The sequence below is a fragment of the Macrobrachium rosenbergii genome, chromosome 3 (genome assembly GCF_040412425.1).
Source record: "Macrobrachium rosenbergii isolate ZJJX-2024 chromosome 3, ASM4041242v1, whole genome shotgun sequence".
Lineage (NCBI taxonomy): Eukaryota > Metazoa > Arthropoda > Malacostraca > Decapoda > Palaemonidae > Macrobrachium > Macrobrachium rosenbergii.
In genome coordinates, this window is record NC_089743.1 from 9,146,353 (window position 1) to 9,290,531 (window position 144,179).

Consider the following 144,179-nt stretch of genomic DNA (forward strand, 5'->3'; position numbering starts at 1 on the left):
AAGGTTACATTTAATCTATCCTAGATTACTGTTTATATCTAATCCTTGGCTATTTGGTCTAAACCACCGCTTAGGCAAATAATAGGCTATTTCTTAAAATGCTCTCACTTAACCAAGTAGCCTATACGGTATTGCCCAATCCCGATTATCTAGATCATCCTTAAATGTATAGGCTATAAAGACAAACTCACTAATATATAGCCCTATAGCTATGCTACTATTTTGTCTAGCCAAGGTTATTGTTTTATCTAATCCCAGGCTACCTTGTCTAATATACTACTTTGGCGAATAATCCAAGATATTTCTAACAATTTTCTCACTTAACCTAGTATTGGTTATTGCCTATATAAAAACATTCACCAGTATGTAACCTTATAGCTAGGCTGCTATTTCGTGTAGCCCAGATTATTGTTTTTATCTAATACAATCTCAGGCTACCTGGTCTAAGGTACTACTTAGGCCGTGCTAGGATCTTTCTTAGAGGGTTCTTTCTTACTCTAATCTAGGCTACTGCCTAATCCAGGTTATTTAATTCACACTTAAAGCATGGGTTACTAAGCTACCATTTCATCCAGCCAAGATTAATGTTTCATAGTCCTAGGCTACCTGATCTAAGCTAATGTTTAACCTAATAATGGGATGTTTCGTAAAGGGTTATTACTTAGTGCCTAATCCGGATTATTTAGATCACACAACTGTATAGGCTACATAAAGATAAATTTTACTAATAATACAGCCTTATAGCTAGGATACTGTTTTATCTTTCTCAGATTTTTGCTATTATCTAATTCTAGGGTCCTTGGTAATTTAGGTTAATACCTAATCCAGTTTATTTAGTTCACACTTAAGGATATGTAATCCTAGGTTATAAGCTACAGACCAAATCCACTATTTATCCAATCTAAACTATTCTCAATCTGATCTAGGCTACTGCCTAGATTATTGCACACATTGTAGAATCTGAAAGGATTTTTCCTATATTAATGATAAATTGTGGAACATTTCTTTTAGTTAAAACATGTAATTGAAATACCAAATTTTTAAAACAATTTGCACTTTTCAGAACTAACAATTTGGAATTATAACTTAATGTTGGCCATGCGTTAGCAAGAAAAGCCGGGTTTTCAGCTTTCACACAAATTAACTACCAATTACAAAGTTAAAAACTTTAACTGGGACTTAAAAATCACAGTTTTTAAAAGTTAACTGTATTTTTCCTAACTATACAAGCCTGAGGTCCTTTACATTAGGAATTACTTACAGCAAAGCTGGACATGGCTGTTAAACTCTTGAACAAGGTGGTTAGGGAGTAACTACTGTCAGGTGGGCAGGGAATACCTGCCTGCCCGGATGTAAACATTCCAGTTTTCTTTCGGCCCAGGTCTAGATTGAGGGGTGGCATGAGGCGGATATAAAAATGTAATGCAAAGGACCTCAGGTTTGTATAGTTAGGGAAAATACAATTTACTTTCAAAAACTGTGATTTGTTCCAACACAATATACAAACCATTGGTCCTTTACATTAGGAAGACTCACTGGTTGGAAGGAGGAATCTGAGTGAGTCTCTTGAACTGACTGGAGTTATGCACACCTCGGCTGCTGCTCCTGGTTGAAAGAGCGAGGAGGAGTACCGTGCCTCTGACATATTGATCAGAGTGTAGGAACTGCAAGATCAAATGTCAGATACTGGACCTTTTCACATTAGTGAGGAAACGTCAACTCATACGAAATAGGCTGGGAAGAATCTAAGAGTCGGAGGCAGTAAGGAAAACCCGAGACAGGGTTTCCCTTATTGCCAGTCACTCCTTCCTCCCCTTGCTAGAGGAAGGAGTGGAATTGCTTCTATGATTCTAGAAGAAAAATACAATGGGTGCTCGATGTGTAGTCTTACCGCATCAGATGCCAGATCCAGCAAGTATCGGTTCGAGTCCTATTCTCATCCCGAAGGAGGAGAAGTAGGACAAGGAAGGGGGAGAAGGAGAGGCCAGTTACTCTCAGTATCCTTCTCACTTCCAGAACCAACACCTTAGGCGAGCTGCCACTAGTCCTCTTGAAGGAGTCGGGTAAGAAAACACAACTTGTTGAACAGCCACCACAGGACCAAGGGAAAAAGGTTCCAAGGGACTGTGGGCAAGACCACAGGAAGAGGACAAGAGTGTGGTTTGTGAGACCACATCTTGCTTCCAGACCAACAGAAACTTCCAGAATGTGCAGGATGGACCAAGCCAGTGACTTCATGAGCTCTCAAGCATAAAGTATCAGTGTCATCGTCACCAGCTGCCGAGTACCTCCTTTGATCACTTCACAAAGCCAGGAGAAAGATGTGTCCTTAGACACTTCTTCCATGGGAGAGAGAGTACTAGAGCAAACATTGACAACATCCAGGTTAGGAATGTCAAGCCTTGTCAGAAAGTACCACATCTCCCTAATAGGACAAGGTAATGATTGATCTGGATCACTAATACAAAGTCCAAGGAGGAGGGGAACAAGGACTCGAACCAGACAATAGATGTCGATGGATTTGTAGTAAACTTACGATATCTGATAAGGAGTCGAGGTACTGATCCCCTTCACCTGTTCTTCCATCTTCTAAGCTAAGGCAGGAGCAAGATGAGAGGTGGTCCTAAAAGGGCACATCTCTGTCCAACAACTCTTGTAAGGATATTTGCAGAGCACATGACAGGAACCCTAAACGAGAGTCACATGCCACCCAGGGAACAGTTCCCTGGGACAGCAAGACCAAAGAAGCTTCTCACCCATAGCTAAATCTTGACTGAGGAGAAAAAAGCTACTTCAGGTAGAAGACTAGGTTGCACCCACATTCTTCATAACAGAAAGGGAGAGAAGCAACCCTTGGCAGAGAAGACATGGAAGTCCAGACTTGAAGAGCGACTCTGACCCGAGAAGCAGCTCCTTCAACAACACCAACCAGCGAAGACAGAGCCAGTCCCTGGAACAGTGTTGCAGAGGATTCAAGAGGTATCCAGCTATATCCGTTGCTGCTCGGTGAGAAAGCCAATGCTTGGAAGGAAAGCTGGAAGGTCTCCCAGTCCTAAACACACAGGGATGTACTGCCTCATGAACCACCTCTTGTGTAGCTGGTACAAGAGGTTGGGTCAAGGAGAACTCTCCTTGATGCCTTGGAAGCAGAACTATCAGGTCAGGTAAAAGGCGAAGTCTTCCAGCATTTGTCTGTAACTCGGAGTAAGCAATGCTTGTGAACCCCTAGCAAAACAAACAAATATGGAGATAAAAACGTAGGTATCATTCTTTCCCAAAAAGGCAGCATGCCTCACCATAGCAGCCCCTGGGCCTGGTACGAAGGAATGAGAAAACTACTGACTTTGTTGTGCCGGGAGGCAACAAAGACAGTAGGAATCTCTCAGTAGAGCAATCTCTTCACAAATCTTCATGAGGAAATGAGTGAACAGCACGTTCCATCCCGATCACTCAAACACAAGGCCAAGCTCGTCTACCAATGCATCCCACCGGGAATGTATCTAGCTAACTGAGCTATCGAGTGTGCTATAGAACACTAGAGTACCTGCAAATATTGAGAGAAGAAACAGGAGGAAAAAACGATTCCCTCGTTTGTTGACGTATGCCACTACTGTGGTTTTGCTGTTCAATGAAACCAATGAGTGTTGCAAAACTCATCCTGAATTCTCAGAAGGCCAAAAGGCTGCCCTGAATTCAGGATGTTGATGAGAAAGTACTAATCTTCTTGGTCACACAACTTCAAGACAAAGCCTTACACATGTGCGCCTATTCCTCAATCGGTGAACCAGGAAGTAGACACATGATGTGAAGGGAGTATGCAAGCATATTCGAAGGTTCCTTCAATCAAGCATTAGCCTAACTCTTTCCTCATACTTCGAAGAGGAAAGAAGGATGAAGGAATGGCAGCAGACCTCCATTCTCCACCATGGGGAAGCTTCTGCAAGATGACAAGATACTAAGACGATTTAGCTCTAGCCGGGCTGGCATTTGCCGAATCAGGAGCATGGGAGAGGAAGCGGGATGGAAGTTTGATGAAAAGAATTGCCGAGACCCAAGGGAAATAGATACTTCTACTGAAGGAATCCATTCCCAGGTCTCAGCAATGTCGCTGCCAGGTCCAGAGACTTGTTAAGTATCATTTCATCCAGGCATCTGCAGTAGGAAAACTTCTGCCCTGTCAATACTTCTTTCTCTCTTCCCTTCTGCCCTCCTCCTTTATGAAAAAGAGGGTGGAAAGACAGTTGTGTGCACTTTCCCAGAAGGGAAGAGGAGGGCTATGTGTTTTGCAATCTTCTTCCGAAGCCTGGGACTTCTTAGGAGTGGGGGTGGGGGCTGGCTGGCCTGAACTTAAGGTCGAGCTGAGATGACTAACACCTAAAGGTCTTGACCATTGTCCAAAGGTCAAGGAAGCGCCCTGGTACAAACCTTGATTACCACGGTATCTGGCGAATCTCTGAAAGAGAAAGGCAGAACCAAGTAAAGGTTCATTCCTAAGGGTCAAGCCAACTCAGGACTTACATAACCGGAGATCCCAATTAGGACAATGTCCTTCTTAGCACCAGAATTGCTGTCTGGTAAAGGAAGACCCACCCCCCAACAGGACCAGTCTCCAGAAGGCAAGGTTCTTTCCAGGAACGGTCGTATCTGAGGAGAGAAAGCCTAAAAGTGAAGATCGAGGATCCATCAGGAGACTGTCTGGAAGAAGCCAGCAGGTGTCCTCCAAGATCGTTGTCTCTCACTGCGGAAGAGAATACCCTTCACAGCAAGGAAAAGCAGAGAGAGAGAACCCAGTCTGGGTCAAGCAGAGTCAGAACAACCTGCAGTCGGCAAGACCCTCCGAGGCAAAAAGAATTCGTACTCTGTCGAGGCAGGGGAGGAGCTTGGTGTCTCGACCTGAATGAACTCCTTCTCCGAAGAAAAGTATTGATCTGGTCAGGAACGCTCTCGCAAGTAAGGACAGCGGCAGCCCCCGAAACTCTTGGCCCCTTCAGGAACTTCAAGGGTTGTGAGTGATGATTATTCATTGGGGGAGCCGCAGTCCTGTCCTGGGGATGCCCTGGCTGACAAATCAGCGCGAAGTTCTCCAAGAAACGAGGGCGATCGCAACTTGAAGAAGAAGACCCTTGCTGTTTCCCAAGTGTGAAATTCCTGTACCTCTCTCCTTGGAGGGAGACCTTGACAGTTACCAAGAAACCCTCCTCAGCTACCTGGCTGTACTACGAAAAAATCGGGGTACCGACACCCAAGCATGCCAGACAGCTGAACTCTGAAGAAAGAAATTTGTCGGAGCTCTCTGTCCATCTCGTGCCTCTCGGAACAACCGAGATGAAAAGAGAACAAGTGAGGAGAAAGAGTACCCCTACCTGTCTTGCCAGTAAGACCAGCAGGAGAGGGAGACCATGAGCAATAATCAACCAAAGGAGATTATTGCCACACAGGAAGAAGAGAGCTTGTGCCGTGGCAAGGTGCTTTCCTGGGAAGAGCAGAAAGTTCACTTGAACAGTGATGAGAACCCAATTCAGAAAAACCGAGCGGGGCCGAGCCGAGCTGCACCAAACTGAGCCGATCACGGAAACGCGATCCTGACTGGGTGGGAAGCGGTGGACTGGAAGGCAAGCAGGGTGAGCTGAGCCAGTCTCGCGAATGTGACCAAGGGCTGGGTGGGACAAGCAAGCCGAGCGAGCCGAGCCGATCACGCAAACACATTCGTAACTGGACTGGGCGGAACTCATCTGCTGTGAACTAGCACAAATTTCCCAAACTCTACACTCCTTTGAGGCCGAGGCCCCTCAAGAAGAAGGTTTAAAGGGGAATTGTGTTTCTGCTGTCCTGCATGCTCGAACATTAAGGTTCAAGACAAGGATGAAACCCAGCCAAGCAACCAAAGCAGCTGGCGGGCAGTATTGAGACACCTGGGCATCTCAGCACCTGGGTGTCTTGGCACTTTTTGTCCTGTGCTACTCACCAGGAGAGCGCTCATGATTCATAGGATTTGAGCAACCTACGAGATTCCCAAAAATCGGGAGTGGCTGCTCTTGGTTCCCTAAGAAATTGAAAAGAACCAGGCACAGAATCAGTCTTAAGCACAGTCTTCTAAGACTGGCAATGAGGGCATGGCCTCTCGAGGCCGCGCCCTTGCAGGCCCCCAAAACACGAGACCCCAGAGGAGAATGCGAATCAGTTCCCACTCGAGGGCAGGAACAGCCAACGAGACAAACTTGCTTCCCAGAAGAGAGTCAGTCCCTTAGAAGTCCCGCAGGACTCCCAAAGGGAACCTCTTCCCTGCTTCTTCTGGTGTTTGAACTAATAGGATCAAGACACCAGGCTGGGAACCTGACTGAGCACTGGTCCACCCTTTCTCTTGCACTGCTCCCGAACTGGGCTGGGAAGATTACTCTCCAGACCAGATTGGGATGCTCGAAATTCCACAGAACCTCGAACACTCAGAGCGGCTTGTGAATGAGCACCCAAAGCTGCACTCGTCTTAGAGGCAGAACCTCTAGGACTGGGAATGGGAGCACAAACTGAGGTCTGCGCAGCTGTGGCTCCCGAAACACAAACCCAGGGGTATGCATATCGGTTCCCGAACCCAAAGGTCGGAAGGAGGCAGTCCCTAGACGTCCAAGGACATCACGGGGGAAGAAGCAGCCTTCCTCTCCTTCAGCCGATGGAGGTCTATCCAATTCCTGGGACCGCCTCGAAGGGAAGAGGCAGCAGAAGACGAAATCAAAGATAAACTGAAGACGACAGTGGTTACTTCCACGGGGCGACTTCCTTCACCTTCACTCCGACATCTACAGGATGGTGGACACAAAACAACCTCCAGGCCTGCTAGGCAGGATCACAACGGAAGCGGCCCAGGACACGACCACCAGGAGAAGCAGCAGGCACCATCAGGACAGCTGATGCAGGAGCTACAGAAGTGGTTCAGAAGGCAGGAGCTACAGCAATGGCCAGGAACGTCACCAGCAGCAACGGGAATGACCAGGAGAGCTGTGGCAGGACACCAGGAAGAGCTGCCCAGAGACTGTCACCGAGTCAACAGGAGCATAACACAGGAAACAGCAGGAGCAGACGGACCAAAGATATGCCAGAGGCAGTGCCACAGCATACATGAAGGACAGCAATGATCGATCCACATCTGCAGGAACAGAGTCAGAATGATCCTGACGTGGAACTATCCAACCAGGTACTGAGGTCGGTCCCTAAGCAACACTGTATGAAAGTCGGGACTCCATGCAAAAATATCCCAAATGAGATATCCAGCCAACTACTGCTGTGGCTACGATGCTCACTGTCAACCTAAAAGAAAAAGCAAAGATGATTAATAGAGGGAGATTCCTCTCGCTCTGGGGAGAACTGCCCTACGCAGCGAGAGGAGGCCTGAGAAGACGTCGCCCGACTGCCTGTGGCAGCCCCCCCCTCCCCCACAGTCTTCGCCTGATGAGCAAGCACAAAAGGCAGGAGAGATAAGGAAGAACCTACAGGGGGAGAGAAGGAGTGAGGGAAGGCCACCAAGGGCACCGTGGATGCGAAACTTACTGATGACGCCCGCACCTTCAACTCCCCCCTGCAACGCTCCATAGTGCAGGCGGCGAAAACAACACTCAGCACAAGTAGAAAGGAAGTAGTCGTGCCCTTATAGACGGAGGGTGGGAGTCCAAGAAGGGGAGCGAACTTTTTACGTCCCAATCAATGCAGGGGAGCGAAGATATTACCTCCCAATCTAATATCTCTGAACGTACTGGGGAATGCCTTCAGTATCTAAGTAAAGGGCTACTGGAAAAGAAGCATTACACTTTGTTACGACCCTCTAAATACGCCCTTGGCCGTCGAACCTAAGACACTGACGCTGGGGACGACAGCGCAAGCTATCACATGCAAGGCTATCCCGGTTTACGGGGTTATATACACAAAAATACAGAAAGATCACGGGGATAATAAAGAAAATCGTCAAAAATACAGAAAACCAAAGAGATCTGAAAACGATGTAAAAACATTATTATTGAGTTTTACATCAAAAAAGCCAAAAATTATTCAAACGTTTTGGGGCCATATTTCTTTATCGGATCCGTAACCGGAACAGACGTCGGGAAATAATTTCTGATGAATATATTTGAAAAGCCTAAACCACCCTGTAAGGAACCGTTTAAATGGGGGACTGCTGTGTACACAAAAATACAGAAAGCGGGGATAATCAAGAGCTTAACGACAGTCAAGCAAAGAGATCTGAAAACACGTGTGCAACATGACAGCCAAAAGCAAACTGGACCAATGGTTTGTATATCGTGTTCTGCCTAACCACCCTGTTCAATCTTAACGGCTTCTTAATTTAACAGGACCAATGGAAAATCGTGTCGAACAACTTAACACTTAGCTTGCTTCCTTTGGTTTTTCTCCAGCAAATGTTTCCATAATTGTTGAAATTTGGAGCACTGACAGAAATTGGATCTGTTCCAAATGGCCCACTGGAAAGTAATGGTGTCCTGGTCTTTTGCCTGTGTTTGTTGACTATAGCCTACTGCGGACTGCACAAGCATGATAATCACTTCCTCTTGTAGCAGGTTTGATGAAGGAAAGATCGAGGTACAGCTTCACTGTAAGATAAGGAAAAGAGCCCCCTTATCTTTGAGTCCATTACATACTCCATCACATATCAATGTTCACCATTACAACACAATACTTGGTCACGAGACTGAGTAAAAGAGAATTCTGTAATATTAGTATGGTCACCACAGAGCTCTGACAGACCCATGGAAGGTAACTCCTTGAGGACGAAACAAGCGGCCACGTTATCAGAAGTTCTGCTGCTGTACTTTGCAAGCAATCCGATCTCCCAAAGGAAATTTGGAATAAATAAGGTTAGAGAGATGATATTGACAATGGAAACAAAAATGGATATGAAATCAAAATCTAATGAGGATAACATGATTATTAGGCCAATATATAAAAAATTAAGTACAATACTGGAGCAAAGTTGACAGGGAATACTAAATATGGAGTAAGGTAAACTACCAGTAAAGGCACTGTCACACTTATACACTTGCAGAGCTAGTCAGGTGCGAGTTTTGTTCTTCTTTGGAGAACTCCTGAAGGAGCCACCAACCTCAAGAAAGGCATTTGTATACTGACAGGGGGTGTTTAAACACATGCGTTTTCCGGGGTCAAAGACGCTATTTTTTCCTAAACAAGTATCAGAAATTTACCATATGTGTAAGTGGCTAAAGGTTGAGTTTTCATAGGCCCATCTTAACCCAGAGGAAGGTTATCTTTTACTACACTATGTTCAGAATTCCTATACACAATTGTTTCGATTACATATACCATTATGATGTCAAACAGAGGAGCCGTTGTTATTACCTTGCCTGACACAGAACTGAAATGTTTATTGGATGGGCATATGAAACAGGCCCAGAAGGCCCAGAGTTCTAAGTCATTCTCTCTTTCCTCCTCTGGTTACATTAGGATTTACAATGTGTCCATATATGATTGCCTCTGCAAAGTGCACATTCTCTAACCTGGTTTACCTTGGCTTTGTTTGTATTTTCTTAAGGCCTTACTGTTGTTATCTTTGGTCTCACAAATTGCCCTTGTTCTACTGTGAAAGCAGATACTGTTGTTAACGCATTAGCTTTTACTGGTTCAGTCCATGGCAAAGCCCTCAAATTGTGTATTCCTTCAAGATATATTTTTTAAAGGTAACAAATTTAATCCAATCTTCTCCACACCTTCGTTTTATTATTTCACTTACACTACTAGGTAGTTTGGTGTACAGCAAGATGGTATACAATTCGCTCAATTCCAACTGTTCACTTTCCAGTGATCTTATGCAGCATTCAAATTTCACTCTAAAACCTTGTAGTGATTCTGCATCTGCCTTGGGAGTATCAGTTTGGAAGTTTTCTAACTAAACAACTTTATTTCATCTTTTCTGCCATATGTTTCTTGTAACAAGTTCACTGCTTGCAAATACTTATCACCTTCCAATCTAAAGCCAGATATCAGTTCCAGAGACTTACCTTCTAATAGGCCCTTCAAATGGGAAAACTTTTGTATTTTCTCAAAATCAGTACATTGGTGTACTGATATTTCATAAAGTTCCCAAAATGAATTCCATTCTGATACATCAACATCAAAATGTTTGAGTTCTAATTTAGGTACTTTACAGTAGCTTAAACAGGCAATATTGGAGCACTAGGTTCACCTCTTACAGCTAGAAGACTCGTGATGGAGGAGTTTAGTCTATGAATTTCAGTGCCTACCTTTACGCTATATTCAACTTGATTCATAACTTGGTCAGGTTGTCCTCCAGGATCCATTAGATCCAATATTTCATTATCCAATTCCTGAATTTTCTGTAAATATTCCTTCACGGAGTCTCTCAATTGATATCACCAGTATCAATACTGGTTTCAACCTTTTTTGACCAGTTAGTTATCACAGACTTAACCCAAGCGGCTCCACTTGAATTCGTCCATGTCAGACATCTCAGTCTATAATTGGTAGATCTAAGTAGTAGCTCTGCAGTGGTGATTTCCTTCTAACTTTACTTTTTCTACAGTTTTTTTGGTTGCTAATCATGGATTTATCTTCAATTTTTGTTGCATGAATGGAATTAACCTGTAATTAACCCCTGAAGTCCATCCAACAAGGGGTTCCCATACGCGAACTTCACAAGACAGAGCACAGGTACATCTGTTTGGAAAAAGTTAAGTATATCTTGGTTTAACCAGACCACTGAGCTGATTAACAGCTCTCCTAGGGCTGGCCCGAAGGATTAGACTTATTTTACATGGCTAAGAACCAACTGGTTACCTAGCAACGGGACCTACAGCTTATTGTGGAATCCAAACCACATAATAGCGAGAAATGAATTTCTATCACCAAAAATAAATTCCTCTTATTCTTCAACTTCGTCTGTTTGGAACAGTTCATATCGCGTCTGGCAAGTGCAATAACTTGTTAACGTATGGGTATTCCCCCCCCTGGGCCAGTACTAAACACAGAGAAGGGACATTCCATCCCCCCAATGCCAGTACTAAACACCGCGAAATGCATATAACTCCCTCCCGTTGGCGAATGGCTCCCTCTTGTTTTTCCCCTCCAGAGGGATGCTACAAAATAAAAGCCAAAAAAGTTTGTAGTACTGAAAAAGAATGAAGGGTATGAGGAGATCAGAATCTGACAGTGCACTCATGAAGAGGTTCAAGCTCCGATGAAGCGAAGGTTAAGCATTTCCGGAGAGATGCTTATGGAGCAGGCCTAAATTTTGCTAAGGAACTAAATGTAACAAACGACAGTGATTATTCATGAGTTTCGTTCTACTTTTGATATTACAGCACTAAACAGTATGTCCCCAGAATCACGTAAGGTTAGAGACCACAACTACCTGCATTGGAGCTTAAAATCCATGTTAAGTTGGTATAACTCCCTAAAAATGCTTATAACTGGCTATTTTGATGTTCAACACCAAAGACCAAAAGTGCTTATAACTGCCTCATTTCAATAGTTCAAACACTAACTATACCTTAAACTATCATCCTAAAGCCCTTTAATATAATTTCAAAGTCATCTTACAACATTACCCTTAAAAATATATGGCTCACAACTGTGTGAAAACTAATCTCAAGTCTCCCCCCCCCCACCCCCAACATTCAAGCACAGCCATTTTCTCTCATATAGCATTGAAGCTGTCCCGATTTCTTTTTTCAGATAGGGGAAATATTGGGAATTCATTAGTAGAGCTAAATATTATACAGTACTTAAATACTTAAGTACGCATTAAAAAAAATACGAAATTATAAATGCAATTAACAGTGATAAATACTCTCTTGTGTACGTACGTTACAATGATTTACTAATTTTCAAATATTAATATTATTGCAAACAGCAAAATATCAATAAAAGGTTATTTCACTTACAGAATCCATTTACACTGTATTATTATACCTTGATACATCATTGGTAATATGTATACAAAAATTGATTATCCTGACATCTATAACCTCTTTTCTCTGGTATATCTAGCATTGTTATACCTAGAAATTCGTGCTGTAATGGAATTTCACCGCTGACACGGGACTGAACTCAGAAAAGGGGGTTGTTTCTTGTGATATAGGACTTATGGGTGAGCCCTCTGAGATGAAGACAGTGATAAAAGGGTTTGTGTATGGGGTTGATGTGAATATCTTTATAGATACAGGCGCCTCTGTTAATTTGATGAATTATGAGTTGTTCCGATTGATGTTTTCCGATTGTTCTTTGAGGCCTGCTAAAGAGACAGTATGTGATGTGCAAGCAAATAGGTTACAGGTTTTGGGCTATGTAAATGTGTGTTTATCTCTTGGGGGTAGAACTTTTACAGAGCCATTTTTGGTTATATGAGGGGCTGTTTTGGGGAATACATTGTTACTGGGTCATCCAACATGTCGGTGAAAGATGTTTTACAGTGATTTTGTATACTATTCCAGTAGACTCTGTATGAAATTTACCATAAGTATTGAATAAACAGCGTTTATGTAATTGAAATGCTGCGATACCACCAGGGTGGCGCTGTGGTTTGTTTATATCTGCCACAAGCTGCAGTTCCCATAATTTAGGAAATTTTTCTTAATTTTATGATAACAGACATACAGTAACAGACATACATTTCGGTTTATAAACAGACATTAATTCGGTTTATAAATACTGTATTATTAATAATTTAACTGGCTTGTTTTTCAATGTTATTATTATTAACACAGTTTTCATGTGTACCGTTGCAGCACATTCTGGAAGTGCCTATAGGCTACCTAGCCTAGCCTATGGCGCTCGGTCTATCATCGGTAATGCAGCCCATTGGTCATAGGCCAATTTTTTTGATAGAGTATGCATTTAAAAAAATGTAAAAGTGCTTCTGATACGGTAAGTTATTCAACTCTGAACTTATTTAATTGTAATTTTTGCAAAGTTTTATATAAAGGCAAGGTTGGGGTAATGACTGGTGGTCAGGAATGGATTAATCCATTTTCAGTTATTTCTTATGGAGAAATTAATTCAGAATTAAACAAAATCAAATCTCGACACTTCTTCTGGGCAATTAGTGTGAGGACCGGGCTCTACTGTACATATACATATACATATATATATATATATATTTTTCATTTAAATATATATATATATTATATATAATATATATATTAAATATATTTATATATGTTTGTTTTAAATACATGCTTACTTAGAAATGTATATAAATTTTATAATTGTTATTATTATTATTTAATCTTTTATTAATATTTGAAAATTAAATTATTATTAGGTAAATCATAATGTCCCTTCAGCAATGAAAATGCTGTATACTTGCAACAAACCTCAGCTAACAGCGTGTACTTTAAAAGTGGTCATTGCATCAGATCAATTGAAGTCTTATTTTTGCCCCAGTCTCAATAAAATAAATCTGGCAAACACACCACAGGGTATCATCAGAATAATTTTCTAACTTCAGATAAAGTCCATTAAAAGGATTATCCTGTCTGGGCACTGCTAACAACAAGTTAAATGAAGGAAGGACAAATACAGTGCCACACCTTCTGACTTATTAATCTTGCTTACCTGATTATTTGATCTTGAAAATAATTTTCTATATGAAGGGACAAAAATAGGCTTAGTCTTATCCTCTAAATGAACCTTGTGTTCTAACACATTTGTTAACCCTAACTTATCCCCTTTAAATGATCCCTTAAAACCTGCCTCTAGCCTGGCTAAATCTACTTGAAAATTTCACAAATCCCTGACAATAGTAAATTGCATTATCTTAATCAACCCAGTCAACAAATCAAATTTAGATTTTTCTGATAGGAAAATATTAAAAATAGTTTGTCTAGAAGTATCCCCTGAACTCGATATATTGCTTATAGAACATGGGTCTACACTACTCCCCGTCTCAGCTTTTTAACAACACCTTTCCACACACACTTGCCTGGGCTTAGAACCTTTCACTTGAACTTTCACCATAGAGACCATAAGGACCATTGAACCACATCATCTGGACAAAACCCATTATAACACTTCCTGCCCGCAGAAACACGTTCAGAATCCACCAAATCCTCATGTACATGGCAATCCTTTTATCATCACTCCACTTTTATCCATTTGGTTTTTGAAATACAAAAACACCAGGTACTCCAACAGTTATAGGCATCACCCTGTCATTCATTATAAATTTGTGTCACCACACGTTTGGAGCCTTTAACAATGTATTCTTAAAACAGCCCCTGGTTAACCAAAATGGTTTGTAAAAGTTCTACCAAAAGAGATAAACACACATTTATAGCCCAAAACCTGTAACCTAATTTTCTTTTGCACATCACATACTGTCGATTTAAGAGCCTCAAAGAACAATCGGAAAACATTGATAAAACAACTCTATAATTCATCAAATTAATAGAGGCCTGTTCTATAAAGTATTTACATCAATATACACAAACCCCTTTTACCACTGTCTTCATCTCAGATAGCTAGACCCAGAAGTCCTATATCACAAGAAACAACCCTTTTATCTCTTCCCTTTCTGCTGCTCGGTCCTCCAAAATAACAATGTCAGCCCCAGAGGTCCCTAACCCCCGATGAGTTTCTACCTGTCAAACCAGCTCTCTGAGGCATGCTTCTAGACTTATTCTATTTAAAAAGTGAGCAAAACTGCCACCCGTGTATGCAGACTTGCAAGCGCTACAATATTTCACTACAAAAATTCTTAGTATGGCCTTGAAATTTTATGATTATAACAACATCCCTGAGATCCTTTGCAGAAGTCCCATCATCCTCTGTCTTGGCACATAACCTTTTATTGTGGAATCAGAATCACTGTGTATGATGCTTCAGAATAGCCCCAGAAAATGTTGGCATACCGTCCAAAAAGGAGCTACCTACTGTAGGGCAATTCAACATGTGCTTATGAATTTGAGAGAACAGTAAGTTTTCATCCGACCCTTCCTATTTTTTGTCAAAACTATTACAATAGTTTATACATATATATATATATATATATACAATATATAAACATATATATATTAGTATATATATAAATATATATATATATATATATATATAGCATATATATATATATATATATATATATATATATTTATATATATATATATATATATATATTATATATATATATATATATATATATATATATATATATATATATATATATATATATATATAGGAAATAGAAAAATATATATATATATATATATTTCATTTATATATATATGTATATATATATAAAACAATATATATATATATATATATATATATATATATATATATATATATATATATACAGGTAGTGCTCGAGTTACCATGATTTGACTTACGATAACACAATTTCTACGATGGGGTTAGCAATTAAATCGATCGACAATATTTTGAAAATCACGTAATTTTAAATTTCGCGGGCAACTGGTGCAGGCAACAAGCATTGCAATCAGGCAGCGTACGGTGTACGATCACGTTAGCCCGAGAGGCTGGAATAGGTACATTAATTCAATGAGCTGACCTCACTTGCTTATTTGCAGTCGGAAGTTAAAATAGGTCAGTGTTCGTTTGCAATTTTTGTGCATTTGTAAATACAGGTAGTGCACGAGTGACGATAATTGTCTTACGATAATTCAACAGTTCATGATGGAGTTAGCAATTAATACTGCACGACAATATTTAGAAAATATTTTTAAATTCGAAGCGGGCACAGGCAACAGCATACACTACAGTTGCCAGAATCAGGCAGCAAGAGAGACCAACTTACAATAGACCAACTTCTTTTTCTCCATCTCTTTATTCCATCTTCTAGTTAAAAAAATAAGAGAATGATAAAGTATTGTTAGTAACCTTATACTCTTGCAAAAATGCATACAGCCATAAACAACCGACGAGACTCTGTTGTTTTGCTAATAATCAATCGGATAACAACTGTTTTGCTTGTATTTCAACCATTGTAGTTAAACAATTATCGTAGTTATGTTAAAAATGACGTTAAGTACTGGTATGTTTTTACAATAATTTTATCCACTTTGGAGAAAAGATGGCAAGGAAATATACTGCTACAGTAAATTTAAGCTGCAAGTTGTAGTTGAAGCTGAGAAAAGAATGTTCAAACTGCTAATGACTATAAATTATCGTGCATTGGCAACATGGATGAAACTCGACAGCAAATAAAATTGGAAAGTATTTCAATCAAAACTACTGGACATGAAAGAACGCATATTACTGCTGTTTTCATGCCGATAAAAGATAAATACGAAAAGCTCGTAGTATGATGATGAAATCAAGAGAAAATAGCGAACGGAATCTTGATTTTTTTTTTTTTTACACAAAACAAACGGCCAGCCACCAACGTCATCTATTAACGAAAAAAATGGCTAAATTAATTTCACAACGAGACATATTTAACTTATATATTTCAACTTAAAAACACGAAAAATATATATGTCCCTTATAAATAAAGTATCTAGAGATTCATTTACGCTAACTAGAAGCAAGAAATGCCCTCTGAACTGAGTTAAATGCGGCGAAATAAAGACTGTGTGATCGATTCCCAAACCAAAACATTTGATCGCTATGATCTGAATTTATAATGCAAAAGCAATATAAGAATATTTACGATTGGATACAGTGTAGTAAAGCATAACTTTTTAAAAGATCCAATGAAAAGATGCACATTCGTTATTTTGATGTTTGTATAATACGGTGTTATGTGAAAATAGAATAGAGTATAATGTAGGCTAGGCTACCGTATATGATATACGAAAGTGCAGGCTAGGCCTTGTCTGTTATTCAATTTCTCTTTATACTGACTTATCATGTCAATCTGCATTGAACCTGCAGAATTGGCTGACACTAATAATTACTATACCATACATGTATAAAGTATACTGTGTAGTGTAGGCTAGGCTACCATATACATAGAAGGTACTGATTACCCTAGTGTAGGCTAGGTCATATTCGAGTTACAATTTTTCAACAAACGATGGGTTTTTTGGAACCTAACCCCATCGTAAGTAGGGGAATACCTGTATATATATATATATATATATATATATATATATATATATATATATATATATATATATATATATATATATATATATATATATATGTGTGTGTGTGTAATGTATGTATATAAACTTAAAAAAATATTTGAAAAACTGCCCTCTGATGGTTGACAATGCTTTGTGGCCTCAAGAAAATGTTGGTAACACTGTCTACATTCAAAGTTTCCATGGTTGGAGGGAGTGGTCTGATGGCTGGCCACCATTAGGGAGGAGGAGCAGTTAGGCTATGTAGAGGAAGGCTCAGAGAAGGGGGTTGTTTTGGAAGGTGGGTGGAGCTGGGGAGCAGTTTCTATGTCTGTGTAAAACACAATCTGTTTACATCTTTAGTACCTATGGCATTTCCTTACTATGACTGCCCAAAACAAATTTTTTTTAAGAGCACTATTAAAAGTAGTTGATCAGTTTGTTTTATTGGGTTTAATGATCTTTTCATTTCACCTCATAATATCAAGAAAACTTTACTTGTATGCCCTGTGTGAGTGTTTACATCTACATGTGGCATTTCATCAATAATGATGTTACTGTCTCTACATGGTGTTTGCATTCGTGAATGTTCGCTTCTTAGCGCAGTATCATGTTTGCCATTTTGTTTTTTGCTTTGCTTGATTTTCTGTACAGTACTTCATTACAAGTTTAGCTGACTCTAAGTATGATTATCATATATCAGAACAGTACATAAGAGAATATTTTATCACTGTTGAAATTTCATCTCTGTTGTTGCTCTCTCTCTCTCATATATATATATATACTGTATCTCAGTACTGTACATTTCTTTTTAATGAGACATGAGCTTAGGGCTCTGGTTACTGAGGGTATCAAAAACATGTATTTAAAACACAGAACTAGGAAAGGTTAAATGAAACTGGGGAATCCCCAGCCACAGTCGAAGCTTCCACGATAGACTCAAATATGCACATTATCTCAGTAATGAAAATAGACAAAAAGAATAATGAATTCGGCTGCACTGAGGGTGCCAAAGGTAATAAAGCATTAATACTGCCCGATGCAAGAGGCGCACGGACATTAGACAAGGAGACACCATCGAATGACAGTGCATGGGGCTCCCACCTACAACATGTCGCCATTTTCGTGGTGAGATTTTGGGGACTCTCTCGAAACTCAAGCAATGGCGTGGGGTCGAGGAATGGGGTTGAAGGGCACGAGGAGAAGTATACTTGGGAAATTTACTGGGGCCACGTCTTCCACAATTTCATTGTAAGTTTTATGGGGCAGGTGCGCTCAACACAGATGCTTTGTTGACTGGCCTGTAGAGAAACGCAAGCCAGATTATCGAAGGAAAGATCTTTATCAAAAATAGCCTTTTAATCTTTTAAACATAATCGACCGAGACAGATGGTCTATCGATCACGCTGGCAGTAAATGAACACAAACAACAACAATGGATGGGGGAGGTAATTTGCTAAGAATATTTTATCACAGTACTGTACATTTCTTTTAATTGATTATTTCATAAACATAAAATCACAGAACTAAACAAACTCCAGGAAAAATATTTACAAATACTTAAAATTTCATTGTAAGTTTAGTTAACTCTAAGTATGAATACCACACATATCATAACAGTACACAAATTTATCAAACATGCAAAAATATTTAAAATACAAATTTCACAGAAGCAAGACAAAACCAAACATGCTGTAGCAAGTTCACAGACGCCATCAAATGAAAGTGTGCAAACGTACTACCCTACACACACACAATTGCATCTATCTTTTGGCTTGAAAAAACAAAAAAATTAGAAAATATAGTAAAAACACAAATGAAAAACTGTAGCATAAAATTTAATTAAAAAAGTAAAGGAGTTTGTGTGTTACTGTATACTTAGGCTTCCATGTAAACATACCTCTCCCTCTCTCCACACTGCCCCTCCTCTCCCATGGTGCTCAGTCATCCGCCCTAACCCCCTTACCATGGAAAGTTCTCAAAGCCTCCCCACCCCCTAAAAACCTTTTCTCAGTTGGTTTGAGTGAACAGTGTTACCAACATTTTTGTGAGGCTTCACAGCATTGCCAACCATCAGAGAGCAGTTTTTCAATTTTTTTGCAATTTATATATTTATATATATTTTTGGCCCATGGTCCCTGGTCCAGGTGTGTTGGATACTGTAGCGTTCCAGATACTGGCAATCTGGATAATTGAAGGATTACTGTATTACTTTATCTCTTCTTTTTTTCTTTATGCCTGATGTATTTCATTACAAGTTACAGTACAGCAATGTATAAACCCTTTAATAAAATGAGGATAAATCATGCATGTAAGAGCACAAAACAAAACAAGCTTTAGCAAGTTCACAACACCAGCGAATGTGTGTGCACACACATGTACCCTAAGCACGCAATTGCATTTATCTTCTGAGCTGTAAAAGTGAAAAATGAGAAAATACAGTAAAAAATTTAAATGAGAAAAATAGCATAAAATATAAAAAATAGTGTAAATATAAAAAATGTCAATATAAAAAAATAGCGCAAAATATAAAAACAATTACAAGCGTTACACAAAACAAAACAAGCCCTAGCATGTCAGCCATCCACCTAGCCCTCTTCACCCATCCAACACGGCATCCCCACCCCCTCCCAGCCAGGGAAACTGCTCCCCAGCTCCACCCACCTTCCAAAACGACCCCTTCTCTGAGTGAGTTTCTCTACACAGCCTTGCTGCCATGCCCCTCCCCCTCCATGGTACCCAGCCATACGACCCATAGCCCACATTGGAAATTCTCCAGACTTCCCTCACCCCAAAATCCTTTATTATTCTGTTTATGAGCATGAGCAGTTTTACCAACATTTTCCTGAGACTGCACAACATTGTCAACCATCCAAGAGCAGTTTTTAAATTTTTTGGAATTTATATATATCATATATCTTTGGGGCCTTCGTCCCTGGTCTGGGTGTGGGTGTTGGACATTGTTGAGTTCCGGATAATGGCAATCAAGATAACTGAGGGAATACTGTACAATGCACTTTAAAGTGTTATACTATACTATAATGTTTAATGGGTTTAGGCAACATACAGAAAGGAAAGTAGTATCCGTGTTTATTTGGTAGTGTACCTACTGTATTGTGTGTTGCATACAAGAGAAAAAAAGGGTTAACTCTTTTCTCAAAGTGTATTTATACAGTATATTTTGTTACAAATATGGGAAAATAAGCTGCTAATTGCCTTTAGCACCAACGTTTTAGTTTAAAGTGTGATGGTTATTGTTTATAAGCATATTGAGTGTTGACTGTTATGCAGTATTGATAATGCAGGGGGAGTTGCCATTTTACACCCTTGGAGTTTTAGTTACCCTTATCCAGATTTTGACTTTATCAAGCCTTGGCTCTATTAATCCAGATAATTGAAGGCTTTCTGTTATAAAAATATGAGGATCTAATTATTGCTATTTCGATGTAAATTACCAAGACCACCGAGTCATATTTCTACACTCATACGCTTTTCTCCCTGGATTTGTTCTCATATCAGACATTATTCCTGGGAAACGAAAAAAAAAGTTGAGACTGCTAGCTGAGAGAAAAATTACTAGTAAAATTCACAGTAGTGTATCTGAGGTCTACAGTGAGCCCATATGGAACTACGAAGAACAACAGCCATTTAATTCTACACAATAAAATGATGACAGCAATTGCAGCATCAGACAAATGGAAATCAGTTCCAGGCAATAATGACCAATAAAAATCACACCACTTATAACACTGTTCAATGCTGAAACTGATTTGTCTTGACTGACAGTAAGAAGACTTGACTTTTGCAAAGCATAGTTTTTTATTGCTATAAATACCTTAAAACGTTTGAAGTTCTAAGTCATTCACTTACCTCCACAGCTGGATTAAAGATGTTCTTTGGAGGAGAGTGCCATTTTACTTTAGTAACTTCCTGACATGGTTTACTATCATCTCTTTTGATGAAACACTTCAAGTCTTCACATATAAATTTGGTTTTTCTACTTGAATTTTTAATTTCTGCAACCTTGACTTCATTGGAGTCTTCAATATTAAGATCAACTACTTTGGCAATGTTACTTTCAAATTCTTTTCCTGGTTTACTGGAACCATTCTCTACTCTGGCACAAATACCATCATTACTTATATCACTTAGCTGACTGGTAATGCTCTTGATGACACTACTATAGGAAGTGATATCTGTCCTTTCAGACAACATACTCTCTCTGCTATAACTAAACTCACTTTTCAGTCTATCCCAAATGAAATCATTTCTTTTCTCTAATTCCTTTTCTGATAAAGGATACACTGATGGTGAAAATGGGGGATCATACTGGTTTCTCATTAAGTCTACCATTTTTGCTTCTTTGATGTAGGTTTTTGCTTCACTGGATAGCAAAAACCATCGTAGCTCAGCAGCTTCTTCCTTAAAAAGGATTGTATCATCTGGGACCTGTCTCCTCTGTGAAACCTGAGAAACAAATGAAAATGATTTTTTTAGTTCAGTTAATGAAAACAAATTGTACTTCTGTAATGAGTCTATGTAAAAATATGCATGACATAAATATAAATTTTATCTAATGATAGGTATGATTTATAAGAAAAAAAAAAAAGTGAATATTCAAATTTAGAATTGACAGAACCTATATAATTTCCTGAAAAAAATATATAAAATCATAAAAAACGATAAAAATCACAAATGCTGCTACTAGTTTCCTTAAAGAAACTATGTACAGCTAAAAGATACAAATGATTATAGTTAACTGTTTTCTGGGATTAATCAGAAGGTATGAAAATAAGAAGTTACTCACTCCTCTTTACATCCTCTAAGTATTCCATCAATGAAAAACAACATTCTGCCATCAATCTTCTTTGAAACATTTGTGCCATGCTACAGTGAATAATTTACAAGAGTTTCATTATCTAAAACCCACAATATATAACTTCTAATGCTTTTCCCTGAGGTATTCAGTGGTCTGGTTAAACTACTAAAAATAATAATCTCCAGGGGTATAAACAAAGATGCAGTTGTCCCTTATTTGTAGTTGATATATTCCTAGCATGGAAAGAAAAAACAATGGACAATATAGGACTGTGCACAGACCCCATTTGTAACATGATTTTTGTGTACAAGTACTGTATGCATATACTGTACTGTAAATGCTAAAGCTTAGCTGAAAAATAAATATCTAATAAAGATAAGTGCCATAGACCAATCTGCCTCAATTCTCACAATGATTTCAAGCTTCTTTTGAAGGGTCAGCACCTTCCTCACACTTATGATGAGGTGGGGCCATACAAATAATGCGCAGCAACGTGCACAACTAACAGCATCTGCAATACTACAGGCACTGCAACAAAAGCCATGTGTTGCAGAGAAAGTATCAGGTATGGACAGCACTTACAAACCATTAAAAAAAGTGACTGATTGTGCATGACTGGACAAAGAGGGAAAACACTCTTTGTTAACAAGTGACTGACATAGAGGATGAAGAAATTTGTTTTTATTTAGCATTTCCCAAAGTGGCGGTTGTTGCAGTTGGTTTTCTGGCTGTCTCTCTGTCTTCGGTCTGGAGTTTTTTCGTTTTTTGGGAGGTCTTGGGCAGTTAGATAAACGGGATCTGTTTTTAGGACCACATTAATCCTCTTCTTCTTTTTTTTTGTTGGTTCGTTGTTGGTGGAGGGTCGGTTTAAGTTTTTTTGTTTCGTGGGTGTGTGCTGTGATTGGCGACCGTGGACCTTATCCATCCAGCAAACAAGGTCCAGTTGCGTGTTGTGTTGTTTGTATGACTGGACAAAGAGGGAAAACACTCTTTGTTAACAAGTGCACTGATACTTTCTGGATTTGGCCAGTTAGATAAAGATATGTTTATGACACATATGTCTATCAGCCATTAATAAGAAAAAATCACAACGTGTAATGATGTATGCATTTCTGCCAATCACGGAAGAGCTTTAAAAAAACTGACCCACTTACCTTCTGCCATACTCTACTGAACTGATGACATATCCGGGTCAGCCAATTAAAAGCAATATACAATAACAATTGCGAACGTTTGCTCTCTGCCCCTTTCTCTCTCTCACCCTCTCTTATATCATTTTTATTGTTCTTTAATCATTTTTTTTTTTTTTTTTTGCAATTTTATCCAGTGAAAATTACAATGACAAAACACCAAGAAATACAAAATGAGAAATAATACGTGAGAGAGGGAAGGTAGGTGTGTGTGTATGTGATAGGCTGTGCATATGTAGGGAAGTCTCTTAGTGTGGTATCAGATGTTCTTTCTCTTTTATGTTGTGCAACATCATTTCATTACAAGTTACAGTAATAACCTTTAATAAAATGTGGAAAAATCATAAACATGAAAAACATAAAATGAAGCAAAACCTCTGATGAAGTCAAACACCCACCTACACCTCTCCACCCATCACACTCAGCATTCCCACCCCTCACTGCCTGTAAACTAAACCCTTTCTAAGCCTGTTTATGAGTGTAAGCAATGCTACCAACACTTCTCAGGCCCACACATATGAAATTTATATATAGGCAATCTCTTGATTATCTGGATTAATAGAGCCAAGGTCCTGTTGGATAAGGGCAAAAACTGGATAAGGGCAAGTAAAAAATCTCTGTGAGTATAAAACAGCAACTCTGTATCCTTAATAGCCCTACCTGATCAACATTGCATAACCATAAACACTGGAAACTTTATGGTAAGGTAATTATCTACCTTATTTTCCCATATCTTTAACAAAATACACTGTATAAACATACTTTAAAAAAAAGTGAACCCCTTCTACTCTCTCTCTCGTAAACTGCAAACAGTTTGGTAGGTTGGCAGCCTACCTGTGTTTACCCACAGCCTACCATGGTTTTATCACCATTACTGTTACAGCAACCTTCTTATCAGATGTTACCATACTGTATTACCATAAATACTCGTGTATCATGAGATATTTTGCGAAGGAAATTTATACATGATTTACACAAGCCTTGGCGCTGGATTTGTCCTGGTAAGGCCAAAAAATGTGGCGCCTTCCGCTGTTCTGCGGATTCGGATCCCCACTCCCTTTGCTTAAAGTGTTGTAAGGGGAGCAAGGATCCCACTGATTGTACTGTGGATGAACCATGTGATGAGTGTAGGCTCTGGTCCCCCAAGCAGTGGGATAGGTACTTGCATAGACCCAGATATAGAAGGAAGGAGCCCAAGGCGTCGGAGGGGCTCCCTTCGGCCTCTTCGACCCCATCATGGTTACTCCTTCTCCGTCTTATCTGAGTCCCAGTGGCCTTCCTTACTGCCCCTGACGGAACCTGTCTCTCTATCCCCTGTGTCCACATCTGCAGCCCCAGAGGAGACGAGATCAGCTGACCTAGCCTGCACCCCCGCCCAGTTCCCCCCACCCAGAATCTCTTATCTCCGGGTTAGGGGGGAACCTTACTTGCCTTTATCTCCTTCTGCAGGTTTGGGACTTGTACCGGGTTTGAGTTGGGCGTGGGAGTCACTTGGGATGGTTGGCAATCCTGATTTATCCTCGCTTCTTGATCACATCAGCTCGGTGGGGCAGGGAGGGGTACTGCCCCCTTCCCCCACTACCCACATGGTGGTTGCTCTCACGACCACCACCGTTTCTGCTGTGCGGCCGAGGAGCGTAGTGACTTCGGTGGATACGCATCATGCATATGGTGCAGTCCCTACTCCTGCCATCGCAGTGGCGATGCTGGCCGGTCCGGTCTGCTCAATAGAAACTTAAACTTAAAATAATGTACTTGGAGACAGGCTATAGCAGAAAACTTCATAGCTTTCCATTTGTTCTGTGGAGGGGTGGCTCTAATTTCGAAACACCCAGTATACTTACGTCACAGGGTTGGAGATTAGGTCGCTGTCCACCTCCTCCCTTATCCCTGTGACTGATGTCAGATGACACCAATTCCTTGCCTAAACAATTCCTATTGTTTTTTACCAGTTTCCAGCTGGCGCCAGAAGATTTATCCTAATATTAAGACCCAGGTTTGTTCCGCATATAAACAACTATGATTTTTTGTTTCAGAGGCTGTTTTTTTTTAGTCCAACCTAACCTAGCAATGCATAGCTCAAGTTCTACTAAGCCAACTATTACTGAAGCAACCCAAATAATGAGCAACAATTACTGTATATTAAAAGGCTATAAATAAACCATGTGTACTGAAAAATCTCTACCTTACTTTTCACATTCCATAGCAATAAGAATCATACATATATATCAGCTGCTTGGGTGTCTGCTACACTGCAAGTGACAAAACTTGGGAGACAACAGGCCTAATTTACTTGAATAAACTCCTCTATAAAAAGTTAAGACTAACTTAACTCCATTAATTGGGATTATATCTTGCCCACAAGTGGCAGACAAAATAAGAGAAAACAACTAAATGTAGCATTACTTTTAAAACTCTTGATAACACAACCATCTTACTTGATGGAATGTAGTTTAAGTAAAAGTAGTAGTTTGCATTTATGAACAATATCTTTTTTAATTTATGGACTGTTTCCCTAAGACTGACTATCTTTGGATACACTGCAGGATATACTTAAGACTGAAATCAGCTAAATTTATATTAGACATCTAAATATAAATGCTCAGCATATGCATCCCAAATATCTTTCCAGCTACTATTCTAAAAGTAGTTTAACAAGACCACTGACCCAGATTTTGAGACTCTCACAGGGTTCCCCAAAGGATTTGTTCTTAAATGGTAACTGGCAATAAGATGAGGGTAATGTTAAAGAAGTTAGACAGCTAGGTGGGAAATAATCAAATGGAATGGTTGAACAAGCAATAAAACAAAGCAAGAGAGGGATCAGGGGTTCATGCATAGAACCTTTAGTACGGTCTAAAGTGTGCCAAGCAAGTCATATTGTAAGCAGTACCCTATGAAGGGTTTTCGAGCTGATCTTTTAACAATACATTGAAGAAAATTACATGGGACTTCAAATTATCCTGAATAAGGTTAGCATTCAATGCAAAATGTATTCAATTTATTGTGAACTAAGTCTCACAGTATCATCTCATCAAAACCATTATCTCATCCTCCAATCATGAATACCATAACTAATTAATAGTGCACTAACAGGATACTGTACTCATAATCAATGCCAGTACGAGTTATTACAATATTTCAAATCACTTTGTTGATGACCTTTGTTGTTAAAACGTCAGTTTGATACAAATATATAGTACACATCCAGTTACCAAAATACAATATGATCAAGAAATCTTAAATAGCAAATTCAAAATATATACATCATGTCCAACATTTACGTAACAAACTACTTGGGTTCTTTTAACTACCATATACTTTCACAACAGAAATCTAGATGACTAATAGGGAATAAAACCCGAATTTACCTTTGCTGCGTCTTCAAAAATACTACTTGCAATGGTCAAACACTCTTCATAGGATGGTGCATCTTCATTTTTGCCTTCATCTTTTCTTTCAAAAGAGAAAAAACCTTTTGAGTATGAGACTGACTGCAACCACAATCGTTTTTTGAAAACTAAGTTTGTGTGGTGTTTCCATTCTCCAGTTTCTGGGTTCAAAATATACTGGGGTAGCAAACGCCACCCATTTATGCAAACCTCTTTCACTGCAGATAAGATGTAGTCAATCTGCAAAAACAAAAACCAAATGAATTGATTCCATTCAAAGTTATATAAAAAAACTTGAAGTTATGAAAAAACAAAATGCCTATCTCTCTAAAAACAGGAGAAACTAAATGTTAAAAATCTGAAAGCTGACAAGCCAAAATAAATTTCAAATCAACTGTTTCAAATTCCATTATTGTTTAGTAGCATACTCCTGTTACCACTGACTCTAGTCAACATAGGTGTCTTGTGTGTGGTTATGTGGCTGATGATGATTGGTTTGTAAGCAATGCAACAATTTAAAAAAAAGTTACAGGTATTCCATCCACAAGTATAAAACAGCAGTCTTTATTTTCAAAAAGAAAGCAACAATTTTTCACACAAGCCTACGATTCGTGGAGCCTACAAATCTCAAGACACTTCATTCCTGAATTAAAGGAAAATCACCTTCTGGCTACACAGAGAGACCCTGCATGTATCCCTCTATGAACCCTGAGTGCTTGTGTAGTCTAGGTTATAGCTGTGAGCACACAGAAGGGTTGGAAAGCAACAAATCTGTATGAATTGATAGGTTTAAAGTATACTGCAAAAATATTAGTTTTGTTTTTAAAATTACACTTACTTCAAAAACACTATTTGCACAATCTAAACTGCCATTTACGTGGGGGAATGAGCTGCTGAGGAAAATCCCTAGCTGACAGAACTCTAGGATTAACTTCAAAGACCTGCCCTTCCACTAAATCATTGTGTTCCACTTACCTCTCTTCTTCATTTGTGCTTCATTTACACCTCAGCCATAAAAATACCTTGCTCCATGTATATTTTCAAATGCTGTTTATCTGTTGTGATGTCATCTGAGTTTGCCACTCCAAATCTTTCCCATAACACTCATATGCCACTTTTCTCACTGTATGCCTCCTTCTCAGTCCCCTGTTTTGTGGATGTTGATTTTAAATCCCTTCCTGCACATTCCAGTCTTTCATCCCTTGAACATTGATATCACCTCTTCATCTGATTCTGTCATTAGCACTAGGTCAGACACTTTTTTTGTAGCTTCCTTCTTTACTATAATAAATGTTGGACTTTGGAGCAATCTTTGCTGGGCACCATCATATACCTCTAGATTCGTATGATACTCCTGCCACTGTCTTCACCACTGATTTTGTATGATACAATATGTATAGCACAATGGATCATTTCTGTAGTCTGTACATTTATAATTCCCATCTACTTGCTTTTCTGGGTATTCATGCCAATGCCTCCTTAGGGTTCATATATATGTGGTATAATCTATTCCTCGTCATATGATAATATTCCTATAGTTTTTTCATTTTAAAGATTGCCTACTTATTGATTTCTCTGGCATAAGACCAAACTGACTATATTGGTAACTGTTTTTCACAACCATTCCTCAGGCATCCTTTCCACTATTTGCACAGCATGCACAGGCAGTTGTATCCCTTTATAATTTCCACATTTTAGTGCATCCCCTTTTCCTTTGCCAGGTTTTGGTATATTATGGCCAGCTCTTTAATGAATTTTTTCAATTTAGGGGATTTTCCACTTATAACTTTTCAGATGTTGTATTCTTAGTTGGTCCCTTTGTCACACCAACATCCTCCAGTTTGTATTTATTCTTTTCATTCAAAAGATTTTTCAAAATTTACCTCTTATCATTCCATTATATATTCTTATCTCCTCAACTTTAATTTCTCCATTTCCACTCTTTTATACACTTTGCCCCTGACATCTTTTTCATCTTTCTTCAGTCACTTTGCTATCATAAATATTCTGTCTCGTCCTTGTATAGCGTTAAGGTTCAGATTCCATTCCTCTCAGCTTTTCTTTGCACTTGCTTCATGCTTTTTAACCTCTTCTTTTTCCTGTATAATCTTCCCTATTCATCCCCTCCCAGAGCTTGAAGCCTCCCTTTTCATCTCTGTACATCTTACTTTCATCACAACTGTGTTAGTATATCCTGTCTTCAGTATTCTGCTAGCAGTTTTTCTTTATGTAGTATACACACAACCTTTTGGAATTCTAATTTGTATTCCTGCTAATTCAAAATTAATTTTTATCAGTAAATACGATTGCCATCAGTAGTGATGACATTAGTGTATTCATGTTGAAAAGGGTCAGATATATTCATACAAATCAACCACTTCCTTAAACGTTCCAAATAAGAAGTTTACAGCTATTGTACATACATAGTGTAATCAATTCTTGTGCCAGTTCTTAAATGCTTTGCTTGTTAAAAAGTTAAGTATGTCTTAGTTTAACCAGACCACTGAGCCGATTAACAGCTCTCCTAGGGCTGGCCCAAATGATTAGATTTATTTGACGTGACAAAGAACCAACTGGTTACCTAGCAACGGGACCTACAGCTTATTGTAGAATCCGAACCACATTATGACGAGGGATGAATTTCTATCACCAGAAATAAATTCCTCTAATTCTTCATTGGCCGGTCAGAGAGTCGAACGTCAACAATAAATACTTTTCACCCATGATGTCATTAATAATGTGACAAAGTATTTTCTTGTTGAAATATAAGATCAAAGCATACAGTCTCACAGGTCATTCAGCTTTTATAATGTTCCAAATTAAAGGAAACTTAACCTTTTCACTCTCCTTAATACTACTCCTATATTGTATTTAGAGGGTGTGAGTACAGTGGGGAGGGATCTAAAGCACTAGAGGGGCCTGCTACAGACTAGTGTCCAAGATCAGCAACCTCTAAGGCCTCGAGCTATGGGTCATCAATCTCAAAGGGGTCTTGTTCATAACTGACGAAGTGCTCAGGGTTAACAACATCAGTTTCAAGCCCAGGGTCCTCCAGTTGTAGATGGTGAGACCAACACTAGTATGAGGCTGTATGGGCCATGTTGTTGTTACAGGCAATGAGGAGGGAGAGACAGGTGAAAAGGCAGAAGTTCTATTAGCTACTTTACTAAATAGACCCTAACTGATGGCCTGTGTAATGGATGATGCTCCCATAGCTGCATTTCATGGTACTGTGTGACTTGCTAACAGTTAGAATGAAAACATCTCTCAACAGACTTAAGCCTCTGTTGTAGTCAACAATTATTGTTGTTCTTGGTTGCAGTCCTTCATTGTCTCTAATGTCCTATCTCTGAGACCAGTGACACATCATCATCTTGTACACCCAATCTGCTTCCACAGCACCCCTCAAGTTTGGATCACCTTGGTGTGGTGAGGGGGGCTCTTGAACCCCTGGAATTCGTTTCTGGATTTGAGTTATAGAGTCCTGTTATATTGATACTTATATATTTGGATTAAGTCTTGCGGAAAATTCCATTTTTGGTCAAATTTATTTGACCTGATAAATAGGGAAAGGTAGCAGAGCTGAGACTGGTGCTTGTATTTGAAGCTAACAGTGGGAACTGTGTTAGGATCACCAGCTACCCAATAATGTTTGGACCTGAGGGTTATCAGTGGGATTATTCAAATTGATACCTCAAAGGCAGAACTATTCTGCTGAGGTGGGTCATGGATTCTAGGTGTGGTCTGGTTCTGGGTAGAAGACTTTCAGCGTTCTGTCTGGTTTGCCCATACAATAATGTGACTAGGGTGGGGATGATTTTATTCTTGTAATACTCTCAGTCCCAACAAGCAGGTTTGGCTTTACACTTGAGCCACCCTAATTGTGTTGGTGCCATCCCCTCTGGGGTGGGGTAGGGAGTGGACATTTGGGAGTCAGCTTTTACTGCTGCCATTGGTAGAAGAATAAACTCCATGAAAGGCTGATGATATATTTTCAAGATTTTCAGGTCTATTTATTTATTTATTTTATTTTTTCTTTCTCAATCTGTTCTTTATGAGTAGTAGTAGTAAAGAATCGAGTAACCTTGACCCCTTTGATGATACTCTTTTGGCACAGATGACAACACACAGCAAGAATTTCAATGGCAATTCCCCTCAAACAAATGATGGACAGGTCAATTTGAATGACACTAAAGATAAGGGAGCAGTGAGGATGCTAAATGACACTTGTGGTAATAATAATAATAATAATAATAATAATAATAATAATAATAATAATAATAATAATAATAAAAAAACTGGCCAGCGATGAAACATGGCAATGGCTACAGAGGGGAGAACTCAAGAAGGAAACAGAAGGATTGCTAACAGTGGCACAAGATCAGGCCCTAAGAACCAGATATGTCCAAAGAACAATAGATGGAAATAACATCTCACCCATATGCAGAAGTGCAATATGAAAGACAAGACCATGAACCACATAGCAAGCGAATGTCCGGCACTTGCAAAGAACCATTACAAAAGAGGCATGATTCAGTAGCAAAAGCCCTCCACTGCAGCCTGTGCAAGAAACACCAGATAGCTTGCAGTAATAAGTGGTACGAACACCAACCTGAGGGAGTGACAGAAAGCGATCAAGCAAAGATCCTCTGGGACTATGGTATCAGAACAGATAGGGTGATACGTGCCAATAGACCAGACGTGACGTTGATTGACAAAATCAAGAGGAAAATATCACTCATTGATTGGCAATAACATGGGACACCAGAGTAGATGAGAAAGAAAGAGAGAAAATTTATAAGTATCAAGACCTGAAAATCAAAATAAGAAGGATATGGAACATGCCAGTGGAAACTGTACCCATAATCATAGGAACACAACGCATGATCCCAAGATCCCTGAAAAGAAACTTGGAAAAACTAGATGCCGAAGTAGCTCCAGGACTCATGCAGAAAAGTGTGCTATTAGAAACAGTGCACATAGTGGGAATTTAGGCAGAATGTGCAGAGGACATAATAAAACTTAAGGGAACTCATTTAACATCTAAACCAACAAAGGATGAACTTTAACAGTGATAATGATGACGACTTTTGCCAATAAAGCTCATGCATATGGGAAACATGGAATATCTTATTAGCCCACCATGGATGGCAAATAAAATCTTTATCAAATACTGGGTTTGTGTTTGATTAAGATCAGTTTTCAATCAACAATTTTCATACACCTGAAGACCCTTAATTTTATTCCTTAATCAATCTCAACAACACATACTGGTTACTTAATACTAACAGGTTTTGAGTATCTAATTCCCCAACAAAATAGAGCTGTGCATTGCAAATACTATGTACATTATAAAAAATTACCTGTTCATCAGAGAAATAAAACGGAAGGTTCAGACGGACAAATCCTGGTCTGATAACTTCAATGTCACTATGTTCTCGATGCCTTCTTAAGTGACTTCGGTCCAATCTACTATCTTCAACCAAAAGTTTTTCAAATCTCAGGGCCAAATATTCATCAATACCAAGAAGATCTTGAGCATAAGGTCCTGCACACATGCAACCACCACGAGCTTGTATTCCAAACAAGTCATTTAAAACAGAGCAAACAAAATTATGATGTAAGAAACGACCACTTTGGGGATGACGTACAACAAATGACAGAATAGGGATACGCTCCTCAAAGTCAACATTACCAATGGGGATCAGTTGTGGAGTATGATGAACCAGATCTCTTATTTTTCTGAAAAAATGAAAAGGTAATCCATAAAAGACTTTTTCAATAAATTACAACAGAAAATTATAAATAGATTCTATCAATATTTTCCATACCTTTGCATTAGATAAATTATATCTATATGTTCTGACTTCAATAGCCAAATGAAACATGAAATAATTATGACTTTGGATCTCATAATGTTGTTGAAAAAACAAGAGAATAATCTTACTTATTCAAGAGTTTATGTCGAGTCATGATGAACTCTGACGTTATGTTGTTCTTCAGTTGCATAACTAAGCCTGCTCTGATGGCCTCCACAACTGCTGGCGTGCCTCCTTCCTCTTTGGTTTCAACATCCTGAAAAGAGATAGATAGATAGATATATAATTATATATATATATATATATATATATATATATATATATATATATATATATATATATATATATATCTCCACAACTATTGGCATGTCTCCTTCTTCCTCTTTGGTTTCAACATCCTGAAAGGATATATATATATATATATATATATATATATATATATATATATATATATATATATATATATATATATATATATATATATATACATACATATATATATATATATATATATATATATATATATATATATATATATATATATATATATATATATATATATATATATATATATATATATATATATACATATATATATATATATATATATATATATATATATATATATATATATATATATATATATATATATATATATATATATATATATATATATATATATATCACAACTGCTAGCATGCCCATCCTTCCTCTCTGGTTTCAATATCCTGAAAAGACATATATATATATATATATATATATATATATATATATATATATATATATATATATATATATATATATATATATATATATATATATATGAAGATAAGAAGGCCCATAAAACACTATTTGAACGTTGCAACCATATATTTCGGGGACTTCCTTCTGTGCCCCTGTTCACTGGAAAAATATGGACAGATGAAATGTTACAAGGGTATATATACAATGCATATATAGGTGTGGCATTAAGTCTCCGATGGTATGCAGGTGACCGTTTCCTAAGAAGGAGGAGACTAAACAGTTCCCTAGTGTTTTTCGGCCCATTAACTCCCGTTTGGCGTCGATTCTGGTGGTCGTGTGCCCTGGAACACCTTCTCCAGGAGTGGTCTGAGGATTAAAGCGTTAATGTCGTCCGATTTCCATTGGCCTCCTGACAAGTTCATATTGTTGGTTTGATTGATGATAGCAGATTCCAGCATCTTTCTTTTGTACGGACAGCTACTTTTGAAAACCAGCTCCGCCCCACTCCAGTTTATGATATGCCCTGTATTTCTGATATGTAGAAAAATCCCCGAACTCTCCGAAGCGTAATGTACTGATCTTTTGTGCTCTGTTATTCTTTGCGAGAGCAATCTACCTGTCTCCCCACGTAAATGTCATTACAATTGCTACACGGTATCTTGTAAACTCCGGCTTCTTCCCCTTTGTTATTTAAGTATACGTTAACGAGCGAACTCCCGATGGATTTGGGATAATGGAAAATGAAGGGATTGTTAGATCTGAGTTGTTCAGTGGCTTTTTGGATGTTTTCGTCGTACGGAAGCTTTATTTTGTTGTTGAAATCTATTTGTCTGTTGTGAGTGGGACCTCTATAGTATATTTTATTCGCTTTGTTAATAGCCCTCTCGATAATGTGTGGTGGATAGAGCAGTTGCATTAGGTGTTGGCGGATCGTGTTGAATTCTTTATCTAAGTACCCATTTGAACATATCCTAAGTCCTCTGAGGAATAAGTTGCACCCTACCATGATCTTTACGGAGATGTTGTTGTAGCTTAAGAAATGAATGTAGGAAACAGCGGTGGGTTTTCTATATACTGTAAATGCATATCTGTTCTGTTCTCTTATGATCAGTACATCTAGGAACGGCAGTTTTCTGTCCTTTTCCCATTCCATTTTAAATTTTATGGAGGAGACCCTACTGAACTTCAGGCTGGCTCTGAGTCGGACACTGGTAGCGGTGCCAGGCCAGTAGACGAGAGGGGGGGGGGGCTGGATTGGAATCTCCTGAAGGGAGATTGACAGCGTGCTTTGGCACTGACTTTAATGCAGACTCAGGCACAAGATTTGAAAGGGGGACGTCAACGGCCTTGGGACTTAGAGTTCCAGGCATCCATGGTTGTATACTTTGAAAAGATCCAGAATCTGACTCTGTGGGGGGCTCAACCACCAAACTGGTTGGAGCACCACACGGGCCAGGCATTGGTGCCAAATTATTATGAAAGGACTTTTTCTTTGACACAATTGGTGCAGGATGATGGGAACAGATTTAGAAGTTAAAGAAAATTCTTAAGAACCTTGTCTTCAAATGCCTTTGAAATGTGAGCTGTGATCTTCACTGAGCATCACAAACCCAAAGGAACTGGGTCTACTCTGGGAGGACAGTGGAGGTGGATGTATAATTCTTGATGTTTCCAGCAGATGACACTCTTGCAGGTGCAACTAAATTGTCGTTCAGGGTAAGCCTGTATCAAGTCGCCAGTAAATCTGACTTCGTTCCTCAGTGAAGTAAGATGTTTTCAAGCAACATGCATTTGAACCACCAAAACTTCTTTGATTTCAGTTTCAATCTTGCTTTAACTGTGGACAATTAGATAACAGCACGAGTAACCGTCTCTATGTTCCCGCTGCCTCCAGTCAATCTTTGTTTCTCAACCACTTCCTTCAACACATTATCTCCCACTCTGAAACTCTCCAACCTTTCACTTGCCTATCTCCACACATCCCGTTCCTCTTCATTCAAATCCAGCCTCGTTCTCACATACCTCTCATAATTCATCACATGTTCACTTGGAGGCATGCCAGTGTTTTTATGTACAGACCAACTATACATTGCTACCACTCTTCCTAACAACAAATCCATTCATTCTCTCTATCACTCAACATTCGTAACATCTCATTCAGAGTCCTTATAGTTCGTTCCGGCAACTCATTCACACTCAGCATGTATGGAGTTGCTACTTCATGCTTCATACCCGACTCTCTCAACACTCGTTCAAAAGGTCTACCAACAAACTCCACTCCATTATCACTCAACATTCTTACCGGCTCCCTCACACACACAAGCAACAAGACCATACTGACCACTCTTGCAACACTCTCACTAGTTTAATTCTTCACAGCTGCACAACTCACAAACTTACTCTTATAATCTACCATAAAAACAAATCCTACATTTCCTCTTGCAGTTATGGCAAAGTTACACAATCAATTGTCACTAACTCAGCTTCAAAACAGGTGGGCTAGCATACACACTGATATTTTCCCCTCTGACATTCTTCACACATAACTGCCACATCTGTACAATTTTCCTTAAATACAGGAAAACATTTGCTCTTTTATACACTCGATCAACTCAGATCCCATATGTCCATAATTCTCATGGACTAACTTACACATCCCCACTGCTCCACTCATCGAGAACACTGGAACATACATCAACTCTCCCATCCTCTCTCTCAAAAAATACACCACTCCTTCACACAATACAACTTTCTCTTTCTCGCTCAACTTCTCACTCAATCTCACCTTTTCCCTAAACTTTGCTTTACTCCACCCTTCTGACTTTTCCCCTTTGGCCATCACGTCATATCTCTTAACGTGTTTATCATTACTCAAATCGACCACACTTCTTAAGCTTCCCAATCTATCACCCAGATGTATGCCTCTCCACCTTTTCTTTTTCACATTCCAACACACCTGTACACACCCCTTTGGGTCCTTTACATCCATAATTCTATCAAACACATGTGCGACCCGCCTTATCTCACACCTTATCTCTGTGCTGACTCCAACATTGGTTCTCCACCCTACTTTCTCACTCCACACACTCTCCCAAATCTCTTGACTATTGTAAGTCTTCCACTGCATACACCTCCACTCCAAAACCATCTTCAAACTTACTTGTCCCCACTCCTCACATACAACTTCACACTCATTTCACTCGCCATTTGTATCTCTTGGTCCGGGTACACTTTTATCCTGTTTTTCTTCAAAAATGCATACCCCAGCAACATACCATACCTCTCATTCGCTCTATCCACAATGTGAAAATCCTCCTCCTCTAACCTTATTCCTGCAACCGTAACCGACTCAACAAACCTCAGGCACACCTTCACTTCCAATCCTCCAATCCCTGTTACATATCCAGCACATTCCTCCTCCATGCTACATTTTCTTGTATTTTCTCATATGCCTTTCTGAAAACCACATTTCTGCTACAACCAGTAACAATCAACGCTTTCAATAACACTCCACCACATTCTACTTTAACACACAAACAACGATCTACTCACTCCCCAAACCGACATTCCCTTCTCTCACATGTGACACATCTATCCTTTCCATACCAAAGGGCTCACCAAGGTAAACCCCCCTTCACGCTTAGTTTCCCTGGGGTTGGGGTTTGGTACGGCAGACTTCCTTCACGTGACCCTCCATTCCACATCCTTCACACTTGCTCAGAGGGTTCTTACATGTCCTGGCAAATTGCCCTCTCACTACACAGTTTCCACAACTTCCACTTACTCCTACTCTCCTTCCATTCTGGCAGCCTCTCACTTAATGCCCCACCTTTCCACAGCTGAAATGCTTCAACTCTTTTGCTTGCTGACAGTTCACCAACATATGCCCTCTCTTTCCACAGCCGAAACACTCGCCATTGGCCTATCTGCAATCCGCTTTCACATGCCAGTCCTTCTACACTTGTAACACTCCTATCACTACTACTCATTCCCATCTGACTTCCCCTCACATTCCATTTGCTCTACTCACACTCTCACTCCTAAACCTCTCAGCTTCTGCTCCAGTTCCTCTTCCCATTATTCCCCACATTCACTTGCACATTGTTCTTCCTCTTTCCACCCAGTCTCTCCTACACTCCTCCAACAAGGCTCACATCACACCTACCTCCTCACTCACCAAAGCGTCCTTGTATAACCTTCCATTTACCACCTCAGACCCAACGTACATCTCCTTTGGTTCATCATCATCTGCTCTCAGGTCTTCTAGGATTTCTAAAACATCCTCCCAATTTAAACTCTTCCCCGACCACCACTTATGACCTTTTTTCTTCTCATTCAAAATTAACCTAATCTTCTCTGGAATGGTGGCAAGAACTTCCACATGAGGTGTTTGTTTTCCTCAATTCCTTCCTCTCCATATTTCCTTCTGGCCAAAGCTTCTAACCCACTTCCTCTCTGGCTTTCATCTTTGCCTCCTTGAACCTATCATCCTTCTTGTATACAAGACTTCCCTTCATTCTCTTCACCTGCCTAATCACTCTAGTCTTCACGGACTCATACCCTGGCTCGCCTTCACACACACTTATGTAGCACATCCTAAACCACCCATCCAAGAACTCACCCTGCCTCTTTATCCACACACTTTCATTCTTCTCATACTTCTGCCTACAATACTTCTCATACTCATCAAAAAACTCACCTATGTCTCTTCCCTTCTCGATGCAAAATTTTTCAATCTGGGGAACCTCCCTCAGGAACACCATTTTCTGCCTCACTCAAACTTTCATTACTACTACTACTACTGCTACTGTTACTACTACCACTTCCACTCTTCCAATCATTCTCAACTTCCAAGCTTGAGCTATCCCTCCAAATCCAGAAACTTGACTTCTCTTTCCTCACACCTCTCCCCTTTCGTGCTCTCTTCTTCTTTCCCTTTCTTTTCTTACTTTTCTCTTCCTCCTCACTTTCATTCACCTCACTCATACCACCCTCATCCATAGCAGGTATTCCCTTACTCTTACTTGACAACTCCTTCCCTTTCTCAGGGATCTTCTACTTTGCACCTTTTACCTCATCGTTCTCACTTCCCTTCCCCACGCTGGGCTCACTCTTAGCAATTTCAGCCATTTTCTTTGCCATCTCACACACTTTCTCTTCCATCGCCTCTATCCTTGTAACCAATTTACTTTCCCTTGCTTGGGCTTCCTCTAACTTATCCTGTATGCTGATCATCATGCAGGTTAGCCTATCCCACCTCTCATTCCAACCTTGTTCCCCTTCACCTGACCCAACATCTTCCAAACCTGCTCCTTCTGCCATCTCCAATTATGTACCCCACTCTTACTTTACCATCAAAGGCCCATGTTGGGCGCCAAATTATTATGTAGGGGCGTTTTCTTTAACCTCTAATGTTCCCATCATCCTGCACCATAAAGAAAAAGCCCCTTCACCTTCACTCAATACATCCTTAACCAGTACAAACAAAAATGGGCTAAGTGCTGATCCGTGATGAGAATCAACCCTAAATTCAAACATTTCTGTTTTGCCACAGGCTGTTATTACTGCTGTCCTTGTTCTTTTATATATCACTTCAATCAACCTTCTCTCTTATTACTCCCTCTTCTCTCTTAACCTCTGATGAACCTGGTGCTTGGATTTTCTTCACCTTGCCTATAACTTTCTTTACTTCCATAGATTGTATCTCAATTACCTGCCCATCCATCCTCCTCTCTGTCATTTTCTATCTTAAAAAGATCCTTATAGTAGCCTAGCCATCTATGTTTTATGTCATCATCCTTCAGCACAGTTTTTCTTTCTCTGTTTTTGATAACACCTGACTGGCCCAGATCTTGTTTTGCTTTTTCTTGCATTTGATATTCTGTAATTACACTATTGCTTTCACCTTCCTTTGTTCCTAGCCTAATATTCAACCTCTGAAACTCTTCCATGGCTATGTTTAATATTTTCTTAGTCTCTCCTGCCTTCTTCTTTATATCACTCCTAAGCAGTATCCCTGAGAGCCCTACACTTTTACTTTATTAAATCTTATACTTCTCTGTTTTATTTAACTATCACTTTTCTTCCCCTTTTAATACCCTATAGTTATTTGTATGCCCAACTCCTTCCCTGGCACCTTTTACACATATTGTTTTCATATTATTCCATTTTCAAAATTACCCAATTCCCTTGTCTCTTGAATTTCTCCCCACTTGGTGCCTTTCTCTTTTATACCTCTTATATTGTTCACACTGTTCTCCTTTAATATACCATATTTTAATTCCTGATCTCTTTAACCTCTTCTCTGGCTTTCTACATCTGATCTATATATCCATCACTAGCAGACTATGTTGTTTCACATATGCCTTAACAAGAATTACTTTACAATTTATTACACTGCTTTCATCTTCTCTCCTAACTGTACAATAATCTATCTGGCTCTATATTCACCACTCCCAGGTTACTGAAAGGGAATCTGCCTACACAAACCAGATGCTCATAGAGACTACTTCAAAAGTATGTGCCATTTCCAGTACATACTCTATCTTCATTCCTTACTCCAAATGCTTGGCCCCCATGAGCTACCTCATATCCATGTCTACTCTTTCCAACTCTTACCACCCATATCTGCTCCTAGGATTATTTTCTCCCTATCCTTACCATTCTAATCCCTGTTTCCAGTTCTTTCCTAAACATTTCTGCCTCTTGCTGCTGACATTATCAATAGCTTCACCTGCTAGCAAAACTACTATTATAAGACTATCACTAACTTTTCACTTCCACCACTTTATCTTTCAACTCATTACTGTCTACAGCTCCTACTCCATTTCTTCCTATCAGTGCCCACAATAATACAGCTTAAACCTAACATCTACTCTTTCACCTAGTCTCTTGTACACATAAAACTAAAACCTTTATCACCCTCCTCTCCATCACATCAATTTCTCTTAACCTTCCTGTCAGGGCACTAACATTCCATGATCCTACTTTCAGTCTGTCTGATTACTTCTTGGATACCTGGAGTACTGGGTATACATGGGCCCCACCACCTGACACCAAGAACCTCTTGAATATTTCTGTTTTGTCTGCAGATGAAATGCCAGTGACAAAGTAGTCAGTGAGGGCACCCATCTACAGGTCTAGACAAGACACTGCTTGTACCAATGCCATTGCTATGGAGTCCAAGACATTGGCCTCTGAGGAGCTGAGATAGAAGCCCTCCTGACAGTGTCTCTCATGGGGGAGGTAGTCTGTCAATTGGCAGACTGACACATCCAACTAAAAAAGCAAAGCCTACACATCCTCCAGCCTATAGAACCTCTGCTGGCATGAAACTGGTGGCTGGGGAGGTCGGGGTCTGCTCAATCTGCTGAAGGCAAGTGAACTCCCAGACCCACAAACCAGGAAATTCCCCTTCCCAAAAACACTGCAATCACAGCAATCTGACTGACATTTTCACTGCTGGAGCAGTGCCCAAAATTCCACACCGAAGTTGAGACTGTGGGCAGGTTGAAAGCTGAGGTTGCCTCCCTGAGATTATTACCTTTACAAATGAACAAAATAACCTCCTGAAAAAATATTTTCATAATAAGACTAAATGAAACTAACATAAATAAGGAACCATGTTTTAAAGTATGTATAAAAATTCCATTAACTTACCTGTAAATACCTATGTGAACCCCTTGTGACAAAAAACACTGTCCCACCTCCACATACTTCAGGAACCGGGTTTTTAAAAAGATCCTTCTTAGCAATCAGAATACCTGGAAGGAAGAAGTATTTTTACCATTAACTACAGTATATAGTACATTTCAAGAAGAAAAAAATTCAACATTATGGAAGTTTACAAGCCTGTACAATCACTTAAAATATTTAACACCCAAAATACATTCCTTTTTTCCAACTACCAATATGTAGCTCCAGAGAAATGGCCTACATTCATTGCCATATTCATAATTTCACTGCTATATTGTGAATTAGCAGCTTTTTGCAACTAAAGGGTAGGTTTTTTAACTGCATATCAAACCCTACACACACTGCACTGCTCATCTTTACCTTACATGCACTATCACTCTTCCTTGAAATTAGGCCTTTTCATTTCACTGCCTTTTTTATCAGTTCATCTATCAAACACCATCAAGTCTTTCCCGTAACACTTCTGAAATATTATTTTCACCAACCTACCATCCTCTATTTTTTCTGTAGGATATTATTATTATTATTATTATTATTATTATTATTATTATTATTATTATTATTATTATTATAATTATAATTATAATTTGGCTGCAGACCCTCTTTCAAACAGGTTTTATTGAATATTATTGCTGCTTCAGCTGTATTTATTTTGTAGAAGACTTCTTCTATTTTCCTTATTGCAGACTTCTCTTCATTGGAAGAGAAGTCCGCAATAAGGAAAATAGAAAAAGTCTTCTACAAAATAAATGCAGCTGAAGCAGCAATAATATTCAATAAAACCTATAGTTATAATTATAATTATTATTAATTATTAAATAATTATTAATTAATTATTATTATTATTATTATCATTATTATTATCACTATTATTATTATTATTCAGCAGATGATTCCTATTCATATGGAACAAGCTTGAAATTCAAGATTCCAAAGAATATGGTGTTCATTTGAAAGAAATAACAGATGGTAATAAGAAATACAAAAAGAATAGATCAGTTATTAGAAAAAAAACAAATTAACAACTTAATAAATATAGATGTAATTGTAATTACAAAATACAAGGAGATTGCTTTAGGGCAGTAATGCATTGCATCTTTGCCTGAACTTTGAGGCTCCAATTGCACAACATCCTCAGGGAGACTGTTCCACAGTCCAACGGTGTGAGGAATAAAGGACCTCTGGAACTGAGAAGTTCTACAGTGAGGCACATTTACTGTATACTGGTGCTACTGTTCAGCAAGTCTGGCAGCTCTGGGTAGGAAAGAGTATCAGGGATCAATTGTGAACGTGAAAGATCTCTGTTAACATACAACTTGCAAAAATTTGACAAACAAGAGACCATCCATCAACAGTCCAAGTCATAACAGCTAATGTTAAGAAACAGAAACTTACCACCACAAACCACTCACTCTAAATGAGACAAATCTCTGGCAGAGGCAGACATCCACGCCGGAGAATGGTATTCTAGTTAAGGAAGGACAAATGCCCTAAAACAGGTTGCACTGATTTTATTACTGCCATAATAAGATGTGATTCAAAAGTTATACTAAATGTAGTTAAAGTTTCAAATTCATTCAGCAGAGTCCCATCCACCTGAAGGGGAGGATGAAGGGGGAAAATTAGTACAAGATCTACTAGTCAACAGTGGTTTTGTTTTACTGGAGGTCAGTCTCATACCCCACTGACTACACCATTCACTGATCTGCTCCATGTCATGACTAAGACTAACTGCAGCTTCACTTCTCTTAAGTGGAGACTTTACTACGCCCACAAATGTCGCATCACTAGCATAACAAACAATCTTGTTTTCCAGGCCAACAACCATATCACTTGTATACACTAAAAATAAAAGTGGACCAAGAACACTACCCTGTGGAACTCCAGACACAACAGGCCTTGGTTCACTAAAGACCCCATCAATAGCAACTCACTGCTGCTACCTGTAAGGAAATTTTTAAGTAATCCTAAAACAGCAACTCACTTCTGCTACCTGTAAGGAAATTTTGAGGTAATCCTAAAAAATATTCCCCAACTCCAAGATTCTTAAGTTCAAACCATCTAACAACACTATGGTGCATCTTTTCACCTAGACTAACAATTTTACCATTTTTTGTACTTCTCAATTCACACCATTGACACACCTCCACCCCAATCCCACCCATCATATCCTATGCTAAAAGTTATTTCAATTGCTTCTAAGTATTTTTTATTTGCATTTCGTCAAACATTCTTGTCTTGACATTGCATTGCAAGTCTTTTCCAAATCTTTCCCATACACCCGGCTATCTCCCTTGCTTCACCTATACTGTCTTTTACTTCTTCCTTCCTTCTATCATTATTTATCACAAGTATTCCCAAACACTTACACTTATCATATTAACATTCACTGCTCCACCTAACTAGTTTTCATTTACCATAATCTTACTCTTGACGGACGATCTCGTTTGTCACTTTTTCATAAGTTGTATTTTAACAGATCTTTCACATTCACATTGCAAGTCTTTTCCAAATCTTTCCCATACACCCGGCTATCTCCCTTGCTTCACCTATACTGTCTTTTACTTCTTCCTTCTTTCTATTATTATTTATCACATGTATTCCCAAACACTTACACTTATCATATTAACATTCACTGCTCCATCTAACTAGTTTTCATTTATCATAATCTTACTCTTGCAAACTTAACTTCAAGTTTCCCTTCTTTGCACACACTTTAAAACTTACTAGTCTCTGCAGTTTTTCTTCCCTATCCCAAATCAGTATTGTATCATCTACAAACATTGATCTCTGCACATAACACATTTTTTATCCCACAATTTTGCCCCCATAACAACATTTTTTTTTTTATTTCACACATTACTCCATCCTGAAAAGTATTAAAACAATCATGGACAAAACACAAACTTGTCTGAGAGCCACTTTCACACCAAACCAGTCCCTCTTCCATCTAAATATTCTAATACATGCTTTGTTTCCATCACAAAACTTCTAATTGCTCTTAGCAAGTTACAGTCTACAACTGTACATTGTATATTCCCCCCCCCCAACCCCCAACACTCCATAATATATTTCTATCACTCCTGTCATAAACTTTTCCTAGCACTTTCAAACTTGTCACATAAATATTTCAAAACAACAACTTGACCAACAAATCCTCTTCCCTTTCTATACTCAAAACTATTCTTCCTCTATCAATCATCCTCTCATTTGTCTATTTTCTCAATCAAGGGACTATCATACAAATTCTCTGTTATATACTTATTAACATTATGCCCCTATAATTCTTACAGTCTTCTCTGTTAACTTACTTATTTACGATGGAACAAACATTCCTCTCATTCCTCTGAGACCTTTCCCCTCACCCAAACATACCTTACATACCCTGGTCAAATACTCAATTACACCGTAACCACTGTAAAGTAAGCACCTCACCTAAAATCCTATCAACTCTTCGTGTTTTCATTCTTACGCCTCTTAACTGTCTTTTTTCACATCCACACCAGTCATTTACAAAAGCATTTTTAAGCTTATACTAACCACTTCTACACTTGAGTCAATCAGCTGAGCTTACATTCTGTCTTAAACAGTAAACAAACCTTCAAATACTCATTCCATTAATATAATTCTGCATTCTCCTTAGACAGAATCATGCCAGTTGCATGTATCAATCACAGATTCACTTACTCATTAACTTTTTTCTCTGTATTTACTTCCCCACAGAACAATGTGTTTTCTCCCTTTAATACATTCTCTTATTTACCCCTCTATTTTTACTGCTTTATTTCTTTTTTCCTACTCCTCAATTTCTCCTTGGAGATAGTATAATGGCTTCTCATTTTTTTTTACATAAATTGCTCATCTCCCAGTTTTACCACTTTATTTTATTCCTTCTTTGGGTCCTCTATACCCACAAATGCTCCCTGCTTGAACTATGCAAACTTATAAACTTCTTCAATTTCCATGTCTTATATGCTATTCTTACTTCCCTTACACCTAGTTCACATCTTAATTACAGTACCATCACATTTTCACCCAATCCTCTCAACTATCTCTTCTACATTTTGCTTGAACAACTAATGATCAAATATAACACCATCCACTCTTCACATCATTACATTCATCATCTTTCCTCTATTCTGTACTACCACATCTAACAAAATCTCATTATTTTCTCTTTCCCAAGCATAATTAACACACACATCGTGTCAGCAAATGCTGCACGAAAGTTAGGTATTGTACGAAAGGCCTCATATATTTATAACAGTGATAAATTAATGCAACTCGTTTTAGGTCATTTGTCCTTCCTTTACAAGAATGCTGTTCTCTGGTATGGATGTCTGCTTCTACCAGAGATTTATCTCTTTTATATAGAGTGGTTCATGGTGGTAGGTTTCTGTTTCCTAATAGCAGCAGTTATGGCTTGGATCATCGACGGATGATCTCGTCTGTCACTTTTTCATAAGTTGTATTTTAACAGATCTTTCACATTCACAATTGATCCCTGATCATCTCTTCCTGCCAAGAGCAACCAGATTTGCTGAGCAGCAACACCAATATGCAGTAGATGTAGAACTTCTCAGTTCCAGAAGTCCTTTATTCCTCACACCGTTGGACTATGGAATAGTCTCCCTGAAGATGTTGTGCAATTGGAACTTCAGGAGTTCAAGCAAAGACGCAATGCATTACTACCCTGATACTATTCTCCTTGCTTTTTAATATATTTTTATCTTTTATCTATTTATTAATTAATTTTTCTTGTTATAAGCACAATATATTCTTTCTGTATTTCCCTCTATCTCTTCTTACTTCTTCCTAATGAACAACATATTCTATGGAAGCTTGAATTTCAAGTCGATGGCCCCTGTGGGCTTATTCCATATGAAAAGGGTTCAACTTCTCAATAATAATAGTAATAATAACAATAATATGTGCTGGAGCAGGTGCAGGAACACATGCAGATTCCAAATACAGTAGTTCATTTTCTAAGTTTCATGCCCCTTGGTTACATCTTCAGGGACATCTATAATTAAAATGACTGAACATTAGTGGTAGTGTTTTTGAATGAATGCAAGTAAATAAATATACACAAAATCTATGCCCAATTACATTTAAAGAATACATAAAAATATGGGAATAAAAATTGCACAAAACCAAATAAGACAATAAGTAAAATTACAAACACAGTAAAAGCTCTCTTGGGAATAAACACCAACCATTCAAACCACAAGTAAGAAACATACTTAAAATTCACATAAACCAGCATACCCAAGAACTCAAAGTACAGATGACCAAAGCTGGCAACAGACACAGTTTGGTAACTATCTTCTTGGTTAGAGATATTACTTTAAAAAATGGACACACTTCTATTCAAGATCTTACCTGGTGTTTGAACCCCACCAAGGAACTTGTGTATTGAAAAGAATACTGCATCCTTACATGCTAGCCCCAAGGAATCATCTACTATGACTGGGTTCACCTTCAACTCAACATAAGGAGCTGCAAAAAAAGAAAGGCTTATTATAATACATTTTTAAATTAAGACATACATACAGGATGTTAAAAATCAAGTGTTATCTATTGTTAACACTTGGATATTCAGAGCTTCATTGTCATCAGTATCAATACTTTGTTATATTTCTTAATCTTCAATTTCCTTTCTATAAACTTCTTTCTTATGTGTTAAATTTCTCTCTTTCTCTTATATATTTATTTGCACTTATTTTCACAACTTTCCTACCATCCTAAGTATAGTTAGGTCTTCATTAATGAGGAAGTCTACAGTATAAAATAATTCATCTATAATGTACCAGTTCACTTATATTACTGGCTTAAAGTTTAATCAACTGCCAACCAACTGGCTGATACCATAATTGCAAACAAACTACATACATACTCGAAGGTTCAGCTCATGTACAATGGAGTGACTGTTGCTTGCACTGTATCAGTATGCGCTGGTTTTTTTTCCTTCATACTTCCTTTGGCATAAGCTTTTGTTATTTGGCTGCAGAATAAAAGGAGCAACCCTGGGTTAGCTAAGTCCCTCTTCTTCAGGACATTATTTATCACTGGATAGATCATCCAGATATTCAGTATAGAGGCTCTCCCTAATGAGGCAAGTAACCTCTTAGCTTTTGCTATGTTATTAGGATCCTCCATAGCATTCACTGAAGTTAGCTGATGGCCAACCACACCCATTCTTGACAACTGGCAACCACTAACTTTTCTCAAGAACAATCACCCGCCATGGTCGTTTCTGCAAGGGTTAGGATATCTGCTAGTTCAAGAAGATCAACTGAAGGATCTCTTGCTAATTTTACCACTCATGGAATCTGCTGGATTTTGCAGCGGGGAGAAGGAATATCTGAGGTGCTGCCAATGGCTTTTCTATCAGAGCTTTCATAGTAACACCTTGCATCCTGTTCCTTACTTCAACCAAAATGACTGACTGTTTTCAATGTTTTTAATGGAAAACAGTCATAAATGACATCACAGTGACCAATGTGGGTAACTGGTAAATTCTCTCACCTCCAATCTTTGTTCAGTTATAAGCCTAGTTCAAAAATCTCTATTCAAAGTCAAGATTCTCAAATGGAGGTTCCAACTAGGGCTTCAGTTCACTTACCCCAGTTAAATAAGTTGAAGATATTAACTTTCAGTTTCAAATTATTTCAAATTACATCAAACAATTATTAACCACAGCATACCAATGTCTTCAAACTTTAAAGTGCTGTCATACAACTGTTTTCTCTTTCCAACCATTTTATATCAGTCAACAACTTTTATATAAGTTTCATTCCTCTTACCTGCAATTCAACTCTTTGGAGAGAAACACTATTTACTTAATTTCAAAACAGGTACTGACTATTCTTTCTCAACAGTATCACTGTGAGAGGAAGCTAAGAAAGGACAGACATCACTCACCCCTCTGAGGTCCTATATGTATAGGTTTGGATTTGTGCAGTCCAAACAGTTTAACTACCATTTCAAATCCAATGTTTTTATCTTATGTAAATATTTTTCATACAATCCCATTAATCATAGGATACCTTATTCTGAATAGAACTTGTCCAAGTCACGCTATTATCCTGAAAAGAAAAGCGTCCACTGCTATTGGCAGGCCTACTACTGTTATGCCACTCTCCACATCCAAACTAATTCCACTGTAAGAATGCAGCATCAGCATCTCAGCAGAGCTCTCCCAGAGTGTCTTTGTATTTTCACATTTTTTATGCCAGCTTTCTTGCATGCTAAGTTTTTCCCACCTCTAGCTTTCCTTTTCTATTTTTCTCTTCCTGGATTTGTGGTGTTATTTAGTAGTAGTAGTAGTAGTGTGTGTGTGTGTGTGTGTGTGTGTGTGTGGAATTGGCTTGCTTCAGTGATAATTCTTTCTTTACATTTCACGATAACCACTTACTTATTGTAATATTTAAATTGTTCAGTGCAAGGCCGTGGAGTTCTAAGTGTACAATTTTCTGAAAACTTCCTAATTTTCCTGAGAGGTTCTACCTCTATTCTTGGTGTTTGGGGTTTTAATATAAAAATGGTGGTATCACCTTTTTGAATTTGGCCTTGATGGAGAGAATGGATTCATTATAAAGAACATCAAAGGGTGTATGGCTATACAGTACTTCTACCACCAGATTATCTCTACTGGTTCCTCACATCAGTCATAAATTAGGGCTATGCTACAGGAGACACTAATATTCAGTTTGTACATGTCTAAGCCTCAGGGTCCAGCATGGTGGAGGAATGATAAGTACACTGGATGCAGTTAAATGTATTACCAGCAGATGGCTCAAAGGAGTAATGAAATGCTTGTCTTATTGTCTTAAAAAGACTAGGTATGTTTTAGGTTTTGAACACATTGTTTAAAAGCTGCAGACCACATAACAAGGGTCATGATGGGGAGAGACAAATTTATAATAGTTACAGAAATGGGCAAAAAATGGTATTTCACAGCGTTAATTTAAAACCTGAAGATGCTCATTTTGCTATATGTTTTTGGGGCTGAAGTTAACTAGGAAGGCTTTTAATGTATTTCTAGCATCATCTCCTTACAAACCAATTAATGAACTTGCCATAGGAAGCTTCTTCTTAATTTCTCATCCATCCAGCTACAAATCTCCCCTAACTCTGCATCAATGTCTCTTGTGTGCTGGAAACTCCTCCAAAGACTTCAGTGAAGCTTTTGTATCTTGACAAGCTTAAGGCCTATTACTTTTACAAGCAATATCACAATTTGATGGATTAAAAAAGTTTTCCCACTGTAAATTTACTGATCCTGCTCCAACTGAAGAATGTAGCCATTTGTTCATGATCTTTACCCAGTGGATCATTTTCCTTAATTGCTAAACATGTGAGGGAGATACTGAAGTACCATAATTTGTAGTTCTGAACAGTTTAATATTATTAATACCATCCCCTATGCAAGGTTGTACTCCATTTGGTCTACAGATTTTCAATCCCTTGAAGATAGGAGGGGTAGAAACTATCATGCCATTTTTCTAGAAATATCCATCTCCCCTTTACCACAGTAACCTTGTAACTTTCTCCTTAGATCCCAAAGTTGCTATCAGGCTGCTAAATGTATAAACCTAAATCCTGTTTGTGTTGCAAAAGTGTTGGAATGATGAGTAACATGCTCACGTTCCAACAGATGCAGTGTGATCTGTAGCTAAGTCCTGCTGATCTTGCCTATTAGCAATACAGGAGTCAGACTACTGCAAAAGCTGTGGTGGAGCAACTTTCCAGACCACTAGAATTTCCCAAGTTGCTGAAATGCATTAACTACAAGTCATGCAACTGGCTAACCAGTGTGCTGCTTGACCTACATGGTCCAGGTAAGTAAGAAGTGTTGGTGGGATTGGCAGGGCATTGGCATCTGCTTGGTCAGACCAAACAAAGGAAGGATATATACACAGAGGATTTCCCAACTGTAAAATACAGTAAACCCCCATTTTCGCAGTCTCATGATTCACAGACTCACCTATTCACGGATTTCTCTATGGAACATATATACGCTTTATTCGCTGAAAATTTGCCCATTCACGGTAATTTTCACTGAGAAATATTCACTAATTACAATATTTTCATATCATTTTCATGACTAAATGCACTTTTTGTAATAAAACTACTAAAATACTCAGGTACCCAGGTAGTGCTGAGACGACAATCGATTTTTATGATGGGGTAAGCAATTAATATTGATACAACAATATTTATAGGATATTTTAAAATTTTGAGCAAGCGCAGGCAGCAGCATACAATCAGGCAGTAAGAGAGATCAAATTACAACAGACTAACTTCTTTTTCTCCATCTCTTTCCATCTTCTAGTTAAAAAAGTAAAAGAAAATGATAAAAGTATCGTTAATAACATTATACTCTTGCGTAAATGCGTACAGCCATAAACAACCGAACGAGAAACTGTTGTTTGGCTTACAACCGAATTGGATAACAACAGCTGTTTTGCTTGTATTTCAACCATCATATAGCAAACAAAGTTATAGTACAAATGACATTAAGTAGAGTAGGACTGATATAGTGTTTATTCAGTATGGATAAAAGATTGGCAAGGTAATATACTGCTAAATTTAAGCTGCAAGTTGTAGCTGAAGCTGAGAAAACAATGTTCAAGCTGCTAACGACTATAAATTATCGTGCATCGGCAACATGGATGAAACTCGACCATAATCAAAATCGGAGAGAAAGTATTTTAATCAAAACTACTGGGCATGAAAGAACACATATTACTGTACTGATATTTTTACACCAATGAACGATAGAGATGTAAAGCATGTATTATGATGAAATCAAGTGAAAATAGCGAACGGAATCTTGGTTTTTTTTTACACAAAACAAACATAGAAGCCAACGTCATCTATTAAAAAAAAATAGTTAACTTAATTTCACAATGAGATATATTTAAGTTATATTTCGAGTTAAAAACACTTCGTATATCGAAAAACAACCTTGCCCCAAATAAATAAAGTATCTAGAGATTCATTTACGCTAACCAGAAGCAAGAAAAGTGCTCTGAACTGAGTTAAATACAGTGAAATAAGCTCACCGCATAATTGATTTCCAAACCAAAACACTGATCGCTATGATCACAATTTACAATATAAAAGCAATACAGTAAACCCCCCATATTTGCAGTCTCACGATTTGCGGACTCACCTATTCACGCATTTCTCTGCGGAACATATTTACACATTATTCGTGGAAAATTCGTCCATTCACAGTATTTTTCACTGAGAAATATTCACTAATTACTGTATTTTCACATCATTTTCATGACTAAATGCACTTTTTGTGATAAAACTATTAAAATACTCAGATATAAGCATTTTTAGCGAGTTTTTTTTTTTTTTTTTGTGTTTGAACAATCAAAATAGTCAATTCTAAGTGTTTTTAGAGGGCTTTTAAGTACTTATGATTTTAGCTATTTGGTGGGGAGGGGGGTGCTACGCATCCCCGCGAATATAGGGGGTTTACTATATAAGAATGTACAGGCAGTCCCCAATTTACAACTGCTCCGGCTTACAACGTTCTGAGGTTACAACACTTTTCAAATATATTCATCAAAAGTTATTTCCCGGTTTATGACACGTGTTCTGGGGTTACGATGCGTTGTATGCCGATCCGACGGAAGAAATATGGCTCCAAAACAGCAGAATAATCAAAATTTGGAGGTTTTTTGATGAAAAAGTCAATTAAAATGCAGTTTACATAATTTTTAATACACCCAAAGCATTTAAAGTATGGTTTTCTTAGGATTTTTGACGATTTTCGATGATTTTTGGTTTACGACGCGGCATAAAAATGGAACCCCATCGTAAACTGGGACTGCCTGTATACAATATTATTGGATACAGTGAATTAAAGCATAACATTTTAAAGATCCAATGAAAAGATGCATATCTGCTAGGTTGATGTCTGTACAATGCAATATTATGTGAACACAGAGTACAGTATAATGTAGGCTAGGCTACCATATATGTATACGATATACCATAGAGTAGGCTAAGCTAATTCTTGTTTGTTATTCAATTTCTCTTTGTACTGAATTACTATATCATAAAGCCACTCTGCATGAACCTCCAGAATTAGCTGATATTAATAATTACTATACTGTGTATGTATAGAGTATACTTTATAGTGTATGCTAGGCTACCATATATGTATACATGGTACTGAATACCCTAGTGTAGGCTAGGCTATATTTGAGATACATTTTTTCCAACAAACGATGGGTTTTTTGGAACCTAACCCTATCTTAAGCAGGATAATACCTCTGTAAGCATTTTTAGTTTTTTTTGTGTGTGTTTGAACTATCAAAATAGGCAGTTCTAAGTGTTTTTAGAAGGGTTCTACGTATTCGCAGATTTTAGCTATTCACTGGGGGCATGGTAAGCATCCCCCGTGAATACGGGGAGTTTACTGTATATTACTTAGCTTCCAGGCTGGTGGGCTGACCCCTTTCGAGTTTCATCTTCCTTTCATAAACCTTGAAAAATCTTGACTTTACTAACCTCTGCCCAACAGAATATCTCCAATGCTAGCTGACAGAAAGAGGTTCAGGTCTTGTTCCTCCCTGGTTCCTAAGGTAAGATGCTGTGATGTGGCTGTCTGCAAAAACTCTTGACAAATTTGCCTATACCAACTTTATAAATAAATTGACAAACCAAAAAAACTACCATCAATTCCAGCAGGTTCATGTGCTTCCTGTCCACACCTGATGGGTCTACCTGCAGGGAGTAGGCCTCAGCATCTTCTGGGGTATAATATCTCCACTGCTGAGGCAGCTAGGACAGGTGACCAGAGGAGAGGATGTTCTAAGGTCCACAGATCAGAAAGTCCAGAATGGCCCTTGCAAGTGGAGACCAGGGAAGCCAAAATGATGGCGACAAGTCTGGGGTTTTGGAGTCCTCTTCATTTCCTCAAGCCTGCTTTGGTTAAAGAACCCTCCAGTCCTATAGGATTCACCACCATCCAACCACAACAGAGAAAGATGTAGCAGCTAGACCATACAACATGTCTAGAGTGAGCCTTTGGCACAGAGTAATGACCTGAAGGTATCGAACAAAACTGAACACTGTCACCTTCTCTGCTGTCTGACCTACAGCCTGTGGGAAAAAACATCCAGGACAGCCCTGCTACGTGATCTAGGTGAGCAGGCATGCACCCTACCTGTTTTGTGGAGTAGTCCTAGACCACAACAGTCTAGGCAAGCACCAGCCAAGGACACTATGGGATAGGGTCAGGCTGAGCACAAGAGTATGGTCAAGCTTGCAGGGTTCCATGGACCATTAACAGTTCCAAGGAATTGGAACATCTTCACTTTGTACTTCCAGAGAAGTACGAGCATAAGAAGAATCAGTCAATCTTCTTCTGAGAAGACCAAGCAGGCAAGGAGGAATGAGTGAATCCATGCACTGGTGGTTGGTCACAATCAGTCTCATAATCAATCCACCCTCTTCACCCACAGTCACCTGTTTCCATGAACAGGTGCAGATATTTTCATCACTCTCATAATGAAAGTGACATCCCAAGAAAACTCCCTAGCCGTCTTGCAGAGGGCTGACTTCCAAGTCTCCTTCTCACACTTCCACCAGTCTAGAAAGTGGGAAGATGAGGTTGACCTTGGACCTCTAACCTCTCCCAGGACCAATAAAGACAAAAATGGGAAGGAAGGCAATTGCAGGAGCAGCCAGTCCCAAAGCAGCTGAGTGAGCACATAGAGAGCAGAGCAGAGAATAATTGATATCTAGAGATTAAAATAAAATAACAAGGTAAACTAAACTGGAAATAACAATGAAACTGAATCACACTTGTACTTTCCTCTGTGATGCAAATTTCTTACTGCTACCTACCTACCTTCCATTTGTTGAGCGATAGCATAACAGAGAAGCATGGATACATCAAAATTTTATAAGACAAATTTACATACAAAATATAAAGTACTAAACTGGCAGACGAAAACAAATCATCATTAATACAATCATGCTTGAGTGAGAAAACTGAAGGCACTAATATCTCAATTTCTTTATGTCACAATAGTGCAGATATGAAACAAAGTGCATTAAGAAAATTAAAAGATTTTTATCAAACGATAACAGGAATTAAAATGAGTTAAATAATCCAAGCTACCGAAGCAAGCTGGGGAAAATTTTCATGCTGTGTTCACAAGATACAAAACATGCAAAGAATGATGGGTCAGTTGCTAAGTACAGGCGGTCCCCGGTTGACGACGGGGAAAATTAACCGAAAATTTTTATCGGAAAATCGTCGAAAATCGTCAAAATCATAAGAAAAATTACTTTTAATGCTCTGGGTGCATTGAAAACGATGTAAACTGCATTATTATTGAGTTTTACATCAAAAAACCTTCAAATTATGATTATTCTGCCGTTTTGGGGCCATATTTCTTCGGATCGCTGTGTGTCGTAAGATACAAAATAATTTCTGATGAATATATTTGGGTAACCTCGAAGTTGAACTATCTAAACGGGGACTGCCTGTATTCTATATTCAAGACAATAGAAAATGTATTACTAATGGAATTAAACACTGTGAATAAGGCTTATTATAACTGATGGGTTTGCCACAAAATAAATTACCTTTTATGACTGAGCGACACTGAGGATCAGAGAGCTGCATTTAGTGTATTAAAGGAATAATGCACATATTACTATGCCTCATCTAAAATGAAAAAATTAAGTTTCCATGTCATTTTCTGGTAGTCTATTTCTTTTCATCATAACAGTGTTGTGTAATTTTCTCATGAAATTAATTGGTCTTTCTCTTATATGTAAGCACAGAAATATGGGCACCTTTAGATCTTATAATGCAAATATCCACACTGCAGCACTGAGACTCTCCAGGTTTTATATAAGAATTTGCAGTAAACTTTACACTGACCAATATCTTCACTAACAATTATGGTGTTTCCACTTTTCATACTTTTTTTCCAAATATCAAGCTTCCATTCCAAATCACCTGTGATATAACCATTCTTTGTGATCATTACAAGTTATTTCCCTTCTGATACAAAGCTCACTGAATGTATGGAGTAAACCTAGGCTAGGCTGTTATGAAATTCTATATAGTAGTCTGAGCAATCTTTTACCATCTTAACTATACAGTAGCTAAATAAAGGGTAATAAAACTTAATCTAATTAAAGATGAAAAAGCAGTATTAATACACATGAAGCAATAAACACACTACTGTATATGTTAGTTCTTCCAATAATCATTTGTAAAACAAGGACTTTACTGCTACAAAGTACCAGCCCACAATAATTCAAGGGGTTACTCCAACTAATCAAACAAAATAATGAAGAGTTGCCTACTTGAAGTTCCTTTGCCTGAATTAAGGATATTAATAAGAGAACACATCAGTTTGCATGGGAATATTGGCACATTACAAAAGGGTATGCAATTAAACACACTTACCAGCAGTAGCATAATCCCAGAATGCAAGAGCACCGTACTTATGCAAAAGTGTTGTTATTTTAATGTCATCTACAACAACACCTGTTACATTACTTGCAGCTGTGAAACAGCCAATGAGATGTCGAGCGCCCTGGTGGTGTTTCAATGTTTCTTCAAGGTGATCAAGGTCTATGTCACCTATAGAGTTTTCTCGTATCCTGATAACCTATTTTAAAAGAGATATATATCTTATAATCAACTAAAATTATAAAATGAAGTTTTCAGAAGAAAAAACTTAAGACGACAACATTCATTATATAAATTCAGTTTTGAAAATAAAAAACTTCTACATTCTTATATATATAATTCAATTATGGAAAACAATCATAGGTGCCTGGCAAAGAAACTACAGAATTAATTTATCAAGCAATACCAGCCTTTATGGCAAGTGTGACTGAATTGCCTCCACACAAACAGCCAGGCTGAAATTATCACTGAAACTGTTCTAATTTTTTTTATGTACCTATTTGAGGCCATACGCCTTGCCACTACCACACTTATGATGTACAAGGCTGCACTGCTGAAGCCCTTGTTCAATGGGCATGACTCCAAAATTATAGTCTTAGTTCCATCCTCTGGTTCTTTGCACTTCAAAGACCTGGTCCTGTAAGATATCCTATTTTCTTGTCCTTAACTGAGGTCTTCAACTCCTTTTGTCTCCTACATTCAGTGGTCCCAACATAACCATAACCCATGCACTCCAAAAGGCAGCCTTCATGAGCATCTTAGTATCATGAGCCTGGATCAGTGAACTTGGCTCTCTTAGGTGGGGACAATACTTCTTACCCACATGACTAGCCATCACTTGCTGCTGATACCTGGCCTGTCACTCCTGGCCAAGAATGAGGACCTGATGAAGAGGAAATCCTTGTTCTTTTGGAACCCAGCATTACACAAGACATTTTGCCTGGTCCAGTCACTTCAAGTTTACCTAGATGTCACAGATTTCTTCCCAGATGCTCCTCTTTTCTTACAACCTACCACTAACAACAGCTCTCACTACAAGGGCTGAGAATGATCTTAGTGGCCAGCATTCCTCCTCTAATTAAAATGATGTCAAGAAGGTGGCACCTTGTTGGCTTTCTTCAGAAACATTTGTTTTGAAGAAGCTTCTGAGTTTACGAGGTGGTCATCAGAGATAGTGTTCCTCAAGCATTACTACCATAAGATTGAATTTCAACTACAATGTACAGTAATTGGAACTTCAAAAGTTCAAGCGAAGATACAGTGCATTACTGCCCTAATACAATTTTCCTTGTAATTTTAATAATGTAATTATATTTTTATCTATTTATTTTATTAATTTATTATTATTTTTAAATAAGTGATCTATTCTTCACTTCTGTATTTCCCATTACCTTCTATTACTTCTTGCTAATGAACACCATATTTTCTGGAAGATTTAATTTCAAATCAATGGCCCCTGTGAGCTTGTTCCATATGAACAGGGTTCATCTTTTGAATAAAAATAATAATAATAGTATGTTTATAGGTAGAAAGGGAAATCCCAGCCTCATAGGCCCCCCTAGCAGAAAGCAAGGTGGGCCCCCAATGTTGTGGTACATTAGCTATTTCTAAAACAGAATGGTTATCCTACATCTCATCCCCGCATGGTTAGTTTCTTTACCCCACCTTATTTTATGTTAATACCTCAGAGGAATCCTGAATAAATGGGTTTCGCTTCTTAGGAACTAGACCATTCTGTCACCTGTTGATTTCTTTTACATGCTCCCTTGAGGACAAAAAGCTGCTATGCTCAAGAAATCAGGTTTTAATGCATAAAAAATCTATTTTTGATAGCCAACGTGAGTCCTCACACCCACCCACACTCCCTGACAAAACGACTCAGTTATTCTTGGTGGAGGCCTCCTTTCACAGAACTAGTGAGTAATGGCTGGGTCTGGCCAACCTTTGCTACTCTTACCACATCTATGAAAGAAGAGTGAATTACTACATTCTTCCAGGTAGTTGCTATAGGCAGAATAAAGAGCCCTCCTGCATGAGTCCATTTATACGCCATCAGTGTGCCAACGATGGCACTATACCAGCCTAGACCAGCTTTCAGAGAATTCTTGATATTTGTCAATCTGACATATGGAGGCTCCACTTTGAGGACTTGCAGCAACCACCAAAAATACATTTTCCTGTGTCAAAACCTTTTTTCCCAACAGAGATTGTGTTGATAAAAAAATCATAAGCTTCAATATGTGAGTTGAAAGATCTGAATTCTCTGTTCTAGACAATATCTTGACTGAATTTGTTCCAATCTGTCTCTTTGACTTTCCAATTAGGAAATTCAGTAAGGGAATTTTTAACATGTTTCAAATGACTTGGGAATTGGACAGCTCCATTCAAATGTTCATCAGCTGACCATATAGAATCTAAATAGATGAGGAAGAACATAAGCTTGAGTCTTTAGCAGGTAAGTTTGACCATAGATGTTATGAAAGGTCACTGACCCTACAGTCTAAAGTCACTGGATTATTGTTAACCCCCTAGTGATGGGAGGTATCTTATAAATTCCCATAATTGCCTATGAAAACTTCTAGCTCTGCATATTGCCGATGTTGTGGGAGTTTAGTGAGCGAACTGTGCAGCGGTGGGTAAAAAAGTTCAAAGATGGCTCACTAACGCCCACAACATCGGCAATATCCTTAGTTGCAGTTTCCACCTTTTGCATAGCAGTTACCTGACTTATTTTCTCACTTGACAAGAGCTTATTGCGGCTCATTATAAGAAAAAAAGCACTAAATAGGGGCTAAATAACGGCAAACTCACAAGTCCATGCGGATGAAAAAATTTGGTAAATAATCCACTATAATTGACTGGCAGCTACTGGGAACTTCTACCCCTCTCAGGAAGAGAGGAGTGGGTTGCCAGATGTCGCCTGACAGTGCCTACTCATTCTTCCAGTAATAATATCATCTTCAGAGGGAGGTTCGCATATTCGAAAAATATGTAGGCGCCGCCCACCCAACCAGCCGAGACTGTATATATACTCAGGGATTGTTGCTGGTAATTGTAAATTTGCAAATTTAGTACAAAAAATATTTGAAAGAATATGTATAGCTTAGTAAAAGGTACTACAGGTATATCTACCCATCCCAGTACATCTTGTAAATATTTGTCCTCAAATATACTCTGGGATTGTTGCTAAATTTGCAAAATAACATAAAAAATTATTAAAAAGAACGTTTATAACTCGCTAAACTGAGTGTATTTTTACAAGTGTTTTGGAAAAGAGGCCTGGAACGGGGTTGAAAATATTCACTATAAACTTCCCATGGAAGGTACAGAATACTTTTCAGAATTTTTTCTTATACCTTGTGCATTTGTATATCTTCCTCTTTTCAGTGATTTTTTTAAAAAAATTGGCTGACCTTAAAGTTTTCCTGGTCTAGGGGTGTTTTTAATGTATATTTAGCCCGACCTGTAAGGGTGAATGATATCTTCCATTATTTTCCCCCTCTGAATCCATCACCATAGATGATTATGAGCAACGAAATCCATAAGTAGTGGGAATGGAGAAGGAAGCAGAGTAACTAAATTTTGAATATAATTTTTTCTTAAGTTACAGCTGGAGGGAAGGTACAGGGAGAAAATAGTCAAAATTCTGTCTAAAGTTTCATTAATAGCCACAACTTTCAAAGAAATATTCAGGTTTAAGAAAGAATGCTGCAAAGACTTATGTACTCTACAGTAACTGCAGCACTTCACTGGAAACAGAGTGAGAGAAGAGTGAAAAATGGTATATGGTCATGAAACCAAGTCTTGAGTTGTTCTGCTTTAGCTTTCATGCCCTTGCAATTCCTGAATATTTGCTTAAGCAGCAGAAGAAGAAAGTTTGTGGTTTCTGCTCATGAGAGGTTTAGGTGACAGAAGATTTTGGTCATCTTGAAAAATCAGATCTGTATATCCAGTAGAACATCCAGCAAGCAGAGCAAAAGTATGATATATCAAAGGTTTTATTACAGGAATACTAAAGGAAATAAAAATTTTCTTTTAATACAATCTATTTTGAGGATGCTCAGTCTGGTGGTGCCCTGGGTCCGTCTTTGCCCTCCAGTGTTTCATAAGCATCCCTTTGTAGTCCCTGTGGTCTATGTTGAAACATTCTGGTATATTCCTATTAATGCAAGATTTCATCTCACATCTAGAAATTGCCAGTATCTCAATACAAGGAAACGATAATCACCTGAAGTCTAATCATTAGCTCTGCCCACTTAGAGATAAATAAAATCACCAAAGAAAGGACAGAGAGAGAGAGAGAGAGAGAGAGAGAGAGAAAAGTAGAGTTATGCATTATACTTTCAGGCATGAATCCCCATGAGACAGTTTTGGCATACCATGATCAAGAAAAAGCAGACTGCCCTTATCTAAGTGACATTAGGAAGCTTCAAAGGCTGAAATCAGTACTTTGTTGTCCTGCTTTGACTGAAACCATCTATCTTCTATGGATCATCTGTCAATGTGACCCTGCCTTGAAGGATAATTTACCAGTTATATAAATTATTTTCTTCATTGTTCTACCTTGCACACTATTTCCACTATCCTCACTTACTTTGTTTTATTTTCTTAGTACTGTATTGTTGTATGTCAAGTAGAGTGAATGTAACATTTCTTTTTTTCTGAATATAATATTGTAAAGAAATATACTTTTTTCCTTATATATTCTTTGACCTGCTTCAAATTGTTGGTGCACAACAACTTTTGTTAAGTAAAAACAAGAAAGGACCTGATGATTCAAGTCAGAATCATAATGGTTAAGTAATAAGCTCGGCACGTCTGGAGAGGATTCAGTAGCAGCAGGAAAGCCTGTCATCTTTACAAGAGAAGGTCAAGAGGATGAAGATGTTGCTGCCACCTAGTTTCTTAACTGAAAAAGAGTGAGGGGGACATCTATTTAAAATTTCTTCCTCTGAAGAGTCATAAAGATCTTTGCTGAACACATTAAACCCACCTGGCAATGTTTGAAGTCAATTAACAAAGCTACCTGTGTATCACTAGTTCCCATGAATAGAATGTTATTACCATTGCATTTAATGGTCTTAGGTAGGATGCTGCTGGTCTTACTTTGAAGACATCCACAAACTCTCACGAAACTGGAATGTCCTTAGTAAGAACATTTCTAGTAGTAACTGAGTCAGTCACACACATCCACTACTTTTGGGATAAAATTATATTTCTTGTCTAGGCTATTACAGAAATTAGTGATCTTATATTTGCACTTAAAGATGCACTTTTTTTACTGACGGTGAATAAAACCCTAATTTGCAGTAGCACTACTGAAAAAGTAGTGTAAGCTTCAAAGTACTTATGATCATATGTCATTATGCTTAATCCTTGGCACTAAGCTATGCTAGTAAATACAGCTTCATAGCCTAATGACTTGTACCGCTCAATTTGAAACCAGCCTTTACATGTCTCACAAGTTAGGTCAGGCAAACATTGCTGGCCTCTTACACAGAAGGCACTGTAAACTTGAGTCCTTTTCTAAGGATAATATTAACATATTACAGGATTTGCCTTCCTAACCAATAAGTGGTAACTGCAACTGTAGCAGGGCCAAACAAGAAGTAAACATACTAACCCTTTAACGCCGAGCCTCTATTTACAAAAACGTCTCCCGTATGCCGGCGGCTTTCGGGAGTTAGCGCCGAAGCGGAAAAAGTTTTTTTTTAAAAATCACAGCACGCTTAGTTTTTAAGATTAAGAGTTCATTTTTGGCTCATTTTTTTGTCACTGCCTGAAGTTTAGTATGCAACCATCAAAATGAAAAAAATATCATTATCATATATAAATATTGAAATATATGACATGAAAAAAAATTTTCATATATAATTTTATACAAATCGCTGTGAGCAAAACGGTTGAAGCTAACAGGTTATTTTTTTTTCTTTGTATTGTACACTAAATTGCGATGATTTTGGTATATAACAAATTGTAAAACGATCAAAGCAACACAGAGAAAATATTATCACAACATGATGCATGAATTCGTAGCGGGTGGACATAAAAAAATGTTTTTTTCAAAAATTCACCATAAATCGAAATATTGTGCTAGAGACTTCCCGTTTGTTGAAAAATGAAGTTAATTGATTCAATATTACTAGACTGTAAGTGTTTTAGCTTACAATTGCAGTTTTCGACCATTTCGGTCGAGTTAAAGTTGACCGAAAGTCAAATTTTTTCTATTTATCGTGATTTATATGAAAATATTTCAAAACTGATAAAAGCTACAACCATGAGTTATTTTCTGTTGTATTGTACATGAAATTGCGCACATTTTCATATATAAAAGTTTATGTAATGACTAATATAAAATAGTGCAAACATTACGACAACGTGACGAAAGAATTTCTGAGATGTTCGGCCGAGTTACCGCACGGACGTAAGGAAAATGTTTTTTTCAAAAATTCACCATAAATCGAAATATTGTGCTAGAGACTTCCAATTTATTGCAAAATGAATGTAAATGATTGAATATTACTAGAATGTAAGAGTTTTAGCTTACAATTGCGTTTTTCGACCATTTCGGTCGAGTTAAAGTTGACCAAAGGTTGAAATTTTGGCAGTTATCGTGATTTATGTGAAAATATTTCAAAACTGATAAAAGCTACAACCATGAGCTATTTTCTGTTGTATTCTACATGAAATTGCGCACATTTTCATATATAAAAGTTTATGTAATGACTAATATAAAACGATGCAAACATTACGACAACGTGACGAAAGAATTTCTGAGATGTTCGGCCGAGTTACCGCGTGCAGACGTAAAGGAAAGTTTTTTTCAGAAATTCACCATAAATCGAAATATTGCGCTAGAGACTTCCAGTTTGTTGCAAAATTACGGTACATGATTGAATATTACTAGACTGTAAGAGTTTTAGCTTATAATTGTGTTTTTTTACCATTTCGGTCGAGTTAAAGTTGACCAAAGGTTGAAATTTTGGCAGTTATCGTGATTTATATGAAAATACTTCAAAACTGATAAAAGCTACAATCATGAGTTATTTTCTGTTGTATTCTACATGAAATTGCGCACATTTCCATATATAAAACTTTATGTAACGACTAATATAAAACGGTGCAAACATTACGACAACATGACGAAAGAATTTCTGGCGCGGACGTAAGGAAAAAGTTTTTTTCAAAAATTCACCATAAATCGAAATATTGTGCTAGAGACTTCCAATTTGTTGGAAAATGAAGGTAAATGATTAAATATTACTAGAATGTAAGATTTTTAGCTTACAATTGCGTTTTTTTACCATTTCGGTCGAGTCAAAGTTGACCAAAGGTTGAAATTTTGGCAGTTATCGTGATTTATATGAAAATATTTCCAAACTGATAAAAGCTACAACCATGGGTTGTATTTTGCTGTATTTTACATGAAATTGCGCACATTTTCATATATAAAACTTTATGTAATGGATAATATAAAACAGTGCAAAAATTACGACAAAATGACGAAAGAATTTCTGAAATTTTCGGCCGAGTTACCGTGCGGACGTAAGGAAAAAGTTTTTTCAAAAATTCACCATAAATCGAAATATTGTGCTAGAGACTTCCAATTTGTTGCAAAATGAATGTAAATGATTGAATATTACTAGAATGTAAGAGTTTTAGCTTACAATTGCATTTTTCGACCATTTCGGTCGAGTCAAAGTTGACCGAAGGTTGAAATTTTTTGTAGTTGACGACGGTACGCCCACTTGGCACCCAACAGACAATTTTAGTCAACGTATGATACATCCAGTAGGCGTTTAAGGACTAAGCACATGTTAAGCTTCATTGAGAAAAACCCCAAGTTAGGTTTACATGAATGTGAAAATCATACAAAACTCACTGAAATAAAAATATATAACTCAAAATCACTCAACTTGCTGAAAGTTACATGGCAAAGTGAGAAAACCTGCAGGTTGCTCACAATAATGCTGCCAGCTGAAATGTAACAAAAAGCATCACACTATGAAAATCAAAAGGCAATATGAAAAAATGTGCTGATAATGATAATCCATGAAAGCATATCACTAAAAACAGTGCAATAGCCTTGACAGTCCTGGGACAAACATCATCATGTCTACAGGAATAAGACAGACGAATGAATAAGCATGGTGTCAAGAACCCAGTGGCGCTGACTAGGCATGCGATTAATAGGTTTGTAATAAATTAATATTTATTTATGCAGACAATTATATATTTGAGATGCGTGTTGTATGAGATATAGAGTATATTTACATAGAGTGAATGAAGAAGCAGGAACTGAGTGCTGAATCTTGGTCTTACTGAGAGCTCTGTCATGGTGATGACCAACTGTGCTCTGTCACAACTCAAAACAACACCCAATGCTATAGTCTTGGTGCACTTACTTATACTCTGGGTTTGGAAGGTATTGGAATCAGGTGAGGTGGCAGCAGGGTGGGTGGCCTGGCACCATCACATAACACCTCCACCACTAGCTGAGATTTATCAAAGAATCTGGCATACATCTTCAGATCTTTATGATGTCTGTCTCTTTGGTCAGTGACATTGTACTACTGACTGTTCCTCACCACCCTGTATACAAAATCTGGCGAATCTAGACATGTGATAATGCCAGGTAGGTCATATTGGGAAGATCGATTTACATGTATCCATTTCTTCTGCTGCTTAATCACTCTTCTGATGTTGTACTTACTGAAGTATAGTGTTCTTCAACCCATTAACAGATTATCAAAAGTATACCCATTTTCTCTCTTGTATTATTTAAAAGAGCAAAAGTTAACTCCTTTTTGAATAACTCCAAATGGATTGAAATACAACCATTTTATTCTAGAGCAACTTCTTATATCAGGCAGCACCAATTTATTGAGCTTTTGAGCTCAATAAAGATATGTTTTCAGCTGGTTTGTGAAGCTGTCCTACAAAATCAGGCCATATTATTATATAAAACATTTACTTTTGCTCATATGCAACACCAGTCTAACTTCATTTGTGTAATCTGAGCAAATACAGTATATAAAAGCTATACATACTAATAATGTATGTATATGTGTGTACAAGCTTACAAGCTCACTCTCTTTGTCTGGCTATTATCTGACTAGTTTTGGAGTTATAAACTGCAAATTTGGAGGTCAACTGGTATACAGCAACTTGGAAACACTGTTCAACAGTAATAAGAGCCATCTTGCTACATTTTTATATTTTTCATTATTTGTCTTGAATGATTATATTTCATAAAATGCAGAGAACATTTTTAGTGACATCAGTAATGAACATTTTGCCTTTAAGTTTCCTTTAACCAGGGAATGGCAATGCAGAGCTCCAATTAACTCATTTTTACCCAGAGGGGTATATTTGGGAGTTCATTTTAATACAGTATTAAAATAGTTAGACCAAAAATCAATTCTGTTCACTTTTAGTTTATCAAATAAAAATAAATGTCTGAAAATGGAAATAACTGATCTGTGAAGGGGTTAATATACTGTATGCATACTGTATTCCTTATTTGTTTTCTTTCTTTATGATTACATATGGAACAAAAAGTGATGAGCAATTAATGCAGAATGGAGTAAAAGAAATTACCAGGTGAGAAAAATGTATGACTGAGCAAGTTAAATGATGAAGGATCAAATGTATCATGAATAACATGGGATACTGCAAAAATCTTTTAATCTTTTTATCTTTTTTTTTGTCCCTTCACTAACTGGCAAGAATTCTTGAAAATGAATTGACTGAACATAGTTATGAAAAGAATGTCTTTTACTGTAATTGAACAGGGTTTTGGCCCATAAACACACTTTACACAACAAAACCATGTACAGGTACAGTATTTTGATTAACAATCCTCTGTAATCCTGATCACTGGACAGGAATCAGGATTACAAAAGACTTATTCAAAAAATATGGTTTTGTTGTGTGAATAGTGTTTTTACTTGCCTTTTCAACTTCATAGTTATGGTAAATTCTTATCATATTTAGAATCAACTGGAATTTATAGCTGAATGCTGTTGTAATGAAAAATTGTTAAGTATAGCAACTTTTTTACAGAGCACTTCTCCTACAGTTGCAAGTTTTCATTCTTACAGTTTTCTCAGCCTTTTCTCCACCATATTTTTCCACACCTTTAAATCATCCTACACCAGTCTTACTACTTTGTAGTTTACACAATATATTGTAAAAACATTTCTTTTGCATAGTTCTCATTCTTGTGGCCCCATCTTTATGTTTTCAAAAGTTAAAGTACCACTTCGTCTAGTTTTCCAAGTATTACTCACAGATTACATATTATTCCTAATATTCTGGATCGTTACCACTTCAGCTTCTTCAGGGTTCTCCTAATCTCTTCAGATGTCACATATGCTATTGGTCTCTTTATTATATCATCCTCAAGTTCATATTTATTCTATTCCCTTGGAAAAAACTTAAATTAGTGACTCCACTATTCAATTGCAGTATTTCTATACCTTCTTTTTTAATTTTTCCACTTCTTTATTTATACTTTGGTCCATCCATACACTTTCTATCTTTCATCACTCACTTTGCTTTCCAACCATTTTCTTCTCTGCTGTGTCAAGGTTCAGTTCCTCCCTAACTTTTCTCTTTGTTCTTAACATTTGCTTCTTGGTCTCACTCCTCTTCTTCCAGCTAACTTCTGTAACAGAGTCCCTCTTTGTTCTCATCCAAAGTTTCCTTTAATTGCCCTTAGCATCTCTTCATTCCATCATGGCTCTCTTTCTTTCTGTAACCCTTCTTGAACATCCCACCACACATCTTCCAGGTGGAATGCATTCTTATAACACTGCCCTTGTTCATTCATCATTCCTCTTGGAAATGTAGTCTTCCGTGGTTACATGCTACACCACCTCACTTGAATGGCTAGTTGATCTCCTAGCCTTTTTTAAAATAATGTGTATACTGAACAAAATGTTATTTTACCCTTAGGGTGATAACATACTTATAAGGTTCTGGTATGCCCATTGGCACCTTGGTTCCCAACCTATTCTGTCCCCAGTGCCCTCTGTAACTCTTCACTCTACCTTATCACTCTTTCTTCCTGTAACCTTTCCCAGATGTCTCATCACACTTCTTCCATATCCAGGGCAATCTTCTCATCCTCATATCATCACCCTTTTTATTCAGCATTCATCTCAGAAATATGCTATTCTGAGGTTACAAACCACTACATCCCATGAAAATGGTTAGTTGATCCATCCTACTTGAATGGCTAGGTGATCTCTTAGACTTTTGCATAAGTAATACAAGTACAAGCTATTACTTCACTCTCAGGGTGATAGTCTGCTGACCCCTTTGGCAATCACTATAGCTAATGATCACATTTTATCATCCCACAAACAGTGATTTGGGCTAATTATGATTGATGGGTCTATCATGAAACAAATAAAAACTTTTACTTCTAATTATTTTGCTTCTTTTGTCTTCAAGACTTCAAAAGTTACATCTGGAGGAATTTGACACTGAATTAAAAGTAATTAAGACAGATGGATTTGTACGAAAATGCTCCTTTTACATTATAAAAATTTCATATTGAAGTTTAATTTCTAGTCCCATATGTCACACAAAACAAAAAAATTATATAAAATAGAAAACAGATGCTGCATGCATGAACAATGCATCTCACCACTATAATATTTCTAAATTCTTCCATAGCAAAATAAAGTTTACTGAGAAGTTAGATTACCTTTGCCCCTATTTCTCTCCATGGTAAAATAGTTGAATGATGGGCGAAAGGATCAACAATAACAACTGGAGATTCCTGAATCCTTAAACCATGTATTAACTTATGAATGGCACCAGTCGCTCCGCTTCCAACAAACAGTACTCGATCATGTTCAGATGCCTGTGTGACATTACGAATAATTTCTCGGGCTTCATGTCTGAAAAATACAGTTGAGAAATTCTAGTAAATTTGTTATCTTACATACATCTTATTATCACATAAATCAAAAAATAACTAAGTTCTAATTTCAAATACTACCCTACATCAAATAAAATACAAAAACAGATACAAGAGCAACTGCTGCCAATGAAAAACCTGGTCTATTTCTACATATTTTCAAAAGAAATAAGAAACTGGTTGAAAGATGTCACTTGCCTTTAAATACTATGCAAAGGTTACTAACATCATAACAACTTACTTTTTTTTTTCTGTATTCAGTTTGCAAGTACATTACCTCCCACCCATGAAGTTTTAATATATTGCACAATACAAAACTTGAAATAATTTATTAATCTAGTACTTAAAATCCCTCACTTTACAAACCAGTTTCCCTTTCAGATAAACACTCAGCTAGCTGTCAGCACACTGAATTCCCAAGTCCCTCAGAAAATGGTTCTATCAAGTGCTGTCTGACCATTCTACAATATCTGTGTTCAAGAGAAGACCAAATATTTCATAAAGGGATGGGTTTGTACCAAAATAATCAATTTTGTATGCAATAATATGTATTTGTTTCAGCACTGAAAACCCATCACTTTTCGACTGCCTAAGTAGCTATTTTGGGAGGGGAGACTCACTGCTAATGAGGCACTGAATCTCAGGGTCTTCGAGCCTGCAAACTACTAAAAACCTGTCAGAAAGTCCAGGAGTCTTGGAGCATAACAAGGGGTCATGAAGTAAGCTAGTACCTTGTAAGTAAACTGATAGTCTGATGTCCAAAGGATTGGATCAATAGCAGGCTAAAGCACTTAATCTTCATCCACAGTATGGAAGCGAGGAACTCAAGCTGCTCACATTGCACTCCAAGTGACCAGGATTAGGAGAAAGCGAGGGGTAACAACATGACTAGCAGCTACAAGGTTAACTGAGAACAAGAGAAAGGTAAAACTGCACAGAGGAGTTATTTAGGCATCTTCATGAAGCAAAACTGAGAAACCTTGCTAGAGAGAGCGTGCTATTATTATTATTATTATTATTATTATTATTATTATTATTATTATTATTATTATTGAACCCTATTCATATGGAACAAGTGCACAAGAGCCATTGACTTGAAATTCAAGCTTCCAAAGAATATGGTGTTCATTAGAAAGAAGTAAGAAAGTGGTAAAGGGAAATACAAAAAGAAAAGATCATTTATTAAAAAAAAAAAATAAATTAACAAATTAACATATAAACTAGTAGATACTTGCTGCCGCTCGCATTTGCTAGTTACGGATATCATACCCATACCCATACCCATATCCATACCATACCCATACCTATACTGTACCTATACATATTACCCATATCCATTCCATACCCATATCCATACCATACCCATACCCATGCCCTTATCCATACCGATACCCATACCCATATCCATACCATACCCGTACCCATACCCGTTCTATACACATATCCGTCACATACCCATACCTATACCCATATCCGTACCATACCCTTACCTATACCCATGCCCATACCCGTATCATATCATACCCATATTTGTACCATATCCATACCCATATCTGTGAAATACCCATACCCATATCCGTATCATACTTTCTGGGAACAACGAAGGCTTTTGTCTCTGATTTCTTCCTCATAAAACTCTGTTCTTTAGTATTATAACATCTTCTTAAATCTTAAAAGATTCCAGGATCCTGAAGCCTCCAGACACACACATCCAAGGAAATTAACCCTTAAACGCCGACTGGACGTATCGTAAGTCGACTAAAATTGTCTGTCGGGTGACAAGCAATTTGGGACCCCCACGAGAAAAATCTCAGGAAAGCCATGGCTGAAGTTTATGCTAGGCTTCACCTAATTAAAGAGCTTCCAGTGTCTTCCAGAACAATGTTCACTGCAGTATCCAAAATACTTATGGGGATCCTATCGGAAGCACTCTACAACTTTCTGGAGTGTTGTATTAAGGCTTGAATGGAAGCATTGGTCAGTAAAAATAAAAATGAGAGTACCGTAAAATATAAATGAAAAAATCATAAGCATAACAACACCAACCAAAACAAGATGTAGCAAGTTCTCCAATGCCAGTGAATGAGTCTGTGTTTGTACACTCGGCAAGGAAAGTGAGGATACAGTTTTCATTGGATTTCGTTCATCAAATTTTCATTTTTTTGTTAGAGAAAACACATAATCTCGGTAAATTTACTCTAGAATATGAAAATACAATGCAAATTATATCATATATGTTAAATCTGCAAAACAAAAACGTTCAGATACTTAAAAACACCATGGATGTCCGAAGTAATCAGAATTTCTCAGATGACTTCGTTCATAGAGATCTAAAAAATAGTGTGTGGATATCTCGGTGTTGTAATGTTTATCAGAACGGCAATATTTATTCGTTTTCTGTTATGAACAGGCTTATTATTGCATCATCATACGAGGTAATGATAATTTCTTTAATTTTTACACATTCATATTTGAATTTCACAGTGTTGAAAGTCAGCTGGAATTAATGGCAGTAAATGTTGTGACACCTAGGGTAGGTTGACCAAATCTATTTAAATCCGCAAGAGCATTCTCTATGATGTGAGGAGCAAGCGGGAAAACGAAAGTAACTGGATGTTTCTTGATGTTGCCATAGTTTCTCTCTCTCTCTCTCCATTGCTAAAACATACTATACAAATATAGTATCGCTCAATCTCTAAAAGAAAAAAAATTAAATGAGTAGCTCAACATATAGGCCTAGGCTTACACAACAGCAAATTTCTCTCTCTCTCTCATCATAACACTGCATTCGTTCCTTTATTGTTCCCCACGTATTTCGTTGGACATTGCTCAAATTTAACTTTTGATTTCATTATGGAAGATCGCATGGTGTCATAAATTCATTTGTGTAAGGTTACTTGGTAGGTTATGTCCAAAATGTTTTTTGGGTTCGACCTGTGACACCCGGTGAAATATCCATTCAGTACATATTTCTAGGTATAAGTATTGCTAAAAATACTCAGAGAAAAGCTAAATACAATGCCAGGGTTACGAATTTCTGAAGTTCGGAAAAAATTCATTTATACGGTGTCGGTATGCACAAAGGGTGAGTGTTGCCACTGCCACAGGCCTCTGCCCTATAGAGATCTCCAATCTCAAAATCCCGAAAAGTGAGGGGCCGTCACATACCTCACGCTCATCTCCCAGCAAACCAACACCTCAGCCGCCATCTTGGTATCATTCCAACTTAGCACGCTTTCTAAACATCACTGTGTTTTTCTTAGTGCTGCTTTTTTGCAGATTTTTCATCTGTATCATGTCATCTGTTCAAGATTATGCATCACCTAAGTTGAGTACCATCTCCTTTTGGTTTTTTCTTATAGAGGCTTCTTATTTGACCTTTAATTTATTAACTATCAGGTTAAATAATACGAAGCAGCCGATCGCGGCGGCTTTCGCCTAGGCCATACTGGACCCTCAGTCTTCGCATGGTTTTAGCAGGAAATTCTGGTTGTTTTTGACACAATTATATATATTTTTAATACAGGCAGTCCCCGGTTTACGACGGTTCGCTACGAGACGCCCGAGGTTGGCGACGCCAAATATATTCATCAGAAATTATTTCCTGGCCGCATGCACGATGTCTGGTTACGACGCTGTCGCACGCCCGATCCGACGGAAGAAACAGGGCCCACAACGGCAGAATAATCATAATTTGAAGGATTTTTTGGTGTAAAACTCAATAATAATGCAGTTTACGTCATTTTCAATGCACCCAGAGCATTAAAAGTAAGGTTTTCTTATGATTTTTGACGATTTTCGACGATTTTCCGGCTTACGACGATTTTCGGGTTACGACGCGGCGCAAGAACGGAACTCGCCGTGAAACTGACCGCCTGTATACCTCTTCATGGAGTTTATTAGTGAATTACTTTTCTGCTGTAGGGGTATTAGGAGCCCTGTGACATGACTGATCTAGGCTAGAGACGGAGGCTTTCTCTCCCGCTTTCTGATCATAAATTCACTCTTTCCCTGGTCCCCTTCTCAAGCCAGCGAGCGGGTACATTCTCCAAGATGCTACTGTTTTGCTCATGATCTTTTCTGATGTGTACAGTGATGGATGACATGTAAATTTTTGGATTAATTTTATTATGATTCAGCGTTAGGGTTGGCCATTTTGGGTATCACCCGCGTTCCACATATCGCGGGTTGTTTGGCCTTCTCTACAGCTGAGTCCTTTACGATTATAAATATATTCTTGTGCATATATATATATATATATATATATATATATATATATATATATATATATATATATATATATATATATATATATATATATATATATATATATATATATATATATATATATATATGCTACAGTATGTCCCTGGCTTATGACGGTCCGCCATTTATGTTCCGAGTTTACGACGGTTGATATATTCATTAAAAATCCAGGCCGGGCTTACAACGCGAGCCTCGAGTTTACGACGCAGTCTGCTTACGACGCAGCCTGTTTTACGACGCCTCTTCAATTACGTATATTTATAAAAATCCGTTTCTGGTTTAACAGTAATCATCAAAATCAGTTTCTGGTTACAAATTATTAAAATACATTGCAAGGTTAAGTGACTTTTTCGCGTTTTTACTCGCTTGTGTTTGAACTAGTTTCGTGAGGCTGCGCTCTGTATGTAACCGCATTGGTACTGTACAGCAGTTGGATCGGACAAATCCACCTTCCTGGGTCGACACGCAGGCGCCGCAGAATAATACTAAACAACCCTTTCCTCACTCACTTGTTTGCTCGCAGAGTTAGGCACGCTGTCATTGTTGCTTTTCAGCTGCAGTTTTTCGTGAATTGTGCCTCTACCATGGCTCCAAAACGGGCAGAATTTTATCATCTGATGCCAGCATCCAAGAAGCCGAGGAAGAGCATCACCATGGAAGCCGGGCACGACGTAATTGCTGCCTGGAGAAGGTGAAAGTAACACCTAGATAGGCCGCGGCCTTGGGCCTTAGCAGAACGACGTTGTTACCAGTGAAGGACAAGCAGCGTATTCTGAAACATGTGCAAGACGCTGCATTCAATGAAGGCAACGTGATTAACGTGAAGCAACGTGAGCCAGAACGTGAGTGGAGATGGAGAAGTTATTGCTGATCTGGCTGAAGACCAGAACCAACCGGGCGCGGTTCCAGTGAGCCTGAGGTGATTCAAGAGAAGGCTAGAGCTGCATGCGGCAGTGGTGAAGAAAATGGGGAAGGTAGTGCTAGTGAAGAATTTTCTGCCAGAAGGCTTTAACTGCTTCAAGGCTCGTGCAATTCTGCACAATGTGAAGTTGCAAGGTGAAGTTGCTACGCTGGGATGACGTAGCAGCAGAAAGTTTCCTAGTGGTTTGGCTGAGATAATTAGGAAGGTGTGGTTACACTGTTGACCAGGTATTTAATGTAGATGAGACAGGGTTATTTTGAAAGAATGCCAAATCGTACATACATTTCAAGGAGGAGAGGTCAGTACCAGGCCATAAAGCTGGTGCAGAGGAGGCTGACTTTACTTTGGGGAAATGGCTAGGGCATTTAAAGCTTAAGCCCTACAGGTAATGGTAGAAAAATCCTAGGGCTTTAAGGGCATTTTCAAGAGTCAACTCCCGTCATTTGGAAGTCCAATAAGAAAGCTTGGTTACCTTGATGGTTTTCGAGACTGTTCAATGACCACTTTGTGCCCGTGAGTGGAAAGGTATTGTGCCTCGAAGGGTCTGCTCTTTAAGGTCCTGCTTGTCTTAGGACAATGCCCCTGGTCACCTGGCTAATCTTAGTAATATGAACTTAATGTGAAGGTGGTGTATCTACCACCAAATACTACATCCTCATACAGCCGATGGACCAGGGAGTCACACAACTTCAAGGCATACTACCTGAGGAGGGACACGCGCTGCTTTACGTGGCCGGTTGAAGGTACAAGGAGTTGACTTGAAAGATTTTTGAAGGGCTACAACATTGCAGATGCTGTGACGAACATCGCACGTGCTTGGGACGAAGTAAAGGTGTCGACTTGAATGGAAGTGGGAAGAACTGTGTCCGCAGTTTCCAGAATAGTTTTAAGGGGTTTGAGCAGGCAGACGATGCTGAGGCTGCACAAGAAAATTGCTGGCTAAGCAAGAGGTATTGAAACTGGACTTGAAGTTGAGGATGCCACTGCAGCGCTGGCATCCCACGGAGAGGAATTGTCATCGGAGGACCTCACAATGAGCCGGGAGGAAGCAGATGATCGAGAGGAGTGAAGAGGCACCACAACCAAAGGTCAAGGAACAACAATCAAGGGCTTGGACAGAGGGTTTTGCCTACCTGAGAAATGTTTCATAGCATTTGAGGTGAGGACCCTAACATTGCCAGGTTTGAGAGGATTCAGAGAGTGAATGCTGGATCTTACTACGCACAGGGAGGCGCTGAAGGAGCAGCAGCTGAAGAAGAAAGTGCAGTCTAGGCTGACTTTCTTCGTGAAGAAGTCTTCAGCACCACCTGCCACCCTAGTCTAGGTAAGGATTTCAACTTTATTTTTATTAACTGTGTAATATAAATTGTTATAACTTGTAATAATATTTATAAAAATGTTACTGCAATTTATATTTACATACTGTAGATACACAGCATAACCCAACAAATTTTATCATTTGTATCATTGCAGAAGGACTCAATCCAGATTCCCAGAACTTCTACCTGGCTATGAATCAGAACCTGAGCCTGAACCTGTACCTGCAGTAACCTCCCAGCAGCTTCTTTCTCCAGCTCTATCAGGTAAGGAATCTTAAGGCGTTTAATTTTTATAATTTTCTATGCATGAAATCATTTGTACATACAGTACTGTACATATGGTACAAATTTTATATTTACTATCGTAGTAACCCAATTTATTTCATTATGCCATTCAGATCTCTCTTGGTAGTGATGACAGTCCTGACCCCCTGAAGAATTCCAGGGTTTTAGCGTTACGGACCTCCTGTCTCCTCTCCAACTTCACCAGGTAAGGGATTCTTAATGTTTTTTTAATGTTTTATAAATTTTTATAAATACATAAAAAAGTGTACTGCACTTCACCCACTGTACAGTACACTATTGCTTCTAGTATTTGCTAATCTTTACATAATCATTATCATTCCAGATCCACATGTTACAGCCTCCTCCTGGCCCAACTCAGCTGACCTTATCCCTCTCCAGCCCCATCAGGTAAGGATTTCATGACTTTTTTTCTTTCAAATCACTTCTTATAAACTGTATACAGTACAGTAGCTTATTGCATACATACCTGTGTGGTAATTTCATCTTTTATCCCACAAATGACAGGTGTCCCCTGCTCAACTCCAAATTCACCTGTAATTCAGTAGCACTCTGCACCCATTTCATGTCCAAATGGTAAGGAATTCCTTCACTTTAGACATTTCTATTAACTCACATTGTTTTAAATTGTGTTATTATACTTATACAGTACAGTACAGTAATACTGTACAGTATCATTTCTATCTTTTTCATTGCAGACTCCCAAGCACCCGCAGATGCCACCATAGCCCCCGTTCTCATCTACCATATGCCCATCCCAGTAAGCAAGCCAACCACTAGAATTTGTAAGAACACTTTCTGTTTTATAAATTGTTATACATTTTATAAAATTAGTGTACTGTTTATGAAACTACAGAAGTACTTTATTCTAATCTTTACTGGCACATTATCATTCCAGACTGACATGCACCTTTAACCTGACCTCTACTGGAACTGTACAAAACCTTCCCATAGCCTACATCTTTCAAATCACTCAAGGTATTGAATTCTTCACTGTTTCTAATGTTATAAATGGTCATATGTGTTATACATTTGATAAATATAAAGTAACGTCTTCATTCTAATATTCCAGACTGCCCAGCACCTTACTAGAGCGCTCCTCATCCTCGTCTCCATCTTCAAAAAATCACTGAAATTAGGTAAGGCATTCATATTTTATTTTGAACTGTTGAACATAGGTTTGTGAATACCTGAACTGATACAGAAATAGTGTACTACATACAGTACAAACTCTGCAGCAATTCTTATCCTTATCATTGCAGGCTCACGTGATACAATCTCCATCTCCCCCCAACCCAGCTCAAGTGGTTGTAACAGCTTTAGACAATCACTGAATGAGGTAAGGAATTCCTAACTCTTTATAATTTTTATATATTTATTATTCTACTGTGTAAAATACTGACTGTTCTGTATTTATACAGTACAGTACTGTACTTTGTTGCATGCAGGACTACTGTACAGCACAAGTGTACCAATACTAAATTTTTACATTCCAGAATCCCCCTGAATCATGAGGCCACCATTTTTCCAGGGTTAAGAAGCACGGGTTTCCAAAATAAAAGTAAGGAATTCACTTTTTTTTTTTTATCTTTTATAAACTCTTTGGTATAAATTACAGTACAGTACAGTGTACTGTACACCTGTGTTACTGTATAAACATGTTGTATTTACTTTTATGTATATGTACAGTACTCTATACTTTTAATGCATACAGGATTTACTGTACAGTACTGTACTTGTAGTAAATTGTAAATTTTTACATTCCAGAACTACTCAGTTTTGGATACACACTACATCAAAATGTAGGTAAAACATCAAGAAACAACATGGTATACCCAAAGGATTAAAAGTAAGGCTTGGCAACTTCTTTGTTTCAAATTTTTATACAATTTTCTTGGCGTCGTGATGCCATCGCCCGCTTTACGACGATTTTCGGGTTACGACGCGGCGCAAGAACGGAACCACCGTCGTAAACCGGGGACTGCCTGTATATGTTTTTATATTTCACACATCATCTGGTTAACTTTTTATCTTAGTACTTGAAGTCAAGATAGTTTCTTTGATTGGTGATTCTGGCTCAGCCTCGACCATTCTGTTATCGGGTTTCGGGAGAGTTAGAAGCAGACAGATAGGCTCTTTCACGATGCTCATGCTTCCCAGCCCCCTAATTGTGTCGTTTTGAGGCTTTGGAGGAGGTAAGGTTGTTGAGGGACTTCCCCTGTTCTCTCTGGCCCACCTGACCATGCTGTCATGTTTTCGGAAGGTGAAATTAGGCTTGTGAGACCCCCCCTCCGCTTTAGCCTCAATTCTGACCAGACCGCGGAGGTTTTTGGAAGGTGAGGTTAGAATAGGAGGGTCTCTCAAGGCATAGCCTCCCACCTGACCACACACAGACTGTCGGCGTTGGAGGGCGCGCAGACCTGCCGGATTCCCCTCCCTACCCCCTCCTGTTGCACCTCTTCTAGCCTTCCTGTCCAAGCCAAGAGTTTTGCAAGTGGAGGATGCCTGGGATCAAGGTGGCACAGACCCGTGTTGATAGCTCAGCCCTTCCTCTTACCTATTCAATTAGCATTTACGTGTGACTGACTCCCCTCCACGCAAGGAACGCCGATCACTTATGACCGGCACCCCGTGATATCGGCACCAGAGGTGTTACCCACCCATCTGGCCACCGTCGGTTTCCGCCACTCTGCTAGTGTTTCGTTTGTTCGCTTCCCTCAGTGTTAGCTGGAGCATCGAACACAGTCCCAAGGATGCTATCTTGACTTCCGCTAGGTTCTTTCTCTGCCGGGTTAGTCAGTTCTCTCGTTGTTATTGTACACGTTACTACCCGGTGGGTATGGTTTCGTTGGTCGGGCGCTTTCCACTACCTGGTTCCCGCCCCAGGTGTTGAGAGTTGAGCCAGATTTGAAGACTCCTCTCTGCCTCCTCCACCGCTACCACAGGTATGAGATAACGAGATTTCCGTGGCAATCAGGGCGGAGTATCATACACCAGCGTATCTTAAAAGTACTCCTGTTTGCATAATTAGTTGACCATTCCGTAGCATATCTTATACCATACCACTGCCGGATTCTTTCCGGCGGTGTTTATTCATTTATATGAATGCATGTTCCTAGGTTATGTGTATCTATTATCACGGACCTACCCGCGCCCTCTAACTTTATGTTACTCATGTATTGTATATTAATTTTATACTGCCGGATTTATTTCCGGTGGGTTTTGGATTGACAGTAAGCATGCTCCATCACCCATTATTAGATTAAGGTATCCTATTCCCGTCGGACCTACTCCGGCGAGCCTTAACTAGCGGTACTCATGTATCATCTTTCCGCTATATTGGTACGCCGTCAGAGCCTGGTGTACGCGTCCTCCAGCAACCCTGTGACATGAGGTGTGTCACCACACCTCGGCCGCGCGGTTCTCGCGTTGGGGACCTGATCACCACCCAGATGGTTGTGAGGTTCGTTACTACGCTTCTGTACGAAATAGTGATGGATGAGTCAAGCAAAGTCCGCTAACCTTTAGTTCCTTTGACTTTAATGCCCATTTTGACAGATACGGCGTTGGAGAATATTTCAGTAAAACTATTCCTTCTTTTTCTAGTCGGACCAGAGTACCGCTGACACTTTTCGCTGTCGAATTCTGAAATCTGGGTCAAGCGGGTTGGGAGGAACGCTAAGGGCCGGGGAAGTTTACATCTTGTCAGAGAAGATTTGTAATCCCTACCCCGAGCCCAGATCTCTGCTCGCAGTACCAGCGAAGTAGCCGCCTTTGATCGAGCGGATCCGAGATGACGCAATCCTCTCCCAAGAAGACAACTCAGGCGGAGAGGTGGCGCTAATAACATCAAATTTAGAACCGATGAGCTGCCGATCCGACCACCAGGTAGAAGGTAGGGTGGTAAGTGAGGCAGGGGGGAGGAGTTTAACTAATCCTCTTTGATTCTCCTCCTTCTTCCTCTTCTTCCTCCTTTCAAGGTTTTCTGAAGACTGCTTAGCTTGGAGGACAGGTAAAGGTCTACTGTCCCTGCTGGGTGAAAATCCTGAAAAAGAAGGACTTATCTAAGTCCTCTAGGCCTCAAATGTTCAATCCATCAGCTCCTCGAGGTCGCCTCGGGCTTCTTAGCCCAGTGGCGTCCACCAGCTGCTCCCCCAGCCAAGGGGTCGAGATCCAGGGCAGTTAAGGCGAGTCCCCCTCAGCCTAACTTCGACCCTGAGGCCTTCGCAGAACTTCTTATGCAGAAGTTGGACAAGAAGGTCGAAGCCAGGATTAATGACCTTTCCTCCCAGCTCGTTTCGAGCTTAAAGACTTCTGGGGACTCTGTTAAGTCTTTAGCGGAGAGGATGCAGACCCAGGAGAGCTTGCTCTCCGGGTTTATGCGCTCCGGAGTAGCAGCCCAGACCTACGCTGTTACGGATGCCCAGTCTTCTCCTCCCTTCGATATGGCAGAATCCATATGCCTGGCCTTTCATGCTCCTCGCATGAAGATACTCTGACCATCGAGGGCTTAGAACGCGGCCGGTTGGAAGAACTGAGTTCTTTCCACCCGACCTGTGCCTCCTTTACCCAGGCTACGCCAGACTTACAGAGGAAGCCTGATCAGATCAGACATGGTCCCGGAAGGAGACAGTCATCTCTCCCTAGACCAAGCCCAATCCACTTGATGCGCACTCACTGAGTGGGAGTGCGAATACTAAGCTTACCCTTCAAGGACCTCACTAGTTCTCGGTAGGTGACTCCATCCTCACCCCCTGCACGACTCAAGATAGGGGTGCTGACTTAGTCAGGCAGGAATCGAGGGTAAGCCCTACCTCAACTCCGGGAGACAGATTCCACCTCTTGTCTTCCCGGAGATTCGGAATTTGGCTGGGAGCCCGGCCACGCTCACGGGGCAACCGGACCTTTGCGTGCGCCTCATCCTCTTTAGTGAACAGCTTCCAAGATCCCGGAGGCCCTTTTAAAGGTGGAATTTGAAGCTAGGTAGGTTGAGCTGTTCCCTGCACTTTGGGACTATTACGAGGCAACGGCGTGTGACCTAATGAAGAGCTTCTGTTCCAGGTCCTGACCAAATCCCTGTTAGCGGGATTCCAGGCGGACCTGTATGATTTCGTAGTGGCGAGACTTAATTGCCGAAAACACATCTTTGCGGACGCCACTATAAGACATGAACCCAATAGACTCATGAAGAGTTCTATTTGGGGCTCTAACATCTTTCCGGAGTATGAGGTCAATAAATGTTCCCAAGGAGGCAAACTAGAGCAAATCAGATCCTCCGCTTCCGCTGGGGTCTCCTTCAAAAGGAAGGCCAGAGTCCGCCGGACTTCAAGCCAGGACGGGAAAAGGTTCAGAGGTACAAAACCTCAAACTCAAATCCATGTCAGGCACTGCTCCCAGATCGGCCAGCTCAACTCGAAAAGCCCAGCCTCAGCAACAGTTTGTGCTGATGCAGCTGCTCAGCATACCCCAGCCCAGCTCAGGCGCCCCCGCTAACGCCTGTTTGAAAGCCAGGGGCATTTCCAGGGTTTCCAATAGGAACGCGAGGGGAAGCAGAGCCAGAGCCTCCTTCAGGAGGTAAAGCGGCGCCACGCCCCTCTCACGGGAAGAGGAGGCCGAGGTAGTAGAGGAAGTAAGCCCTCTCTCCCTCTTGGCCAATGAGTCTCTCAGGTAGGCTGAGGTTATATCTTCTTTGGGACCGTTGGACCTTCAGTCCAAAGGCCCACAGCATAGTTTCCAAAGGTCTGGGATGGAGCTGGAGCAGAGGTCCTCCTCTACCAGTCAGATTCCATCAGTCCCCATCCAAAGCCCTCCTGGACTTCGTAAAAGACCTGCTTCAAAAGAGGGCAATAAAGAAAGTGAGACACCTGAAATTTCAAGGCAGACTGTTCAGTGTTCCAAAGAAAGGCTCCAGTCAGCAAAGAGTAATCCACTTGTCTCTGTCTCCATTTATGTTATCTAATGCATAAGTTTCGTGATAAGCCATGTACTCCGCAGGTGCGGACCTCATTTCATGGGGCCGCTACCACCTCTATAGATCTTTCAGACGCCATTATCACGTCCCGACAGGAGAAATTTCTCTCCTTACCTAGGATTCAGACTAGGAAACAAGCTTACTTGTTCAGAGTCATGCCATCTGGCTCAACATAGCCCAGAATCTTCACCAAACTGGCAGAAACAGTAGCTCAACAACTACGTGTCTAGGATCATGTTAGCTAGCATACCTGATCGATTTGATAATTTGGGTACCCAACGCCACAATGGAGGAGCAACATCCATTGTAATCAGCTCCTGGAACTTTAGGGCCAAATAAAAACAGGAAGAAATCCCGCCTAGTCTGGAGGCTCACTTCAATGGTTAGAATCCAATGGGATCTGGACACACACAAACTGTCACTTCCAATAGTAAAGGAGGAAGGACAATTTCCTCCTCCATCGTTGGTGATCCACACGGATACTTCCCTGAGCGGGTGGGGAGGATATTCCCAACACAAAAAGTTAAAGGAACATGGTCCACTATGTTCTGCCAGTTCCATATCAACATTCTAGAAGCAATGGCAGTATTTCTAACCTGAAGAAAACTGCCCAACCAGACAGATTCATATCAGACTGGTACTGACAGCTTAGTAGAAGTTGTAATTACAACAGAGGGGCTCCCAAGTCAGCCGGATCAATCAAGTAATGATAGCAATTTTCTCCTGGCAAGAAAACACCGTTGGCATTTATCAGCTACCCATCTGGCAGGTGTCCGAATGTCATTAGAGATTCACACTGTCCAGACAATCTCCACTGGAGTCGGAATGTCACTGGACAAAGCATCATTCGAATGGATTTGTTGTCAGGTACCAGGTCTCCAGGTAGACCTGTTTGCCACAGAGAGCAACCACAAACTTCCATGTTACGTTGCTCCCAGTCTAGACCCTCTAGCTCACTCCACAGATGCGATGTCAAAAGACTGGAACAGGTGGCAAAGAATTCATCTGTTTTCACCAATAAACCTATTGATGAAAGTTTACATGCCCAGATCATTCAAAGGTCAGTAGCCCCAGGTACCCAACTGGTCAAGAGCAACTGGTTTCTCTTCTTGAGTTGAAAACTGTTAAGTTACAAAACTCTCAGGCCAAAGTTGACGCAAATAGTACAAACTCGGACTGTGTCAGCTTCCTCAAGAATTCTGAATGCCCTAGCTTTATGGACTTCATGAAATTTGCAGCTCAGAAGATGCTAATATTGATCCTATTAATACACTGTTCATAGAATCAGACAAAAGGGAATTCCACCAGACAATATGACTCAGCAGCAAAAGTTAGCATTATTCCTGAGAGAATCTGAAGCTAAAAGAGATGACTCATGAACCTTTGCAATCTCTGTTCTTCAGGTCATTATTTGAGAAAGGATCACTCTAGCACACACATTACAGCAAAGTCGGCTTTAGGAAAGATATTTTTACATGGTTTCAATATTAACTTAACGGACTCATATTTTCATCAATTCCCTAGAGCATGCGCCTGTCTGAGACCAGCAACCCATCCCACACGGTTTCTGGTTCTTAAATGATGTACTTAAACAGTATCGGACACTGATAATGAACGTGTCTATATTCGAGTCTGTTAAGGAAAACGCTATTCTTAATTAGCCAGTTTAAAAGGAATTCTGAACTGTCTGCTCTCTCTAGAGAACCAACCATGTTGATTTCCTCCCCATCAGAGAAGTTCTGATACCTCCGGATCTCAAGTTTTAGCTAAGAATGAAGATCCACAAGATAGATGGTTCCCTTGGAAGGTTATCCCCTTCCACAGGATCTGTCCTATGCCCAGTTACCACTCCTTGAAGGCTTATTTAGGTAGAACTTCTACTATAATGTCTGGGTCTCTTTTGTTAGGGGGAAAATGGAGGAACCATTTCCTTAAAGGCCATCAGGCAACAAATACTGTATTTATATACTGTTAACCCGATTCAGTACCTAAAGGTACATGATATCTGAGCAGTGGCCACCTCCACTAATTATTTTCATAATATGAATTTTGAAGATCTTAAAAAATATACGGGTTGGAAATCACCATCAGTGTTCAAACGCCACTACCTTAAATCTCTAGAGGCCCTAAAATTTTCCACAGTGGCTGCAGGAAGTATTGGGCTTATTTAGACAGGTCCTCTCACATCTCATCTGGGCCTCTCTTTATCAGGGAAGGGGGTAATATCTCTATGTCTGCTATTAGACAACAAATCCTTTACTTTATCAAGCAGGCTAATCCTGACTCAGTCCCAAGAGTTCATGATATTAGAGCTGTGGCCACCTCCATTAACTACTTCCATTACATGAATTTCACGGATCTTACCAAATACACTGGTTGGAAGTCACCCTTGGTTTTCAAACGTCACTATTTGAAATCCTTAGAAGCTCTTAAATTCTCAGCAGTCACGGCAGGGAACGTTGTCCCTCCCTCTGGTACCCTTTCTGATTCCTAGTCAATTCTTCCTCCACTGCCTCAGTTATCCCCTTACAGTCATTTCAGTCGGGCGTGCCTTGACTTTCTCACCTGACCGTGTTATCTGTATATTTGTCTAATTGACACATTTATGTTATAATGTTTTCAATTTTGTATAGTTATTTTGTTTAAGTATATTTTTTATATTGTCATGTTAATTTTAAGCTCCCATCAGTTTCATTTGTACATTATTGTTATTATTGCTAGCAATTAAAATTTTTTTTGGTGGACCTTTGGTCTTCTGTTCCCCTTACATTTTGTTATCTCTTGCAGTTTAAGAATGATATTTATTTCTCTGTTAATTTTTCACTGGCTGACACGGGACCCGATCCAGAAAAGGGATTTTGACAAAGGAAAAATCTATTTCTGGAGAGGGGACCGTGTCACCCGGTGACCCACCTCTGTCATGTGTCGTGTCCTCCCCATAGTAAACATCATTCTGGTGGGGTGATGCTTTCATGGAATGCGGCTAGCAGTGATTTGTGTACTGTCCATGAGTGGTGCATGGGTTTGTAACTGGCACCTCTCTGTGGGACTTTTGACTTTGGGATCTCTATAGGATAAGGTTCCGTGTTTTATAGTTCACCCTTTTCCATACAAGACTCCATCTAATGGAGCTCGCTCTGGGGGTAGTAACTCCAGCATTTCATTTAGCTTTCTCTGGTATCTAGCAACGGAATTACCTAGAAATAAGTGCTGAATGGACTTTTTCACCGGGTGACACGGTCCCCTCTCCAGAAATAGATTTTTCCTTTGTCAAAATCCCTTTATTGCTACTTGGGTGATTAAAACTCAGTAATTAATCATGTCTTATTTTTGCCACTTGGGTGATTAAAACTCAGTAATTTCTTATAGTTTTATTCATCTCCATTAAAGTATTTGTTAGAGGGCTCCACCAAGCTCTGTATGACTGTTTCTCTGTTATGATTTCACCGGGTGACACAGGTCAAACCCAGAAAAGGGATTTTGACATAGGAAAAATCTATTTCTGGGGGAAGACCTGTGTCACCCGGTGACCCATCCCTGTTCTTCTTTCCCCCCCTGAGTGGCATACCAAGCTTTGGGGGGGTGCTAACTTGGGATGTTGATAAGATGGCGGCTGAGGTGTTGGTTGGCTGGGAGAAGAAGTTGGGGTATGTGACAGCCCCTCACTTTTCAGGATTTTGAGATTGGAGATCTCTATAGGGCAGAGGCCTGTGGCAGTGGCAACACTCACCCTTTGTGTATACCGACACCATCATAAATGGCGCTCGAACTGGGGGTCGTAACCCTGGCATTGTATTTAGCTTTTTCTCTGGTATTTTTAGCAATACTTATACCTAGAAATAAGTGCTGAATGGATATTCCACCAGGTGACACAGGTCTTCCCCCAGAAATAGATTTTTCCTATGTCAAAATCCCTTTATTTTGCTCAGAACTGTCACTGCAAATTACAGCTTGAACGAATACTGTAAAGCCTACTACTGCATTTAAGTATCAATGATATCAGAACCATAGAATATGATTGACAATTATAGGAGGTCAAGCAAAAAACAAACACAATAAGACTGAAGCTCCTCCCCTTTCTAAAGTTGCCAGATGTCGCATTATTGAGCAATGTATGTCTGAAGATTTAAAAAAACTGTATCCTCACTTTCCTTGCCAAGATGGTGCAAGTTCTCTGGCACCAGCGAGCGAGTTTCTCAGTTCATACATATTCTAGGCACACAATTGCATTTATCTTTTGAGTTGTAAAAATGAAATTAGAAAATACTGTAAAAATGCAAATGAGAATAGCATAAAATATAAATAAAAAATCATAAAAACACTAGCAAGTTCTCCAATACCAGCGAACAATCTTGCGTTTGTACGTACGCTAGGCACATGACTGCATTTTTCTTTTGAGTTGTAAAAATAAAAAAAAAGAGAAAAATACAGTAAAAATACAATGAGAATAGTGTAATATATAAATAAAAAACCATAAGCATAACACCATCAAAAACAAGCTGTAGCAAGTTCTCTGATGCGAACAAATGAATCTGTGCATTCGTACATACCTATGCACATGATTGAATTTATCTTTTGGATTGTAAAAATTTTACAAAAATTAAAAATAAACTAAAAATACAAATGAGAATAGCGGTAAAATATAAAAAAATCATAAGCGTAACAACACCAGCCAAAAAAAGCTGTAGTAAAATCTCCGACGCCAGTGAATGAGTTTGTGTATTCATACATACCTATGCACATGATTGCATTTATCTTTCGGGTTGTAAAATTTAAAGAATGAGAAAATACAGTAAAAATATAAATGAGAATAATATAAAATAGAAATTGAAAAATTATAAGCTTAACAACAAAAAAAGCTTAACAACACCAACCAAAACTAGCTGGTGCAAGTTCTCCAGCGCCCGCGAATGAGTTTGTGCATTCGTACTTATGCTAAGTACACAAGTGCATTCATCTTTTGCACTGTAAAAATTAAAATGAGAAAGTACTGTACAGTAAAAATATAAATGAAAATAGCATGAATATAAAAAATTCCAAGATGAAGAAAATGGGAATCCTGACAGCCCTTCACCTAACATAAATGCTCTTAGTTGCAAATTCCAGCTCTTCACCTTGGAAGCGGCTGTGATGAACATTACTGTGTAAGTCAACAGAATTACCTATACCATTTATTCTGGCTATGCTTCATTAAAATTTCACTTGATTTTCACTTATTATTTCTTTCCTCCTTAGTGTACTGATTTTCAGAGTATTTTAAAGGTAGGATAAGTTGGTATTCCAACCTAACCAGTCTGTAATCCAGGAAAATCACTAAGACGGTGCCCTGCAGGTCACTAAGAAGCTGGATCAGTGATGGTTGACCTGTATAAGCCTCAAGTAAAACTTTCTACGCATTCATATGTAAAATTATCATTTTGCCCCAAAAACAAAATAAGCACATAGTTTACAGTTAGGCTTTGTTCAGCAGTAACAAGGAAAGATATAAAGGGAATTTTTCCTTTTGAATAAAACTATTCCAGTAAGACTAACTTTATGGATTAAAGAATATCAAGAATATCCAAGCCAGAAGCACCAATAAAAATTAGTCCTTTGAAAGACAGTTTGGGATCACTGTCTTTACAATATTACGAACTCAAACTGCCAGTATGTCTAGCATAACATCCAATCTTCATATCTTTTTTCATGGATTGCGTAATATATGTCACTGAAAAATGCGTAATATTATGACTTCAACAAACTATCCTTCTTGTAATATGTTGCATCACACACACAGATGAAGGAATCACAATCAAATAAACAATCAAAGTGTAACACTTCAAAATACCTGAAAAGTGTTGTCTGCAATGCTGTCACAGATGAAGTTGTATGTGTTGATCCATACTGGGGCAAAACTTCATTTAAAATGAAGTCTTCAATAAAGCTAACTGATCTCCCTGAAGCTATACAATCACAGTACACAGCTGAAAAAAATTAGAAACTTTTCATTACACAGATTTCATCCTTGAGACTCACAGAATAAAACCTACTCCATATTCCTGAACTAGGACTGATGTCTGAAATTAACAAGATGAAGGGGCCATATCAGTGATTGTTATAGCTTAAAAAATAAGATTTACAAAAACAGTATCTGTGGATGGGAGGAGAAGGAAGACAGGGAACAGTGAAACTGGATCTTGACAACATTACAAGTCAAAACTTTCAAGTTACTTAGATCAAACGTGGCTGACAATGGATATTTAGACTATAAAATCACCCACAGAATACAATGTCTCTGGAAAACCTAGAAAAGGTCATCGGGGATACTGCACAACAGGAGGATTACTGTGAAGGTTAAAAGAAAGTTTTACAAAAGCGTAGTCATACCAGCAATGGTCTCTGGAACCAAGATGTGGTCAAAGGAGAAGGTTCAAGAATGGAAAATGGATGTGTCAGATATGAGGATGCTGAGATGGAGTGTGGAGTTACAAGAAGAGATAAATCAGAAATGAATGTATTAAAGGAGCAGTTAACATAGAAGAAATAATGAAAAAGAACCAGGAAAGAAGACTGCAGTATAAAGGTTTGGTCATGTTATGTGGAGAGAAGGTCATATGTGTAAAAGAGTTATGAGCATGGAGGTGGAGGGAAGGAGAAAAAGGGGAAGGCTGAAGTTCAGATGGAAGGATAAAATAGCAAATGACTGATAAGAGAGAAATGGGTAAAACTGAAGACAAAGACTTATACAAAAAGGAAGAACAGTGCTCACCTGGCCAGATATAATTTTGGGCAACACCTCTGGTGTTAACAGAGATCATCTAGTTGTTCCCTGTGTTGTCCAGACAAAGCAAAAATTGACAGATCTGGAGATGGGAACTTTGATCATGTTATGTGTAGAGAAGGTTATGTGTGTAAAAGGGTTAGGAGCATGGAGGTGAAGGGAAGGAGAAGAAAGGGAAGGCTGAAGTTAAAATGGAAGGATAAAATAGCAAGTGACTGATGGGAGAAAGGTTTAAGAAGTTGGGACACATTGCAGAGGGGAAAGTTGATAGGAAATAATTACCCCACAGAGAAATGTGTAAAGCTGAAGACAAAGACATATACAAAAAGGAGGAACAGTGCTCACCTGGCCAGGTATCACTTTGGGCAGCAGCTCTGGTGTTAACAGAGATAATCAAGTTATTCCCTGTGTTGTCCAGACAAAGCAAAAAGTGATAGATTTGGAGATGGGCACTTTGGCCATGTTATGAGGAGAGAAGGTGGTCATGTGTGTAAAAGGGTCATGAGCATGGAGGTGGAGGGAAGGAGAAAAAGGGGAAGGCTGAAGTTCAGATGGAAGGATAAAATAGCAAATGACTGATGGGAGAAAGGTTTAAGCAGTCAGGACACACTGCACAGAGGAAGGTTGATAGGAAATGATGACCCCATAGAGAAATGGGTAAAGCTAAAGACATAGAAGCTTTTTTTTTTTACAAACCATCCTGTGGTCAGCAGTTCTTCAGATATAGACAAAAAGGAGGCACAGTGCTCACCTGGCCAGGTATCACTTTGGGCAGTACCTCTGGTGTTAACAGAGATAATCAAGTTATTCCCTGTGTTGTCCAGACAAGCAAGAAGTGACAGATCTGGAGATGGGCAATTTTAAACTGACATAAAATGACAGGTTTACAAACGCTCCTCTTATTACAAACTTCAGTGTTATGAACTTTCAGAGATACGAACAACCATGACCGTAAATTAAAAGTTGTTCAGAGTGCTCTGTCCAACACTCGTAAGTTTAAATTTTGCATTGTGTGCCTTGGCTTAGTTACAATTTCTGCCACTATCCATGCTGAACAGCACCATAGTTGACGCCAATACGCCAGTATGTGGTCCCAGACTCCTGAAATATCTAGCCCATCCTTTATCTATCATGGCTAATGGCAAGCATAAAGCTAGTGAAGATAATGGTAGTGGTAAAAAGTGGTAAGCTATCTCAATGGAAAGAAAAGTGGCAATTATAAAGAAATTAGAAAGTTGTGAAAAAATGGCTGAGGTAGCAAGCCATTATAATATGAACTGCTCAACTATCAGCACAATTTTTAAGAACAAAGATAGAATTATGGAACACGTAACAAGTGCTGTGCCAATGCAATCAACAATTATAAGTAAGAGAAGGGAGAGGGTGGCAGATGAAATGGAAAAGTTTTTGGGTATCTGGATGGAACACCAGAAATGAAGATGTGTACAGTACTGCTTAGCCTCATGCTGATTCAGGAAAAGGCTAAAAGCATTTTCAATGACTTGGAGGCTAAGGCTGGCGAAAATGCTGAAAATGAAACATTCGCTGCAAGTCATGGATGGTTTCAGTGTTTAAAAAAATGCGCTAATTTGCATCACGTGTCCGTTACTGGTGAGTCAGCAAGTGCTGACAAAGAAGCAGCTGAAAAATTTCATGAGATACTCAAGGAAATAATTGATATGGAAGGTTATACCCTTCAGCAAATTTTTAATATTGATGAAACAGGCCTTTCTGGAAAAAATACCGGAAAAATGTACATCAGCCGTGAAGAGAAGACAATGCCAGGATTTAAGGTGGTGAAGGATAGGCTAACTTTACTGATGGGTGGCAACACATTGGGAGACTTGAACCTCTCCTCTTGTATCATGCAGCAAATCCAAGGGCACTGAAAAATATCACAAAAAGTTTATGACCGGTCTCCAACCCCACGTTGCTTTCTCTATGAGAAAGACTTGGCTATAAAAGCCTCGGGAATGATCTGTCACAACTTCTACAGTGCCTTTCTTCAGCATCACCTCTACCTCTGCTTCAAGGGCAAGGTCTTTCGGTGAGCTGGGAACATACGTTCAGAACTGGACTGGATTGTTGATGAGGGGTGGACAAAACTCGAAGGGGAGTAGATAGCCCTCCTGAAGGACATCTGCTACCCAGGTCTCGGCACAGTATTGCTGCCATGCTGCCCAATGGCTCAACAAGCAACCCCCCCACCAATGGCAGCACGTGGAGGGGAATGCCACCCCTAGCATCCTCCTCTATTCTTCTTCTTTCCCTTATCCCCTTTTCCAGACTGGAAGGAGGGTTAAAAGGTATGTGGCTGTGAGCCTTTCTTGGCAGGGGCAGAAGAAGGCTGGGTGTTTCCTCAGGACCCCTTTGAAGCCAGGACTTCTGAGGACCGAGGAAGTGCTAGTCAGGGCGCAGTGGCACGAGAAGGCTCTGAGGTCTTTGCCACTGCCTGGTGGACAAGACAATCGCTATCTTCTACACAACACTTGCTCACCACAGCGTCTATCTGTTCTCTAGAAGCGGCAGTCTCCGTTTGCGCTGAAGGGGGTTCCTCCCCTTCTGAGTGAGCAGAGACTACTGAGCAGAGGTTGTCCTGATCACCTGGCCCCCAACACCAACTTCCACTTGATGAAGCAAGCGAAGACGACAAAGGGGAGATCAATACCGTAGGAATGACAGCAAGACGTGGAAGCTTCGCAGGGGGAAGGGAAGAGCAAGAAGGGTCGGCAACCACTGGTGTCATTGGGGGTGTTACGCCCGGACAAAGCCTTGGAAGCTTCTTGTACTTCCTCCTCTGCAAAAACTTCACTCACTGCACAGGAGACCAGACACGACACTTGTCCACACTGAATCCTGGTCACAGTCATGCCCTCTGTAACTAGCACAGAGGACATGAGGGTCTACATCAAGGGAGGAATGGAATTGGTCATAAAGTCTTGAGGCAGTGGCGGGCCAGTCACACTGGGCACTGCCCTTCTGCTCAGGCTTGATGATTCATTGGTTTGCATTTTGACTTAAATATCAAAACACACAAACACAAGCAAATATATCAGGCACAAAGAAATACAGAATGATCCCACCGGGAACACAGATGAAAATCAAAGCAAAACGGCCAGCAGGGCAGAGAGCAGTAGAACAGCACTTCATCGCTTCGTGGTTCGAAAGAAAAGTGAATGCTTAAGTCTGGGCGGGCAGGACTCCCGCCAGTCGGACAGTAGTTAACTACCTAACCACCTTGTTTAAAAGTTAAACAACTGTTTCCACTGCACTGAAGCATATGCTTTATGTACAGAATGACAGTTTGTATTTTGTGTAGGAACATTGTTGACATTATTACCAAGTGTAAAAATATTACAGGATGTCTTAATATTAGAAAAATTAAATATAAATTTGATTATTTTAGCATGTTTTAGGTTGATAATAGCATTAATTCACAAAATAAATTGCTTGGAACATTTGATATGGCAGCGCCACACACCACCCTTGCTTTGCCCAAAACGACAAGAAGGTTTGGAAAGCCTATAGAAAGAGCACTGACTGAGGCTCTATGCGACTTCTTGTAATAGCCCTTCTTGGAATTCTTCTACTTCATATGGGAGGAAGGTGAAGATAAAGACAAGGAAGTGGTGTAGAAAGAGCTCTATGAGGAAGAGGAGTGGAAGAATTGCACTTACATTTCTTCCCTGTGCCTCTAGCTTGTGTCTTTCTCACCTCAAGTATTTTAAAACTATCAAGGAAAGACGCGTGGTTATGGCTGAAGCCTCAGCTGACACCAGATTATCTCCCTGGAGAAGTACTACCACCAGAGGAGGGTCAACTTCCTTAGGGAGATGAAGTAGCAGTAGCAAGAACAACAAGAACAAATGTTGCGCAGGAAGGACTTCCAGAGATGTTCAAGGAAGGCCGCATCTTTTGCTGATATTCAAGACAATATTTCTGTAACATCAGCAGAAGTATCAGTGAAGCAGTAAGCACAGAAAGTACAGGGAGAAGCACAGCAAGAGCAAGAAGGAAAAACTAGGAGGATTCGTTGATGTTACCATGGTAGTATTCCCCCTTCACAGAAAACTTCCTGTCCCTATTCTTCTTCCAATTGCAACTCTCCCACCATGAAGGAAACCATTCAATGCACTCTTTGCAAGAGGCTAGATGAAACAAGCCCTGCCCCTGCAAGAAAACCAAAATAATACACCCATAAAAATGCTGGCCCCTTGCAATGCCTTTGTACTTGTTTTTTCTCCAAATCAGTAAAGCATGCTTGTTTTCTCTCCACATCAGGTAAAGTGTAAAAACAAAACAAAAACAAAGTAATCAATAACCAAATACTCAAGTGTCAACAAAAGTCTGCCTAGTAGAAACAGCAGCATGACATCTTCACTAGGTGGTGACTGAAGAAAAATTGCTTGGTAATGGAGAGGCGTGAAGTATATTCTCCCATTCGCCCCCTCCACCCATTACCACTAGTTCCCTACCTTTACCAAGTTCAATGACCAATTCCAGCTAGTGTTGAGGAATATCCTAACAAAAAGGGCAATGGTTTGTATTCCAGAAGGAACAAACCTACTCCAAGAGAAGCCATCAGTAACAATGCACAGCTGTTATTCAAAGGCTGTTAGAGTAGTAACACTACTTACAGCATTTTCTGATGGCAAAGGAAGCAATATACACAATATTTAAGGAATCTGGGAGAATAATGCACAAACCAGTAAAAAGGATTACCAAAATCCCTACAGAAATATGGGCAATGCAAGGAAAAAACAGAAAAAAAGTACACAGAATTAACCATTTTCAGGAGCAAGGGCTTGCTTGATGGACAAATAGGGTATAAATCAATCACAATTATTACCATCAGAAATACCACCCAGAGAGATACCTAACCAGGTATGGGTTCTTCCTGTTGTGTGTTTAGGAAGCTGCTGACTGCAGGATTAGGTATGAACAAAATGATGACATATGTAAAATTCTAGATACGAAAACCAATTTTCAGTTTTAAATCTAATCGAATAAGTTGGTACCAAACCTTTTCGAAATCCAAAAGGAGATGAAAAAACAGTATTCGATCCAATGATATTTGAAGATACATATTTAATAAACTCCTCAGGGTCACTTTTTGACTGAGAGCAGGACTCTTCTTCAACATCTTTATTTGGAAATTCATAAAACTTCCGGTGTGCTTCGGGTTTTGCCATGCTGGATTTTTCTTGTTCTGGAAAGAGAGAGAAAGACACATAAGTGAACTATATACTAAAGCTCCCTGAATTGGGATTGTCTACTTTGTGATTTTTTATTTTACAATAGCAATAGCATGAATACTGTGCACTTATTAACCAAAAATGTTATTTTCATGATAAAATTAAGTTTCATATGTCTTAATAAAGTACAATAATTACATAGCTAATAAGTTTTCTAACCACGGCAGCCTAAATTAAAAAATCGTGGTAGTGCTTCTATTGTTTTTGTATAGGTGACAAGACCCACCCACTTTTGCGGAACAAGAGGAACAACATAGCAGAGAGCTTCAATCCCTCTGTGCCCTGGTGTCCATGAGAGGGGAGGAGGGAGGGCTCTGACTCTGTAATTACTTGGTATGTATATATGAAACTTTATTATCATGAAAATAACATTTTCATATAAGTAACTTACCAAGTAATTACAGGCATTCCCTGGTTATTGGCGAGGGTTCCATTCCCGACGGCGTGATGATAACCGAAAATCGCTGATAACCAAAAACTGGCGAAAACAACATCGATCTCCAGTTATCGGCACCGATATCTGGTTATCAGCACCAATCCCTGGTCGGCACCACTGTTAAGTGGGGATCAACACCGATAACTGGGGATCAGCGCCGATAACAGGAGATCGGTGCATATTAGCACCGAAAATCCAGTTATCATCGACACTAGACAAGTGCCGTAAAAATGACACTTATAATAAAATAAGATTTTATATATACTTACCCAGTAATCACATAGTATTTAGTTTCTTTTAACCAGCAGCTTAAAATTTTGAAATTGCAGGTCACGCTAGTTTGTTTTGGTTATGGCGACATGCCCTGCCCACTTTTGGGGGAAGAATAGGCAAAACATAGCAAGGAGCTTCAATTTGTTTATGCCCTTTATGACTAAGTGAGGGGAGGCGGGTGGACTCCGATCATCTAATTACTAGGTTAAGTATATATAAAACCTTATTTTATTATAAAAATTTTATTTTTATATAAGTAACTTACCCAGTAATTACATAGCTGATTCCCATACAGAATGGAGGTGGGAAAGTTGGACATATCTACCCCAAAACATTATTAATAGTAATGAGTTTGAGAATAGAAATTTGCTAACAGTGAACAAATGTTCTTCAACCTTACCTGATAAGAGAGCTGCTACAGGTAGATACTGCCTCTGGTTGGCACTCATCTTATCCACCAGAGGCGAGGCGATAAAGCCTTAAGGGCCTACTACTACTACAGTGGGTGGTTTGCAGCAATGGACTAATTTCCAAGGGCTAGCAAAGAATACAAGATGCCCCTGCCCAGGGCGCAGTAGCACACAAAATAACCAGAACAAATATAGTCACCATAACCACCAACAAACAATTAAAACACCAATACCCAGCCATTAAAAACCAAAGGACTGGAGGGTACTCCTAGTAAATAGTACTCCCAGGCTCCCCAAAAACTCAACACCCTAAGCAAGGCAAAGATACTAAAGAAAGGACATTGCTTTCTATGTTTCCTCCCCCAACACCATGCCAGCCGCATAAAACGGACCCAAGGTACTGCGCTGATCATAAGTAGTTTTGATATCCCCTAAATAATGAGATGCAAACACTGACTTGCACTTCCAGAATGTTGACTGCACAATCGACGTGAGGGATAAATTGCTCTTAAACGCCAAAGATGTAGCGACAGCTCTTATCTCATGGGGCCTATACTTTACATGAGGAGAGAGTCTTTGCTAACCATGGAACGAGCTTCTGAAATCAAGTCCTCGAGGAAGAACACCAAGGCATTCTTAGACAGAGGCTGAGAGGGATATTTCACAGAATACAAAAGATTCCTTGAAGTACCATGAATAGCCTTCGTTCTGTGAAGGTAAAACTTAAGGGCCCTTACTGGACAGAGAGCTCTTTTTTCTTCAGATGAGCCTATTATCTCAGACAAGCTCTTAATTGTAAAAGAACAAGGCCATGGATTCGATGGTGATTCGTTCTTGGCTAAAAATCCTAGGGAAAAGAAACAAATTGCATTCGCGAGAAAATCCGACATTTTCATCCGAAGCATGGATCTTGCTGGACCTTTTGGCAGTGGCCAAGGCGACCAGAAAAAGTTTTTCTGGTAAGATCCCTTAAAGAGATAGACTGCATTGGCTCAAAACATGAACTGGTCAGCCACTAAAGTACTACTGTATGTCTAAATTCCAGGACAGCAAAGGTTTTTCTTTAAGCTTTGTGGTATCAAAGGACTTAATAAGATCGGACAAATCTTGGTTAGACGATAAGTCCATTCCTTTTTTGGCGGAAAATCGAGCTAAGCATTGCTCTGTAGCCCTTAATGGTAGAGGTGGAAAGTCCTTTAGTGGAGCGTAAGAACAGTAGAAAGTCTGCTATTTCTATTACAGAGGTACTAGAAGAGGACAAGTTATTTCGTCTGCACAAAGACCTGAAGATAACTATTTAGCCTGGTAGACTTTGTCTCATGACTGCCTTATGCACTAAGCAATCTTGTCTGCAGCCGCTTTTGAAAAAACCTTCTTTCGGAGCAGTCACTTAACAGTTTGAATTCTGTTAGGGCCAGAGAAGACAGGTTTTGGTGGAACCATTGGAAGTGAGGTTGCCTGAGAAGTTGTTGCTTCTGTGGCAAAAGTCTCAGGAAGTCCGCAAGAAGTTCCAGCAGTTCTGGGAACCACTCCTATGCTGGCCAGAAGGGGGCTATCAAAATCATAGACAGGTTTTGATGAGACCAGAAGTTGTTGAGGACTTGTCTCACCAAACTAAATGGGGGAAAGGCATACAGATCTTCGCCCGACCAGTCCTGCAACACTGCACTGGTCGCCCATGCTATGGGATCTGGTACTGGTGAGCAGAAGAGAGGAAGTCGGTGATTCCTGGAGGATGCGAATAGATCTATCCACAGATCCAGACAAACCAATGGATCTAATGTCCATTCTGTGGGAAGGACCTGTTTCTGACAGCTCAATTTGTCCACCAGAACATTGAGTTTCCCTTGGATAAAGAGTGTTACCACTTGTGTGTTGTTCTGGTGCAACCAGAGAAGAAGAACCCTTGCTGTTTCATACAGGGAGAAAGAGTGAGTCCCCCCATTTCTTGATGTCCGCCAGTGCAGTCGTGCTATCCAAATGCACTGCTATAGTCTTTCCGCGCACTTCTGAGGCAAAGCACTGTAGGCCCAGAAATATTGCCTGTAATTCATTCACATTGATGTGCCAGTCTTGCTGTTCTTGAGACCAGGTACCTGACACTTCTTTTGTTGCTAAAAGAGCTCCCCAACCTAGGTTTGAAGCATCTGAAGAGAACTCTAGGCTGGGGCTCAGAGGGAGAGGAGATTTCCCTACTGTTAGCCTCTACCTGGAACTCCACCAACAAAGATCCTCTTTGATTTCCACAGTTTTCAGGAATACAAACGAGTCCGGGAACTTTTTCCTATTCCAGCTGGCTCTTAGGAAGAATTGAAGAGATCACAGGTGTAGTCTACCCAGAGAAAAAAATTGCTCCATGGACGAGAGGGTACCCAGAAGGCTCATCCATTGATTGGCCGAGCAAAAATCTAGTTCCAAAAACTCGTTCACTGTCTGAAGACACTTGTCTATTCTCTTTGGGACTAGGAAAACCCGAAAATCCCGAGAGTTGATCATCATTCCTAAATAAGGAATCTCCTGAGGAGTCAGGAGAGACTTGTCCTGATTGATGAGGAGGCCCAAGTCTGGGCCAGGAGAAGAGTTCTGCGAATGTCCTCCGTACACTGAACTCCAGAGCGGGAATGTAGTAACCAGTCGTCGAGGTATAGAGAGACCTTTATCCCATCAGATGAAGCCACTTTGCTAGAGCCAATAGCCTGGTAAACACTTGAGAAGCTGTCGGGAGACCGAAGCACAGAGCCTTGAAATCGGAACACCTTGCCCTGAAACACAAACCTGAGGTACTTTCTCGAAGCAGGATGAACTGGAATAAGAAAGTACGCGTCCTGCATGTCGATGGATGCCATCCATTCTCCCTGGCGAATGGATGCTAGAACTGACTGGTTTGTTTCCATCTTGAAGGCTGTCTTTTTGATAAAGACATTCAGTGCACTTACGTCTAAAACAGGTCTCCAGCTCCCCGATGACTTGGGTACTTCAAAGAGGCGGTTGTAGAATCCCAGAGAATGAATGTCCTCTACTACCTCTATGGCCTTTTTCTGAACAAGAGACTCGACCTCTAGCAAGAGAGCAGCAAATCTTTCTGAGCCTGGAGAGTAAGCCGTCAATTCGACAGGCTTGCGGACTAGAGGAGGCTTGTTCACAAAGGGGATAGTGTAGCCCTCCTTCAGGACAGACAATATTCAGGACTCTGCTCCTTTTGTTACCACCGTTCTCGAGAGAGGAGGAGCCGTGCTCCTACCTGAGTACGGAGGACTATATCGTCACCTCTTGGTGGAAGATTTAGAGGAAGACTTCTTGATGGAACGATGTGGGAAACGGGTACTTGCTCGTCCTAGTATACAGTCTAGAACGGGAGCTCCGAAAGGGAGTAGTCCGCAGAGTTGTTGAAGATCTGGGAGGAAGAGCCGAAGAATCCTTAGGCATCTCGTAGATTGGGAGAGCAGTCCTGAATGCTCTTTTTCTGCAGGTCAAAGGCAATGTCTAATACTGTAGCCTGAGGAAAAAGATGCGTCTTGTCCAAGGGGGAGAAGAGGAGAGCCGACCTCTGAGGCGAAGCGACCCCTTGTGATGTAAAAGAACACCACAGTTCTCTTTTCTTGAGTATACCCCTGGCATAAAGACCAGCCAAAAAGTCCCAAGACATATCTTGAAGCAAAAAAGACCAGTTTCTAATCTTGCATGCTAGCGCGCCCACTGCCCAGTCTAAGAAGCTCATTGCTTTGAACACTTTAAAAATATTCTTAAGAAGATGAGCAAGTTCTGAAGCTGAAAACATAATTTTGGCCGAAGTGAAAGCTGACCACCTAGCCGAGTTGATAAGGCCAGAGAAGTCTCCCTGAGAGGAGGCAGACTCCCAGGGAAGGAGCTTCTCCCGTAGCATAAAATTTATAACTTGACCTAGACAGCTTGGAGGGTGGGAAACAAAAAACTGCTTTACCTTGCTCCCTCTTCTCTGAGAACCATCCTTCTACTTCGTTCAGTGCCTTCTCTGCTGAGGGTTGATTGATTGATTATGATATTTAGGTCTTGAAGAACAAGCACCGCAACCCATCAGGATTATTCAGCGCAGCAATGAAGATGAAATACATAAATTAATGATGTGATTGATAATGAAAAGGTGAATGATAACATACTGTACTAGTAAAATTCAGTGCTAAAATATGAACATAAAAAACAAAGAATATTAGATAAAAACTATAAAAAATAAATATATATAAAAATTTTACATTTCTTCACTGAGGAGGAGAGAACCAGTTTTGGTAATTACAAAGAACCAGCTGAGGAAGCTTCCATAAACAAAAGTTGAAGCAGGAGAGGAAGGAGTTGCCGGCAACAAGAAGCTTAAAAGGTGGCTAGCAGGAACCTCAATAAAGCAGAGTACGCAGACAAAGGAGCATCCTGATCCGGTACTACCTCTTCTTCAGAAGAAACAGGAGAAAGTGATAAGTCCGCTGTCGTCTGTGATGTCGGAGGTGCTTTCTGAAGCAAACTTAAAATGTTATCTAGCTTGCTATGAGTCAGGTCAACCGAAGGAGGAACACTGTTCAAGATGACACTATGATGAGAAGGTGGAGGAGCAGGCGCCAACAGGTGCTTAGGAAGCACTGAAGACGTGGGAGCCAAAGACGAAACTTGACGGCGAACGGATGCCAATGGGCACTCATCTGCAAATGGGAGCTTCGTCGCTAGCTGCTGGCAGCTCGGGCGCTAATTGGAGAGGTGATGGTGCTGGACGCACAACTCCTGATAAGGGGGTTCCCTTGTGTAATGAAGAACGTCTACGCGGCACAAGGCACCTTGGCGCCAGACTATGATCATCATCTGATGTAGCTGTAGAGAATTGCTCCGGGCTATCCCAGTGACTGCAAGAGGGGCGCGCTGAATCCTTGCCCTTCTTACAAGACGCAGGAGAAGAGATCGTGAAGTCCACTGCGTGCCTTTTCAGTAGGCATGATTTGTCCACATGGTGCCATGACTAAAATCCTCAGAGCTGGAAGACATACAATGAGCACCCACTTGAGGGCCTTTCCAACGGCCTTTGGTTACAGTCTGGGATTCATCAACAGACTGAACTGAGGGGGCGACTGCTCGGGGGTAGACCCCACCACCTCCCTTAAGCTACCAGTCTGACTCCTCCTAGGCGCTGGGGAGTATGCCAGGGACCTTGGCCGAGGAGAATCAGCGGGGCGAACAGCCACCTCCTCCACTACCACTGCACTAGCACTGGGTGCCATGGGGCACTCTGACTCACTTTTATTCATCAACACTTTCACTGATGCGGCTAATTTAGCGTTCGATCGCACAATTAATTCAAACTGTGTCGATTTTCAACTCCCGGCTGACGATGCCGTTGGGATCGGAAACATTAAAGCCAGGTAAAGGAGAGGATTGCACAGGTGGGGAAGATGGAACAGGATCAGAAGGGATTACAGGTGCAATTGCATCCAACTTAGTGGATGAATCCTGACTAGCTAAAGCTTTACTAGATTCCCTAGCAATAGCTTTTCTCTTCCTATCTCTAGCCAGTTTCTTGAGATGTGAATCTAAAGTTCTCCACTTCTTTAAATCCCGTTCACTACATTCTTCAAATTGTAAATCAACTGAACACATTTGTCCCCTACACTGAACACAAATACTGTAGTGTGTCACATGATTCCTTAGTAAGTCTAGTATTGCAGCCATTGCTACAATACCTAATACTGGAACTTCTAGCGTCAGACATCATGGAGAAAATCAAACACTAGTCCAAAAAAGGGCAAAAATTCGTAAACCTATGATCAAAAATTGCCTAACACTATCTAAATTGTGCTGAAAGGTTACGAAAATGAATACTTCACCAATCGTAGATAAGAACAGACAACCAGCAAAGTATAAGTTTCAAAATTCAAGCTGCTGCCAACCAAAGTACTTCAACCACAGCCGGCAGAAACAAATTGAAGTTCTTTGCTATGTTGTACCTATTCTTCCCCCAAAAGTGGAAGGGGCATGTTGCTATAACCAAAACAAACTAGTGTGACCTGCAATTTCAAAATTTTAAGCTGCTAGTTAAAAGAAACCAATAGCTATGTAATTACTGGGTAAGTTATTTAGATAAAACCGGATCACCAATAACCAGGAACTGCCTGCACATAGCTGAATACAAATTGATAGGAGGTGGATACATGGACATATTCTATTCCATAACATTAAGTAAAATGGTAATGACTTTGAAATAGAAAGGTCGCTAACATTAATACAATGCTTGTTGTTTCCTTACCTGGTAAGAGAGCTACTGCAGGTAGATACTGCCTCTGGTTGGTCCTCATCTTAACCTGTAGTGGCGTGGCAGTATAGCCATGGGTCGCCCTTACTTAGGTGGGAACTTTGCAGCGAAGGATATTTCCAATGGCTAGCAAAGCTTAGAAAAAGATGCCCTTGCCCTGGGCATAGTACCAGAATAAAAACAACCAGACAATACTGTCACCTACATTGTAATAAAAAACCACATCCCAACCACTAAAAAACTGGTGGGTACTCCAGGTACAGTTTACCCCCAGGCTCCCCCTGGACTCAACAACCTACATCAAGGCGAGGAGATAGAGGAGGGAAAGAGAGCTCCCTATGCTTCCTCTCTCAACACCATGCCAGCCATGGATAATGGCCCTAAGGTACTACAGCTTTCAAACACGGTTTCCATGTCTTTCAAGTAGTGTGAAGCAAAGACTGACTTGCACTTCCAACAGGAAGATTGTAAAATGGACGAGAGGGACATTATGACTAAAAGCAAAGGAGGTAGCGACAGCTCAAACCTCATGAGCCTTCACCTCAAAGGCAGGCAAGATGTGCCTCAGAAATCAAGTCTCTCAAAAAATATGACAGAGCATTCTTAGATAGTGGACAAGAAAGGTTCCTAACAGAGCACCAGAGATTGCTAGAAGGCCTTCTGATCTCCTCTGTCCTTTGCAGGTAATATCTAAGAGCTCTCACAGGGCAAAGAAGCCTTTCTTCTTCCGGTCCAAGGATGTCCATTAGGTTTTGAATGGTGAACGAATGGGGCCAGGGCTTGGAAGGGTCCTCATTCTTGGCAAGGAACCCTAGAGAGAAGGAGCAGACTGCATCTCCTTGCGAAACCAACTCCTCAATAGCCTGTAGCTCACAGATACGTTTGGCAGTGGCCACCACAACAAGGAAGAGAGTCTTCCTGGTGAGATCCCTCAGTAAGACAGAGCGGAGAGGCATGAAAGCGGGACCTGAAAGCCATTTTAAAACCATGTCAAGACTCCATAAGAGATATAATCAGACTTCCTTTGCTTAGATGTATCAAGCTATTTGATGAGGTCGCCGAGATCCTGGTTATAGGACAGATCCAGACCTCTATGCTTAAAGACAGAAATCAGCATTGCCCTATACCCCTTGATGGTAGAGGATGATAACTTCCTGGAGGACCTCAGGTAGAGGAGAAAGTCTGCGATCTGACTTACAGACACTTCAGAAGACAAGACGTTACATCAACTGCACCATCTTCACATGACTGTCCACTTGGATTGACATCTACATCTAGCAATAGCCTCTACAACTGGTTTTGAAAAACCCTTCAATCTGACGAGACTCTGGCCAGTATGAAGCCTGTCAGGACCAGAGCAGACAACCTTTGGTGGAACCTGAAGAAGTGGGGTTGTCTGAGAAGAGACTGTTTTTGTGGAAGTAGTCTCCGGAAATCCACTAATAACCGAAGCGGGTCTGGGAACCATTCCTTCATGGGCCAGAATGGGGCAACTAGAGTCATCGAGATGTTGCAATGGGACGAGAACTTGTTGATCACTTCCCTGATCATGCCGAAGGGCAGGAAGGCATAGACATCCAGGTCTGTCCAGTCCAGAAGCATGGCATCTGTCACCCATGCCAGAGGGTACAGGGCTAGAGAACAGAAGAGAGGAAGATGGTGATTCCCCAATGTCGCAAACAGGTCTACGGTTGGTCTGCCCCATAACTTTCACAGATCACTGCAGACCAGGGGGTCTAAGGTCCACTCCGTGGGAAGCTGGAGGGGGGTGTTGGGGTCCTGGTGGGCCAAGGTGGTTGCCTCGGCAAGGGCAGCCTTCATTAGGGAAAAGGCCTGCTGCTGGTCGGGTCCCCAAACTAAGGTCTTCGGGTGGCCCTTCAGGATCCCCGTCAGGGGGGCCATGGTGTGCGCGACCCCGGGGATGAACCTCCTGTAGTAGTTGCCCATCCTGAGGAATTCTTGTACAGCCTTGACAGAGGTAGGGGTGGGGAACCTGGTAACAGCTGCAACCTTCGATGCGAGTGGACGGACGCCCTCCGGGAATATCTCGTGGCCCGGAAGTCAGCTTTTTCGACGCCGAAGGTGCATTTATCAAACCTGACGACGAGGCCGTTCTCCTGCAGGCGCTGCAGGACCTTTCGGATGTGCCACAGGTGCTCTTTGAGGGATCTGGAAAAGACTAGAATGTCATCTACATAACAGACACAGAAGTTCAGGTCCCCCAGGATGCTGTCCATCAGTCTCTGGAAGGTTGCTCCCGCGTTCCTCAGGCCGAAGGTGGAGAAGGCGAAGACATAGGACCCGAAGGGCGTGATGATGGCAGTTTTGGGGATGCCCTCTGGAGCAACTGGTACCTGGAGGTAGGACTTCAAAAGGTCTAGTTTAGAGAATATTTTGGCCCCGTGAAAGGCCGTGAGATCTTGCATGTTTGGTAGGGGGTAATGATCCGGTTCAGTTGCGAGGTCGAGCCGCCTGTAGTTGCCGCAGGGTCTCCAGGAGCTGTCCGGTTCCTGCACCATGTGGAGGGGAGAGGCCCACGGGCTAGAGCCCTTCCTGCATATGCCCATCCGCTCCATCTCGGCGAAAGCGTCACTGGCCTCCTGAAGGTGCCGAGGGGGAAGCCTCCGGAACCTTGCGTGAGTTGAGGGGCCCTTTGTCTTAATGTGGTGGTAGATTCCGTGCTTTGCAGGGGCCCCGGGCACCTGGCGCAGTTCGGGCTTGAAGACGTCGGGGAACTCCTTTAGCAGTTGGGTGTACTGGTGTGGGGCGACGGAGCAGATGGCGGGCGCGCTGGGGCCCATCGCCAGGGGGAGGGCCTGGCAGGAGTCAGTATCCAGACCAAAGTGGGTGAGGAAGTCCGATCACAAGAGTGGGGTCCTTACGTCCGTGACTATGAAGTTCCAAGTGTACCTCTGGCCAAGGATGGAGATCAACAGGAGCCTGGTGCCATAGGAGAAGATGGGGGACCTGTTGGCGGTCCTATCTGGATGGCAGGAAGACTGATCGAACAGCCCCAGTGTTGACCAGCATCATCCTGCTGGAGATGGTGTCGCAGACGTAGAAACCTACTGGTTTTGGGCTCCTGGGTTCCTCTGCTGCCATGGTGGCCTGTTCTGTTGGCCACCGCCTCCCCCATTTTTTGGATGGGTGAAAGAGCAGGGGGGTTGGCAGTTCCGGGCGTCCTTGCCGTACCGCTGGTGGTAGTAGCAAGGCCCTGGTGGATGTTTCTTGTGGTGGTAGGTTGGCCACCTCCTGGTGACGGCGCTTATCTCCTCCGCGTACTCCTCTGGTTGGAGGGAGTTGATGGGGTGTGCGGGCGTGGATGCCCGCTTCGCTGCCCTTGTGGAGTCCTTCAGTTGCTGCGCCGTCCTCATCAGGTCCCCAAGCGGCATTGTGTAAGGCTCGAGCATCTAGCTTCGGACCTCCGGGAGGAGCTGACGGAGGAAGATCTTCCTTGACAGGCTTATCTCCAACTGCCTGCTGCTGCTGTCCGTCTCGAGAAGGGTGAGGAGGTCCTAGATCACGCCCCAAGTTTCCAGGAGGTTCTGGTCTTTCGTGGGTTGTTCACGAGGTCAAGGGCGCGGGCGGCCCTCAGGCTGCTTATAAAGCGGCGTGTGGACGTCATACAAAGAAATACAAAAGGATACAGGTGACCTGAGGTCAATTGCTCTCAATGTGAATTTGGACAGGCAACACAAATAACATAAAAGATCAGATTACAAGAATTTATACAATAATACTCTGACACACATAAAAATAAAACAGGCATAAATAAATCAGTAACGGATACGAATTTACATAGATAAAAATGTGGCTATTTGGCTTGACCTAAGCTTGTAGTAGAGTCACCGTAGAAAACGGGAAGTTCACCACAGAGAACCCGTTGAGCAGGGACTTTACAGGAATACCTGCCTGCTCGGATGTAAACATTCCTGTTTGCCTTCCAGCCCTGGTTCAGATTGAGGGGTGGCATGAGGTGGGCATAAAAATGTAATGTAAAGAACCTCAGGTTTGTATAGTTAGGAAAAATACATTTAATTTTAAAAATTCTGATTTGTTCTGGCACAATATACAAACCATCAGTCCTTTATATTAGGTTAGGAAGATTCACTTGTTAGAGGGAGGAATCTGAGTGAGTCTCTTGAACTGGACGGAGTTCTGCACACCTGGGCTACTTCTCCTGGTCGAAAGAGCGAGGAGTACCGTGGCTCTAACATATGGATTGGAGTGCAGGAACTGCAAGATCAAATGTCACATTCTGGACCTTTTCGCTTGGGTGAGGAAACATAACTGGTACGAAATAGGCTGGAAAGAACCTAAGAGTTGGAGGCAGTAAGGAAAACCTGAGACAGGGTTTTCCTTATTGCTAGGGTCTCCTTCCTCCCCTTCCTAGAGGAAGGAACAGAAATGCTTCTATGATTCTAGAAGAAAAACAGACTGGGTGCTCGATGTGTAGTCTTACTGCATCAGACGCTAGATCCAGCAAGTGTTGGTTCAAGTCCTATTCTCATCACGAAGGAGGAGGAGAGGCTAGTCACTTTCGGGATCCTTCTCACTTCCAGAACCAACACCTTAGGCGATATGCTACCTGTCCTCTTGGAGCCGGGTAAGAAAACCTGTTGAGCAGCCACCACAGGACCAATGAAAAAAGGTTCCAAGGGCCTGTGGGCAAGACAGAAGGTAGAAGACAAGAGTGTGGTCTATGAGACCATATCTTGCCTCCAGACTGACAGAAACTTCTGGAATGCAAGGAATGGACCAAGCCATTGACTTCGTGAGCTCTCGGGTGGAAAGCACCGGTATTGTCGTCATCAGCTGCCAAGTATCTCCTTCGATCGCTTCACGAAGCCAGGAGAAAGATGTGTCCTTAGACACTTCTTCCTTGGGAGAGATAGTACTAGTGAAAACGTCGATGACACCCAGGTTAGGAATGTCAAGCCTTTTCGGAAAGTACCGCAGCTCCCTAATAGGAGAAAGTAACGATTGTTCTGGATCACTGATACAAAGTCCAAAGAGGAGGGGAACAAGAAAGACTTGAACCTGACAACAGATGCCAATGGATTCGCAGCCCACTTACAACACTCAAGAAGGAGTCAAGGTACTGATTCCCTTCACCTGTTCTTCCATCTTCTATGCCAAGGCAGGAGCGAGATGAGAGATGGTCCTAAGAGGGCACATCTCTGTCCAACGAATCATAAGGGCGCGTGCAGAGCACAGGACAAGAACCCTAAACGAGAGTCACATGCCACCCAGGGACCAGTTCCCTGAGATAGCAAGACCGAAGCTTCTCATCAGTAGCTAAATCTTGACTAAGGAGAAAAAGGCTACTTCAGATAGAAGACTAGGTGGCAAGGGCCTATGCTCTTCACATTGAAAAGGAGAGAAGCAACCCTCCGTGAAGAAGAGGAAGTCCAGACTTGAAGAGCGACTCTGACCCAAGAAGTTCCGTCAACGACACCTACCAGCGAAGAGAGATCCAGTCCCTGGAACAGTGTTGCACAGGACTTCAAGAGATATCCAGCTAAATCTGTTGCTGCTTGGCAAGAAAGCCTATGATTGCAAGGAAAGCTGGAAAGTCTCCCAGTCCTGAATACACAGGGATGTACTGCCTGAAGAACAGCTTCTTGTGTAGCTGCTACAGGAGGCTGGGTCAAGGAGAACTCTCCTCAATGCCTCAGAAGCAGAGCTATCAGGTCGGGCGAGAGGCAATGTCTTCCAGCATTTGTCTGTAACTTGGGGTGAGCAATGCTTGTGAACCCCTAGCGAAACAGACAAATACGGCTGGGAAAATGTAGATATCGATATGTCCCATAAAGACAGCATGCTTCACCGCAGTGGCCCATGGGTCTGGTACGAAGGACAGAGAAAACTACCGACTTTGTTGTGCAGGCAGGCAAACAGAAAGATGGTAAGGACCTCTCAGTCGAGCAGTCTCTTTGTGAATCTTCCTGTCTGCAGGAAACCAAGAGGTGTCCTCCAAGGTCACCGCCTCTCATTGCAGAAGAGAATACCCTTCACAGCAAGGAGAAGCAGAGAGAGAACCAGGTCCGGGTGAAGCTGAGTCAGAACAACCTGCAGTCAGCAAGACCCCTCTGAGACAACAAGAATTTGTACTCTGTCAAGGCAGGGGAGGTGTTTGGTGTCTCGACCTGAATACTCCTTTTCCAAAGAAAAGTATTCATCTGGTCAAGAACGCTCTCGCAAGCAAGGACCATGGCGGCCCCTGAAACTCTCGGGTCCTTCGGAAACTGCAAGGGTTGTGAGTGATGAAGATTTCACTGGGGAAGCAGTGGTGCTGTTCTGGGGATCTTCGCGCTGATGAATCAGCGTGAAGTTCTCCAAGAAACAAGTGCGATCGCAACTTGAAGAGGAAGACCCTCACTAGTTCCGAAGCATGAAACTCCTGTACCTCTCTCCCCAGAGAGAGACCTTGACAGATCCCAAGAAACCCTCCTCAGCTACCTGGTTGTGCTACGAGACAATCAGAGGACCGACACCGAAAGCACGCCAGGAAGCCGAACTCCGAATAAAGACAAATTCATCGGAGCTCTCTCTGTCCATCTCGTGCCTCTCGAAACAACCAAGAGGAAAAGAGAACAGGTGAGGAGAAAGAGTACCCCCACCTTTCCTGCCAGGAAGACCAACAGGAGAGGCGGACCATGAGCGATAGTCAACCGGAGATGGTTGCCACACGGGGGAAGAAGAGCGCTTGTGCGGTGGCAAAGTGCTTTCCTGGGAAGAGCAGAAAGTTCACCAGAACAGTGCTGAGAACCCGATTCAGAAAAACCGAGCGGGGCCGAGCCAAGCCGCACCAAACCTAGCCAGTCACGCGAATGCAATCCAGACTGGGTGGTAAGCAGTGGACTGGGAGGCAAGCGGGGCAAGGAGAGCTGAGCTGAGCCAAGCAGGTCTCACAAACACGACCAGGGACTGGGTGGGGCGAGCAAGCCTAGCCGAGCTGAGCTGATCGTGCAAATGCAATCGGAACTGGACAGGGCAGAACTTGCGTGCCATGAACTAGTTCTAATTTCCCGAACTCTGAACTCCTTCAAGGTTGAGGCCCCTCGAGAAGAAGGTTTGAAGGGAGAACTCTGTGTCTGATATCCTGCATGCTCAAACCCTAAGGTTCAAGATACGAGGATGAAACCCGGCCAAGCAACTGAAACAGCTGGCAGGCAGTATCAAGACACCTGGGCGTCTCGGGACCGAGACACCCGGGTCTTGGCACTTTCTCTTGTCCTGTACCCCACAGGAGAATGCGAATCAGTTCCCACCCAAGGGCGGGAAGAGCCAACAAGAGAAAATTGCCTCCCAGAAGAGAGGCAGTCCCTTAGAAATTCCGCAGGACTCTCGAAGGGAACCTCTTCCCCGCTTCCTCCGGTGTTCGAACCGACACGATCGAGACACCAGGCTGGGAACCCGACCGAGCACTAGTAAGCACTCGGGGAGCACTTGTAGTGCTGGCAGGAAGAGCTAAGACACCTGGATGCCTCAGCCCTTTCTCTTGTGCTGCTCCCTGAACAGGGCCAGGCAGAACACTCTCCAGACCAGATCAGGATACTCAATATTCCACAGAATCTTAGCACTCAGAGTGGCTCGCGAACAAGTGCCCAAAGCAGCACCTGTCTTAGAGGCAGAACTTCTAGGACTGGGAATGGGAGCGCAACCCGAGGTTTGCGCACCCATGGCTCCCAAAACACAAAACCCAGGGGTATGCGAATCAATTCTCAAACCCAAAGGTTGGGAAGCGCCAACGAGAGACCCACTGCCTCCTCTGAAGAAGGCAGTACCTCGACGCCCAAAGGATATCAAGGGGGAAGGAGCAGCCTTCCTCTCCTTCGGCCGATGGAGGTCTATCCGGTTTCCTGGGACCCCCTCAAACCTCGGGAGAGGAAGGGAAGAGGTGGCAGAAGATGAAAACAAAAATAAGCTGAAGAAGGTGGTGGCTACCTCCACAGGGCAACTTCCTTCACCTTCACTCTGACACCTTCTACAGGATGGTGGACACGAGAAATATCGTAACCTTCAGGGCAGCTAGACAGGATCACAGTGGAAGCGGCCCAGGACATGACGACCAGGATAAGCTGAAGGCACGATCAGGACAGCCAATGCAGGAGCTACGGAAGCAGTTAGGAAGGCAGGAGCTACAGCAACGGCCAGGAACGTCACATGAATGTTACCAGCATCGACAGAAGCAATCAGGACAGCTACGGCAGGAGACCAGGAGGAGATGCCCAGAGACTTGTTGCAGAGTCGACACGAACAATAACACAGGAAGAACAGCAGGAGCAGGCAGACCACAGATACGCTACAGGCAGTGCCACAGCATACATGAAGGTCAGCAATGACAGCAATCGATCCAAATTGGCGGGAACAGAGTCGGAATGATCCCAACGTGGATCTATGCCATTCCAACCAGATACTGTGGTCAATCCCAAAGCACACACCGTATGAATGTCGGGACTCCTTCAGGCAAAGATATCCCAACTGAGATATCCTGCCAACTACTGGTGCGCCTATGGTGCTCACTGTCAATCTGAGAGAAAAAGCCAAGATGATTAGTAGAGGGAGACTCCTGTCGCTCTGAGGGGAACTGCCCTACAAAGCAAGAGGAGGCCCCTGAGAAGAGGTCACCCGACCAACCCACACCCCTGCGGTCTTTGCCCAACCGCCCATCCCTCCCCTCACGGTCTTTGCCCAACCGCCCATCCCTCCCCTCGCGGTCTTCGCCCGACGAGCGAGCAAAGAGGGCGAAGGAGAGAGATAGAAGAACAAACAGGGAGAGAGAAGGAAGGAGGGAAGTCCACCAAGGGCGCCGTGGAAGCGAACTTACCAACAATGCCCGCAACCCCCCCCCCACCAACAACTCTTCCACAACGCAGGCGGTGAAAAACAACACTCAACACAAGTAGAAAGGGAGTAAATGAAGAGCTTAACGACAGCCAGGCAAAGAGATCCGAAAACACGTCTGCAACGCATGACCACCGAAAGTAAACTGGAATGTTTACTTCCGGGCAGGCGGGTGTTTCCGTTTACCTGACAGTAGTTACTACCTAACCGCCTTGTTCAAGAGTTTAACGGCTGCATCCAGCTTCTCCATAAGTAATTCCCTAATGTAAAGGACCGATGGTGCGTATCGTGTTGGAACAATCCACTTTTCGCCAAAAGTTCCCATAGAACACCATGTAGCCTATGCACGATGGCATTCCATGCTGGCCAGCATAAAATAACATATCAGTTCTAAGGTTAATTATAGGTTAATTACAGTCGACCAACAGAAAATAATGGTAAATTCTTAATAAGCAACCAAAATAGGCTACTATAGAAAGAGTCAATTTCCAAGGTAATACCCCATATGGAGTTGTTCCATAGTTCTACTGCTGAATCATGGAAAACAATAAAAATTGAGTTTATCTCCTTACAGAAGCAGAAATTTTAAAAAAATACACAGGGAATTAAGGGGGGTAAACAAACAAAAACATGCCTTGGGGGTTATGGACCCATAGAGTTTTTATGAAATCGTAAATCTCTGCTTCTGTAAGCATATAAACTGCCCATTTTTTCAGATTTATCAGAAAGTGGCTGCTGAAGAGCAAGAGCCCGTGCCAGTTTCCTACCTGGTTCCTCGTTCCTCAGTGCTCACTCCACAATACAGTTTCGGCAACACTACACTATTCACGTGGATTGAATTGAATATGGAATTTAGGCCAAAGGCCAAGCACTGGGCCCTATGAGGTCATTCTGCGCTGAAACAGAAATTGACAGTAAAAGATTTGAAAGGTGTAACAGGAGGAAAACCTCGCAGTTGCACTATGAATCAACTGTATTAGGAGAGGATGGAAAGTAAGATGGATGAAAGGGTAGAACTATGTAGTAGCTCTGCGCAGCCGACAGCACTATAACTTGACTTTTTCTACAGTTTTTTGGTTGCTAATTATGAATTTACCTTTCATTTTTGGCGCTCGAGCCTAATTAACCTGTAATTAACCCCTGAAGTCCATCCATGTAATTAACCCCTGAAGTCCATCCAACAAGGGGTTTCCATACGCGATCTTCACAAGACAGAGCACGGGTACGTCTGTTTCGCACGATTCATATCCCATCCGGCAAGTGCAATAACTTGCTAACATATGGGTACCCAACCCCCCCAGGCCCGTACTAAACACGGCAAAGGGACATTCCATTTGGCCGACAACAAACAGGTGCACCTCGCCAATATCAAAACCCCTAAAAGTGTAGAAAAAACCAGTTGAAAAGGTAAAAACACGTGCAGAGCTAATGTATAGAATTACCGAAGAAAGAGTATACGAAAGGAGGTACAGTAAAAGGAATGAAAGGGGTTGCAGCTAGGGGCCGAAGGCACGCTGCAAAGAACCTTATGTAATGCCTACAGTGCACCGCATGAGGTGCACTGACGGCGGTACCCCCCTACGGAGATTATTCGTGTGGGGTGCAGATCTTTATTCACCCCATTTTTTTTAGAGGGGGTGAACAAACTACTCATTTTTTTTTAGTAAATAGCCTATACTTCTGTTTGCAGATCTGTCGAAAGAAATACTGTAATTGAAAATAGGGAAGAAAACTTGAGCACACACAAGGAAGGAGTGAATTTGGACCCTAAACTACAGGATTAGCAATCACTTGCCAGCTCGGTCTTTACCTTAAAAGCTTAGTTGATAATGATCTGTAATTAATCATCTAACATTAGCCTGACAGTCGCGGTACGAACCCTGATAAACGTTGCCCAGGTGTTATAGCATAAACACTAGTATTAGTAGTAGTAATAACATGTGGGATTTAAATGTAACGGCTCCCTCTTTAATTTACTCGTGATTCTTGCAACTCCGTTTCCTCTTTTAACTCTACAAATGAATGCGTCAGCAAGCAGTTTACTGTTGTGGAAGTCCAAAATATAATCCTTAAACTCAAAAATAACAAAGCTTATGGTACTGACAACGTTTTAAATTGATATCTTTGTCAACTCTCTTATATGCCGTGTATTTAAATGATTTTAAGTATTTTGTCAGCAGAGACTACAAAGGGCTTGGGTTAAGTGCTTCTGAAATACATTGCAATCTAAGTGATGATGATGATGTCTGAGTTTTTTTTAAGAATGTATGTTTTATTATATGCTGATGATACTATTGCAATGGCTGAATCTGTCGAGGACTTACAGGTTGCCTTAATAAAGGCTGTACATAAATACTGAGAACTATGGCAGTTAACATTGCCAGTTGATATCCTGTTTGAACGTTTTGATCACTTGGCCACACCAACTCTTCTTTATGGAAGTAGAATTTGGGGATTTCAAAAGTTGGAAGTTTCTCACGGGAAATTTCAGAAAGACTTCCCTCAAATAAGAAAAAGCTCAGCAAACTGCATGGCTTATGGAAAACTCGGCCTGTTTAGCTTGGCCAGCAAGGTTGAAATGAGAATGATAAATTTTTGGTTGAAGGTTTGCCAAGGCAGCAAAGTAGGTTATCACACACCATGTACTTGCTGCTACGTAAATTCTATGACTATCTAGATTCAGCCAACCTTATGCTGGCACAGGCTCTTGCTCTTCAGCAGCCCATAATAAATTCTATGCTAAAGGGAATACAGACCAAAGTGGATTGCTAAAATGAAATCCACTCTTGACGAATGTGGTCTGTCGATGGAGCTTTAAAACAAAGTGCCAGTATTGTACAATACAGTAAGAAATCTGAACATGAAACTAGTGACAATTAATCCCAGCCATAATCATCCCACCGGCGTCTCCATTCTCTGAACATTTGGAATGTTGCATCAGCCTGAGTCGGGGCAATGTTTGCGCCGTCGCTTTTTGTGGTGGGGGAAGAGAAGGCTGCCCTCATTTTGAAAGCATTTCTTATTCTCTGTAAGAGCTTATAGAATAAAGGCATACAACTCAACACTTATAGTTTGACATAAATCAACAACTAATTTTTTGTTGTTAAAGAATAGGTATTTATACTTATTTATACCCACATAAAATTAATGGTCATTCACTAAGGTGATAATTTTCTCGAATGAAATTGTATCTGACTTTCCTTTATTTCAGATATATACAGATTAAAGTACATGATTCTTTTATGCAAAATTCGTCATACAAGCTAATATTTTAGACTTTTTCTTCCTTTTGATAAGAGAATATAGTTATTTTTTATGTATAAAAAGTACTGACTACTTATGACGGATTATATGTGGCTTTCAAATATTTGAGATTATACAGATTAGAACACAAAATTTTTGACTTCAGTAAAATGAACCTTGCAAGAGACATATTTTGAAACATTTTACAATTAGGCTTAATTTACCTTAAAAAATAACATATTCGTACAGTGGCGGTCCTGAGGGGGGGGCCTGTTTGAAATCAGCCCCCGGGCCCCAAAGTGGGAGGGGGTTACCCAAAATGCGAAATTTAACTATTGCTGCTATGACAGGACAAGCTAAATCCAGTGGCCCCAGAATGGTCAATGGGCCCATTTATATTTAGACCCGGAAGTTAGGGGCCCACTAAAGGGCCCCAATTTCCAATTTTGTGAACAAAAATGTAACAAAAATGTTATGTAAAAAAAACTAGGGGTCTCCAGGGGGCCCCTCCCAATCGTAGAGCCCATTATAAACCTTCTCATACAGATCGGAGGAGGTTGGGTAACGTTGATTGGGGTAAGGGCAGGGCCGATCTAAGGCAACTGATTACTGCTTATAGAAGTCCTAATTATCCTCAGAGGGCCCTCATAACTGGATTAAGTGGATCTTCAATTATTCAATGTACACCTAGTTTTAAGAAATAAAATTTCTGAAATTTGCATTTACAAGTGCCTTTAAAATTACCATACAATTGCTCATATTCTAAAAATTTCCCGGGGGGCGGCGCTAACAGCGCCCCCACTGAACCCCCCAGCTGCTTTGGCTAGCTTTGCTCACCTCTCACCCCATAAAAGGGGTCCAAAATGGGACTGTGCCCCCTAGGAACGCCCCTGTATTCTTATAATCATTAAACAAGGAAAAAAAAGCAAAGCTGAAGGAGTACTTCGTCTCTACAGTATAGTACTATGTGCTGGACCAGGACTTTTAATATGGCCGCCTGAGGTCACACGCTCGGCATAGAGATCGATTGACGCTCTGTGCTCGTAACCTTTGTACACACACACACACACACACACACACACACACACACACACACACACATATATATATATATATATATATATATATATATATTATGCAGGTTTTGTTGAACGATAGATGACTTGGAACTTTAACTATTTTGATATTAGTTCTTTCCAATGTTCTGTATTCACTCTTCACTTCATTACTCGAAGTTCGTAGAATTACAAAAGAAAGCCACTTCTTAATAATTCGTTTTATTCTTGACTCCATAGCGAGCTCTTGGACTGTACTTCGTCCACAATCGTGCTAGACTAAAATATTTATATAATTTCATGGCCAAACATTACAATTACAAAAAAGTGAACAAGTGGCTAAAATATTACAATTGTCATGGAATTCTGTTCACATGTAACAAGTCAAAGAGTGGGCAACTGTCAGTGGTTAAAACAACGGAATAACTATACAAAGAATTAGGTGTTTAACAAATCAAAATAAACTAACATAAATATACAGTATGTACTTTTATGTATATAAAACGAGAAAATGTTCAGAACTCAGCTAAAAAAAAAATAAAAGAATGGTCAGTGCTTAAAAATTTTGAGAAGCCTGTCATACCCTTCGTCCTGAGAGTTTAAAGAAGGTTGCATGTCTTTTATTAAGATGGCTTCTGTCATCCTCAAGTACCCACAGAATTATTACTACATAGAATTTTTACACTTCAGTACGCTGTCTTTTCGTTATTTTTGTTTTGCCATGAAAGTCTACTAAGTGATTTTTTATTGATCCTGTCTGTGTGCGCATGCGAAATCTCTCTCCGACAATGCAAGTGGTATATCCAATATATTGGAGAAATTACATCCTACCCGGTTGCAGGAATACTGATATACCACATGATGACTGTCAGGAACTCCCCCTAAAGCTGGTCTGTTGCGAATGAATAGTTTTTTTTTTAATTTCTTATTTTTATAGTAAATCCTGAGACAGACATTATCACTTTCATTAACCGGTTTCACATGATTAGAAACAATCTTTTTAGCAGATTTTTCTTCTACTTTGTAGCAAACTTGACATTTTGTCCCTGAAAGAAGTTAATTTGATGTTTTTCTTCGACAGTTGGTAATGGCTCATTCAAGACGACTTTATTCAAAAACTCTTTTACAGTTTCATCTATAACTTCCATGGGAAAGTTATTATTTGTTAACATTTGTTTTATTTTGGTAATTTCATTGCGAAAGGAATCCCAGTCACTGCAAACCCTATACCCCTCTATGTAATAAAGCCTTAATTACTCCTATTTTGTACTTTTCGGGGCAGACACCATTGAAATTAACACAATCTCCGAGATTAGTTGACTTTACATACACCGAAGTTTTTACAGTGTTATTGGATAAAGTAACTAAAGCATCCAAAAACGGCAAGGAGTTATTTTTTTCCCAGTTCAAAAGTAAATTTAAGAACAGACTCTTCAAATTTAGACTTCAGCCTTAATAATAAATTTACATTGTCAACGACAATAAAACAATCAAGATAACGTACATACATGGTTGGTTTTAAAAAGCGAAGTTCTTAACATTTTCTCGTTTTATATATCTATACATAAAAGCACATATATTTATGTTAGTTAATATATTGATTTGTTAAACACCTAATTCTTTGTATAGTTATTCCGCTGTTTTAACCATTGACAGTTGCCCACTCTTTGACTTTTGCATGTTAACAGAATTCCATGACGATTGTAATATTTTAACGACTTATTTACTTTTTGTAATTGTTATGTTTGATCATAAATGATGTAAATATTTTAATCTAGCACGATTATGGACGAAGTGTAGTCCGAAAGCTCGCTATGGAGGCAAGAATAAAAGGAATTATTAGGAAGTGGCTTTCTTTTATAATTCTACGAACTTCGAGTAATGAAGTGAAGAGTGAATACAGTACATTGGAAAGAACCAATATCAAAACAGTTGAAGTTCGCAGTCATCTATCGTTCAACGAAACCTGCAAAATAAGCAAACTGCTGCCTCTCTCTCTCTCTCTCTCTCTCTCTCTCTCTCTCTCTCTCTCTCTCTCTCTCTCTCTCTCTCTCTCTCTCTCTCTCTCTCTACATATATAGGCTGTTTGTCTATTATGCGGGTTTCATTATATATATATATATATATATATATATATATATATATATATATATATATATATATATATATATATACATACATAAGCTTTCACGAAGGAACAACTTATTCAAGAAAGCTAAAAACAGACACTGAAAATTAAGTGGAGCCCACTGCCCACCAGATGGCCCAAACGAGGTCGAAGGAGAGGTATTCCAAAAATTAACCTAAAAGTTGACGAAGGTATTTCGTTTATACTGATCAAATATATTTCCATTACACAGTTGAATCGTCAAGTGATCCTAGTTTTACAATTCTGGATTAAGAAATTGAGAACGTGGATTTTCTTTTGGTTACTTGTGACAGCGTGGGATTACTTCCGAGAGACTGAGTCCGTCAAGACGTCAAATGTAGGCCGAGGTGGTGGTGATTGACATCTGTAAAGGTCTTTGTATAATATGAAAATGGAACTTTTGGTGGGACTTCAAGCTGAAATAAGTGATATTTTCTCAGTTGGTTGGTTGACTGTATAGTAATTCGTTTTCAGTGAGTCAGTGCAAAGAATAATTTCCAGTTTGTTTCAAGAACCATTATGGTGGATCGGGCTCCTTGGTGCACAGGACACAACTTGCTGTAGGTAAGTTGATATTCGACATGATTAGCTGGTAAACCACTTACCATAGAATATGAATGATCAAAAAGTGGCTGAAATAGTCGGTAGGCATTTACTCTGACAATTTTTGAAAGGCGTGAAACTTATTTTACCCATATTTTTCAATGTCTAAGTTCTGGTGCTATTGCAAACTCTAGGCTATTCTCTGTATTCCAAAGTAGGTATGCTTAGGCCTAGTGGCGCGTTGTTCGCTATGTTGGAGGCACCCAAAAGTGGGGAAAGCCCGCCTGGCCATAGAATAGGGTGGGATGCATCCTTGTTGAAATATCCAGTGTCTGGTCTGCTTTGAAAGCAGGTTGAGAGCCACGGAAATAGGCTTGCCACACAAGCTCAGTCTAGCATGTTTTTTCGTCACATATGTCTGCTGTTGAGAGCGGGTGGATTCGCAAAGAATGTGCATTCAAAATGCCTGTCCATAGGCTGGTGGTATTATACTTGGTGGAATTGAAGATGGTAATTCTAAGCCGGCTGTCCGCGGTGAGCTAGACTGTGCCAATTGGCGTTTTTCTATGTTATTTTACTTGCTTTACAGGAATTTAAAGTAATATTTTGTCGCCCGGTTGTAACTAAACTGTGATTGACCTTTGAAGACTACGCGACTTGAATTACCTAACGCAGGGTAGGTCTAAGCTGCCCCCACCTCCATAGCGGCAAAATTCTGTTGGCATTTTTAGGGTGCCTGCCCCCATAGCTAATACGGCATGAATGCTAACCTACCCAGTAAACATCTCTAGGGTATGTTAAGGTTGGTATTATTACTTTAAATTTTGTAAAGTAAAATAACATAGAAAAACGTCAATTGCCATAGTTTAGCTCACCTCGGACAGCTGGCTTAGAATTACCTAATATTTTGTCGGCTGGCTGTAACTAAACCATAATTGACCTTTGAAGACTACACAACTTGAATTACCTAACGCGGGGTAGGTCTAAGCCGGCATTCCGCGGCAAGCCCCCCCCCCATAGCTAATACGGCAAAATTGTAACCAGTAAACATCTCTAGGGTACGTTAGGTTGGTATTTTTCAGGGTGTTTACTGGTTACAATTTTGCCGAATTAGCTATGGAGGGGGGCTTTCTGCGGAATGCCGACTTAGACCTACCCCCGCATTAGGTAATACAAGTCGTGTAGTCTTCAAAGGTCAATTACAGTTTAGTTACAGCTGGCCGACAAAATATTACTTTAAATTCTTGTAAAGCAAGTAAAATAGCATAGGAAAACGTCAGTTGCCATAGTCTAGCTCACCGCGGACAGCCGGCATAGAATTGCCTAAACATAAAGGTAATTCTAAACCTTAGTACCGTGGTGAGGTAGACTATGGCAGTTGACATTTTCCTATGTTATATTACTTGCTTTACAAGAATTTAAGCAATATTTTGTTGGCCGGCTGTAACTAAACTGTAATTGACCTTCGAAGACACACTACTGATGGGGTAGATCTAAGCCGGCATTCCACAGCGAGCCCCCCGCCCCCCTCCATAGCTGATATGACAAAATTGTAACCAGTAAACACCCCTAAAAATTCTAACATAAATATACTAAAAAGAAAAGACGGTAAATAACCCGATCGGCTACCGGCAGGAAGGACGTGGTAGTGGTCTTGAGTTTTATCTTATACTGTCATCTGGTAAACTCGCAAGGTTAGGCGAGGTAGCGAAGGCTATTTATTAAATTTTCACATTTAACTGTAAACACATTCTGGAGGTGAAAACATTATTTTTATATATTTTAGCCTAGTATGTTCTTTGAATGTTTCTGAGTTCGTTAATTCACAGATGAGTAGTTTTGAGGAGATACTGGACCCCCCTTTGCATCCTACAATTCAGAAGATGACAGTGGGGAAAGGGAGGTTTTTAGGTGAGGGGAAAAAACAAAATAAGTGAAATACTGTACATTCATGGATTTTGACTCAGCCTAACCTAGTAGGCCAGATCCTTGCCTAACTAGGGAGCATTGACGCATCCTGGACACCCCTTCACCACCAAACCTAACCTAGGGCATTGGGTCCTCACCTAGCTGGTGGGTTTCACCCTCTTAGTTCCAGCCTAGTTGGAGTTTCACCCCCCTGGACCCCCATTTAACTCCAGGCATGAGGTCTTCACCTGGTGACTCAGGTTACAAGGTCCTTATTTGCTTAGTGCAAGATGTCATTATAAAACCTTACCATGAGGACAATGAGAATTTTTAGAAGCATCATGGGGATGTGAGGTTACATCCTTGTGTTTCACTGTTTCGAATTTTCCTCACCCAAATCCCCAGTTTCCCACTGTGGGCCATAATTGTAGGATATGAAAGGGGGCTGTATCTGTAAAACTTGGCCTAGCATCTGAAATATTCAAAACTCCCATTACCACTAAAACCCAGGAAATTTATATTTTATATAAACTTTTAAGTGTGATTATGGATTACAGTAAAATTTTACGTATAGTAACTACCTGATGTCCAAGAGAGCTTACCTTAAAGTCAGAACTTGTAAAAGCAGGCTATCATGGTGTTATGATGGTGATGTTAGATTGCAACCTTGTCATTTCACCTTTCTGTATTTTTCGGTACCTAAAATCCCTAATTGTTCCTACAGAAATATGAACTTTTGTTCTTTACATTAGGATACAGTTTGTGAATGTGAGCTGGAACAGCCATTAAAACTTACCGACAAAATAGTTAACTACTGACAGTTAGGGGGAGGCCTCGCCCATTTGTTGGTCTGCACTCCACTTTGTTTTTGGTTGCCATCAGATGCTGATGTCTTCCTTTGGCTCTCTGCTCTAACTTTTCACCATTTTGCACTTGGTTATTCCATGCACTTTTACTTTTTTTGCTTGTCCTTTTGTAGTTGTGCTTGATTCAGACAATATGGCTCAAACCCACATGTCATATAAGTTTTCCTCTTCAACACTGTGGAACCCTGGCTATTAGTCACTGCCCTGTTAAGGACAGGCCTTGTATGAAGTTTTTATCAAGTACAGTATTGAAGTTGACCCTCATTCTCTGTGTACGTTTTCCAGAACACATCTCTGCAGCCTTGATGGCCTGTATTCTGAGTGCTTGGAGGAGTGGCCTTCAGAGCAATGGGTAAAGCAGATTTGTGGTTTTAATAAATTAGGTTAGGAAGGCTTCTTCGGTGTCATTCCACAGGTGACACATATGGAAGTCTTCAGCACCTTCCTTCCACTTACTAAGCTTCCACCCATTGTTTTGGCTCCTAAGGGAGGTGTTTTCCCCTCGCTCACTCCCACTGAATGTTCAGTGGAGAGCCAGTGGATGATCACTCTGGTAAGAGCTTCATTCCACTCTTAGGGAGAGTTTTCTGCTGGCAGACAATCTCTCTCAAGGCGGAAGGAAGGTTCTCTTACTAACCCAACTTAAAGACTTAACAAGTTATGGCCTTCCTTGGGTGTCTTTGGGTAGCCCAATATTTCTGTTCCCGCCGATGTGGATTGATTGCTGTCATTGCTGGCCTTCATGTATGCTGTGGCACTGTCTCTGGCTTATATGTGGTCCATCTGCTCCAGCTGTTTCCTGTGTTATGCTTCTGTTAACTTGACGACAGTCTTTGGCCGGCTCTTCCTGGTCTCCTGCTGCAGCCTAATGATCGTTCCTGTTGCTGCTGATGACTTTCATGTGACATTCCTGGCTGTTGCTGTAGCTGCTGCCTTCCAAACTGCTTCCGTAGCTCCTGCATTGGCTGTCCTGATTGTGCCTGCTGCTTCTCGTGGTGGTCATGTCTTGGGCTGCTTCTGTTGTGTTCCTGCCTAGCTGCCCTGGAGGTTACAATGTCCACCATCCTGTAGAAGATTTCGGAGTGAAGGTGAAGGAAGTTGCCCAGTGGAAGTGACATTCCTGGCCGTTGCGGTAGCTCCTGCCTCCTGAACCACTTCTGTAGCTCCTGCATCGGCTATCCTGAACGTGCCTGCTGCTTCTCCTGGTGGCCGTGTCCTGGGCCGCTTCCATTGTGTTCCTGCCTAGCTGCCCTGGAAGGTTACGATGTTTCGTGTCCACCATCCTATAGAAGATGTCAGAGTGAAGGTGAACGAAGTCGCCCTGGGGAAGTAGCCACCATCTTCTTCAATTTATCTTCGATTTTGTCTTCTGCTGCCTCTTCCTTTCCTCTCCCGAGGTTCGAGGGGGGATCCCGGGATGAACAGACCTCCATCAGCCAAAGGAAAGGAGAAGAATGCTGCTTCTTTCCCCTTGATGGCCTTGGACGTCTAGGGTTTTGTGTTTCGGGAGCTGCAACCGCGCAGACCTAAGTTTGCAATCCCATTCTCAGTCCCAGTCCTAGAGGTTCCGCCTCTAAGACGGGTGCTGCTTCAGGCGCTTTTTCGCGAGCCGCTCCGAGTGCTCGAGATTTGGTGGAATATCGAGTATCCCGATCTGGTCCAGTGTGGGAGAGAGGGCTGAGGCACCCAGGTGTCTCAGCTCTTCCTGCCGGCACTGCAAGTGCTCCCCGAGTGCTTACCAGTGCTCTGTCGGGTTCTCAGCCTGGTGTCTCGATCCTATCAGTTCGAACACCAGAAGAAGCAGGGAAGAGATTCCCTTTGGGAGTCTTGTGGGACTTATAAGGGACTGACTCTCTTCTGGGAGGCAAGTTTCTCTTGTTGGCTCTTCCGGTGGGAACCTATTCGCATTCTCCTGTGGGGTCTCGCGTTTTGGGAGCTGCAAGAACGATGCCCTCATTGCCAGTCTTGAAGTCTGCGTCTAATACTGGCTCTGTGCTGGCCTCTTTTGATTTCATAGGAAACTGAAAGCAGCTGCTCCCTATTTTTGGGAGTCCTGTGGGTCGCTCGAATTCTATGAATCACGAGGGCTCTCGTGACGAGAGGCACAGGACAAGAGAAAGTGCCGAGGCACCCTGGTGTCTCGTGCCGAGACGCCAGGTGTCTTGATCCTGCCCTCCAGCTGCTTCGGTTGCTTGGCCGAGTTTCATCCTTGTGTCTTGAACCTTAGGGTTCGAGCATGCAGGATAGCAAACACAGAATTCTCCTTTGAACCTTCCTCTCGAGGGGCCTCGGCCTCGAAGTAGTTTAGAGTTCGGGAAACTAGTGCTAGTTCACAGCAGACGGGTTCCGCCCTGTCCAGTTCCGATTGCGATTGGCTCGGCTCGGCTCTGCTTGCTCACTCTGCCCGGCTCTGCTTGCTCGCTCTGCCCAGCCCCTGGTCGCACTTGCAAGACTGGCTCAGCTCGGCTCGCCCTGCCTGCCTCTCAGTCCACTGCATACCACCCAGTCTGGATCCCGTTTGCGTGATCAGCTCAGGTGCGGCTCAGCTCAGCCCCACTCCATTTTTCCGAATTGGGTTCATGGCTTTGTGCGAGTGAACTTTCTGCTCTTCCCAGGAAAGCACTTTGCCATGGCTCAAGCGCTCTTCTTCCTCCGTGTGGCAATAATCTCCTTCAGTTGATTATGGCTCACGGTCCACCTCTCCTGCTGGTCTTACTGGCAGCACAGGTAGGGTTACTCTTTCTCCTCACCTGTTCTCTTTTCCTCTCTGTTGTTCCGAGAGGTGCGAGACGGAAATACAGAGCTCCGACGAGTTTGTCTTCGGAGTTCGGCTGCCTGGTGTGTTTTGGATGTCGGTCCCCCGATTGTCTTGTAGTACAACCAGGTAGCCAAGGAGGGTTTCTTGGGATCTGTCAAGGTCTCCCTCCTGGGAGAGAGGTACAGGAGTTTCACGCTTCAGAAGCAGCAAGGGTCTTCCTCTTCAGTTGCGATCGCCCTCGTTTTTTGGAGAACTTCGCGGCGATTTGTCAGCTTGAGGATCCCCAGGACAGGACCGCGGCTCCCCCAATGAATAATCTTCATCACTCTCAACCCTTGCAGTTCCCAAGGGGCCGAGAGTGTCAGGGGCCGCCGTGGTCCTTGCTTGCGAGAGCTTTCTCAACCAGATGAATTCTTTTCTTCGGACAAGGAGCTCATTCAGGTCAAGACACCAAGCTTCTGCCTTGCCTCGACAAAGTACCAGTTCTTCTTGCCTCGGAGGGTCTTGCTGACTACAGTTCTGTGGGCAATTCTGGTGCTAAGAAGAAGGACTTTGTCCCAATTTGGATCTCTGGTTTCGTAAGTCCCGAGTTGGCTCGACCCTTAGGAACAAACCTTTACTTGGTTCTGCCTTTCTCTTTCAGAGACTTGCCAGATACCGTGGTAATCAATCAATCGTACCAGGGCACTGCCTTGTTCTTTGGACAATGGTCAAGACCTTAGGGTCTTAGTCATCTCGACTCGACCTTGATTTCAAGCCAGCTCCCCTCAACTCCTAAGAAGTCCCAGGTTTCAGAAGATCGCGGAACACATCTATAGCCCTCTTCTATCCTTCTAGGAAAGTGCGCATAAATGTGTGTCTTTCCACCCACTTTTCCATACGGGAGGAGGGAAGAAGGGAAGAGAGAAAGAAGTATCGACCGAGACGAAGCTCTCCTACTGCAGATGCCGGGATGAAATGATACTTACCGAGTCTCTGGAGCTGGCAGCGACATTGCCGAAACCTGGGAATGGATTCCTTCAGAAATATCTATTACCGTTGGGTCTCTGCAATTCTTTCAGCAAACATCCATCCCGCTTCCTCTCCTGTGCTCCCGATTCGGGAAATGCCAGCCCAGTTACTGTAGAGCTAATCGTCTCTGTATTCTGCCATCTTGCAGAAGCTTCCCCATGGTGGAGAATGGAGGTCTGTTTCCATTCCTCCATCCTTCTTTACTCTTCAAAGTATGAGGAAAAAGTTAGGCTAATGCTTGATTGAAGGAACCTTCAAATATGCTAGCATATTCCCCTTACATCATGTGTCTACTTCAGGATTCACTGATCGAGGAATAGACACACACCTGTAAGGCTTTGTCTTGTTTTCTTGGTGTGTGACCGAGACGATTAGTACCTTTTCATCAACATCCTGAACTCAAGGCAGCCTTTTGGCCTTCCGAGAATTCAGGATGAGTTTTGCAACACTCAGTGGTTTCATTGAACAACAAAACCACAGTACAGTACAGTAGTGGCATTCGTCGACAAACGAGGCAATAATTTTTTCCTCTTGTTTCATCTATCGACATTTGCAGGTACTTGAGTGTTCTGTAGTGCACTTGACAGCTTAATTAGCCAGATGCATTCCCAGTGGGGATGTATTGGTAGGCGAGCTTGGCCTCGGGTTTGAGTGATTGAGATGGAACGTGCTGTTCACTCTTTTTTTCACGAAGATTCATGAAGAGACTGCTCAACTGAGAGATCCCTACTGTCTTTCTGTTGCCTCCCTGCAACAAAGTTGTTAGTTTTTCTCGCTCCTTCGTACCAGACCCAGGGGCTGCTACTGTGAGGCATGATGTTTTTTGGGAAAATTCGACTACTACGTTTTCCCCCCATATTTGTCTTTCACTAGGGGTTCACAAGCATTGCTCACCCCGATTTACAGACAAATGCGGGAAGACTTCACCCAACCTGATAGCTCTGCTTCTGAGGCATCGAGAAGAGTTCTGCCTGACCCAACCTCCTGTTGCAGCTACACAAAAAACAGTTCTTCAGGTAGTATATCCCTATGTGCTCAGGACTGGGAGACCTTCCAGCTTTCCTTGCAAGCATAGACTTTCTCGCCGAGTGGCAGTGGGTATAGCTGGATATCTCTTGAAGTCCTCTGCAACACTGTTCCAGGGACTGGATCCGTCTTCGTTGGTGGGTGTCGTTGATGGAAATACTTCTTGGATCACAGTTGCTCTTCAAGTCTGGACTCCTTGGTTCACAGCCGAGGGTTGCTTCTCTCCCTTTCATTTGTGAAGAACGTAGGCCCTTGTGACCTAGTCTATCTGAAGTAGCCTTCTTCTCCTCAGTTGAGATTTAGCTGCAGATGAGAAGCTTCTTCGGTCTTGCTGTCCCAGGGAACTGTTCCCTGGGTGGCATGTAACTCGTATTCCTGTCCTGTGCTCTGTTCACACCCTTATGACACTCGTCGGAAAGAGATGTGCCCTCTTAGAACCATCTCTCATCTCGCTCTGGTCTTGGCGTAGATGGAAGAACAGGTGAAGGGGATCAATACCTTGACTCCTTCTCGGATGTTTTAAGCGGACTCCGAGTCCATCGGCATCTATTGTCAGGTTCGCGTCCTTCTTGTTCCCCTCCTCCTTGGACTTTGTATCGATGATCCAGATTAGTTGTTACTTTGTCCTATTAGGGAGCTGTGGTACTTTCCGAAAAGGCTCGACATTCCTAACCTGGATGTTGTCGACGTTTTTGCTAGTACTCTCTCTCCCAAGAAAGAAGTGTCTAAGGACACACCTTTCTCCTGGCTTCGTGAAGCGATTGAAGGAGGTACTCGGCAGCTGGCGACGTCAATACCGGTACTTTCCACCCAAAAGCTCATGAAGTCAATGGCTTGGTCCATCCCTCGCATTCCGAAAGTTTCTGTCGATCTGGAAGCAAGACATGGTCTCATAGACCGCAGTCTTGTCTGCCTGCGGTCTTGCCCACTGGCCCTTGGAACCTTTTTTCCTTGGCCCTGTGGTGGCCACTCAACAAGCTGTGTTTTCTTACCAGGCTCCTTCAAGAGGACTAGTAGCAGCTCGCCTAAGGTGTTGGTTCTGGAAGTGAGAAGGATACCGAGAGTGACTGGCCTCTCTTCCTCCTCCTTCCCTGTCCTCCTACTTCTCCTCCTTCAGGATGAGAATAGGACTCAAACCAATACTATACTTGCTGGATCTGGCGTCTGATGCAGTAAGACTACACATCGAGCACCCATTTTATTTTTCTTCTAGATTCATAGAAGCAATTCCGCTCCTTCCTCTAGCAAGGTGAGGAAGGAGAGACTAGTAATAAGGAAAACCCTATCTCTGGTTTTCCTTACTGCCTCCGACTCTAGATTCTTCCCAGCCTATTTCGTATGAGTTACGTTTCCTCACTTACGCGAAAAGGTCCAGTATCTGACATTTGATCTTGCAGATCCTACATTCCGATCAATATGTCAGAGGCACGGTACTCCTCTTCGCTCTTTCGACCAGGAGGAGTAGCCGAGGTGTGCAGAGCTCCAGTCAATTCTAGAGACTCTCAGATTCCTCCCTCCAACCAGTGATTCTTCCTAATGTAAAGAACTGACGGTTTGTACATCGTGTCGGAACAAATCACAATTTTTAAAAGTAAATTGTAAATTGTATTTTTCGACTCTAACTATACAAACCTGAGTTGTAGGTCCTGCTAGGTAACATTACGTAAAAATAAGTCTAATCCTTCGGGCCATAGGAGATAACCAGCTCAGTGGTCTGGTTAAACTAAGATATACTTAACTTTGAGGTCCTTTACATTACATATTATGCCCACTTCATGCCACTCCTCAATCTGAACCTGGACCGAAAGGCAAATGGGAATGTTTACATACGGGCAGGTGGTTATTCCCGCCTACCTGGTGGTAGTTACTGCTTAACCACCTTGTTCAAGAGTTTAACATCCATGTCCAGCTTTGCCGTAAATAGTTCCTAATGTAAAGGGCTTCAGGTTTGTATAGTTAGGAAAAATACAATTTACTTTTAAAAACCGTGATATTTCGCGGTGGCGCTACCATTGCTAATGTAGGTGACAGGGTCCCGCCCACTATTGGGACTGACAGGTACAACTCGGTGGGAAACATCAGTTCGTTTTCTTCCGGCTCCCAATTAACATCGGTGGTTTTTGGGCAGTACCTTGCTTCATTTGTTGGATTGTTTTCCTTATTTGGTGACATACTCAGATTTTATGTGGCCTTTTTTTCAATTAGTGAATCATTTGGATATTTTGTAATTTTTCACTATTTGCCATGTCAGATTCTAGTTCTTTTAGTGTTCAGTTCTGTACCGAGGGTTGTAAAACTAGATTTAGTAAGATTATGTATGATTTCTATACTGAATGTATTAAATGTAGGGGACAAGATTGTAGTGGGGAGATTACTTGTCAGGAATGTCAGGATTGGGATTCTCAGCAGTGGAAGGGTTATCGTTCCCATCCTGATAAACTTGGTAAAGATAGGAAGAGGAAGGCTGCTCTTAGCTTCAGTGGCTGAGGGTAGCGCTGTTTTTTCCCCACTTATCTTGTCTGTTTCTCCAATTTTGAGGAGTCCTACTGATTTACCATGTACTCCTTTACCGTCTTCCCATGCTTCTGATTCCAACACCCATCGCCAGTCTCGAGTCTAGAGTCAATAAGAAGTTAGAGTTTTTGGCCAATACGGTCATGAATCTTGGTTTATCTTTTAAGGCTTTTTTTGATAAAGCTTCTGTTCCAGGTGTTTGTGCTACCAGTGCTAGTAAAGTGCAAAGTGAGAGTGTTGTGTTTTCTGTGGTGGTGGCTTTCTGCCCTACTAGTGCTCGTGGATGAAGGTCCCTGTTCCACTCCCCTGCACTGGGGAGAAGACATACCAGAGGTTGAAGGGAGCTGGTAGGGTTTGCCCACAGGCAGTCGTCCCCTCCGTCAAGCCTGTTGCATGTTCCCAGGTGTCGACTGAGCGCCGGTGGAAAGGTGTCTTGTTTAGTGCGCATCGTATGTCTGATTCAGAAGATTCGTCATCGGATGGAAGGCGTCGTTGGCGTTGGTCTTCTGTTTCTCGTCCTTTGAAGAGGCATTCTGCGGCTGCAGACAGCTCTCCTCCTCCCATTAAGAGACTTAAGGAAGTCAGCATTAGTCCCCAACCTTCTTGCAGTTTTGCTGATCTGCCTCCTTTGCTGTCTCGGGTTCAACAAGCAGCCTGGGATAGTCCGGAGCCTCTTGGCACCGAAGATCACCTGATCTTGTCTCCTAAGGGCTCTCGTAATAAGCGCTTGCTACCTCAGCCCGAGCGATCTCGCGCTCCTGAGTGCCTGGCACCAGCTGCTCAGTCTCAGGTGCCTGCGCCTGCTTGTTTGGTGCTAACTTCTTACATGGCGCCAACTTCGGACCATTCGACTCCTGCTTCTTCTAAGCGCCCGACACCATCTCTGCCTCTTTCATTACCTTGAGGATTCTTTGGCTCCGATTAAGTGTCAGTTGGAGGATTTGATGACCACCTTAGAGAAGAAGGTGGCTTATTCGAATCTCCTCAGGTTCGTGTCATTGAACTTCCCGGACTTCTTCCAGCCTGCTCCTCTGGACCCCCTGCTTCTACGTTTTTGATGAAGAAGCATGCCTCTGACTCTTGCCTTCCTAAGCTTGTCATCTCTTCGTCGAAGAAAGCATTGAAAGAGATCGATGAGTGGTTGACTTCGTAGAGAGCTGCTGGCAAGCCTACTTCCACCTTTCCTCCTTCGAAGTTTCTTAAGAGAAGGTACAGGTTTTATGCCAATGGGGGAGCGCCTTCCTTAGGAGTTTCTGACTCCTCCCAGGGGGACTTCTCTGGCTTGGTGGATGCATCGCGTTGTACTGCTTTCACCTCGGCGAAAGTCTTCTCATCTCCCGAACTGGATCATCATGTTTGTAATATTTCCAAGGTTTTGGAGATTTTTAGTTTCCTGGATTGAGTGGGGGCTTTGACACAAAAGATTGAAAACTGCCCAGCCCTTGCAGAAGACTTTGCTTTGGACTGGCGTAATGTTCTGTCTTGTGCAGACAAGGCAGTGAGGGACGGTTCGGATGAACTTGCATCGTTATATGCGATGGGCTCGTTGAAGAAGCGAGAGCAGTGGTGCTCCTTTACTACTAAAGGAGTGACCTCTATCCAGAAGCCAGCTCTCTTATTCGCTCCGCTTGACAAGTCTTACCTTTTTCTTCAGGACACCGTAAAAGAAGCTCTTTCGGATCTGCAGAAGAAATCAGCTACAGATCTTCTGACCCAATCGTCGAGGAGTCCCAAGGTAACTCCTGCAGGCATTGCTAAGCCTTTTTCACCTTTGCAGTCTCAGCCCTTTCGTGGAGGAAGAGCTAGAACCCAGTCCAGACCTCACGCGAACCTTCATCCTCCAGCGAGGTAATTTAAGTCGTCTTCAGCCAAACTGGCCACCAGTAAATAAGACCTGTGTCCTTCGTGCTCCGGTAGGTGCCAGGTTGCACCTTTTTTGGGAGGAATGGAGTCGCAGGGGTGCAGAATCTTGGGTAGTGCAGGCTCTGAAGGTGGGCTGCTCCATTCCTTTTGATCAGACACCTCTGCTTTTGAAGTCGCCAATCACCTGGGGGGCTTACTTGGCAGGGTCTGAGAAGTTTTTGGTCCTTGCTCAAGAGGTGGATTCTCTCCTTCGCAAAGGAGCAGAGCAGTGGAGGAAGTTGTAGACCTTTTGTTGGAGGGGCTTTACAACAGGCTTTTTGTTGTTCCCAAGGTTTCCGGAGGCTGAAGACCAGTTTTGGATGTCAGCACTCTAAACTTGTTTGTGGCGAAGACCAAGTTCCACATGGAGGCGAACCGGTCAGTCAGGTCCTGTCTCCATCAGGACGACTGGATGGTCACCCTGGGCATGCAGGATGCGTATTTTCATGTCCCCATCCACTCGGACTTGAGGAAGTTCCTGAGGTTCGTCTTTTGGGGCTAGGTTCTTCAGTTTCGGGCGCTTTGCTTTGGCCTGTCCACAGCCCCATAGGTCTTTACCCGAATCCTTGCTCCCCTCGGCAAGTGACTTCATCTTCTCAGGATCAACGTGTCCTTATATCTGGATGATTGGTTTCTCTGCTCTCCATCAGAGGAGCAATGCACAAAGGACTTACAAAGGACCCTTGCCTAACGAAGGAGTTATGCATCTTGATAAATGTTCAGAAGTCCTAAATGACTGTCTCAGAGCATTCTTTATTTGGGGATGACTCTGAACTCAAGAGTTTTTTGGGTGTTTCGCTCCCCCAAGAGGGTCGAGTCGTGTCTCCAGACTGTGCAGGATTTTCTCAATCTCTCGACTTGTTCTGCTGTCCAGTGGATGACCCTTCTCAGAACTCTTGCCTCAGTGGAATCTTTTGTGAGGTTGGGCAGACTTCACATGAGGCCCCTGCAATTCTTCCTGAAGGCAAATTGGTGCAGGAAGACTCGGTCAGACTCTGTAGTCTTCCCAGTAACGTCAGAGATCAAGGAGGATCTCCGATGGTGGTTATCCGAGGGGAGACTTCTGGGAGGGCTCTCTGTTTTCTCTGAACTCCAGCCTAGAATTCTACTCCGATGCCTCAGACGTAGGGTGGGGATCCCTGTTAGGGAGTCAGAAGGTGTCGGGGACGTGGACCGCAGCTCAGAAATTGCTACATATAAACGTCAAGGAGTTGAAAGCCATTCATCTGGGCCTTCAAGCTTTTTCTCCACTTGTTTTGGGGAAAATAGTGGTGATTTACTCGGACGACACCACAGCTCTGTCCTACGTTTGCAGGTTGGGGGGCACCCGCTTTTTCATTCTCTATGAGGCAGCCAAAGACCTTCTTCTATGGGTGGAGCAGAATCAAGTCAAGCTACTCCCCCACTTTGTGCAGGGGAAGATGAATGTTCTGGCGGACCAGTTAAGCCACAGTCACCAGGTTCTCCCCACAGAGTGGATCTTGCATTCCAGAGTCTGCCATGATCTGTGGAGGGTTTGGAACAAGCCCTCCATTGATCTCTTTGCTACGTCAAAAAACAACCGACTTCCCCTCGTTTGCTTGCCAGTCCCAGGCCCTTTAGCTAGGACAACAGATGCAATGTTAAGACTGGACAGGCCTAGACGTCTATGCCTTTCCCTCCTTCGGTATGATTCGGGAAGTGTTAAAAAAGTTCAGTTCTCATCAGAATGTCTCGATGACACTAGTCGCTCCCTTCTGGCTGAGGAAAGAGTGGTTTCCAGACCTGCTGAGACTTCTCGTAGATTTTCCGAGGCTTCTTCCACAAGAACAGTCACTGCTCAAACAGCCACATTTTCACAGTTACTATCAAGGCTTGTCCGCTTTGGCCCTGGCAGGCTTCAAATTGTCAGGAGCCTCATCAGAGCAAAAGGATTTTCATGTAGGGCTACAGAAGCTATTGCTAGATGTAGAAGAGCCGCTTCTAGCAAGCTCTACCAGTCCAAGTGGACAGTGTTCAGAAGATGGTGTGCACAAAATCATGTCTCTTTCTTCTGAAACCTCTGTAGCCCAGATTGCAGACTACTTGCTCTTTCTCAAGACTGTTAGGAGATTGTCACCCTCTACAATTAAGGAATATAGGGCTATGCTTAGCTCATTGTTCAAACACAGAGGCCTTAACCTGTCTATGAACCAAGATATTAGTGATCTTGTCAAGTCTTTTGAGACCTCCAAGACAGACAATCGCTCTTCAGTCCCTTGGAGTTTGGATGTAGTTTTAAAGTGGCTTCTGAGCTCCTCTTTTGAACCTCTTCATTCTGCCTCCTTTAAGTCCCTCACTCAGAAGACACTTTTTCTTGTAGCGCTGGCCACAGCGAGGCGAGCAAGCGAACTTCAAGAAAGGGATGAGAAAGTTGGTTTTGCACAAGGAGGCGCAGTTTGCTTGTTTTTGATTGATTTCCTTGCTAAGAACGAGGGTGTTTCTTGCCCTTGGCCCCGCTTGTTTATTATTAAGAGCTTGGAGAACATTCTTGGGCTGGAAGAAGAGGAGAGACTTCTTTGCCTTGTGAGGGCCTTGTGGTTTTACATCTGCAGGACTGAGAAGATCAGGGGTTCCTCTAGCAACCTCTGGTGTTCGGTGAGAAACCCATCTCCCCCACTCTCTAAGAACGCCCTCTCCTTCTTCTTAAGGAACCTTATCTCAGAAGCGCATTCTCAGATTCAAGAGGACGCCTTCCCGATCTTAAGGGTAAAGGCTCATGAGGTTCGAGCTGTCGCCACTTCTCTTTCATTCCTTCTTAATATGTCGTCTTCCATTCTCCAATGGAGAATGGAAATCGAAATCTGTGTTTGCTTCGCACTACCTGAAAGATGTGGAAGCAGTTTTTGATAATTGTAGTATGTTAAGGCCTTTATCCATGGCTGGCATGGTTTTGGGAGAGGAAGCATAGGGGCAAACTGTCTCTCTACTGTCTCCTTGCCTTGGTTTTTATAGGTGTTGAGTTGTTGGGAAGCCCGGGGGTACAAGTGTACGTGGAGTACCCACCAGATTTTTTATGGTTGGGCTGTTGGTTGTCTAGTTTTTTGGTGTAAGTGACACTTGTTTTTTTATTCTGGTCATGCCCAGGGTAAGGGCACCTCCTTTTGTCTTTGTCAGCCTTTGGGATACCTCCACAGCTGCAAAGTACCCACTGAAGTAGGGGTGACTCTGGCCAATACGCCGTGCCCTCTGCAGGTCAAGATGAGTGCCGACCAGAGCCAGTATTTACCTCTAGCAGCTCTCTTACCAGGTAAGGTACAACAAGCATTGTCTTAATGCTAGCAAACTTCTAGTTCAGAGTCATTATCTCCTAGTGGTTTGGATTAGTTTTATGTCCAACTAGCCCGCCTCCTCTCAATGTGGAGTCAGCTCTGTAATTGCTTGGTGTCACTAAATAAAATGACATTTTTATAATAAAGGTTGACTCCAAACTAGAATTGATGTTTCCTGCTGAGTTGTACCCGTCAGTCCTAATAGTGGGAGGACCCTGTCACCCACTAGTGATGCAGCGCCATCGTTTAAATTTGGAATTTTGTTCATGAGACTTACCTGCCAGATATATATATAGCTGTAATTCAAGTCCGACAGAATTTCAGTGTACCCGCGGTATAATGCAGTGGCCGTCAGGTATTAGTACACATTCCGCCGCGAGGCGGTATCAGGAACCATTCCCATTTTCTATTCAGATTTTCTTCTGTCGCCGGACTGTCAACACCTGTTGTCAGTTCCCCATTTGGATTTCGAAATTTGCTGTCGCTTGCTATTTTGGTTGTTTTTTGGTATTCGGATTTGGATTCAGACTTGCATACGCTTTTTTCTGGACCGCTTTGATTTATTGACTTTCTTATAATTAAGATGTCTTCTCTAGCTATTGAGTCTGTAGTTTGGGTGAATGTAAGGTGAGGCTATCAAGGCGCCGAGCAGATCCTCACACTATGTATGAAATGTAGGGGTGTTGGAATGTTCTATGGATAATCGTGTAATGAATGGAGGATTATCTGAAGGAGTGGAAGAAATATAGCCTATATGCATAAATTGGAGTGCGTGATAGGTTGAGAGGTTTCTCCAGAGTGCATCTTGTAGATGGACAGTCAGATTTCTCTGCTAGTAACCCTGTAGTTAACATTAGTCCTAACTCCTGTAGTGTTGCCTTCAACTGAGGTTGTTCCTGCAGAAGGTACACCTGGTTTCGTGGTTAGAGTCAATTTGCGCTCTTGAAACTAAAGGAATGCGATTCAATCGCAAAGTGTTGTTTGTGTTAGTGCCCCAGTGGAGGGGGCGTCAGATCGGCCCTATAATGCCTTCCTAGGCCTGGACTGTTCAAACTCCCAGGATTCAGGAGGGGGCATGTCGAAAGCCACATGAGGGTTACGCTTCCACCGATCTGACGCCCCTTCGTCCTGATGATCACCCAGGCTGCCAGGGATCGTAATGTCACATCCGGAAGGATTGCTTTCGTCCTCCCACACGCCTCTCGCTACGGGTTGGAGCTCTCGCTGACTCTCAGCCTCTTGTTGAAGCTTGAGAGGGGAGAGGACGCTTCATGTCCTCTTCCCTCTTCAGACATTTTTTGCTCTTCCCCAGAAAGTTTCGGGGGATATTCCTCCAGAAATTGGCGGTGTTCTACGGATGATGACGCCGCTCGATTTCAGTCGCCAGCTTAAGGCAAGTGGCTGGAGCTACCCGAGGCGACAGCGACGCCTCCGCTTCCTCTCCTTCTCGCAGGTTCAGCCCTTCTCCCGAGAGAGTTGCTTCTCCAACACGTCAGATTTTGTTGGGTTTGCAACAACAGCTGGATGCTCTCATGGACCGTAGAGATGACAGGCCTCGTCGCAAGGATTCGAAACTGCCTGTTAAGAAGTCCAGACCTTCACCTTCGTCACCTGCTTCGCCTTCCGCCTGCTGGGGATGGCACGGCTTTCGTCTGTCACCAGAGAGAGGAAAGGGCTTCCGTACCGCTCTTCCCGATTTGAGAGCTGATCGCTTTTTCTTGACCTGCGCGCCACGCCACGCGCGCCTTTGGACTTCTCGGCACGCTTTCAGCCATGACGTCAAGGCCGCCACACCGTGGAAGTTTTCTCGTGTTCAGCTTAAGGGAGTCATTGCCGCCACACCACGACGCTCCTCACGCCGTATCGGGGCTTCACGCGCCTTTGGGCTGATGCTGCTCCTGCAGTGCATCATGACGCCAAGTACCCGCTTTCGACTTCTGACGCCCTTCATGATTTAGCCATGACATCTTCTGGAGCGCCAGATATCCGCGACGATTGGCGAAGTCGACTTCTTCCACCGCACCAAGACCCGCCGCAGCTGAGGAAGAAGAACTTCTTTCGTCGTAGGAGCTCTTGGACGAAGAGAAACATCCTTCGTCCCTTCTTCTGACTATCAGACTCTGACTCATTTGCTTAAGGATCTGTTTCCGATACTTTTCATAACCTTCGCCTGCTCTCCACTCTTCGTGAGTTGTTCACCTAAAGCGGAGAAGAACCTTGGTTTTCAAGATGAAGAAGTCTTTATCTACCAAAAAGGTCTAAGAAAGTCCAGGATTGCATGTCAGAAACAAATCAAGGATTCTTTCGCTTTGCCTTCACGTTTAACCGCAAAGCAGGCATTTGGTATGAGACGGGTGAGGATATTGGCTTAACAGTTCCTCGACTTCTCAAGGGGACTTCATATTCGTTGACTCTAGAAGATCCTACCTTGTCCTCTTCTAAGGTGCGTCTTGGACTCTGACTGAGATGCACCACCATCTTAAAGGCCTTCAGGACTGTTGAGGTCTGTAACTTCTGACTGATGTCTGGGAGTTTTACACACGTAAGGCTACTTCAGTCCGAGTTCCATTAGTCAGGGGAGCTGTCCAGTGTACTCCTGTGCACATGGACAAGGCCGTCAGAGATGGTCAGAAGAACTTGCGCCTCAGTTTTCGCCGGCTCTTTTGAAAAAGAGAGCATTGTTTTATTCTTTTCAGCAAAGTCTGTTTCACCAGCGCAGGAAGGGAGAGCCAGACATTTCGCCTCCCTTTCTCGCCTCACTTTCCCCACCTTGGTTAAAGATATCGCTGCCAGCCTTCAAGAAAAGGCAACTCAAGACCTTCTTTCCAGGTCCTCTAAGCGTCCTTTGGCCCCATCAGCCGTCCTCTCTGCTTTGTCTCTCAGTCGGCCAAGAAGAGTTGGAGCTTTTTCGTGGAGGGGCTTCATGGGGCAATGACGAGACCCGTCTCCACGAGGGAGAGGTTTCCTTAAAGGCAAAAGTCATTTTCAAGAGAGGTGGCAAGTGACTGCTCGCCTCCAGACATCAGGAGCCAGGCTTCTTCTATTTTGCCCAAGCCTGAGAGAGAGAGAGAGGGGCGGACGTTGTTCCTCCAAGTGGTAGAGAGGCTACTTGATTCCTTTTCTGGCTCCTCTCCATTGTCTTCAACCCCAGAGATTCAATTTCAATTACCATCCTGCCAGCAGAAATTTATTCGACCTGTTCAACAGATGCTCTGAAGAGAGCAGTGGAACAGGTCTTAGACACACAACTCTGGATTTTACAACAGATGGTTCCTAGTTCCGAAACATTCAGAGGCTGAGACCTGTTGACGTCAGCAGGCTGAAATAACTTTGTCCTGAAGGGACAAAGTCAAGATGAGAGACGCCTCAGTCAATATTCTTCGCCCCGGGATTGATGGTATCTTGATCTCCAAGATGCTTATTTCCACGCCCAATTCATCCGCTGCCGAAGGAAGTATCTCAGTTTGTCTTGGGGGGCAAGACGAACCAGTCCAGGGCTCTGCTTTGGACTCGGCATACAGCCCCGAGGTGTTTACGCTTCATGAAGAACGAGCGATGTGGTTGTAACTGTCGGCCAGATCTTCTTTACTTGATCGACTGGTTGATCTGAAAGGCCACGGGTTAAGGTGTTCTGAGGACCTTCAGTTAACACTGGAACTCGTGGAAGTCCCTGGGACTTCTATCAATGTGAAAAGTCGCAGCTGGGATCCTCGCAGTCCATTGTGTATCTGGGGATTCAGATGAATTAGCGTGTTTTTCTAGTTGCCTCCGTTTAAGAACGGCAGCTTCAATGCTACAGGAAAGTCTTGGCCTTCTTGGGAAGGAAACATGCTCGGTAAGGGAATGATGAGTCTGCTGGGGACCATTTCTCGCTGGAGAAGTTTGTTTCAAGACTGCATCCCGGCCTCTTCAGTTCTTTCTGTTGAGAACTGGAAAACAAGGAAGATTCTGGAAGAGGAATTGATGATTCTTCCTTCTGTAAAAGAGTGCCTGAAGTGCGGTCTTCCGATCCAGCTGGTTGGAAGAAGGGACTCTCGAGCTTCTGAGCCCGACCTAGTGTTTTCCGAAGGCCGTCAGCAGGTTGGGGGGGCAACACTAGGGGAGAGCAGAAGTGTCAGGAACCTGAGAGGGGAACAGTGTGTCCTGGCACATCAACATCAAAGAGTTATTAGCGGCGATCTTTTAGTTCTCCACCCTTTCGAGAGGTCCAGTTTCCAATCGTAGTTCAAGTAACTCGACAACACTACGGGGCAGCGCTGGCTTACCAAGAAACAGGGCGAACACACTCGCTCCCTGTCTCGGCCTTGCAAGCAGAGATTCTTCTCTTTGGGCTCATATGTTCGAACATTTCCTGATTTCGCAAGATTTGTTGCAGGGGCCTAAAATGTTCGGGAGACCTGCTCAGTCGGCGCTCATCAACTCCGCCGACGGAATGGACCCTTCATCAGGAGGTTTTACAAGACTTCTGGAATCTTAGTCATCCTCAGGATCTTCGCACCAAGAACAGCGAGGCTCCCGCTTACTGCCCCCTGTACTCGACCAAATAGTAGCTATAGATGCTCTTTCTCTCTGGGATTGACGGAATGGATACACGCTTTCCCCGCTCAAAATTTGGGAGAAGTGATACGCTAGTTCATGTCTCACAAGGGACGCAGGATGACACTCATCGCCCCGTTTTGGCCTTCGAACCACTGGTTCTCGGAGTTTCTTTTCTGGCTGGTAGACGTTCCGAGAACCCTACCTATGAGAGCAGATCTGCTCAGACAACCCCACTTCGCGAGATATCATTAAAACCTCCCCGCTCTGAACCTGACTGCATTCAGACTATCGAGAAATTGGTCAGAGCGAGGGGGTTTTCTGGCCAGGTGGCACGGGCCATCACTAGAGCCAGAAGATCTTCATCTATCAGAGTATATCAAGCGAAGTGGGCAACCTTCAGGGGTTGGTGCAGAAAGAAGGGTTTTTCCTCTTCCTCGACCACTGTGAGCCAGATTGCTGATTTTCTCCTTTTTTTAAGAGAAAAACTCAAGTTAGCAGTTCCTACTATCAAGGGTTATCGGAGCATGCTTTCTACTGTTTTCAGACACAGAGGACTGGATTTGTCTGACAATAAGGACCTCCATGATCTTTTGAGGTCTTTCGAGACGTCTAAGGTTCCTCAGCCAATTCCTCCTACTTGGAACTTGGACGTAGTGCTCAAGTTTTTGATGTCCAGTCCTTTTGAGCCTCTCCACTCTGCTTCTCTTAAGGATGTTACTAGAAAGACGGTCTTCCTCACTGCTCTGGCAACAGCGAAAAGAGTGAGCGAAGTTCAGGCACAGTCAACATGTGGGCTTCAAGGACACGATGCTGTCTGCTCTTGCTTCTGCACGCTCTTACAAGAACGAAAGGCCTTCAACCCTGGCCTAGACACTTTGAAATTAGCGTCTTGCAGACCTTATTGACAGGAACCTGAGAGAGCTGAGGTCCGGTTAGAGCTCAAGTACTACATTAAAAGGACTCAGGACATTCGTGGTCCCTCGGATAATTTATGGTGTTCCAGAGGCAACCAATTAAGTTTATGTCGAAGAATGCACTACATCTTCATTAGGGACGCCATTAAGGTAATACTTAGTTGTGACGACTGCAACTCAAGTTGTTGAGAGTTAACGCCACGAGGTGAGGTCACACCTCTCCATGGCGTTCCAGAAAATATAGCACTCAGTGACATTCTAGTGCCACATTTTGGCGAAGCTTATCTCGGTGTTTGCCCCACACTATCTATGCAGATGTTACAGCAAAGTACACAAAATTGTTTTCGCAGACCACATTGCTGCATCAACAACTGGGGAACAGGGGGTAGCTCTTATCCTATCCTTTAAATCTTGGTTAGAAGTGTCTTTAATTTGTGTTTTTATGGGTGTTGGGTCGACTGATGGAGGCAGTCTTCTCAATCCTTTACAAACTAACATGTTAGGGTTTTGGTTAGGTGGTTGGTAATGCCTGTTTGTCCTCATTGTATGGTCTATGGTCTAGTCACATTGTGGCACGCCTGCTGACAGATCATCTAGAACTCGCCAGCCAGGTCACTACCTCGGCTGGGGACTCTAGTAAAGCAGAAGCAGACTAGGGTGACAGTAATCACGCAGTCAGCTATGCTATCAGGTAAGGAACCAAAGTATTTATTACCTACAAATTTGTTTTTTCTCTAATTCTTGGCTGTCCCTACCCCCTCCAAAGGTGGTATTCAGCTATATATATATCTGGCAGGTAAGTCTCATGAACAAAATGACATTTTAATGATAAAATAAAGTTTGTTCATACTTACCTGGCAGATATATATATTCATATTGCCCACCCTCCTCAGGAGACAGTGGCGTTAGGAAATCTGAATAGAAAATGGAATGAGCCTGATACCGCCTCCCACGCGGAATGTGTATCAATCCACTCGACCGGTACCGCGTGCCGCGAATCTTTGAAATTCTGTCGTACTGAGATTGGCGCTTATATATATATTCGCAGGGGTAAGTATGAACAAACTTGATTTTATCATTAAAATATCATTTTTGGTCTGCTGTAGGAAGCTGTTAGCTGCGCACTGCGCTGGCAAGTATATGGCAAAACTTTATTTTATAAAATGTCATTTTTGTATCCTATAGGCCTTGTTGGAGGCTGCGTACTCCTAGCAGTCCCCATATGGGTTCTTCCTGTAGCCTTCCCTTGCAAGATGATTTGGTATTCATTTGGAGGCATTCACGTGACATCATATGCTCACTTGACAGCAGGAGCTCTCCTTTAAAAAATTTTGATTTTTGGATGATGTACTTCCGTCTGAGCTCAGCTCCTCAAATTTTTACAAGAGTCCTATTATAGTTGGGCAAGTGGGCTCACATGTTTGGTTTTCGGATACTTCTCTACCTGGATGATTGGCTGATTCTAGCGTCCAGTTTAGAGGGGAACCTGAAGGCATAGAGATACTCTTGAAGTTGACAAATATTTTGGGAATACTCATAAGATTTCAAATCCCAATCTAATACCAACTCAACCATTGTTTCCTGGGAATGCTTCTGGACACCAAGAATTTCTTGGTTTCTCTGAAGGAGAAATGCATAGACAACTTTATTATAATTCTAGAAGAATTTCTGTCCTTCACAACCTTGCCAGCAAAGAATTGGTTGTCCCTGTTAGTGCACATGGCATCACTAGAGAATGAGGCCAATTCTCTAGCTGGGGTTTGGTCCACAGAGGAACGAGAACTCCACATCATTCAGTTAGTGGTGTTGGAAGTGTGGAAGGCTGTGCTAGCATTAGAGGATCTAGTACTGGGCAAAAAGGTAGCACTCTTCAGACAATTCAACAGCGCTGGCATAGCTGAGCAATCAGTGAGGCTCAAAGTAAGGAGCTTTGTTCTGCCTTTCAAGTCTTAGCCTTACTTGATCAAAGGAAAGGAAGATCCTTCTGTTACCCAGGTTTGTGCCAAGAAAAATGAACATTGTGGCAGACCAACTGAGCAGTAAGGACCAGATTCTGTCTTCCGAATGGACCTTGCATCCACAAGTCTGCAAGGACCTGTGGAAGCTGTGGGGCACTCCTCTAATGGACCTGTTCGCCACCAGGTCCAACAATCACCTGCCAGTGTACTGCTCTCCAGTTCAGGATCCTCAGGCATGGGCAGTCGATGCAATGCTTTTAGACTGGTCTTATCTAGACCTCTATGCTTTCCTCCCCTTTGGTATGCACCGCTCTTTGAAGCTAAGCCCCGCCCATTGCACGCCAGTGATTGGCTAGCTCTTGAGGGGTGAATGACGTCACAGAATGACGTCACACTAGTTAACAGTCCAAATGATTACCAGTATGGATTTGACTCCGTTCGTAATGTTGAGTTTGGTGCATAAATCATGACACCACAGATTTGAGTTCCCGGAGTTGTGAAGTATGCAATTGATATCTCCGATAAAAAATATATTAAGTTATATATCATTATGAAGATCTTGGATCATTTAGTCTGTGCATTTTTTTTTATCATGCGGAGCCTAAATACACAAGCATCTTGCTTTTTTACTTTTAAATTGGTGTTGGCTTAAATAAGCGATCCCACATAGACGGCATTAATTGAAATGAAGCATAGACTTATGCAGCCATGTCCAATGTTAATATCATTGAGAGATTAGGCCTACACGTCAATTTCTTATTTTGAGGCAATGACAGGTCATATGACTACATATCAAATTCTTACATTTTGATACAGTGACAGGTCATAGACCTACACGTCAATTTCTTATATATTGAGGCAATGACAGGTCATAGGCCTACACATTAAATTCTTATATTTTGAGACATGACAGGACATGTGCCTACACGTCAATTTCTTATATATTGAGGCAATGACAGGTCATAGGCCTCACATTAAATTCTTATATTTTGAGACATGACAGGACATGTGCCTACACGTCAATTTCTTATATATTGAGTGTTAATGACAGGTCATATTCTCACATTAAATTCTTATTTTTAACACATACAACTTTACCTGTTAGTTGCATATAGCTTAGTCTGACGCCACGGCAAAATTTCAAAACGCGCTGCAGCGCCCAGTCCGAATATCGGGTGATCGGGGCTCTTACCTGCCCTCTGTCGGGTACTAGAACCATTCCAACATGCTTCAGAATAATTTGTCACACGCGACATTGTTGTCGGTATCGAGCGAAATTTCATTGTATCTGCTCTACATCGAGCTGTTTTCACTTGGTGAAGTACTCTCTTTGTTAAGCCATGGTTTTGCCAGTTATTTGTCACCTATTTAGTCAGGTTTTCTGATAATTATGTCAGATTTCTGGGTCTTATACTCTTAGGTATGCAGCAAAGGTTGTAAGACGAGGTTGGTCAAGGCTGGCCTTGATCCTCATTCAATTTGTGTGGCTTGTAGAGGCTGTCAGAATGTTCATATGAGAGGAAGTGTGATGAATGTGTCAGTATGACTGAAAAAGATTGGAAGGCTCTATCTAAGTATGTAAAGAAGCTTGAGAAAGATAGAGCCAGGAAAGCTTTAGCTAGAAGTTCTTCTCTCTCTCAGAAACCGGAATCTCCCTTAGCTATGCAGGAAACTTCTATTAATATCCCCGTGGCTACTTAATATTCCTATTCCTGACTCTGATATCCCTGAACCCGTTACCGTGTTCGAGTATCAAGTCCGATGGACGCCAGATTTAACCTGCACATTGTGGGCGCCGGAGGATATTGGTGCTTAACGGAAATCCCTTCATGAGCGTATGGATTCTTTCCAAAATATTGTGAATAATGGCGCAGTGCAAAGTGTTAGTGTGGTGGAGGAGGTGGTTGCTCGGCCTACTGCTCTCCTAGACTCCAAGCTCCTGTCAAGCCCCTGCTCCTGGGAGAAGACATGCTGAAAGTCCAAGGAGGCGAGTGGGTCTGCTCACGAGCAGTCGCTCTAACAGTCCTGTTTCAGGCTGTTTCAGAGCGCCGTTGGAAAGGCTGACTCAAGGAAGCGCCTTCTTCAAGCTCCAGTGATCTCAACGCAGAGGCTGGAGATTCTCCGACGAGTCTAGACCATTGAAGAGGAATCAGGAATCTTTCGCCTTCAGCGTTCAGAAGAAGAAGCCATTTCTGGCTTTATCACAGCCTTCCCCAGTTTTGGAGAGTCCGAGAGATTTTCGTCGTCAGAAGAATTTCTCCTGTACAAGGCTCATGCGAAGAGGTATAAGACTTCCATCTCGCATTGCCCAGCGCTCCGGTGTTTCTCCTTTGGTTTCATCATCATTGTGCTTCTGCGCCTCTTCTCATCACGATCCTGGCTCTACTGGATCATCGCTCCCCAGTTGGATCCTCTCGTCTACTCATGACTTTCTTCGAGCGCATGCACAAGAAACAGCGATTCTTACGGCTCCGAAGGCCTGGTTCCTCTCCAGCAAGCCTTCGAAGTGCATTTGATGCGCCTCCTCCTTCGCCTCGAGCCTCGGAGCGCCCAGTACGAAAGCTCCTCCTCGATCTGTGTCTCTTGATCCTCCTTTTGTTCAGGCTCAGGATCAGGCTCAGGCGCTCCCTCAAGATTTAGCGCTCAGGCTCAAGCGCCAGGTAGCCCAGGTGAGGCGCCATCCCAGGCTCCTTTGTGGCGCCAGTTCAGGCTCCTCTTGTGGCGCAGGCTCCTCCTTGTGGCGCCAGTTCAGGCTCCTCCTCTTGTGGCGCCTACTCAGGCTCAGGCCCTCAAGCTCTTATTCAGGCTCCTACTCCTTCACAGGATGTGTGTGTGTGCTTGAAGGTTTTTCTCCTATTTCGTCTGGAGGAAGAAGTTGTGGAAGAGTTTACTGTAGACTTAACCAGACTCCTCTCGCTGATTACAAGAAGCTTCTTCGCTTTATTGATAATTTTCCTGAGGATTTTGCAATCACGCCCGGCTTCCTCTCTCTCAGTAACGTTAAGACTAAGCCTCCTACCTCTTTCCTTTATGAAGGTGTTTATTTCAGCTAAGGCATTAAAGAAAATGAACTCCTGGTTGGAAGACAAGCGTGATCAGGGAAAACCACTTTCCCGCTTCCCCTCCTTCCAAGCTCTACTAAGATCGATAAGTTTGCTACGACACTAGGGAAGTTTTCTCTGGGAGCTTCTGCCTCAGGGAGACTTCAGTCTCTGTTGATTCTACCCGCCGTTCTGCGATGAACTGCTCGGATTTTCTTCTCTCCTTCAGAGTTGGACCACCTTGAAGAACGCTTTTCCGAGTTTTGAAGTCATCAGTTTTATGGACTGACCATATTGGCGCTTTGGGTAGGAAGGTAAAGTCTTTTGGTCTTTCCGAAGCGCATTTCGATGATTTCCTCTCTGTTGGTGTCCCGCTTAGATGCGATTCGTGACGCGCGCCTTGAGCGCCTCCATCTTCACGCGAAAGTTCTTAAGAAGTTTACAACTTTGGTGCTCTTTGTCGCCGTGGAGTTTCTAGGACTCAAAGATCGGGCTCTTCTTTCGCACCTCTGGACAAGAAGTACCTTTCCCCAAGAACTTGTGGCCAAGTAACAAATCCCTACTCAGAAAAAAGTCCACACAGGACCTTTTGGCTATCCTCTGTGAACCAAAAGCTCCTCAACCTCTGCCAGCAAACTCGTCCTCTAGTTAATCAAAAATAGGCCCTTTCTGCAGGCCTCACCCGTACAGGATCTAGTTTCCGGGCAAAGCAAGATTTGTCTCCAGGCTATCAAACCTCAATTAAAAGTGATCTGCATGTCCTCCAGCGCATTCAGTAGAGCTGTGACTTCAGCAGTTCTGGGCAAACTTGAGGAGATCGGAGCTGACCTCAGTGGACCACGTCTGGTGGTTAAAGGAAGGATATTCTATCCCTTCCTCAAGAGGCCCTCTGCAACAGAACCTTAGCTTTGACAGCATATTCCAGCAACTTAGAGAAATGCTCTTGTTCTGGAGTGTGAAGTAGACCTATGCTTTTAAAAGGAGCGATAGAGATCGTGAAGAAGTCAACTCTCCAGGCTTTTACAACCGCCTTTTTCTTGTTCCAAAGGCCTCAGGCGGCTGGAGACCAGTCCTGGACGTAAGTTCTCTCAACCTTTTCGTGGAGAAAACCAGTTTCTCGATGGAGACGACGCAATCCGTCCTCAATTCTCTTCGTCCGGGGATTGATGGTCTCAACAGATCTGCAGGACGCTACTTTCACATTCCGATCCATCCCGCTGGCCCAGGGAAGTTTCTTCGGCTTGCTTTTCCAGAGAAGACTTATCAGTTCAGGACTTGTGCTTCGGTCTGTCCACACCCTCAAGTACTGGGCTAAGAGTTATGTCCACTGTTGCCAAAGCTCTTCATCTCAGAGGAATAAAGATCTCTATCGATTGGCCTTCGTTCCCAGTCCAGTCCTTCAGTGCTTGAGGATTTGAAAGTAACTTCCTGACTTGGACACAGAAGCTAGGACTTCTAATCAATTGGAAGAAGTCTCACCTATCTCCCCCACAATCCAGGATCTATTTAGGAGTGAGACTGAAACAGTTCCTTTTCTGGCTTTTCCACAGATCAAAGAATCTCGGACTGTCTCAAGAAAAGTCCAGAACTTCTGATATGGATACCTGTTCAAGTAAAGGCTTGGATGAGCCTCCTGGGAACTCTGGCGTCAATAGAAAAGTTTGTCTCCCTGGGGAGACTTCACATGAGGCCCCTTCAATTCTACCTCAGGGAGCAATGGAACAGGAAAACGCTTCCAGACTCCTTCTCCTTTCCAATCTCGGACCTTATCAAGGAGGATCTAAGGTGGTGGTTAGATCGAAGAAAATTAGAGAAAGGTCTCTCTCTTTTTCCGTCGAACCCAACTACGAACCGTTTGCAGATCAGAAGTAGGATGGGGAGCGACGTTGGGGTAAAAAGCAAAGAACTTCAGGTTTGTGGAATGTGCGACAAAAAGAATGGCACATCAACAAGAAGGAGTTGGAAAGCAATCCACCTGAGTCTCGTACACTTCCTACCTTCGTACAGGGACAAACAGTTCTGGTTCATTCTAGACAGCACTACAATGTTGTCTTATATAAAGAAACAGGGGTACCTGGCTCTACCTCAGCGAGGTAGCAAGAGACCTCCTTGCGGGCAGAAAAGCACAAGATTCTGCTCCTAACGATTCATTCAGAGCCCCCAACGTGAGAGCGGACTCCTTGAGCAGAAGTACCAGGTTCTGTCCACAGAGTGGATTTTGCACGAAGAAGTGTGCAAGTCGCTGAGACTTTTTGGGGTCAACCCTGGTAGACCTGTTTGCACACTGGGTCGAACAGGCTCCCAATCTTCTGCTCTCCTGTCCCGACCAAGCAGCTCAGACTGACCTAATGCCACTGAATTGGTCGGGTCTGACCTTACGCCTTTCCCGCTGCTCAAGATGTTAGGTAAGGGTGTTGAGGAAATTTCAGCACCACTCCAACACCAGGATGACGTTGATAGCCCTCTGGCCTTCCAGGGGATTGGTTCCTAGTCTCATGGATCTCTTTGATCGACTTCCCGAGGAGCCTTCCAAACAGAGTAGATTTACTCAGACAGCCCCACTTCAGGAGATTTCACGAAAACCTGTCAAGTCTGCGGCTAACTGCGTTCAGACTATCGAACGTCTACTCAGAAGCAAAGGATTTTCTAAGAAAGCGGCTCAATCCATCGCTAGGAGCCAGAAGACCATCTTCATCAAGGCCCATGGAGTCCAAGTGGAATATGTTTCTGTCTATGGTGCAAAGATCATGACATTTCCTCTTCCAGAACCTCGGTGACGCAGATTGTGGATTTTCTTTTGTTCCTCGGGAATAAGAACCTTTCTGTATCCACACTTAAAGGTTATCGTAGCATGCTGGCTACTGTTTTTCGTCACAGAGGTTTGATATCTCACAACCAAGATATAACGGACCTTATTAAATCCTTCCTCTCGGTAATTCTAAGAGGTCAGATAGCGTTGTTTCGTGGGAATCTTGATTAGTCCTGAAGTGGCTTATGTCTGAGAAATTTGAACCATGGATTCTGCTTCTTTAAGAGATCTTAATAGAAAAACTCCTCTTTTAGTTTTGTTAGTTACAGCTAAGAGAATCAGTGAGATCCACGCCTTGGATAAGAGAGTAGGATTTGCTTCAAAAGCAATGGTTCTTTCAAACTGTTTTTTATGTACAAGAACGAGACCCTTCGCACTCGTGGCCCGCTTCTTTGAGATTCGAGTCTGTCGGAATTGGTGGTAAGGAGCAGGAGAGGTTCCTCTGCCCAGTCAGAGCCTTGAAATATTATTTAAGTAAGGACTAAAGATATTAGGGGTCCTTCAGATT

General features: G+C 41.6%; 1 protein-coding gene across 2 annotated transcripts; it reads right to left on the reverse strand.

The window, feature by feature from the left end:
- Positions 1 to 20,890: 20,890 nt before the first annotated feature.
- Positions 20,891 to 110,123, reverse strand: LOC136852532 (uncharacterized). 2 transcript variants are annotated; one of them, XM_067127269.1, is made up of 11 exons: positions 110,025 to 110,123; positions 91,680 to 91,865; positions 85,724 to 85,859; positions 66,900 to 67,095; positions 55,178 to 55,382; positions 46,102 to 46,218; positions 40,684 to 40,787; positions 32,409 to 32,536; positions 31,825 to 32,203; positions 26,441 to 26,701; positions 20,891 to 21,527 (listed from the first exon to the last, which is right to left on the reverse strand). In XM_067127269.1, exons 2-11 carry the CDS (start codon positions 91,846 to 91,848, stop codon positions 20,919 to 20,921), a joined length of 2,304 nt encoding a protein of 767 aa, XP_066983370.1. In that variant the 5' UTR covers positions 91,849 to 91,865; positions 110,025 to 110,123; the 3' UTR covers positions 20,891 to 20,918. The 2 variants fall into 2 exon arrangements, with proteins under 2 accessions (XP_066983370.1, XP_066983361.1); XM_067127260.1 differs by having other exon boundaries at positions 109,956 to 110,081.
- Between the last annotated feature and the right edge of the window lie 34,056 nt (positions 110,124 to 144,179).

Excerpts from the sequence above, each read along its gene's own strand:
- LOC136852532 (XM_067127269.1), bottom strand. The coding sequence starts at position 91,848 with ATGGCAAAACCCGAAGCACACCGGAAGTTTTATGAATTTCCAAATAAA. Across the intron at positions 55,383-66,899 it reads GGAGAGAAATAGGGGCAAAG|GTTATCAGGATACGAGAAAA; the intron begins GTAATCTAACTT and ends CTTTTAAAATAG. Across the intron at positions 32,204-32,408 it reads CGACATAAACTCTTGAATAA|AAAAATAAGAGATCTGGTTC; the intron begins GTAAGATTATTC and ends TCATTTTTTCAG.